This window comes from Watersipora subatra, chromosome 9 (assembly GCF_963576615.1).
Source record: "Watersipora subatra chromosome 9, tzWatSuba1.1, whole genome shotgun sequence".
NCBI lineage: Eukaryota > Metazoa > Bryozoa > Gymnolaemata > Cheilostomatida > Watersiporidae > Watersipora > Watersipora subatra.
In genome coordinates this window covers 42,553,775-42,675,670 of record NC_088716.1, presented here as the reverse complement: position 1 = coordinate 42,675,670, position 121,896 = coordinate 42,553,775, and the positions used below count along the sequence as shown (strand labels likewise).

The window sequence follows — 121,896 nt, the reverse complement described above, 5'->3', positions numbered from 1 at the left end:
TTGTAGTTGCAACTAGTAACTTTTTATCAAGTCTAAAAGATAACAAGTCATATTGCGATGCTACAAGACACTGTTGATCATAAGATATTATATAATAAATTACAAGGCAGAATATAAAAATATTCTTACAAATCTATGAAATAATTTCATGGATCAGTTCAGCATCCCATATCAGTTTCAAAGAGAATAGAAAAGACACAATGAGATGCTGCAAGAAGCTGTATTGGTTGTAAAATAAGATATGGTGAAACAGAACACAAAATATGATAAACAAGATGTAAAAATTTTTTGAATGGATTTTGCAAATAATGCTATTTGTGAATAAAAAAGACAAGACAAAAAAACACTGCAAATTTTATCGTCAAAAATAAAGCATTGTGTAATGTACAAAAATATGATTGCTAAAATATAAATGCATAATGGACAAAATTGGATGCATTATTATTTTCATCCATGATAATGAACGAGAATCAGATCGAGAAGATAAGTGGGTTAAAACTAGAAACTGCAAACTTACTCAGAAGAGTTCAGCGTCAAAAGTTAAATCAAGATTGACAACGTTTAGTATCGCCATCGTGGAGTTGTCACTTGCTGTGTCTTAGAAATTGGCTTCACTGCAATTTTAGTTGGAGTTATGGTAGGAGATGGGACGTCATAAACTAAAATAGCAGATACATGTTATAAAAGTTAGTTTTTACTAAAAATGAAAGGCTATCCATTTTTAATACTTGAACATTAATTTTTTATGTATAGCTGGGAGCTGTGGCACACTTGATATTGACAAATTACAGTTTTGCTCGCAAACCAGATGGTTCTTCTTGGAAGGGAGCATAGCAATTAGTAGCAGCAGAAAAATATGTACATATAATGTACTGTCGTGTTCAATCTTAACACTTGTTCCGTTCAGAGCCATCATACGTACTTATTTTAAAGCCATTTAGTGCTCGTCAACCATTCAATCATATATCCACTGTATACAGAAACAACAAGGTGTGTTTACACAAACGCTTTTATCTCAAAGATTAATCTGCAATACTGTTGTCTCATATTTGCTGTCGTTATTGCTTCATGCCATTCTGTTTTATCATGCTCCAATCATGATGTAGAACATTAGTTGTTTTCAGTAATAGATAGATAATTCATGAAAGATGATTTTTTCTGTAGCATTCGTATTATATAACACAATTTTTTATCATATAGTAAATTTGCACATATAGACTAAATTGCAGTTTAATGGAATATAGAGATAGATTCAGTTATTGCTGTACAAGCCAATCATTAACCAATTTACCAGACTAGCCAAAACCTTCTGCCGCTGAGAATGTATGATCACCATGTCGTAATTTCTATCTGATACTTTTTTAAATAATTATTTGAGATGAACAAAGAACAAGCCTGATTACTGATAAGGCTTTTAAGAGTATTTACATGACACTGTCTATTAATATAAGTGATATTATGCCATTATTATGATATTCCACTACTGAAAACGTATCTACACAAAACTTTTTTTAAATGTTTCAAAAATGAACAACAAAACATGTTGAACTGCCCAAAAATAGGAAACAGATGAACTTTTCAAACTTTTAATTGTGAATACTATTACACTTACATCGGTAGCAATAAAATGAGAAGGTGGCAGAATTTGACTACAAAATATTCTTAGTACATGCGAGTGTAAATTTAGTTTCTGGCGAGAACACGAGTATAAACATAAAAAAGAGGAATTGAGTAATTATTAATGTAATAACATATTTTATTAGTGTTAGCAAAATTTTCTGATAGTTTTTGTTAATATTTAACATGTTAACGAATTGAAAATTAAAATACTCTGACTAATCAGTATACACTTCATCAGTTGCCTTTTATCAAAACATTGGAAAAGTCATAGCCAAAGGTCATAGCCAAAGGTCATAGCCAAAGGTCATAGCCAAAGGTCATAGCCAAATGACTTTCATAATTTCAGAAGTTTACAACTTTAGTTTTTCATTATATTGTCATCATCAACCCAGTGCAGTGCCTATAGTTCAAAATGCTGGTATTTCAGCAAAGCAAGACAAATCTTACCTGGCTCTTTACTAAGCCTTTCATTAGCTCTCAAAAGCTCCTCCCTTTTTGTGTCTATGGGTGGCATCTTGCTAGATATTGGTGGTGCTCCAATGTAGGTCACAAAATCCTCCTCTAGATCAAACCCCAGTGATCTCGTAGAATCTTTTATCTTTGAACGACCTAATTTTTGAAAAGTATGAAAAATTCTTAATTAACAATTTTGTAGTTGCATTGCCCATAACATGAAATTTAGTTTACAAAAGCGTAGGAAAACGAAGTATTGTTTCAAAGAGAATGGGAAATGAAAAGACTAACAAAGGGTGTGGGAAACAAAAATGTGTTTTAAAAAAAGATAAAAAATTTACCTCTTATTTATGCTTCATATCGTAACAATAAGATAACATCAAAAAAACTGTAGGTGTAAATTAGCAAAAAGAAAAGACAGTAAATCTGTTCAATAGCAAATGAAGAGAGGAAATAATGTTAAAGCCTGTAAACATATTCTTAACTACATGTCCAAGAGGAGAGCAACCCCTCGGTACCAGACGACACTTTTACTGACCAGCCCAAAATGGTATTTTTATTGTTTATAGTGCTCAGGCTACTCACGTGTCAGTGGTATATTTGCTGTAAACATGTTCATTGTTAAATGATAGAGTTTGTTAAGACGTACTTGCAACATGCCTAAAGATCTTGACCATAGTATACATATATTTTTGTTGAAAATTTTCTGTGAAGGGCTATTATCCTTAAATGTCTTTTTTCAATACAAAGTTAAAATAAAAACTCACTCAGACATGTATCTCAAAAAGTATTTATTTTATTGTAGAATACTTTAAAAGCACCTGACTTAAATTTAATAGTCACACTCGCCGCAATACATAAAAAATTTTACCAAATGTGTGTAAAAAGTTAGGCGATCCATTAAAATATGAATATCTCATCAGAACTCATTTATTTAACTATAAATTAAGTGTTACTTTTTTAGAATATTTAAAAACCACTCAAAAAATAATTTTTAGTTTTAAACTAAATACAAAATGCTAAAGGCTTTTTCCTGTTTCAGAGTTTCTGTTCCCTGTATATTCATATTTAATATATATACGGTATATATACAGTATATATACAGTATATATACTGTATATATACAGTATATATACTGTATATATACAGTATATATACTGTATATATACTGTATATATAAATTAAACATATTCATGACTTTTTTTCTCAGTTTGTTTTAATTGTATCAGTATCCAGGCACTTTTCATTGTAACAAAACAGACTTTTTCTAGCCATTATTTGCTAATTATTTCACATTTAAACAACATCACAGTCGTTTTAGTTTTTTTCTCAAGTTATTTGAAATTTACAAAACACTTAACTCATGATATGAAGCGTAAAAGCTATGATAGTCAATGTTCTATACGTCGAATTAAAATAAATTTTCTGTGCAAAAAAAATTATTTTTACCCAGGCAAAACAAGGTAATCATTTAGTAGATTTAAATTTAACATATCATTTCATATCTTAGCATTTTTTAATTGTGACAAAGTAATAAAAGGTGGGACAAATCTGAAAAGAAGTAAAAGCAGCCAATTGAAATGGTGGAGAAACATAGTGAGTAGAAAAATAGATTTGGTTTTAAAATAGGTTTGTGGACTATTTATGAGTAAATGTTAAGAAACTATTAACATGCCAGTAAACTATTGAGAACTGTTATCAGTATGCTAGTAACTTACCTTTCTTCTGGCGGATGAAGACAATTGTAATGACAAGGATGATAAGTAGAACACCACCAGTAACCCCAACGATTATGTATATAATGATTACGTCATCAACCGGCTCCTATAAGATTCAATAAAAATGTTAAAATATTCTAGCAAAAAGCTTATTCTAGCTTTACATTTCACCTAGATGACCATGTATATGAATTTATCTTTGAATTATATACAGAAAGGTTATCTATCTGCAGTATTAGTTGTTCCGATCTTTAACTCGACCCTTTTATACGATTCCTAATAATGCCGTGTTTTATCAATCCGCTGTAACTAAACTTCTGGAAGTACCAGAAAAATAATTTAATTAAAATTAATTTCATTGAACTTCTTAACCTATCTCAAATATTTGCAACATATAACAAATATTCTGCATTAAATACGTATATGTTTTAAGAGTGACTTTGAACGCAAATAAACTGCAATTACCACAGGGAAAATGGCTATTGATACAATGTAGATTGTAGAAAGCAAAACAAAAATAAACTATTCCTAATATGCACAAGCATGCACATATGCTAGAAATTGACTGTGTATGTAGCAAATAATGATTATATATAATAAAATAATGATAGTTTTTAACTTTATGAATCACATAATAATAGTATTGCATACTGTACCTGATAATTACTCACCCATTGGTTAGAAAAATAAAGTAAATGGGATGTGTCGTATGTTACCTAACCCAACATGGATGGTTAGATACAACTACTTGACTCAAGATGCTGACAGTTGCTGCCGCTATCACTAAAGAAGGACTGGCAACGGATACTCTACTTACTAACATTACTCTGTTATCTTTAACACTACTCAAAACCAAATGTCAGGTTTGCAACACCCAACTTACCACCAACTATGTTTGGCACTTGATACAGAACTCTGTATTGGTAATTGGCTGCCGGACACCTAATCCTTTACTAGAAACTTGGCACCCTCTTCTCTACAAACTACTAAATGTTTTGCCCCTGCTCCGTACTCATCAATGCTTAGCACTAACTACACTATTCAATATGCAAGGTTTGATTCCTGCGACACTGATCAACTGAGATAAACTTTACTCACCACTGCAGATTCATCATTTCCATAATAATTCTCTCCATTTACTGTCATTTCTGGCTGCGAAGTATAGCTCATTCCATCTACAACTATTTCCAATGGCCCCTTCACTGCTTCCCACATGGCCAGAAGTCTCTCATCCACAACATCAGAGTCACCTGATATCTGGAACTGGCAGGTTAGAGCTGTAAAGGACACCCAACGTTTTGTTAAACAAAGTACCTGGGCCAGACTGCCGGACATTCTGTATACAGCAATTGAAAACAAAGAAATTGCGAAAAGTAAGGTTATTACAAATTTGATGATCAGTGCTCAGGGATTTTTTGTTTTGATTGCATGGAATAGGCACATTTTTATAACATTGTGTTAAAAGATTGTTTGACATGAAAGTAATCAAATTGTTCCTTCAAAGAAAAATAGCATTTTCTCTGGCCTTCAGCAGTTCTAGTGTGTAGGCTTTCAGCCCGATGAGCATGTTATGAGCTGAGAATAATTTTCCTAATTTTAACAAACTTATTTTTAAAAATATTTATGCTCTCAAAAGATGTAACATATTTCTAGAAAAACAGGCTCATCACAATAAAATAAACTTACAGTTGCTACAGTTCAAGACTGCAAAGGTCACGGCATCATAGTTGTGCAGCAGCTCATTGTAAAGTGCTACTTCAAAGTAAATAAGATTATCCTCACTTTCACTTCCATCAAAAGTCAGAGTTATGTATTTTGTCACGGCAGGATTTGGGGCTACATAATCTTCCTGTAAGAAATAAGCAAAAATATTTGTGATAAAAGTTACAGATATGACCTGAAAGCTTTAGCCATGGTAAACTAACCATGATACAAATAATGTGATATTGAGTATGAACATCTGAATGGTACAGTTAGATATTAATAAGGGTTTGGGACAGCAAGTGAATTGACAGTTGACACAATAACCGGATTGTTCGAGGGACTTAATTAATGTCCTGCTGATACTTTAATGTCACAGCTGCCAAAATTACAGCAACAGTTTATTCAGGATCATAAGCTAAAGGCTGATAAATTAGTAGTAAGACGATTTTAAACTGTTAAGTTTAAAGTTCTCACTGGGTAGGCTATGATGATGTCTGATGTGGCAGTTGTTCCATAACTTGCAACCGGATATGAAACAACTTGTATGTCAACAACATAAGCATTCTTCTTAGAGAAGCTAATCGGTATAGAGACGTTGCCGTATGCTGTGTCAAATATATTGGAAATGGGTGATGTCATCTCTCCTTCTTTGTAGTCTACTTTCACATTTAGACTGAGAAAAGCTCTGAATCGTAAACCCTGTAAAAATTAAGTAAGCTGAGAAAGAATTGTTTAGCCGCACTGGAGTGAGCAACACATAGCTCATATACAGACATACACTTAGTCATCAATAAAAAACATTGAGTGCGCAAAGCGGACAAAAGGAAGCAATTGACAAAGTTGTGGAAGAACTGAAATAAAAGAATATCCATGGCTGCCATAGCTGCTACGGCTGCTAATCCGTATGAAGTTTTATTGCAGATAACACATCGGCATATCTATTTATAGTTATTAGATAACTATTTCGGCATTTCAACAGAAGTTAGTGAAAATTATATTTCTATTGGACAGTGAGTAGGAATGGTCATAACACTATTCAAATTTGTGCACAATGCACAAACTTACATTCCATGAAGCAATAGGTGTTGTCGTGCTCTGATCAACTAAGGTGAGCAGCATATCCGTTGTCTCATTGGAAGTGACAAAACTTTCCACTTCAATTAAAACATCAAATTCTTTCTTGACTAATTCAAAAGAAGCTCGGACAGAGTCCACATAGCTAGCACCAACTGGCGAACTGATGAAATATTCCAGCTCAAAGTCTGCAAATATGAAAGAATATCTAACCAAATCCTTAAGCATAACATCTGCAATTTTTAGAATATTGCTATTCTACAAATTTTTTATTACAAACTGAAGAGTATCCCAAAGGAGTTTATCACTTTTATATAAAAATAATGACTTAAACTGTTGGTTTTGGAGCCCCACCAGACACAAAGAGTACCTAAAGTCTACAAGAATGTCAATTTTGGCTATAGTAAGTGCCGTGCAAGGGGAAAAGGATTGCTTCATGCAAGATTCAAACCAGAGACATCCAGCGTTATCACTGGCCAAAGCTACCATATTTGCCACTTGACCACCGATTAGAATTGCAGAGTAATTATACATATAGTTACTCTCTGTGCTTTATTAGCGAATGAGGTGATCTCTCACAGCACACTTGAGAGCCAGGATACCAGTAGTCAAAATATTACAGATTTCTACACAGATATAGGTCGTTACAAATCTATTTCATACTTTACATGTCTGCTGTATATTTTAGCTGCCTACCAATTATCTCTGAAAAGCTGATTAAAGTTAGTGTTGACTTTACACTCCTGCCAAATGAGCCATGGGGGCTAATTTTAAAATAAGTATTAAAGTGTGTGTGAGTATATTTGGTGGTCTGTCAGAGTAAGTCTTACTAACAGATTCTTAACTAACACAATGCCTGTTTAAAAGTTGTGATTAAGTATAGTTGTGGCTAGGAAGCATCTATTAAAGTTCTGGAATCCAACAAGTTAATATGACAAGATGCTGAAAAACATCTTAATATGACGTAATATTTTACAGCTTGCAGGGTTTTTTTGTAAAATTACTGCAGGGTTTATAGGAACTAATAGCTATTATATGATTCACAATGCTTATTATGTCTCTAGTGTATTTTAACAACTAACCTGATCCATAATTACTTATGCTCAGATCTGTAAAGTTTGCCCAGCCTTGAATGAGGGGCACATCCTGAGTTCCTGTCAGCACACCTGCACCATTTCCAGGTGAAGTAAGTCTTACACCAACTCTCCAAGTAATTTGTCCAAAGTCAGTTACAATTTCATCCTGTGATATTGCACCAAATATTATGACATTTGTGAGCAGGTATTAGGACATGTCAAACAGTAGAAGATTAGCTATGCATCTGTAGGCTATTCAGTACTAACAGTTTATGAATGTGAGTTTGCAACAAAATATTTTGAGAAGTAACATTGTTTATATAACTATTTAGTGTAGTACATGTATACGTTGTTGGTAAAAAAACTTAGCATAGCAAACTGATGGCCCAGGCTTAATATGTATGAACATTTAAAGTAAAAAAATATATATATACTTCATATGTTCATGCATACTAAGCATGTGCCAAATATTTAAAGTTTTGATGGATAGCCTCTGCTGGAACAGTACCCTTTTTTATACACACACTTATTTGCACTCTTTGTAATTATTAACTCAACATATTCAGGATTTTTATTTTACTTTCTCAGTTTGTATTAATTGTATCATTACCGAATCATCTTTTATTGCAATCATAGCAAAACACAATTAATTTAGCTATTACTTGCTAATTATTTCACATTTACATCTAAACCCTTTTATAGGTAATTTATTTTTATTTTATTTGACTTGCACAAAAAATTTTCCTCATGATATGAAGTTTGAAAGTTACAGTTGTTTGACAAAGTTTGAAAACTTTTACAGTTGTTTCTACTTTCTATTAAATTATTTCAACTACACAAAACACTTTACTCGTGAAATGTAGTTTGAAAGTTAGAATGGAAAATGTTGTTATATGTTAAATACAAATAAATTTTTTTTAAACGTCAGGTAGTACAGCTAGTATCTATATAGATCTCAAAGTTGGTGTGTTTGTAGTTCGGTATGTCCAATTATAGCTAATAAAACCTTAGAATAAAGCCATATTGCAGAAGATTCGATATTGGAACCTCCCAGTCACCAGTTCAATCCCTTAACAATTAAGCCAAGCTAGCTTGATTGATGCATTGGGCGAATGATTTATGTCGCGATGTGGGCGAGAATACGCTACCACTTGCCATCATGGCGCAACGCCAAGGAGAGTGGTTGTGATTTTATGCGGGCTCAACTGTGGAGCAAGTGGTTAAGACTTATTAGTAAGCTTACTCAAATTAGCCAATGGCATCGTGCCAGGCTAATGGCAAGTGGCAGGCAACTACGTCACCTCTTATTGTTTAAAAACTGATTTTTAATACCCATACAGCGCCAGGCATTCTATTAATGTAAAAATATGTATATATATATATATATATATATATATATATATATATATATACATATGTATATTTATATATATATAAGGTGTATGCTGGACAATTCGTTATAGAGTGCTCAATGAAAAATCAGATGGCTTAGTATGAGATTCATTTTAGGCATTTTATCTGAATAGTGTGATACTTATTGTATCACATGAAACTATGAGTAATAAAATGTTTAGCTTATAGAGTGAAGTTCCACTTTAACATATTTTATATATTTATACATGTATATATACTATCGGAATGCCTGGCGATGCACAGGTATTAAAAACACTGGAATATATATATAAATCTCAGTATTTGTTTGTCTGTCATCTGTCATTTGTGTCCTGTTATAGCAATAAAATTTAGGAACGAGAAACCTGCTTTACACCAAAATTTGGAAGATAGGCATTCTATTCACTATACCAAGCAGCTACATTGCTATACAAGGGAATAATTGTGATTATACTCATTACACCAGGTATAAAATACGCTCACTTGGAGCACTTGCGTAAATACTGTTGGTTACTACTAGCTTGCTTGAAAATCATGATGCGTGAGAGCTTTGTTTATAAAGAGTATAAAAAAATTATTCCAGAGCTGTTCCAAGTGACTGCAGGGCTTAATGGTTGGTATGCTTGACATCATAGTTTTGCTTGACGGGTTTGATTCCTGTGTCATACTTTCATTATTTATCTAACGCTGGTTTCAGACAGACTCAGCTCTTATTATAGTAAAGATGTGGACTAGCTTGAGTTACTCAAAATCATTGGGTAAAAAACTTAGACAATGGCAACTGCATTACCTACCACTGTTTATAAGCTGTTTTATACGTTGAACAAATGTGTAGCATAAAAATTAAGAAATTAGGAACTTAGAAAGTTTTTTCAACAATCTGTTTTACCTATGCCTCAAGCTTTTAAATATTTGAATTATGCATTGACCAAACACGCTCAGAAATAAACAGCACTTTCATTTAAAAGTTAAAATGGTAGGTGTTTCAGTTTCAAAAGGCCACCTAGTTTCTGACAACAAACCTTTTAAATACCGGTATGGTTAGGAACTCAAAAATACGCCGATAACAGTCACTGAATGCGTTGCAGAATCGTTGTAGAATTGTTGTTGTGGAAGCAGTATAAATATTTTCGTTGAAATCTACACACCTGCTGCAGGCTATCTAATTGCATAAGAAATATATCCTAGGCAGTACTAAAGCTTAACGCTAGTATTTATATAAATGTGATAAAAACTAAACAAAAGTTCAAATAATATTATATTTTGTCAATGACTATTGGAATAGTGGTATGATATTGCTCGAATTGATGAACAATGTCAGGCACCAGACTTGTATCATGCTTCTTAGTAATACTCATTCGAAATGTAAGATATAATGACAACGGTCTGTTGATTGTCTTTGCAAGGAGAAAATATTTTGTACTGAATATTAGATTTTATAAACAGATTCTTTCAAAAGCTTTGGTCAGAAAAAGTGTGACAAAAAAAATGTATTGTACAGAAAATTGAAGATTCTCGATAGTAAAATAGGTCGTGGCTACATAACTGTGAAAAGTAGACTAATTTTTTTATCATTAAACTATCGTACGGATCAGATGAAACTGAGCCAAAGAAATTACTCTCAACTAACATAAAGTTGTCTGCTCATGTAACCTTGTGTGCAAAATGATTGGTTACTTATTGATTAATTTTGATCACAAACACTGCTTGACATAAAGCTAATACATTAACTAGAACAATGGTTCCATAAGCTTAAAAAGTACAGTCATCCGCTTGAAATTATGTTTTTTTATTGAAGAACAAACTTAATCACAGACAACTGGTAATGCATATCCTAAGTGCTACTAAAACCTTAAAAAATCAGAACTTGTAACAGAACACTGCAGAAATGACACGTTTATATTAATGTGGAGTGAAAGATACAGACCTCATCATCGACAAGTTTGATGTTAATCCCTTCAAAGATTGAACCTTCCGGAAAAGAAGTAGGGTGATCATGCAATGCAAGTTTAGAAGGCACACGGATTACATCGGTGTTGTTGTCAGCATTATCTACAAGCGCATCCCACTCTGGATCACTCGGGTCAGGCAGTGGTACTGTCACGTACACCTATAGTAAAACAGACATGTGGTCCAAGATACTTGCAGCAGAGATACAGTCCAATACAGATATACAGTCATAGACACCTACAAGAGGGCAAAGGTGCTATTTTCTAAACTCCTGAAAAGTTCAAACTTGTTGTTTTAGTGTACTTGTGACTAGAATAACTAGCTGATGACATTGCTCCAAAGGCGTGTTTGCCGCTGGCCTGAGACAGTGCCAGTTTGTGAAAGGAAATCCCATTAACTTTTCAGTTTTGAATTTAACCATGGAGGCTTAAAGTTCTGTATAAACTTGTGATACATGTTTGGAGTTTGTTTTAATAGTATTTAGTATGAATATGAGCCACTAGTTTTTATACATATTTTTGCTAAATTCAGTTTTCGTTGAATTTAAAAAGCTAGAAAATTTTGTGTATTCAATAACATAAGCGAATTTCATAAAATTTGAGATCTATGTTTCTATTGCATTTAAAGTATGATCCTTGAGCTAATGTAGATTATTTTTACACTACAATTGAGCAAATAGGAAAAGCAGAGTACTGATTCTGGCTTTGATCATCCAGTTTTGTTTGAAATTACGTAGGCCTGCATGCTGTGTCTTTTTATAGCATGAATGTCAAGAAACTTTAAATCTTTATCAACTATATATTTTATTGGTAAAGGCAGAAAAACGTATGCTGAAAGCTGTTTGAACAGTATTTTTTAGATTTCAAACTCATTCATAACTGTTGCCTATATGGTTTTAGTCTGTTTTCTAATAATTACTGATCGCATTAGTAAATGGTTACTGAAGATAAACAGCTTTTGTTTTAAACCATTTTATAAACTACTAACAATATTGCAAAATTCTCATAAACTTGACTGTTAGTGTACTAGTGAATTTTTACGATACTAAATTACATTTTGATAGAATTAATAAACACAATATCAAATTTAAAAGATTTTGAAGCAGTCATTTGTTTCCTATTCACGTTAACAAATTAAGAGACGTCATCACGTATCTTAGTATCACTAAATGAGTGGTTTACATGGCACCACTAATACCACTTATTAGCAGGTATTATTAGTACCACTCATGATGTGGTTTTATCAGCATCCCTCATACAGAGATATTTATCTTGATGATTTATTATAAAATATCTAGAATGCAGCAACATAATTATAGCATTGTTTAAAACTGCTCAAGCAGTGGTATTAGCTTAGTACCATTTGTGGTGTGGTAGCAATTAAAACCCAAACCAAACCCCATACTGGCTTGGAAGTCACCTTGGATATTCTATGGCTTTAGCGATTTAATAAGCTTGTCTTTTAATACACATCATATTTTACACAAAATCAGTGCGAGTGTTAGAAAGTTTACAGAACAGAAAGACCAATAATATTATAATGATATATTATAATATTATATATTATAATTATATAACATTTGTCCAAAAGGCAATTAGTTATTTCCTACCACTCATACTGTGGTATTAGCTAATATCACACCAAGAGTGGTGCTAATTAATACCACTGCGTGAGTGGTTTTAAAATGACCATCTCATACCACTGGACAAGCCATATTATTCATACCGTAACCTTCAATGCTTAATTGAACAAGAAGTCACCAGTTATAATTTGCTGTCTTCACATTAATTCACCTATCACTTCACATACCTGGCTAATAGGAACATTGATTAGGGCTGAGAGGGCTCCTGTCTGTACACTATCAATCAGTTGATCTCTAAACTCTAGCAGTTGTTCTGTGCTGAGACTATCAGTAACTGTGTCATTTATACCAGCAGTTGGCGAATCACCTAAAAGAAAGGCCGGTAAGTGCAAGGCTCTTTATGCATAAGCTAAATTAGCTTGTTTATAAATGAGTAAATTGTCTAAAATATGTAGGTTAAGCAAAAAACGTTATTAGTTCTGCGCCCGTGCCCGTGCCCGCACCTGTATTTTAATAGCAATAAACTGAAAACTACACTGCCTCACCTTGAAATTTGGTTAAATAAATGTTAATTAAACAGTTCAAATAATATGAAAATGAACAGGAAAAAATCAACATCGATCACTAGATTAACTTGACAGGAAATAAGACACAAATTGGCTTCATTGCAGAAACTAGCAAGAATCAGCTCGAATATATTTTTACTCAGGCCCATTTTCTGAGCTTATTGAAGCTAGTTGTGATATTTAGTAGTGTTGTTTATGATATTCATAATTAAACCAATCAATCACCAACATTGTCTGCTTACTTGTGTTATAACTTAATAAGAAAAAAGCTCATTACCCACTTCATTCATTTTGTTTAATATATAGAAGCCGTTGCCACTTGAGCAAACAACTTTCAGCTGAGAATTTGGTAAAATAATTATTCATACTCATGAGCACTCCCTGAAGTAAATATATAATACATGAACTCTAGTCATCGGAAGATATCTAGACATATTCTAAAAAAATAATATAATTGTTTTACTGAAACGCCTCTATAATACTCTTATTTGGAATTTTTATATTATTCATTAGTTTTATACAAACCTTTAGTATAAGGAATCTGGGCTCTATCAATGGTTTATTAAAAGCTGAAATGAAGGACAAAAATAATTTTTCCCATGTCAATGTGTGTCAAAAGATGAACATTTTTAAAACTGAAAATTCTATCTGCCGTATGGCGTACATCAAAGAGTGTGATATGTTCACATTAAAAATTATGCCTTCCTCATTGCATGTGTGAGAAATAGTGTAAGCTCATATATTCACATTCAACTTTTCCTGATCTGATTCAAAGATCTAAATAAAATATTAAGAACTACCGCCTCGCTTGTGGTCTAGTTGGCAATAAATAAAATATAATTCTTCTCTGGAGGCTAACTGTGGCTTCTACTGACACAGATCTGATGTGTAATTCTTGCTTGCTCAAGTTGACAAACAAATAACATTATATATATATATGTAGAGGCTGTGATTGTAATAGAATTCTGCTTTCACAAATTGTCAGCGATCGAAGTTTTAGGTAGCGAATCAGAACCCACATTTCTTATACAACTCTATACCATAGAGTCATCAAATTATAGTCCCAGATGACTTTTCAGATAGCCAGCACACTGGATAATATTTTGGGCAGTAAGTTAGTAGGTGATTAGCTAGTCGAGCTTGCCAGACCAGCTGCCAAAACAAATGCTATATTTCAGAAGTGTACTATGTGAAACTTTTTTATATATGCTTAAAATACTCTTCACCATTTTAAAAGTGAAAAGAAGTACAAGTGAAAAGTGTACATTGATCGCAGACAAAACTGTGTGTTTTGATGAATTAACCTTTAACCAAATTAAAGCGAGAAACTTGAGAGAAATTTTGGCAAACAATTGAATAGTCAAACTTCAATCTAAAATAACTCGTAATAATTTAATAGTAAAGCAGGAGCAAAATAAATTATTTTATTTTAGGATTTTGCGAATGTACTGCTTTAATCTTTTACCAAGCTGTTAACACAAGCTTTTGTCAGTTGGTGATAGAGAAAATGTATTAGTTTAAGCCCTATCAACATATCCACTCACCTAACTCAACTTCAACGGTAATCTGACCAAGCGGCAGAGCTCTTTTTCTCCTCCTTTTCTCAGAAAGCTGGGAATCTTCAGATATGACATTCACAACCCGTACCTAAATAAGTAAAGTTACCGCTTGTCATACAAAAATCTTCCTTAAACTCTCAGCTTGTTCCATAAATATTAAGCAGAACACAAAAAGCATGTTCAGATGACAAAATGACAGCTCAGCATATCTCGTAAATTTAGGCAGTCTTCACTGTGTATACAAATGATTTTAGATTTAGATTCATTCAGATAAATCTAAACTAGGAAAATTCTGTGATTGCTGATCCGATGTTCCTATAAGAATCATTGAATAAAGGGTAAATAACAAGTGGAAGGTTGTTGCTTTAAAGCAGGAGTCGGCAACCCTTTCCACTCAATGAGCCATTTGGACCCGTTTTCCGCAGGAAAGAACGCAGTGGGAGCCACAAACCTTCTTCGATATTTTAAATTTAAACAAAGTAAATACTACATGTAATGTTTTTGTTTAGCTTTTAATGCTTTTATACCATGTTTACACCATAAAATGAAGAGGTGTTGCATGGACATATAATGACTTAACTGCGGAGAAAACAAAGTTACACTTTTGCAATAAACAGTAAAATCACTTTGGTAGTTTTATTGGTGCATAAGTTGTTATAAGGTGTACTACCTGTAATAGTGTTGCTTGTCATTAGCGTTGTTGACAATACCGCGGACCTAAGTGGCCGGTCAGCCTTACTAGATTTCTAATTATTTAAATCAGTTTATTGACATAATATCAGAAGGAAGGTATCTCGTAGAAATCTGGTCCTCCAGGCGATGCCGTTAGTATGTTTTTCTGTACTTTTATGTTAAAGTTAAAGCCACATGACGATCATGTGATAAGGTACTAATAATAATATAACATAAATAATGACGCATAACAAGCGACAATATTTGATTTGTCATATAATTACTATTTTTTAAACTATTTTTCAAAATCTAGTGATAAAACTTCTATATTTTTAGGAATTACTTGGCATATGGTAAGAAAAAGAAAAAATCCAAAATCAGATGGAGCCGCCGCAAGGGGATGAAAGAATCGCAAGCAGCTCTGAAGCCGCGAGTTGCCGACCCCTGCTTTAGAACCATGTTATCTTTATTATTCTTTATTATACACTCATGGTATTGGGTAACAGTAATTTAGACTTCAGCGCACCATTTGATTTAACAACACTTGAAACATGTCTCAGTAACAAAGCTTTGCAACAAAACAAAGCCCTGCACTTTCTTGCTATATATACAGACAGTCTGTGGTGAATCATTCGAATCTTGGTCAAGCATCCTCATACTAAGTGATGCTTCAAATCTCAACGACTTCAATTGTGAGATGCGGCCGAAGTAACTGAATTGCAACCCATTAGGTTAGTTCATGCTCAAATTTATTGGATCTGCAGCAAAGTTCTCTTTTGACTGGGCTATGTACTATTAGCGATCCATCCGCAATATTTAGTTTATTTCATCAGCAGCAATTGATACCAGTACACCCTCATAAGTTAATAAGCGTTACTGCAGGAAAAATTAGAAAACAAGTATATGAGATCCTTTGCTCTGACATATGCTTAAATAACAGAGCTTAATAAGGATAGTTTTAACAACTCTTGACGGAATCCAAAGGTAATTGACAGCATCTTACATCATCATGTCTATCTATACCAACATAATCATGATATATAATTTTTAGCAAGGATTTTTATGCTGGAAGCGCAAAAAGCCAGTTTTGGAGACAAAACATTCATGATGCAAGCTTCAAGCTGTGACATAAGTAGGTAATTTAGTATATTAATTCCATTGACTAGGCAATTCATGAACTCAAAGCAAAGTTAATTTTATTAGTTTTTATTTTCATACATTTTTTCAATTTAGATGATACTCTAGTAGATGTTTTGGTTACCCAACATGGCAAATAATCATAACGCAAGGTCAAAGCGTATTCTGTAAATACCGAACAAGTCTGCACAGCATTTATACATCCCTCATTAATTTTTGAGTCGTGGTTACAAAATTACAGCAATCAGCTTGAGCGTACATTTTGCGGAATGCACTAGATAAAACTATTTCTTTACACAAATAGAACATTCAATAATTGTCCATAAACTTACCTATTCTCAGAAATTATCTGTTTAAAACCTAATCTATTAACCTATGTCTGTTTGTAGGAGTTTGCTGAAGAAATCCTGGACTCTATGTTCATCTGATACACATGATCTACAGTCACAGCAAATCCCTAAAAACTAGTAGATCATGCTTTCTTTGAGAACTGGTGAAAGTAAGAAAAACATTTATATGCAATTTTTTCAATAGATTCACAACTTTCTTGATAGATTTTCAACATTACAGGACAATAGCTGTTGACCCACATTACTGTGGAAAGTTGTAGGAATAACCAAAAAGCATATACTTTGTTGCTACAAGCGCTCTACATAGCGACGTAATATCATTAGAGGTTTTTCACCTTTCTTTTTAGGAGTTACATAGCTGATGATTTCTTGTAGTTATGATTGACAACAGCTTGCCGTGACACATGCACTAAGAGAAACATGCTGGAGTTTTTTCAAATACTTTTGCACGGTTCATAATTTGCTGGGAAATTGTTTCTGTTGCACAAGTTTTTTCATTTAGAACTTTAGTAGAACTTAATTTGTTGTGTGATTAATAAAAACAGAAATGGATAATTGGACATGGTTCAACTTGCAATAAAATAAGCCAATATACAAACAGTATGACAACGAATTATTCAAGACACAGCCATATCATATTATTGAATGAACACCAGTCTGTATAGCTGCCGTAATCTTAAGTTATTAGAGTTTCTGTATATATACTTTCTCATCTAAATCCTCTATAATATAACCAACACAGTAGTTGTACAATGAGCCCATCATAAAACATACTGGCTTTGCTAAACTAGTTAAATGTGTACCTTGCTTGGATCAACACCGAAGAAGATAGCCAGGTTGTTGGCAAGTTCCTCTCCAAAAAACTCATCCTCAGTCATGACGAGGTCAAAGGTCAGCATAATCATATTGGACAGTACAATATCAACTGATGACTCACCGCTGACAGCCACATAAATCAGCTGCTCCCAACGGTTCTGTATGTAAATAAATAAAAAGTTAGTTACTGCTAATGAACTCAAAACATGTGGCGTTCAAAAATGCGGCCTCCACATGTCAAGCAATGTGAATGGCCTTTGAATGATTTTGAAGACAACAATGAAATGTTTCATACTCATTGAGCTATGAAAATTTTATAGAGATGAAAATGAGACTTAATTTTATATAATTTTAAAGTAATTTTGTACAAAAAAAAACATTTTATAAAGTTTAGGGTGTTGTAGAAGCAATATTTTTGAAGCAGAGATGTGATCTTTGTTTATACAAAAAAATTATAGGTGTAGCACCAAATAAATTTTGATTTATTAAAGCAGCTAAAACTTATTTTGCAAAGATTCATATGGCACAATCAGATAGTTTAAGCCAATTTAAACATCCCTAATATTCACCACAGCAAAGTGTGTTAAGGACTAACTTCTACTTTTTTGTAGAACTTTCTTTTGCTTTTATTTTGAAAACAAAAAGTGAATTGAAAATATAAAAAAATTAATAGTTTGAAAAAAGTGAATATCTCACATCTTTAAGCTAAATTAGCTAAAACTTTAGACAATAAAATAAAGCTATTGTGCATGTACAATCACTAATCGATCACTAAGTTTTCAAAATCATAATTTTAAAGACACATCTGGAATGGGTTTTTATAATATTCATTGTTCAAATTGACTAGCTGTTTAAAATGAATATCTCTGAACTCATTAACCAAAATCTTTGAAAATAAGATAAAACAAAGATACATCTGAAGTAAATAATCGATCAGTAAGTCATTGACCATGAGCAGACAATTCCTCCATTTGTAAGCGTGCTTAAAGGTAGTCTTTTTATTTAGGCATGTACCGCGATCAGAAATTACCAAAATGAAGGATCTGTATATGCTTTGAGTGCATAGCAAAAGCTGTTCACTTAATGGAAATGGTGATTTTTGCAATAAATATTATTATAGAGGAACTGATAGCGTTGAGAAAATTAGCTATCAGTGCTTATAGAGGTTCCACAACAGTTGCATGTTTCATGCTTTTCTTCTTTATCCAATTTCAAAGCTTGACTGAGTCTGAAGTAATGTTTTAAGGTTGAGCTTCACCTATACAAAGTTATCTTTCACAGCAGTTCAGTAGCTCAAATTTAAAGCATGGATTTCCATTTAACAATTCAAAAAATTGTTACAAATGAAGCTTTGAAAACAAAACAGGAAAATAAATAACCAAACTGCTATGAACGCTGTTACACACGGCATGCTACAGCTGGCTCAACTATAACAAAATAAAAGCTAACCTGAAAGTTGTCACCATGATTGACAGATGGTTGATTCTGAGGGCAATATTGACAGTAGAAATCTGGAGATGTGTATACAAGCTCACCGTCTACCATTTTAGCATTCAGTGGCTCTATTAGCTCGCCATCAACATAGACATCAATTCTAAATTGAAAAAACTCTATTGCATTCGCATAACAAAAATAAAAGAAAAAATATTTTTATACATTATAATTATGACATACTTGAAGGTTGACTTGCAACAAAATTCACATTACAGTTATTTGGTATTGAAAGATTCACCATGTCTTACTCTGTTGTGTTGTAAGTGCTAAATATGTGGAAGTGTGATTACAAGCTCTTAAAAGCTCAAAAACGAAAAGCCGCCGTAGATTGAAATATGTTTATTTCTCTGACGTAGTCATTACAGTTTGGTTATTGTCTTGTCACATTATGTTCTCACGTGAATTGAAAGGCCAATACAAAGCTCAATATAAAACTTATCGCAGCACTAATTTATGACAAACACTTCGGGTTTTACCCAAGACCCCGTATCAAATATAGATGCTTACTACTTTACAGTTTAGTTTCGGCTTGGTCTAATCGTCAAGTCGTAATCTGATCATGTGACCAATTACTTCGCAAATAATTTCTGCAGCACTTATCGATTATCACAGGTGACCAACAGGCTCATCATGATTATCAGACAATGATATGTCCTTCTTCGAGATAAGGTTAAAAAATTAAACAAACTTTTACAGTAAGTTATTTAATATATCACTGCTAAAAGTGACAGCATTACAATGACGATAAAACAGACGCGTAAGAACAATAGACATGGTTTTATTGAATGCGTGAAGTATATTTTGTGAAAATATTTCGACGAATAAGGTTGCATGAAAGTGTAAACAGAAACCATCTACCACAACTACGTCCTATTTTAGCCGTTTTGGAAAGAGAATCCAAACTACAGCGGCCTCGTCTGGCTGCGATTAACTGTTCGTTTTTTAGCATTTAAGAGCTTGTAATCACATTTCCACATATTTTGCACCTACAACACAACAGAGTAAGACATGGTGAATCTTTTGATATCAAATAACTGTAATGTGAATTTTGTTGCAAGTCAACCTTTAACAATTTCAATGCTTAATCATGCTAAAATGCAAAGCTATTTAATAATTACACAACTAACACACTATCTATACATGTGCATATATCTATATATCTAAATATACGTGTTGTTGTTTGAGTCTTTTTGTACACCCTATGTCCAATTATACTGATGACACTTTAGCAAGAAAAAATCCAGTCGAAAAAGGGATTGAACTGGAAACCCAAATCATTTTAAACTTGGAACACATAACACGCGTTCAACCCATCACTTGACGCTGCTATCTTACCCTGATAAAGCATAGCGCTCATACTTATGGCAGCTCCCCATCAAAAAGCGTATAACCTCGCATTCACGCATCTGGATGCAATCAGTTTGATTGCTGGGATTTGCATTCTGGTTTTTCCAGTGTTTTAGCGACGCAAGTCAAGTCTTTTAGCAACACATGTTTTTCTGTGAGTTGCATCTGGTTTTCAAAAATGCTATTTTTAAAACACATGGTTCTCTTACCTGGCTTACGCGCTTTTTCTTTCTTTTTTATATACAGCTTTTTACATTATTTATTTTAATTTAAATTAAATTTTTTATAACTATCTTTGTTATCAAATCCATTTAAAACATTGGTTTTCGTATGCATATCGTCATTTGTATGCATGTTATATGGTTATAGTACATTAACATGCAGAGGTTCCTTTCATGAGACACGAGTTTTGAGTCCAATACACGCGTTCATCACAAAACCTCATCACAGCATTTGTTTTTTGTATTATCTTACACATTTTTGCTTCAAATTTTATGAATGTGCCATTCATATTCTCTCTCTGCTCGGCCAGACAAAGAATATGGTTTACCCTTGCGTGCTTCAGTGTTGTATTTAACTACAATACCTCATTTTTACGTTTGTACATCGGCGCATTCAAATTTTTGATGGATAGCTTCTACAGCAACAGTAATCTTCTTATACACACACTTCACTGTTAGTAATAATTCAATATATTCATGATTTCTATTTGATTTTTTTCAGTTTGTAATGATTGTACCAGTATCAATTATTCTTATCGTAATCATTGTAGTAGAACAGACTATATAGCCATTACCTAATGATTATTACACATTTAAACACTTACTATTATCTTATTTTTTCTTTAAATTCTTCTGAACTGCACAAGACCTATTTCTTGTAATATAAAGTTTTAAAGGATTTCTATTTTCATTTTCATACATAAACGTTGTGTGCAACAAGCATAACAACAATCAACAAGCTTTAGATATTACAAATTGTATAAAATTTTGATGGTTAATACGTATAATGCATTGAAGTGTGTAACGCATTATTTGTCTACCTCCTGCTGGTGTAGAATTACAAAATTAAGTATCAGCCAGCTCAAACACACTGGCAAAATGTAAAAAATCTTTTACATGTTTACATTATTTAATAATTAAATATATTAGTAAACTAATGAATGCCCGGCGTTCCACAGGTTATAAAAAGGTTGTTGCACAGAAATTTTTCTTTTAATCAACATATACAACATCTACCATCCCAACTTTTAAATGGAGGTGTTTGTTTGTGTGTCCTGTATTTATTTATGTGTACTGTGTTTATTTTTTTGTGTAATTTCCATGGTACCAGCTGCAGTGCCTGCTACAACTCTATCATACTGATTGCAATAGTCCAGCTGCCCATGTGAGTTTAAGTATTTTTCCATGACCAATAATTCTAGCATAATGCTAGCTGAAATATTTAGTGTCAGGTCATGAAAGGTTCGAGTGTGTAAAGAGTATCTGCAGAATTTGTTTCTCAGCGTAGCCTGTTGGACAGCACATTGTATTGACAAATACCTGTCTACAGAACTGGAGGTTGAATGTTTAATCCAATTATCAACTGGATTTTGTATTGCAAGTTTCAATTGCTATAACTGGACACAGGGATGACAGCAAAAAACGAATGCTTTCATTTAAAACTTAGAATGGTAAATGTGGTATGTTAAACAAAAAGGAGTTTTATGAACAACAGATTTTTATTACTCGTGCAATGCTGGGAAATTAACTAGTATAGCCTATATATAAACCTCAGAGTTTGTATTTTGCTGGTCTTTTGTTAGTCTGTTTGTCTGTGTGTCCAGTTATAGCGGCAAAGTTTGAGGTATGGAAAATTTGTTGTGTACTGGATTTGAACTTTGAACATCCAATTATGCAGACTGGCATTTATGTAATACACTATGCTGTCCAACTAGCTATACTATGAAATAACTGTGCACATACATTGGCATGTGTTATGCCATAAAAAATTGGCATTACACGTGTCAATGTTTCATGGCTTCAGGCTAAACACTTCAGGTAGCATTATGCTAAAATTGTTGGTCAGAAGAAAAATGATCAAGCTCACATAGGAACCCAGACTATTGCAATCAGTGTAAAGCTGTAATAGGTACTGCAGCCGATACAGTCTGACTTACACAGAAATAAACACAGTACAGACAAGTAAGCAACACTTTCATTTAAAAGTTGGAATGGTAGATGTATTGATATATTGATATATTGATATATTGATATATTGATATATTGATATATTGATATATTGATATATTGATATATTGATATATTGATATATTGATATATTGATATATTGATATATTGATATATTGATATGTATATACTGATTGTCGATTGAAAGGAATATTTCTGTGCAAAAAAATTTTTTTATTATCAATGCAACACCGGGTATTCACCTAGTATAATCATATAACAAGGATAAAATTACTCAACTATGATAGAGCACAAATGACATAAGACTGATATATACTTAACATATATAACATATAGGTATAGGATATATAGGTATAGGACATATAGGTATAGGATATATATGTATAGGTACACATATAGGTATTGGACTTGGCTAAAACACAATAGTGTTTTGTAACTACAATAGAGAAAACAAATTATTACATAAAAATCTTATAAAGCGTGCTGTTTTTTAACTGCTTGTAATAAAATTACTGTAAAATGTATAAGAGGAACCAAGGAGGGTTTAATAGGCACTTCTTGTGACATCAACAAGAGGTGTTGTTTGAGTAGTATTTACTAAAAAAGGTTTTAGTCTTTGTATGCCATTTATTATTAATCAGTGCTATAGGTAGTAATCAGAACAAATTTGTCTTTGAAAATTACCATGTAGTGATGATGCCACTTGTCAAGTAAGTTTAAAGCACTCTAATAGAACCGAGAGACCTTCGGTATACCCTATTAATTTGTCTTCAACTTCACCATGTACACGTAGTAATGATGCAACTTTTCACGAAAGTTTAAATCACTTTAATAGAACTCACAGACCTTCAATGTATCCTAGAGGTCACCTTGATGGCACTGTTGCCTGACTACGAATAGCAATAGTAGCAATAATTGGATTATTAGGAATAATAATAAAAACAATAGTAATATATAGTTTTCTTTTAGAAATGAAGTTAAAGATCTCAGGAATTATCTTTTTTGTGTGATGCTACTGGTGCTATTGGGTGACTATTACAAACACCAATAGCAACAATAGTAATGATAATAGAAGTAATGTGAATAATAATAACGGGCTACCTATTGGAGATGGTGTTGTAAATCTCAAGGGTTATCATCTCGTTTGGTCCAGAATTGAGCATTGTCAGTCGAAGATGCTGGGGAGCAGTAGATGTAAAATAGAGGGCATAGTGAACATCTGTAATACCAAATAGAATATTATCTACTGAATTTATATACAATGATGGCAATATTCCACTTATCAAATTCAAGCTTGTCAACCTCATAAATAGAGCTGATAAAAATATGGTGGATTTAGCTTAACATCCAATAATACAACTGTTTGATGGTCATACTAAATTAGTATAGAGCCTCTGTTGAAAATCAGATATTCTGTTGTTGAGGAAAAATTTTTTTTATAGATCTAATACCTCTTCCCAAGTCATCAGAAATCTGATTAGAAGTTTTTCAGCTTTATATCTAATTACAGTGGGAGACTTAAAAGTGTTCTTAAAACCTGATAGTGATACACCCATTCAGATTATCGGTACTCGATTGGTTAATTGTTAGGATCAGGAAAGTAAGGAAAGTTATTCATACTTAAGCTGGTGCAAGACCTTAATAAAGCTTACATAAACCTACCAGTAGCAACAAGAGCCATAAAGGTAGACACTCTTTTTCTGCAGGTATATCCAGAACACCAACCATGATCCTGTGGCCCATTTATAAGGTCTATGTACTTCTCACCTTGCAAGAGAGATGGGCTGTTTAGTAAAAACTGCTTTGAGCATGATTTCAAAAAAGACTAGTCATATCCGATGTAACGCTTTTTTTCAAACTAGTGCCTATGCTATAGTTATCAACAGTACCAGCCATGGAAAATGCTATATGAAAACAACAGTCAATATCATATTATCCTGAAAGTTAAGGTGCAAAATATCATAATTGATTAATGAGCGCATGAACTGGAAAAGAAAATATTGTCAGTATGTGTGGAATTAATGTTTTGCAAGTGGGTCATAACTCCCTCAATCCTTGACTTCAATCACCATTCGCTATATCAACATATTATAGGTTATTAATGTAAGCTACAAAACCTAATCTGATAGTCTATAGATAAAGCTCTAGGATATGATTTAGTGATGGGCGTTAGAAACAAATTAGTGTAAAATATTTACAAGATCATTATACATATGCAGAAATTTTAGAAGTTATAATTTTATGCACTGCTTGTGAGAATATGAGATATAAATATTATTAAAACGACACTAATGTTTTTTTCTATAACCATGATGTGTCACACTATTGCTAAAACAGTTGTAATTTTCTAGCTATAGGAGCTTGACAGACTCAGGCTGGCCAAGTAGAACAAATAATTTACAAATTTTTAATAAATAGTTAAAAAATCTGAAATTTTTTTACATATTAATTGATTAAAGAAAAAATGAAATTTCATAGTTTAAACACCTAGTTTTTATAAAATCATAGGTGGTTGAACAAGTATAGTATAAGATCAACAAGGAATAAAAACTCCTCGTGAGACAAGCAGAAACTCTAACAAGAATGAACACGTAAGATGAGTGAGCTTATTACCGAGTACAGCGACTGGAGAGAGACGACGAGTCTCCGTGTCAGAGTCCATACTCTCTATGACGAGCATCTCATAATTATAACCACCAGTGCACTTGTGTGCCTGCCACTCAGACACATACTCACAATCTCTGTTTCCAATAATTCCTGCAAATCAATCAAAAATAATTTCAGATTTTTTGATTTGAAATTTTTTCAAACAGTTGTTTTCAAGTAATTTACATCACATATTCATGAATTTATAATTTATACCTGCAAATCATTCAACAAGGAGTCTAAAGGTCTGCACAGACTATTGCTGAGGTAGCTAAAACTAGGAAGCTGGTAATTAGGTACATGTAGTTGTAACTTTCGTTGATGTACAATAAATAAAAGAGGAAGAGAGTATTGAATAAGATGGGTTGATGTTTTTGTTTTATAATTTTCTCAAACAGTTGGGAAAGGGAGTGTACATCATAGAAATGTTCTCTAAATGAGAGAAAATCAGTGTCTATATGTACCTTTGTAAGGAGCCACTTCGTCAACATCTAGCCTATTTCCTTCTAAATCTGTTAGCATTGTCTTAGGAATTCTGTAGTCACCTAACCCTCTTCTCGGATCGCCATCCCATTCAAACTACAACAAATACTTCAAGAGCTTATTTAGGCATCGAGATGCATTTTACAAACAACTGGATTGCTGCAAAAATGCATTCAAGCAGATACAAAATATTTACTCAAGAAGTTGGGTTTAAACCCTTCCATTATAAATTATTAATGTTAATCGTAATAAAGACTACTGAACGCCTGGTGTTGCCCAGGTATTAAAAAACTATTTGCATAAAAAATATTTTCATGTAACATATAACAACAATTGTTATTCTAACTTTCAAACTTCATGTCATGAAAAAAGTGTTTTGTGCAGCTCAAATCAATTAGGACAAAAAATAAAACAACTGTAAAGGTTTTCAAACTTTGTCAAACTACTGTGGCTTTTAAACTTCAAATCATGGGTTTTGTGTAAATGAAATAAATTAGGAGATAAAATAAAACAACTTCAAGTGTTTAAATGTAAGTGTGAAATAATCAGCAAGTAATGGCTAAATATAGTTGGCTTTTCTATGAATAATGATTATGATCTGCAATAAATGTAACATTACAATGTACTACATGCAGTACGTAGTGTAAGGAGTTCTTACCATTGATACAGACATATAACATAAACGTTGAGTTTAACTTAAATGAATCTATCCTCCTAAACGCATATTGAAAGCTAAGTTTTAGCATGTGTTTTGCTAAAATGAACTTTAATTTTGTCATTTTATAAAACTTTATCACTGTCTAAAATTTTACCACTGATCTATTTCCGGTTTCGTTTTCACTATAATTTATAATGAATAACCTTGAACTGGGAGATAGCAAGCATTGTATTATTTTCAAGAGTTGCGAGAGAAATTTTAGCAAATAGAATATTAGCATTTTTATTATTTCAGTGTAGTCAGTATACCGACTGCCAAAATTAAATTTGAGAGAAATCCTATGGCAAAAAAATTAAAAAGATTTTTGTCCTCGTATGGCAAACACGAAAAAACATCACGTTACATATTGTAAGACAAAAAAGGGGTGCACTGTATTAATCAATGATTTAGCGTGTGTAGTCGCAAAAGGTTATGCAGTATATGAAAGAGCGATGAAAGAAATAAGAATGGCTTAGCCTTGTAGTTAGGTATATAGATTAAGGTTCAAAAATGTGCTTTTCAGAATAGGTGGCAAGAGAACAAGCTAACCTCTGATTGAGGAATCACAGCACCGACTTCACCAAGCAATGACCCATCCAAGTCTTTGATCATGCATTTCTTTTTAGCATCGCAGTCCATGTCTACGCAATCAGCTGAGTTGATCTTTCTAAAGTTCAGAGACATGACACTGTTCAAGCAAAGAACTGAATCAATAGAGCTCAGATAGTGCTATCAGAATCCATCCAGTCATGAATTATTAAAGTGAAAGATTACCTTCAATAATTAGTTACTGACCATAAACACTGAAAGTCTATGTTCAGGGAAAATTTAGCTCTATCAGAGTTGGAGTAGCCACATCGTAGTAAATATTCAAAAATGTAAAAAATTGAGCAATTTTTAGTGTCTGAAAGCATCATGCATGATAATGGCATCATGCATTATGCACTAATCATGCTTTAAGATCTGAGTGTGTTGTGAATTTTCAAATTTTGTATAGCTACAGGATAGTTCTAGAGTTATTCGCAAACCTTTATGGCATTCACTAAATTTATAACAAACTACAAACTTAAGCATTTATATACTATTAGGAGTGCGTTAATTTTGTTTTATTGCGTCAAATAAAGAAAATTTTGAGAAATTTTTTAAGCTGCAGTGGAAGAAAAATAACAACCCGGCAGTGTTTCTATGCAGCATAGAATAACCCATCAAACAATTCAATATAAAAGCTATGCACCTGATAGAAGTTTGATATTTCCATCAGGTGCACATCGCAATGATGCCTTAATTTTTGCTGGATTTTAAGTATTAATTGCTATTGAGCCACTTTTAACTGTAGCATCAGCGTTTTTATCATGTTTGTCGCCGCTACACACTTAACAGCAAAAAATCTTGGATGTGAAATACAACTGCTTCGTAACAACTAACGAGACAGAAGGTCGGTGATAGAATGCTTTGCTCTCGTCGTCAACGTCAATGAGAGTGAGAGATGAGACTTCCATAGGGTGCTGAAGATCTTCATTTCCTGGAGATGTGCTGAAAATTACGTCTCGCTTATTGCCTCCACATGCCAGACCAAATTTAGCAAACACAACATCTACAAGCATTCAGATAGAAGTAACTTACAGACTTCTTTTTCAAACACTTTTTTACAAAGCAACCTTTGTGAGAGGTTTTAAAAGCGCTTCGGATATTTGTGTGAGAAGGAAATTAAATTGGAAAATAATTTGGAACGCATGCACATATAAACTGGTTAAATATATTGTTACATATTTTATCATGTGTAAAAATATTCTTATCCCAATCATTAAAACTAGTTGGATAAACTTGAGCCATCCAGAAACTCACACCAATCACTAAAACTTAAACAGATTCAAGTGTGATAAATAAGGAATCTGTTTTCGCAGTATTTTATGGTTGGTAAAACATTTAGGAGGCAGTGACATGAATGATCAATAAGGTCTTTATAGCAATAAAAAAGATTACCATTTGAACTTGGCATGAAAGAACGCTATTGGTTTAATCAAAAAGTGAACTTTTTGGTTGCAGATGCTAATCTAGAAAATATTCAGTTGTCGAGGTCTAAAGTATACCCGAACAGCTTAACTAAACTTGAAATATAACACTGATAGACCATCTATTATTTTTACAAACTTTACTAACCTTTAACAGTTGTTAATCCTGCATTAGAATTGTAAGTCATTAACCCTTTCCATGGTTTGGAAGGGGCTACGTTTGAGCCACTCATGAATTGACCAAAAGCCATCGCAATTGACCCTCCGCTGTTGCTCGTCCAAGATCGAGCAGTAGAAGTTGTGTCTAGGTTACAGCTGTCAGGATCAGCATCATAGGCCATGCTACAGTCTCGCTGATCAGTGCTGCCAACCTTTACAAAAGATGCATGTATGCTGCCAGAAAACTTATTAGGGGAGGAAAAAACAAAGCAGTTTACCGCAGCCACAGCCAAATGCGTTAATAATTTTTTCTAAGTTGGGCAGGTAAAAAGGTTTCACGAAAGATATTGGTGTATGAGAGGCAGGGCAGTCAGAATTCAGGATTGAGCTACAATGAACATACCGATATTAAAAACAACAAATGAAGTACAGTTTCTACTATAAAATAATATTTGTTATATGCATAGAGGTAACATATTAAATGACTAAATCAGGGTAAATTGGAACTTCTATTAAAAACACCTCTTCTTTCATAGGCTAGTCAACAAGTGGTAATAAGGCTGCTTTAAAAACTGATGTTTGTTCATTTGTGAATACCTGTAGGTTCTTTCTATCATTTTTCAGATAAGGATTGTAATCAGCAAACATTATCACAATATATTACTTTTAAAACCAAAGTAGATTGGTACTAGAATCTAGTAACTGGAGACCTTAAATCAAAATTTTTAAGACAAAGTATTTTTTCTTTTAGCCATTGGTCGGTCTTGTTTGTATCGGTAACCAGGAAATTTAAAAAAAAATTAAAGTATAACTTCACTTACTATGAGAGAATTAGAGAGTTGTACTTGTTTGTTGGAAAACTGATGAGAAAGAGCTTCAGGGCCCATGATCAAAGACAAGACTCCCACTTTGTTATCTGCCAGTACGAGATCTTCCAGAAGAACAGCAGCACTTGTCTGAGTATAAATCCCATAGTCAAATGTGTGGTACACTGTGAAGCCAGACACCTTCACACATGGCGTAGGAGCAGGATATTCTGGCAAGATAACTACCCCTACAACATTGTCATATTGTCCATCAATGTTAAAGATGAACTAAATGATTTCCTGCTATAGATAACAACAGATTCAGCTATGGAGTAACAAGTTCTTATTACTGATATGTTAGCATATTATCAGAAAAAAAAAGTATCTTTAGCTATTGAAAATTCTATTGAAAGCAATCTTATATCTCGCATGTTTACAGCCATCCTTAGCAAACACTTTGTGCAATTGATGTGGTATTACTGGCCAAAACTGTTCACGCATCATCTAGATTTTATACTTGAATATGTTGTATCTACACTTACTTAACCAATTGTTAAGGAAAGAAAATGACAGATGTTTGTTCTTTACATAACTTTGAACTATCTTATCCAAATGCCAACATTATAATTTGGGGAGCAATTTAGTGGGTTCTATGGGTAGTGAAGTTAGTACCGGCAGTAGTGTTTATCGTTGGAAGTTTTATGCATCAAACCTCTGTCTTTTAATATTAGCTATCTATAATATATTTACTATTGCAAAGCCAATCACAAACCAACCAACTATGTCTTAACTCTTCTGTTAAGTTTAATCTAAGCAAAGAACTGTCTCCGAAGAGCCATTCTAAGTGCTCTGTATAACCACTCAATCTGAGACAAACATGAATAGGCTAATGCATACATATTGGTTGGTATATTATGTTGGTCTAACTACTTTCAAATTAGTAAGGTTGTTCAGTTCATGACAAGAAGATAAATGTAGATAATCAAACTAACCTATTTTAGCGTTCTGTCTGAAGCTACAGTTTTCTCAACTTGTTACCAACCTGATACCTTTGCATGTTCTGGGAGTAGTTGCTTACCAGACAAGGTTCCATGAGCCACGTTGCCAGACCAAAGATCTGCCGACTCACAAGAGTATCCAGCAATAGAATATCCTGATCTCTCAGAGCCAGCCACAGCATTGTCGGTGAGTGTCACTCCAGTAGAATCAAAGATCTAATGCAAAAAATTATTACAAAGCTTAAAATTTAACAGCAAATCTTGGCTGGTAGTTTATTCTTGTGTAAAAAACATTTTTGCATTGTAACATTCTGTGTATTTTTAGTACCATAATAAACATTTGGACAAGTAATTTTTATAATAAATAATAACAGTGATGTAATGCTAACAAAAACAATTGCAATCGCAATATCATATATTTTGATTGGTGAAACGAATAAGATAGCATCACTACTTATCCTTTAAATCTCTTAACTGACAGTTAACCGAAACAACTTCTAAATTACAATCAGCTACAACAACACAGTTGAGCTTGTTTGTTTTGCAGCAATTTATATAACATCAGTGCAGCAATAGATTATTTTTGCAAAAAAGCTTCATGTTCTATCAAATCAATCACATGGCTTTTGAGCTGAACATAGCTGGTTATTCCAGCTGTTTAATAATATTAATGGCTCTGTAAAATATTTTGATTGTAACACAAGTACTGACAAAATTAAATTAAATTTCTCAAATTAAATAAATTTTTAAATATGGTGAACTATTTAATACAAGTTTGTAAAGATAAGACTGTAGGCCTCCACCATTCTTTAAGGAGATAGAAAACTACTTTTTTTCTTATTCTGTCCACCCAAATTTATATTTCTTCATTCTATGCATTTTCGAGTGTTTTACAGAGTTTTGTTTTAGGTCCTTTTTTTCCTTATATGTATAAATGAAACCTCAAAATTTCTTTCTCATATCAGTGAGCCAAGTAACTTTTCAATGGTTCATTACAGTGTTGAGCCATCACAAACCCTACTGAACAGCAATGGTTCAAGACAACATCAATAATACAAATGCATGGGTTAACGTTCGACATACAGTATGCAGCGTACGTAATATTCAACATGCCAAGCTCACACCTCTTTCTCCTAGTCAATAAATAGAGTCTGTTCTAAAATTGTAAACAAATTTCAATACTTTTAACAAACTCCAGAATTTGGTGCAACACAGGCTATGGCCACACCATAAGCATATTTATACTCAAATAATGATATTAACTTACATACATGTATGTTCTTTATATATATATATATATAAAAAAGTATAAGATATATATGTCTAAAGTTTATATGTATATACATATGTATATATACATGTATATATATGTATATATACATATATATATATATATATACAGTAAAAATATATAATGAAAATATTTTCAAATTGAGATACCTGCTGTGAAATGTGAGTGTGAGCTGAAAGTTTGTCACACTGATAAATCAAAAAGCATTGAACATTAAAACTGAAGTTGTTTTAAAGTCAAACAGTTTTTTGCAAAATTTAAAATATCTCATTTTGGTTGATTCTAAAAATGCATCAAATAACCAGAGATATTTTAGCCTCCAAGCGAAAAAGACAGCGTTCTAGAAAATCATGGTAATACCTCAATTGAACCATGGTAGAAGAAACTGTCTGATTCCATTCTCTCCTGGTAGCACGCTCGAGCTTGAGTAAATGTCACCAGGTTTCTGCGGAGAGTAGAGTTGGTAGATTTTATTCTTATACCTGCATCTACTGTGCCGTGAATGATGTTGTCTTCAACAATGATGCCATCAGCATCAATTACACCAATAGCCGTGTTGAAGCTGTCTTTGAATGAATTCTAGAAAAATAAGGAGTAATAAGTTTGTAATTATACTGGCTTAATGGCTGGCATTAAATGTTCAACCAATCCATATCAGGACACAAGCTCTTTGGTGGTATAAGAAAGTTTTATATGTGAGATCGGAGCTAAACTATGGCCATAGAAAATTGAACATGTGATAAAATGCTTGTATGCAAAAAATAGTGGTAATCAATTGCAGCATGTGTATTGGCCATCAATGCGCTGGTTTCATTTTCAAATATTATAGAGATTCAGTTGCGACTGAATTATGAAATCTTCAGAGTATAAAATGACAACAATCTTTATAAACTTTAAATTATTCACACACATATCAAGATATGTCTGTTTGGAGAACTTCTTACCCTGCAAAATTATATTCGCATTCATGGTAAATGGTTTTGGACAAAGGCAGAACAGTAAGGCTAATAAAATGGCTATAAATTCATAAAATCACGTAAGTGTAAAAAATCAACAAACTATTGAAAAATAAAAATGATAGAATAAGAAGTGTCATATATAATATCAAAATATTTGTTGTAAATGTTGTGTAGCCATATTTTGTAGTTCCAATCAGCAGAAAAAAAGACTCACTTGTTTGATATAAGAGGGTTTAATCTCAGAGACAGGCCCAGTATTCAGAAAGGAAAGAGAAAACCTTGGATCCTCATAGTTGATATAGCCTTCCTGGCCCATGTGATAGAACTCCGTATCACTTATTCTAGCATACCCTGAATAGAAATAGCAGCAAGTTTTTATATTCATGTCATCAATTCATCAAAAGCATGCTACATATGCTTGCAAACTATTGTAAACAAAGAAAAATAAATCTCTTTTTATAGACTATTATTGACAGTATAATTATCAAAAAATGTTCTATTGAGATGTTAAATGCAAAACTTAAAAGTTGGTTTGCCATTTTGTGAAAAAGCAAATAACTGTGCCAAACTCACTGACATTGAACTGCAGCGATCTTAACAAAAACTTGAAAATCAGAAAATTTTTTGGTCTATTTAGCACTTGAAAGCTTAGGAAATTGTTTCTCTACTTGATCCTGATCACCTGATTCTACACACAAGTAAAGTCAGATGAATGGTTTCACTTGGTTTTTCCATTTCTGTTTTACAGAGGGTCTCAGATTTTTTTCACTTTCTTCTTAATTAGTTTAAGTAAATAATAATTTTTAAGTTGAATAAACTATGGATTCTCAAAATGTTGCCTAAATACCGAGGGCATGTTAAGCTGACCGAGAGGTGTAAATGGCTGCTAACAGAGCATTAGTTTCAAAAGAAACTATGGAAATTTTGGGTAAAAAGGATAAAAATAGACAAAGGTCAAAAGATCCTTTATTTCAACAAGAGTTCACACCAATACTATTTGTTTTTATACTTATAACAAATATACATACTCTATCAGACTCAGTCTACTGCAACCATTATGTTACTTCCGTTACCTCTAAAAAATCCCTTCTTTGAAAAAGTAAAAGAATAGCCATTTACCAAACTTTATTTCTGTTTTTTTCCTTGAGTTCTACTCGCATAGAGCTTCAAAGTGATAATTAGTTTAAAAGAAATTGTGTTGTTATTCTAATTGGTTTCAAGGTTGATGGAATGTAGTTCACACAATCTAGGATGAGAAACCTGTTTGTATACATTAGATTAGATTTCAAAGTGTGAAGCCACCAGGAGCTTTGCCGTAAAATGAACCATAATTTTCCATCTAGACAAATGATCTACCGGCTCTAGGAGCATTAAAAGCACATTTTACTGACCCACAAAAAACAGTAGCTATCATATGGGTATGGACTTGGATCATTTTAGTATGTGTGTACTTCTCTTTGCTATGTCATGGTTACAATGTTTTATAACTTAGACCAAATCACAAAAATCTCACAGAAAAATACCTCCTGAACAGTCAAATTTGCTACAAAAATTCTTTCAATTATTTTTAACAAAATTCAGTAATCCGGCAATCCGAACAGTAGAAGCAATACTCTGATGCGGTCTGTTTACGACGTTCATAAGTCACCTACATTAAATTGAATGTTTTCTAGCTCTGCTGAATAACTAAAGGCTGCCATGCAACACGGATACAAATCAAATGCTACAAAAATTAATTTTTCAAATTTATTTTATAAGCCTGTATGAGGCTTGTACCTGTCCATTGCTGAGTACCATCAAAGTAATCGCTGACCAAAATGCGGCCTCCAAATGACTGCTTCTGGAGATCAGAATGTGCTTCTCCTCTCACTTTAACATTTCTTGAAAGGAGGCCCACTTCAGCGCTCATATCCAGGTTGTAGCCTTCATACCTGTATTTCAGCGCTACCAAAAAATATTTACTTCATAGGTCATGTAGCAAAAACATGCTTTGGGGTTGCATCAGGCAGATGGGAAAGTTCTGTAAGTAGTTTAACTAACATAAGATTCACAGCAGCCATTTAGTGGGTATTGATAATTCTATAATTTCAACCTACAATTACATCATAAGTGGTTATGACTTGGGCTTACCAGAGAATGTTATTAAGGGCAGACTAAAGCACTTTTCATCACTGACAACATCACTGTATAGGCCTATACATTTCATTGTCTTTTTATACACTATATATTGTTACTTCAAAACAGTAGATAAAATTCCGAGTCATACCATCAGATATTATATAAGAGACGCTTTAAGTGCTTCCAAAAAAAATGTAAAAATGTTAACAATATAATCACTATAGTTAATAAAAGTCTTCAAGCTTATTTCTCATACATTATTCAGCATGTCAGTGAGTATTTGAGAGGACAGAACAAGGTGCTCAAACAGCTTAAACTTTCTAACATCAGAAATTACAAATTGTATTAATAAAGACCAGTAGTAGTTTACCAGGTAAAATTCAGTAAGGTCTATATAAGCTGCAGAAAAGTTCATGACAACTTATTGTTACGCAATTGGTTAAGCATCTCATACTGAACACAAGTCTTTTTTGCTTTTATACTTCATCATATTTTGTGTGTTTTTATAAGAAATCATTATTGTATATTCTTGCATATAAGCCTATCTCGCATATAAGCCGACCCTAGCAAAACAGCCATGAAATCAGGGAATTTATAAAAACTTGCATTTGGTTGACTTTTCAAACCCTAACACGCCTTACATAACTATTAGAGCAAAAGGTTCTGGAAATGAAGTGGCTTTTGCAGGCTTAGTACAAATCATTCCTGATTGGTGAGTAGTTGTATAATTAGTAGAGCTGCAAAATGATCGCGTTAATTAAACGATTAACGTGATCAATACAAATACACAATTGAGTTGAGCCAATTAATCTTCAAATAAAATGCAACCGAGGTGGTACAACAGATCATGATGTGGTTCCTTTGTATTGTTCAATATATAACATTAATGTAGCAGGTTACCGCCATTTAATTTACTAACAAATAAATATTATGACAAGCAGCACTTTCTTACCAATTATATACAACCACAATTATTTTGCGCTCAACTATGAAAATACAAAGAGAGTCGCTAACATTAAACTTGTTTATACAATGCACAAGCACCGTGCCGATCTAGCCGTAAGCGGCCTTGTTGTTGGCTGTCCAAGCATGTTTCTAGGTAGCAGCAAGAAAAGCAATTTCAGTATCATTTTATACATGTATCTCACAGTCTATTTTTGTTTATTTTTAAAGTTATACGTGTATTTTTATTTTTCAAAAAATCACAATCATATTTAAGCTTTAGAATATTAGTAATATTTGTAAGATTGACACTTTATTGGAACATGAAAGAAGAAAAATGTTTTCCGTACTAGCTAGCGCATTGCCGGGCATTGTTGGAAGTGAAAACAAGAAAGCGAAGTGCACTAAAAGCCAGAAAGAATTTGCCTACCACCCCAGCACATCCTCATTAATAGATAATTTAACTAATTCTCATCCTACCGCGCACCAGCTGTCGCAAACAATATTTACTACTACCGTCCCCTGTGTGTGGCTATTCTCTAAAGCTGGCAATATTGTATGTAGGAAGAGGGTATCTCTTTTTTCGGATAATGTGACTAAACTGTGCTGCCTCAGCTCTTGGCTGATTTAATTATAGACTTTTATAGACTGTTTTCATACTTATAATAATTATTGCATTGTAACATATGTGCGTTATACATAACACGTACTCCTGCTAACAATTGTCTCAAATATAATTAATTTATATGTAGCTGTATTATTTGTTTTTGAATATGGAGGTTTTTGCTAGATTACTTCTAAGATTAATCAGCGATTAACTGGTTCAGACCAGTTATTAATCGCGATTAATTTTTATAATTGTTGTGCAGCTCTAATAATTACCCTATCATTTTTCAGGTTAATCAAAAGAAAACAATCATCTGTTTGTGTTGAGCTAATGGGAAGCATGTTTGCATCTCAAGCTGACTTTAGTTTTGCATTTCAAGAGCATGTTTTTATAGCTATTTATTCTTCGCGATGATCAGAAGCATTACAGCTACGTAAGTTTCACAAACTGTCGATCAATGGACTTCCCATAATTATCTATGGGGCAAAAATAGCAGTGACAATGAGTGTTTATTTCAACAGTAATAATAATGTCGTAAGCTATAATAGTCGTAAGCTAATAGTGGTAACTCGTCTGACTTGAAAAATGCTTAGCTTGCCCACCGTGATAGTATGAAGAAAACACGAAAAGTGTCCGAACTGAATCTGCAACACATTTGTGGCCTTTTCATGGCACCAGAAAATTTAAAGTTGAATGATAATTATATTGGTCAAATTTTATGACAACTTATATGCGCTAATGTTAAATATTTGGTTTGTCTGCTATTTGTCTACATAAAAATATATTTAGTAGCTAAAGTGTTACCATAAAATCGCTATTTGAACGCCATGGCGCTCTATTTTTCAACCCTTCTTCTGAAGAGGAGCTTTATCAGAGGTTAGGTTCAAATAGAGGGTGGTGTTGTAATTTTCAAATAGCTTATCAGAATTTTGGAAAGTCAAATTAAACCCATTTGCGGGCGAAGCGAATGTCGCCTATACATTGCACATTCCTTCGGGCAGAGCAGCATGAACTCTTTTGAATGCAAGACATCTGCTAACTTACTCCCAACTTGTCATAGATTTCAAAATAAATATGCTTGAGAAGCTGAGAAATATCTCTACAAGTTAATATCGATTGCTTTCTATTAACCTGTGATAATATTACAGCCTGCTCCTTGCATTGAAGTTAGCTGAATTTGTTGTTTTTGAACACTTTTCTATTTGTCACTTGCTATTATAGGTCTGTGAAGAGCAAAGAACGTCAAAGTGGTGGTCAAATAGAGGCTGAGTTCAATTAAAGAATGGCGCTCTAATTATCAGCCTGTCTCCTACAGTGGCAATCAAATGGAGGTGGCATTCAAATAAAGATTTTAAAATAAATATAGTGGTACCCATTATTGTTTTGTTTTGCTTTTATTAATGAAGTTGAGCTAACAAAGGTTCGAGTTGTAGTTGGTAAAATTAAGTTAGCGTAGTGTCATTTTGTTTGCTTTCAATCAGAGTTACTCACGCGACGCATATAAGTTGGACTCATAAGTTGTTTAAGCATATTTTCATTCTAGAATTTGCTTATATGGGAGGATATTGGTAATTTGCTGCCAAGAGCAAGTAAAAATCTGAAATGAAATATAGTAGAAAATATAAAAAATGCAAGGAGTTTTAACAGTGAGACTAAAATTTGGGCTAAAAGTAAAATGATAATAACGTTAACGCATCTCAATAATTATATCAGAGCGTTTATGACAGAAGAGAATACAGTTGTAAGAATTTAAAGAGATAGTCTTTGTAAAATTGTGAAAATTAGAAAACACACAGTTTATATAAGTTTTACATAAATTATGCAAGCTACCCCTCATGACTTCACAGTCATCAATCAGTAATATGGGGATGTGACAACTCGTCAGTTCTAAATGCTGATCACTCAAACTCCCAAGTGTATAGGGAGTTAGTGTAATAGAGAGATGGCGCTGAATAAAAAAGAGAGAAGCAAAGTAAAAATAAATCTTACCAGTGTGTTTATAATTCAAGCTGGTGTTGAGAGTCAGTGTTTGTCTATCAGATGAGACGGCTGTAATCTTTCTCACTTCTGACTCCCAAGCACTTAGACCAGATGTTGATATGACAATCTCATCGCCGGTTACCCAGTCAACCTAAGACACAGATGGTGGTTTACATGAACATTCAGCTAGAAAACTTGACTGGCATTTATGGTGACAATTAAAACTTTTGTAAGTGTTTAGCCATGCCATCTGGCTTTGATTGTGGATAAAATGACATGTGATTGCAAGAGCTAAACACAATAAATAGGTATAATGACTCAACCAGGGAACTTCTTGTTAAATTAGACATATACATGTACATGCACATGTATATTTTTAGATGTACATGTATATGTCTAGATGTACATGTATATGTATATGTTTATATGTACATGTACATATCTACAAAGGCTGGATGTCAATATCAAAATACATAAAACATGCATCTTTCCTGGAGAACAATATTTTGTTCCAGCGTTTCTTTGAGTCACATAGTCACAAATACTTACAGAATCCACAACTGTGATTTCTGCGGAGCCAACGCTAGCTTCTTGAGACAAGCGAGTCCAATAAATACTCCTATTCATGCCATGAATGTCAAGACTCCCAAAAACACCTAAAATTCAGAATCATCAACCATGTTCTTATATGACTGGTGGGTATATCTCTTGACTGCTGCAGTAGCACACAGAGTTACCTGTTATTGTAGAGCTGATACAAGTATCTGAAATGTTTTAACCCTTCTGCTGGCAAATATTCAGCTGTAATACCTGATAAAATTCCACATTCAAATTTTGTTTGCAGTTTTCTATAGTTTTATAAATTGTATATAATTTTATTTCCATCTTCCATCCTAGAAGACAAATAGTTCACCAGCCATTTATCTGGCAAAAATATCCTCAAATAACAAATATTTGCAATACAAAAGTGTTTCTCACTTTTTATAATTCTCTAAATTGCGATTAAAAACCATTATAAACCATTTATTAATTGTTGTTCAAATGCGGCTACATTTTGCCTGCATCAGCTATGACCACAACTTATCTTTAAATAAAAAAACTGTACCATTATTTAAATGGCTTTATGAAGAAACCGTAATTTGCCTTATTATGTTATTAGCTTATATAATCGCTAAATAATTACCTTAAAAAATTGAAATCATTTACTCTATCCAAATGAAGAACAAAAATTTAGGTGTCACCAGTCCACGCTTACAATGACTGGTACTAGATTATATAGACCAAAAATTATATTCTATGTTATTCAAAACAGCCATCATAACCTTCATCACACCTGTTTGCCAATTTTCTTGGGATGTTTTAAGAAGAGCCTTTTGGTCGGAAGTCTAATGCCAATTTAGTGTAGTGAAATCTTTGGAAAATGATTTTTCAGTCAATAAGAGTTATATGCATCATAATATTTACCACAATAAGAATGGTGTCTGTCTATAAAATAGGATAAAAGAACGCTTTCAGCAAGCTCTAATGTATCATTTGCCATATAACAAAAGCATTATGCAAGCGTTGTAAAAATGTTGTTATTTGCCTTTTCTGCAAGCTATCCTTTATACTACAAACTAATGATGATGTTGATCAGGGATCATTGAAAATGGCACGTAGAGAATGCCAACACATTTATACATAACTGTATTGACACATTTTAGCATTAATATTAAAAACACAAGTTTTAATGTGGAAAATAGTTCGGGTTCATTATAAATAGTTATTATGATAACATTAGTACCACATAATACCACCTTAGCACCATTGTCAAACTCTAACCTTCACAAAATTAACGTAAAACCTCTATTTGAACACCATGACTTTTAACCATTCTCAAAAAGAGGGGTTTTAGTATAGGTGACCTGCACATAGAGGGTAGCGCTGTATTTTTTACAGGTTCATCAGAGTTTTGGGAAAGGAAATTTAATTTGACCCTCTTACGGGCGAAGCGATGCTAACGTTGACTATATTTTGCACTCTCATTCGGGCGGAGTGACATTAATGCCATCGGCCCAAGCTTTTTTACTAAACCTTTCCTCATATACATCAAAGTATCAGTCAGAGTTAAACAAGGAACTACTTCAAGTAAAACAGTATACAGATACAGTTATTCATTATTTTGATAGTGTTGCTTCAAGATTTTAAATAAAAAACATTGAAGCTTTAGAGTTAAAAAAATGAGATTTGATACAAACAGAAGCGATAAAAAAATTATCATTTATAGTCATAAATAAGTCGAGTTTTCGGGGAAGATTGTAAGGTAATATTTGGGGGGTTGACTTATACATGAGCAATGTTTATGGCTATGCTGCTGCTGAGATGAATATAATGTGAATATGAAAAGAAAACTGCGCTGTTATAGATGCAATATGCACATCACTCTATGAAGCTATAACAAACTCTCATAACAATGAAACTTTGTCATATAAATGTTAAAGTTATATCACAGAGCTATCAGTATCAAATATCAGTGAACATATGGCATGTGTTATCGGTAGTCAAACCTACAATGAGTATTTCAATCATAACAAAACAACCATCATTGTTGTACTATATACTGCCACTGACAGGTTTTGATTTTAACGATTGATATATTTGGAAAGAGCATTAAGAAGATTTTACAACCATTCACATATTCATAATAGACCTTGCTCTATAAATATTCGCTTTTGTTTGTTTTCTAGCTAAAGAGCAGCAAACACTTAACTTGCGCTTTTATCCTGCAGTCTTTTTGCACAAATACTATCGTAAGCGAGTCAACCCAAACCATGTTTAAAACCTGTTGAAGAACTATTTATCATATTGAATTAAAAACTTCAAAATTTGAAAGTTATGCTTTTATATGTCGAATAGCAAAAATTAATGCGGAATCGATATGATTACAGAATATTGTGGAATAATATATTCTAGGTAGACTTATACATCAGTAATACTTGTAATAATGTAATTTTTGTCTTAAAAATACCTATTGGTTTATACTTTATACATGGGATCAATGGATACATGATTAAATACGGTAATTGTTATTGATATAACTGAGTCATTACTAGTTCCATTTTGTGGTCTCTCTACTACTGATCATTTTCCATTATGGGTTCACAAAGATCAAAGAATGTCAAAGTTGCAGTCAAATATAAGTGACATTCAATTCAAGGCTGATGCTGTTTTTAAAACCTTTTCTCCTATAGTGTCATTTTGTTAAAGGCGGCATTCAAGTAAAGTTGGTGCTCAAATAGAGGTGTTACAGTATTCTGAAATTAGAGCATTTTTTGCTTTAACCCCCCCCCCCCTCGAAAGATAAATACTTCATCTAAGTTACCTACCAATGGCTTTGGCACCGACAGTTGGCCCTCCAAATGGCAAATATTGTTCTTCAGTTGACCAATCACCTCGCAGAACAATTTCAACATTTCCTTTCATAGGGTTGTCTTCCCAGCCAACAAAAAGTCGGCCTCCAAAAAGCAGTATATGTGTAGCGCTCAGAGTGAAGTCTAGGTATTCACCTAAAACAACAGAACAGTAAAGAGATTGTACACAAACTTAGCATGGGGTTTAAAGTAAATTAGAATTGACCGCTTTTAGGGAACCAACTAGTTTTTTTTTAAACCAAAATGATTTTAATCAAATACATGTACATGTATGTTAAACAAGTATCATTCAAAATTATGCGTAACGAACCAAAAATGTCCTTTGGTTTAACATATATATATACTAAAAAACAATCCGTAAACAGTTTATATGCAAATTGCACAGAGCACTATTATTTTCTTCAGCAGCACTTCTTGACATGAATGTCATCTCAGCATCACACTTGCTTCTATTAATAACTTTATATGTTTCCTCTTCTTGTTAGATATGTAATTTGAATTAAACTGTGTTTGAATTTTGCACTCAGCTGCCTCTCTAATTACTTCATATTTAAAGTCGACAGAGTCATAACCTTCTCTTTTGCTCACCAGTTGTTTTGTTGCTGGCTCACAGACTTATCACAGAGTTTCTCTATTAATTCAATTATATCTCATTACTAGACCTTCTAAAATTTTAATTTACTTTCTCTTTTCACGTTGCAGTTAACCTACTTGCACATTAGTCAGTTACTTTTTATGAGCTTTCATCAGACTTTTGTGACTGCCAAGTTGCTTTGCAAGTGAGATAATTGACCAATCTACACTGTCTACTGATATTATAAGTGCAGATTATCAGTGATTCTATTGGTTTACAGCATACACTAGTACTACCAAAAATGCTAGTACTACTAAAAATGAAGTTGCACTGGATCTGTTCCAATAGGCTACCGCAACCGAACAATCGGCAATTGACAGTGATTGTTGTTTAACAGTATATCTATGAGTTCTTACTAGAAAGGTTTTACTGGACCAGTTAAAGGTAATTAATACTAAAGAAGCTACTCAGCTTCATACAATAGAGTTATGCTATTTTAATTACTAGCCATTCTTAGGAGAACTAAAAAGTCTAGAACTAAAAAAATAAAAAGAAGAAAATAGATTACCATTGATCTTGGCAGGTTCAAACTCCAGAACACCATAGATGTAGAGCTTATTGATGCGTGCAGGTTGTGTGTCTAAGACTACCCAGTCCTCTAAAATACACATTGATTGTGATACCAGAAGTATTCCATAAAAAACAAAATGAAGTCATTCATAAAGTCAGCAAATTATGATTTACGTATGATATGTGAATAAGACAGCGACCATTAAGCTGTATCAAAGTTGGAGCTGTTAGAAGTTGGCACACAAAATAGCAACACAAAGTGGAGAATTCCATGAAGCGTGGCAACAGTTTCCTCCATTGCTGTCTTTCCATGTATCTATGAGTGCCATGATGTGGTAGTATTTACATACAACAAGGGTGTATAGGCCATACCATTAAATATCTTGACATCTTTGTCATCCACTGGAGGACTGAATGTACCATCACCATTGTTACCACCCCAGCCATCCTCTGCCTTCTCCCATGCACTATCCTGTGTCAATGAAACACTCTTAACTTATAAAAGGAGTTCATATACAAAGATGAGGCTTATGCTTAAGTGTCCAATCAAGCAGTAACGTGTAAAAGAAACTTATTGTTTGTTACCTGTGACCAGAAGATTGCATCATCAGGTCTGGTAGTTGGTGGAGGAACCTGATTTGGATCTGGTGGTGGAACGCAGTCATTGAAAAAGCAAGTAAAAACTCTAAAGTTGATTGACTTGTCGTTGCCATAACCTAATGATCTCTTAGCCACTGAAGTCTTTCCAGATACTGTAACAAACATGAAAAGATTGCTGGTATAATGCAAAAAAAGAAAAGAGATACAAGTGCACAAACCTGGCTCAATGCGACAAAACATGCAAAAAAGTAATTTAAACACTAGTATCAAAATGATGATATATTATATTATATTTGATTAAAAATATAATAAAATAAAAATATATTCAAATATCTTATGAATCGGATTTTAATCAGCCTTTTAAACATCAATTTACTGGTTAGCTTAATGAAAAGGAAAGTCTTATTGGTAGTGTATTGTTAGAAATATATTATCATAAAATTTTGCTCAGATATCCTATAAATTGCACGATCAAAGTTTTGATCCAAAACATGCAAATTTTTCCAATTATTTTGAATCAGTAGCTAAATGTGGTGACTGTTAACAGAAGTTAACATTGTCATTTTATTAGGTAAAATAGACAATCAATGAAGCTTGGTAGTACATAAAAAGTGAACCACTTTTTGTGACTTCTGCTATTCTGTCACCACTGGAAAAACAGCAGTGATGCAGTGTTAAGCAGTGTTTATGCTCAGAGCGTGCATGGTCTGTGTTTTCCCATCATAAATAATGTTATAATCATATTCTAAAGATTATTGTGCAGAATTAATTTCATGCTGCATTTTCTTTGATTTAAAATGCTTGCAGAGGTTTTTAGGCCTGAAGATATAAATATAAAAACTAATACATGCAAATCTCGCATTTGAAAAATCATTCTCCGCTTTTCAAAAGCAACAGAACAAAGGCTTGTTTAATTTCTTTCTTTGCATTTTACGCTTGGCGTAGCATTTTGTGTAAACAAATTCTGTGTTAGCTAGACTATACTATTTTTTTGCTAAAGTCACTATTTGGATTGCCTTGCTGATAAAAAAGTCCAAAGAATTAATAAAAAGTCAAAATGTCCTACAACAAAAATAAGCAAGTAAAAGTAGCATTTATATAAAAACCTCCAAGATTTCAGGATTAACAGTAAGGCAAAGTCAAACTGATGACTTTTGCGTTCACGTTTCATCATAGTCCTTGTATTTTTATAACAAACATCAACTTTTACCCAAAATCGCAAACAGTTCTGAATGGAAAGATAGTGAAAAGTAAAGAAAAGCAAAAGTTTTAAAAGTGATTGACTTAATTTTGAGCTGAAATTAATAAAATATTAGATAACAGCGAAGATATAGCCATGAGGGGTTCACAAAAGGTTTAAATGATCCAAAGTTTCTGCACAATTCACCAATTGGCTTGGCAGATTTAGGACTATTTGAAGATAAGACAGTTTGACATTACACAGAGATTTCAGAGCATTTACAGACAAAGGAGAACATAATTTTAAAAATTTTGTATGTCAGTTGCAAAAAGATATTAAGTTTAAAACAAGCAACTAATGTGAGTTGTATGTAAACTAATACCCAACCAGTTACATGTGCCCCGAGAGATCATCATGTGCAATAAGCGCTGCACAATTAATCCAAAATGCAGACAGGTAATTGAGTTGTACACGTGGTAGTGCACTGGGTTACAAGGCTAGATGTCTTGGGTTTGGCTCGTGTATAATGCAATCTTTTTCTGCCCTCCAGCTGTAGCTTTGGACATGTGCGGCTCTTATTGTTGGAAAGCTTACAGAAAGGGCAAAAGCAGTAGCTTTAAGGACAATTTATAGAGAGATAAAAGTAAACATGAGTCCATACCTAAATATGTAAACATGAGTTCATCACTCAAGTGCCAGTCTCCATGTACATTGTCTTCATAGGTCAGCTCATTTTCACTGCCCTCAGAAAGAGGGCCGGCAGCGACTTGAAACCTATCAGGTCGCTGATACAACTGTTGACCCATGATTACATAGTCTGTATCCTACAAAGGCCATAAACTAATTTATTGCGATATGCACATACTCCTTGCTAGTTAATAGCCAATCATTCTGCAAGAATTTGAGGTACTGATATTCCGATGGTTGTCATAAACTCGTTTATTTTTTGCAGTAGCTCTACTCAACTCTGTGAGCCAAACATTTTATAACAGTCAGGTTAGTGGCTAAATAGGAATATACTAGATTCAATTTAGGGTTACATGAAGTTTTTTAAATTAACCAAGTGTCAAGTCAACTCAACATATATCCTAAACATCTTTGGTGAACACTTTGAAAACTGAACGGCTTCAGGAAAGAGTTTCATTTTTTCACTAAGCAAAATTAAATTAGCATTATGAAAATTACATCATCTTGTCTAACATTGATAAGGAACACTTTATCTAATATTTCACTGTCAGCAAACCGTAACTGTCACGTAGCAATGCTGGTTTGGGAGCTTAAAAAACGTTATGTTTAGACTTTTTTATATCAAAGAAAGCAGTCTTCCATGCCCTAAACATTTGGCAGTTAAAGGTTGACTTGCAACAAAATGCACATGACAGTTATTTGGTATCAAAAGATTCACCATGTCTTACTCTGCTGTGTTGTAGGCGCAAAATATGTGGAAATGTGATTACAAGTTCTTTAAGGTCAAAACCGAACAGTTGATCGCAGCCATCATGAGACCGCCATAGATCGTTGTTATCAGGTTATTTCTCTGACGTAGTCATTACATTTGGTTATTGTTTTGTCACATGTTGTTCTCACGTTAATTGGAAGGCCAATAAAAGGCTCAATATAAAACTTTTTGTAGCATTAGTTTATGACAAACACTTTGGGTTTTACCGAAGACCCCGTATCAAGTATAAATGCTCGCTACTTTACAGTTTTGTTTTAACTAGGTCAAATTGTCTAGTCGTAATCTGATCATGTGACCCATACTTTGCAAATAATTTCTGCAGCATTTTTCGATTATCACAGGTGACCAACAGACCCATCATGTTAATCAGATAATGATATGTATTCCTTTGAGCTAAGGTTAAAAAATTAAACGAATTTTCACCGTAGGTTATAAGATATTAGTGCTAAAAAGTGACAGCATTACAATGACGATAAAATAGATGCGTAAGAACAATAGACATGGTTTTATTGAATGTGCGAAGTATATTGGTGAAAATATTTCGACAAATTCGGTTGCGTGAAAGTGTAAACAGAAGCCATCTCATTCAACTACACCCCATTTGAGCCATTTTGGAAAGATATTCTAATCTACGGCGGTTTTGTGATGGCTGCGATTAACTGTTCGTTTTTAAGTTTTTAAGAGTTTATAATCACATTTCCACATATTTGCACCTACAACACAGCAGAGTAAAACATGGTGCATCTTTTGATTTCAAATAACTGTGTTGTGAATTTTGTTGCAAGTCCACCTTTAAGTTAAGTTTCTGGTCCTCAATCAACTATTCAAAAGGCGCTAACTATTAGTCAGAGCTCATATTTTTTCATCAGTTAATTCCCAAACAGGTTTCACAATAAATAAAACATGTCTTGTAAATGCTGAAAGCTCAAACATAAAAAAAATTTCAAAATTCTTTAGTTTGCACAATAATGTATAAATTTGACTTGACATGTTTGCTAGAAAGTTGCTAGACATATTTGCTAGACATATTTGCTATTTACCTATAACAAGTTTGACAGATACAATTTACTTCACTACTAGCAGTGCCTATACTTTTTGTTTCGAATGCTAGATGCAACAGAATTTTGAAGGAAGACCTTACAAACTCGAGTAATTTCTCTAATGTTGAGAATGACAACCTACATTGAACATATAGAAGACTCCAGTATTTGAGGTGTTGGTAAAATGTCCCCCATTTTCATATGTGAGGTTGTATGTTGTGTGACCCATCAACATCACCATCCAACCAAACGGATGAGTCAACCTTTTTTTAAGCCAAGGTGCAAAACTGGTTCCGTGTTCTGTCGTCAAAAGAGCATTCTTGAAGTCGAGGGAAGCTGGTTGAGCCTGTAATATAGCATGTGTGTTTGAAAAGCTTGGTGACAGAAAAAAACAATTTCAACAAGAATTAATCAACACTTTATTACTTAGTCTTAAACGATTTTAGCAACGTTTATTTTCTACCCGCTATGATGTTTGCAATCCCCGCGAGATGAGATGTAAGACAGTGAGATGTAATTACTGAAATACTATATCATGAAGAATTGCTCAAATCATTGTCTCCTCCCATCATAACAGAAATCAGAAAATTGAAGGCAAACTATAACTCTGGAGAGTATAACATGCATATCATAAGCACAGAAAGATAGTCGCATGCTGTACATACTCTGCATAAAAATAATGTTACAAGTAAAATTAATGTTATTGAAGCTAATTAATTTATTAAGATTAAAATTAGTTTATTAAACATTAAAATTAATGTTATTTAAGCTGTACCGATCGAGCCAAACAATACTCTTAGAACTTTCTATTTGAGCAGAATCCGTAACTGTTTAAAATAGGTGTTCTTTGTTTTTATCTGCGACATTCTAATTAAATTAGCAGTATATTTTTTTTTAATTTTGGATGGCTGACTACAATAACAATTAATCTTTACTGAATCAAAACAAAATTAACACTGCAATGTTATGTTGGAGATTCAGTTTTAGAGAATATCACAGCATTGACCATCTTGAACATAAAAAATGTAAATAGTGTGACATTGCAAAAATGGGTAAGCCAACTGTCAGCATACAATAATGGCGCTACCGAGGACAGTTTTAAGAAGTTTTACATAGCTACTTAACTTGAAGATGGAGATAAAAATTGCATAAAGGGCATCAATACACTTTAAACTTACGTTGTTCCAAGAGTATCTGTGAAACGGAAGGGGAGTGTCACACACGCTTCCTCCTGGGTTGCCTATGCTGAAGTCTGGAGAGGCTGTGCAGATGTTAGGATCAAGTGATGGGTTAGTTGGAACAACCTTAGCATCAGCAGTTCCAGTTAGAGTGCCATCAAGGTCATGATAGGCTGCTTCATGCTCCCATCTATACGCTCCCATCTGAGGACTGTTTGTTTTTGTGATCTCTATTTTAAAAATAAAATTTTACAGATCAAAAGAGTGCTCAGTTTGATGTCGTCAACTTAGCAATGAAAATGCTGTAAATTCAGGCAACTGGTGGTATTAGGAAACCTAAAAAGACTGGCCTGTGAACAATTGTAAACATCTCAGTCAAGGCATCATATACAGCTTTTAAAGTTTTGGTTAGCAGCAGCAGTTTTCTCAAGCTTGGTTAACTACCCTTGTATGCTACTATTAGAGAATGAGATATGATAAACCAATAGGTTGGGGGTTTCAGAAACTGTACTGAAGCTCTCTACATTACACAGAAGGTTTTTAAACCAATATCAGATAAAACTAATACTCTGACACGCTGAAACTTGATATGTTATTATAGACCAGTGTTACAGTAGTACATGTAGTTATTACAGAGCATAGCATATGAATGACTATGGTCTACTGGTAATTAAACTAGAAGTAATAGTAGCAATAATAGTAATGATGAATCCAGAAAGATCATGTTCATGAGCAAGTAAGACCTTGTGTACACATTTTATATATTCCAAAAGAAAAGAGAAGACAAATCAATAGATCAATGAAGGAGGTAACCATCATTGAACTATTAAAACTCCGCGAAAATCACTAGATGATGAGAAGAATAAATAGAAATCACATAATGGGCTATTGACAAACAAGGGATAATCTAATAGCAACAACCCATAACGTGCTGAAAGAGCGGATCATTTAGAAGGATAAGAAGAAAAACCAAGAAAATATATAATTTTAATGACAGCAAGGAGAAAAAGTGGGCCCATAAATATTGCATTCTCTTAAAACTGAAGAGTAACTTCAGGCTATAAATACCAAATTCTCTTCAGCCAGAAAAACAAAAACAACAATGTAGAGTGCCATCTATGTAAACCAGAAAAAGAAACAGTAAACTACCTAGTAGGAGGATGTTAAGCACTTGTCAACAAATAATATAACATCAGACACAACATGATATGCAAGTATATTAACTGAATAGTTTGTGAATAGCATAACCTAAAATAAACAAGCATTTTTTTTAAACTCAGTCTGCAAGCTGCCACTGAGAGTGAAAAATCAAGTTACCATAATATAGTAACTTGATTTTCCATGTTCTTGTTTGTATGATTTTTGAAGTCATAGAGTAGCTTGCATATTATGCAAGCTACTCTATGACTTCAAAAATCATACAAATAAGAACATTTATGCTAGAAGGTCAGATACAATTATTCATAGTTGGGAGAAAAAACTGTGATCATTGTTGTAGCCTCCTCCATTATTACAGGTGTCAATAACAAAGGGACAAAAAAAGGTTTGTAGAAATCAAGGGCCCATAATTAGCGATTTCACGGCAGGGAATCACAGCCCAAAGAAATCAAGCTGTTTAGTAGCGTAATTTAGACCTCAGACATAGCTGCATAAAAACTGCTATAATTTATCTAAAACTTTTTGTAGAGACTTAAATAACTATGCATTAAAAAGCTGACAAATTTTTTTACAATCTGCTATGTCTTTCTTACAGTTAACATATTTACAGTTAATCTCATATTACGAGTTACAATTTAAATCGGGTACAGATTGTTTTTCAATGCTGAATTTTGAACGTACTTTTTGGATCCTAGAAAAAAATTAACCATGCTGTGGAAAAACTAATTCCACAAATTCGTATGTTTGCTACAGTTGGCAGAAAAAATTGGCTTTATATGTGCAATGGATTAGTTATGAGCCTTGATCCATCGAAAGCAAATTTAGATAACGGCAATTACGTTATCAAATGCTATGCTATGAGTCTGCAAATTTGTAAGTTATAAAATAATAATTTGGTAAATGCTACAAATATATATTTAAAACTGACATAAAAAAGCAAGGTTTATAACAAATGCAGAAAACAAAATGAAAACTATTAAAAATAGTATTTAGCATCTTTTGTTTCTTGGCCTCAACTACCAGTTCTGATCTGATGGTTGTGTTCATTTTGATTCAGCTTATTCTGGTTGATCAATATCTTCTTCGAGATCTTCTGATTTGAAATCTTCTGCACAGCTCTAAACTAGTAAGCATTTAAAATCCAAAAAAGTTTTATAGCAGAGCAAAACTTTTATTTATAGCCTTTTGGAATACTTTTCACGTAAAGAAAAAAATTTAGCTACGCAAAAATCTGGAACATAGGAGCTAAGCAAATATACTATCTTAAATAGTAGTACTGATTGTTGTATCATTATATTTTAAGTCAATATTAAGCTAATAGTAATAGCAATAATAGCCTGTTATATAAAAAAATTTGGTTAAAATAAAAATATTTTACACAAATGTTTATCAAAAAGCCAATCCACACGGGCGGCTTGGTTTATCTGGTTTATATGGTTTATTTGGTTTATCTGGCTAGGCTAATTCACTGATTGTCAGGATGGTATTGGACTTTGAAGAGTTAGGAACTGAGAAGATGTAGTGGGTACATGAAATCACTGTTCGCATAGTGGTTGGAGAGCTTAATGCAGTGAAAAGAGGCACTAAGTTATTGTGTAATTCCTCTGAGTCATCACGGCTTGAAGCGTGTCACATCATTTTCAAAGTGTAGCAACTCTAAGTTGCTTGCTGAGAAACCCCACTGCACTTTAATAACATTAAACCCCACCATCGGCGGTGCCCAGGAGATGATAATGACAATAATAACAATAATAATAGTAAGTTAAATAAGCTCACCTGAAAACATATATGTGTAGCCGCCACAGCCAAATGAGCATTTTCCATCAATGCTAGTTACACCAAGGGCAGCACAATTTGATGTGTTGAAGCCAATGAACTCAGTGTTGCTGAAATGATACGAAGAGTGCATAATTTTGTAAGATTTGACATAAAGAGATACATCGAAAACAATTATCGCTAACCAACATAAACAGATGTAAGTTTTGATATACAAAAAAAAATATTCTAAGGCAGACAAAAAAAACGCATCAAACTTAACAAACCAATATACAGTAATACCTCAACATATGACTGTCCATACATACAAAAAAATTCATTTATTTGAGCAACATTTTGAGAAATTTCCTGCCTTGGGATGTGAGAAACATTTGAGATACAAGCAGATGAGCTGGTTTGTGATGGCCACTAAATGGACAAGTATGCAAGAGGTCGTTTTTGAAAACAACATCATCTGGTCATTCTGGTGGAATCAGTTTGAAAAAGTCTTAGAAAGGTTAGCTAAAGGTTATAGTGCAAGCAAGGCAAGAAGCACCGACCTTGAAATGAATATTACAAAATTATGATTAGGACAAAATTAAAGTTAAGTTTACTAAAAAATTCAAACTTAGCTTTAAATGTGTAAGTTAGCTATATAAGTGGGCTTTAGGTAAGCTATATAAGTGGGCTTTAGGTAAGCTATATAAGTGGGCTTTAGGTAAGCTATATACATTTAAGTTAAAGTCAAAGTTCATATTATGTTACATAGCGTCAAAAAAGTCTAGTGTACCAAACGCATCGTTGTCAAGTTTATCTCAGACCGCAGTTAGCTACTATGTCTGTACCGAAGGTAAAAATTTCATACAATACTGCAAATAGTAAAGTTTTATTTTATTGCAGATCATATACACTAAATAGGCATTCGTTACTTTGTGAGCACAGCTACTGAATTACAACAATTAAAAACACACTTTTTCATTGTAACATCCTGTCTTTAGGTAGTTTTTTCATAGTATGGGAACGAATTAAATTGTATTCAGCTATTTTATGTAGGAAATATTGCTTTGAGATACGAGAATATTGACATATGAGCTCAGCCACAGAAAACATTACGCTCATATGTTGAGGTATAACTGTAATTTGGTACACCATTCTGTTATCTATCAAAAGTAAATATCACCAAACATGAATTGCGTGTTGCAAAGTTGTTTGTAAAAACATTATTAAGGGTTTGGGAATGTAAAAGCTATATGAAGATGCTACTCAATTTAAATGGTGCACCGCAAATAATTCTGATGTGGGCTTAGAACAAGGCTTCATGTGTCAGTTTGAAAAACTGACAGTTAACAAACATGGAATCAGTTCAAACATGTCAGACTGGTCAGACATGTCCAGACATGTCCAGACATGTCCAGACATGTCCAGACATGTCCATAACAGACACGGAGTCACAACTTGAACACGAAGTAAGTTTAAAAAAACATAGAAGATGGAATTTGTGAGGATCATTTGGTTTTATACCCTAAATCCTTCCAAGTACTGCAAACCATGATGTATATATATACATCGAGATTTAGGTAATGAAAATAAACGTACTGAACCATAAATCCTGAGCTAAAAGGAAGGATGATTCCTCGGTCTGTACAACCCGCTTCTCCTGTTTGAGCAGCAATGACGGAGTTTATTATTATTGGTCCATCAAACGAATATTGAGTGTGTTGGAGGTTTAACTTGCCTTCAATTCCTAGAATAAACAACATTTACTTGAACAAGAGTTCATATCACTGGCAGAAAGTTCCCATCAATATCTAAACCAAGTAAGATTTGAGGTGTGAACAAAATTTGTACTAGTTCTGGATTGGGGCAATTCATCGATAAACGTACAGCTTCGCAAAATTTTGAACTCTTCAAACACGTCAAAACTTAAAAAGCAGCTAGACAGACAGACAGATGTTTCGTCCGTTCAGAAAAATAAATGAGGTGCAAAAGATGTAGGGAAGAAGTCACAAAGCTGGCTATAAAGGCCAATCTGCAGTGATGATAGCATTTTGGTAGTTTATTGTTTTGGTATTGCCCAAAACACAAAAAGGCCAAACAATCTAGAAGTTGGTATTTGACAAGTCTTCCATGCTGAGCCAATCAACTTGACATTTTAAAAACTTCAACATACAAAACCACTCTATTGCAATATCTGCTTTTCATGTTGAAACTGTCTTCTGTTGGATCAAATATTCTCATAGGAAGACATTCCGTTCCATTTAATTCACTTCACAGCTCTTAAACCAATGATAAATATTTTATGTAACCGAATTACATAAAACACCAAAAAATGCATTGTATAAAATATCTTGAAAAAAGGCAACAAAGTAAATTGAAAAAAACTACATTAATAAAATCATAATCAATAAAAGGCTTTGTGGCCACTTTGCTTTTACACTAAATACAGACAACTCCAGGAGGCAGATAGTGTGTATGTACAGGCAACTCCAGGAGGCAGATGGTGTGTATGTACAGGCAACTCCAGCAGGCAGATAACCTTAGTCCAATTTTGAATCAGTAAAATATAAATTAACATAACACACACTATATTTTTTTATTTTTTTGTTTGTATTTCGGAAAATGTTATCTTTAGTTGCAATAGCCAGGTTTGACTGAGCGTCACTCATTCAAAAATTAGCTTACACAAAACTTTACTAGATCTATCAGAAAATATCGGTATTTTTTATCAAATGCAATTATTTTTTATGCTTGAGATGATCTGATTGCCAGGATGTTTCAAGATTAAAATTGACAAAACTTGATCGTGATTCAAAGGCTCAGATCAATCAAAAGTGCAATTATAACATCCAGAATTGCAAATAGACCGACAGCATAAAGATGAGTAACGCTTCGACTTGAACGCAATAGCCGATATCAACTACTATATCAACGATAGCAACTGGTGATGTAATTTCACTCGTGTTTTTCTTTTGAGTGTTTTAATCGTGATAAAGTTTTATTGATTTTAATCTAGAAACATCCCAGCAGTCAGATCAAATACTAAAAACAATCGCAAATAATAGAAAATATCGATACTTTCTGATAAAATCTACAAAAACTTAATGTAAGTTCATCTTTAAGCCTTTTTATATCACTTTTGCTTTTCTTTATCACAGTTTCTTTTTATGACAACACATAGATGAATTTGTAAAATTCTTAAGAAATTGTTTTAAAGATTTCTGATGATATTCTTCCACTTTATTTTAATGCTCAGAAAGTCATATCTTCAATTTTCTCACTACTACAACTCTCACTAGTCTTTTTAGAATTCATGATTTTAAAACTAAAAAGGAAGGCCTAAAGCTCTGCTTAATACAAAAAAATTAAGTGGGTAGAGACTGCTTACATGCATGTATGTACTGATTTATAAAGCTGATACAAGTAAAAAAGCTTTGAAGGCTGTATGATGGAAATTACTTTCATGTCGAGACAAATACATGTATTTTTTTCAAATTGTTGAAAATTGTTAGTTGTGTATTGAATGAAACCCATAAAGGGTTTTGATGCTGCTGCTGGTTTAAGCTACATTCTCACGGACTCTTGGCGATGTTCGTGGCTTTCTAGTCATGCTAAGTATTTACCCAAAAACTAATGTTACAGACAATGATTTGAAAAGTCAACTCTTTTTAACAAACTAAAGAATCATAATACACTAGTTAAACAGAACTAATAAAGCTATCTTGTTTTGAAAACCACGAAAAAGCATGGTTTTTAATTGCTAACGAGTAAACTTTAACACAGCTTAATGAGAAGACTATGCGTATAAACATTATTACAAACTAGATAAACTATTAGAAAAAACAAATTATGTAAACTTCATTTTGTGATTGGTCATTTCTATTAATTTTATGCTTTTGGACTTTTGCTTCTAGATGCTGAGAATATCATTAGAATAAGTGCACACACACGCATGTGCACGCACGCGCACACGCACACACGCACACACGCACGTGCGCGCACGCCCACGCACACACACGTACAATGACAATGGGGATTTATTAATAAAGATGCTTACCAGCCTTCTCATTGTTTGCCATCACAAATCCATCAAACTGAAGGTCTCCTCCATTTACCCACTCAGCACCTTTTTCACAATGCCATGCAGTCAGTGTCTCAAAGACCGCGGGGATGTTTTGGGTTCTTTGTGAGCACACTCCATCACCTAGGTGTACATGAAATTGTTTTTATTAAAAATGAATGCCTGGTAAATATGCCAAGGAACCATGATAGATACTCAAAAGACCCCATGTTTCTGAGCAGTAAAGAGTGAGTGTGCAGACACATTAACATTAATAAACGTATGTCATTTAGAGGTTACTCAAATAGCCAAATGAACTGGTGTCTCCTAATATAGCTTATGTGAAATGTTTCTTAATTATCTGCATTAGCAAACAAGCTTATGGGGCTGTAGATTATACTAATGGAAACCATTTTCAGAGCTCAAGGGCCTTTATTCACTCTTTTTTAGAAACAAAATATACTAGGTAGGGAAATATACAATATGAGAAAGGTCAAGGACCATACCATCCATAGGGAAATAGTCTGGAAAGGTCCAAAGCCCAAACCAGCCTAGGGAATGAGCGGTGTTGTTTCTGAACTCTCCAAGAGGAGCATTTTTAGGACAAAGAGAAGAATCTGCCGAAGGACCTGTAGGGTGTGTGTGCATCCGGTACCTGTAGTGTAGTAATTTTGTAAAAATTATCAAATGCAGTTAACTACTGTTAACTACAACTCCTTAATTACTATTCACTATGGCTAGCTACACTACTTACTATGGCTAACTACTACTTACTATGGCTAACTACTACTAACTATGGTTAACTGCTACTCACTATGACTAACTGCTACTCACTATGGCTAACTGCTACTTACTATTGCTAACTCATACTAATCACTACAAACTACCATTAACTACTGCTAGTTAATAATAATTACTATTAGCTATTACTACTTATTTCTAACTACTACTAGCTATTACTAGTTGCTAGTAACTACTAATAACTACTAGTATCAAATACTAACTACGACTGTAAGTGTTGCTTAATGCTATTTAAAAATATAAGGTCAGTCCTACTCAGATGTTACACACTTATGAGAAACTACTTAGCTCCGATTGTTTTCTCACGCAAATGGGATTAAGTAAATGAATCAAAGCCGAAGTGAATATAGACCTTGATCTACAAGTGAACCATTCTTAGTTTCTATAAAACAGATTAAATTGATATATGCCAAAATATGTTTTCCCAAAACAATATATACACAGAATCTAACAGACTGATCACAGAATGAAATAATGAAAGAATCAAGACATCTTTTGACAGATAGTATGTGAATTATATATCTATGATGCTTCATGGTGCCCAACTATTTACATGCAAGTAGATTTTATGTTAAAACTATAAATTCACCTACTTCAACCAGGTTATTGACTATTTCATTCAATAACAACCTATTGAAGAAAATTATCGAAACCCTTTATAAGGGGTGTTGTAGTGCATTTTATTGAGCCAACATCAGCTGATCATGTTTAAAAAAACTCTCACGCAATACCTACCAGAAACCAAAGTGTGAGCCTCCAGCAGCATGGTTGTGCCTAATGATGTTTGTAGGGTGTGTAACCCAAAATGCTGCCGGTGTTACATCATCGTTGAGGAGACTTGAGCTGGGTGTGACAAAGATAGCCAAGTTGTACTGTATGATATTTCCTGCATAGGAAAGATAAATTTAATCACACAAGCTCTATAATCCAATATAGTATACTATATAGAGAACCTATTGTATACAGCTTGCAATGCTTAGAGGTGGTCAACCTCAATTCACAACTTTTTAAGAAGTTGGCTACACATGGCTATAGGCTTCGCCTCTTGGACACCAATAAAACCACAGTTATTATTAAATTTTGCATATGAAGGCGCTGAAGCTATGTACAACATGACTGCTTTTGTTCAAAAAGATTCTATGCAAGATTTCTCAGTTTCTCAGATTTTCAAAGTAGTTGAAAAAATCAGTTTGGTATTTATTGCACTAAATGTATTATTGTTTAAAAACAAAGTAAAGGATTATTTAAAAATAGAATTGACCATACAAATTTATTGACGCATGTACAACCTTCACAAATATCGGTGTAAAATGATGAATTTATTTGAGAATCATAAAAATATGTTACCACCATTAGTCTTCTTGTCATGACCCAATTGATAGGTTTTACATTTGGTTAAAACATGACTATAAAATTTAAATTTATTAACCATTTGAATTAGCATTATATAACTGGAGTCAGACTTTTTTAATGATTTATTGACATTGTTAATATTTACAATTTAATTCCTATTTTTCTTGACTTTTATTTACAATTATATGTACTGAAGAAAATCTTGGTTGTTTCCTCACAAATTTAAAAAACATTCACGTTCTAAATAGGCATCCTGGGCAACTTTGCTAATTCTTTATAAAATTTGACGCAAGCTGTTTCACAATTTGGCTAAAAATATATTTTCAGTGCTTATGGTCAATACTATTGAACCATGCAAATGATACTAATTTATGCTTGAAACCAATTTTAAATACTGGTGGTCAAATTCTATTATTCTTGACTGTGGTTTAAAATTGTAGGTATCAGCGTAAAAGCTCAGCTGTTCCTTTATGAGTGTAAAGACATTTACATTACCAATAAGTATCCTGGCTAACCTTGTAAACAATTTATAAAATTTGACCAAAACTGTTTCAGTTCTTCTGAAAATGCACTTTCAATATCTAAGCTCAAAGGTTCAGCGTTTCGAATGCAAGCTTATGATCAGTAGGTCGGTGGTTCAAATCTCACAAGGACCATTGATGATGTTAGGAAGGCCATCCTATTACACTTGCTCTTGTGCTTCAACTAACTATTGTTCTAGTGTTAGTACAAGATACAACTGGCAGCACTGACCCAAAAATTAGTGGGCAGAGCTAGTAGAGGCAAGGTATTCATGGTCAAAACCATTGAACCATATAGATAATGGTAAATTAAGGTTGAAACCAGTTTTTTGTAAAAAGTTCGCAACAATAATTTAATTAATTTAATTTAACTAATTTAAGAATTAATAATTTCCAAAAGTTTTAGGCACCTGTTTCAATGCTGTCTTCCAGAAATAGTGCACCTCCCTTAATGTGATAGATCACATTGTTCTCAATAAGGACATCATGGGTGTTGTGTACGTTGATAGCTCTGTTGAAGGTCCTGTGTATGCTGCAGCCTTTCACATATGACATGTTCTGGTGACCATTCAGATGGAAATGAATCGGGTATCTACCCAGCCTAAAGGCCTGGCCTGCATAATAAATTGCATTGTATATAAGTTTACATACTATTGATAAATAGCCGAAATCAATGGTGATGAAAAAGAGCTGTCAACCAATAACAGTAGTTGGTAGTTGAGCACCATTTAGTTAATGATGGCGCTTTTTTAAAATCATACAATGTGAAAATTGTGGAACCCAAGCAGGTTAAGAGTGAGATGAGCTCTTTAGACTGCTGTCAAGTAGAGGTTTCTGGAGCATATACCATGAACTCTGCACATGCTCACCAGAATCTCAAATCCTAGAGAGGCAAAATAGTCAAACACCACTTGGTATGTAGGAGTTAATTTGCAAACCATAAAACGATACCAATGAGAATGACAATAAAATTGGTATCGTTTAATTTGTCAAAACAAAAACAAACCTGCATGTGTGACTTCAATGTGGGAGAGACGCCCGATGACCCAGTTCTCGTCTGGCACTGGAGAGTGCATCATAATTGCTCCACCAAACTCATCACTTCCCATTTCCTCTCCAAATCTTCCCTGGAAGCATGTCTGGGTTGCAAACTGACCTGCATAAATTATATATATACATATTAAGTACTCAGTATGTTTACCGGCAGCTTTAAAAATGAACTTAGACAAAATTTTTGGAGATATTATCATAAAATATCGATATTTTGCTATTATTTGCAATTGTTTTTGATGTTTGAGGTGATCTGACTGTCAGGATGTTTCAAGATTAAATCGACAAAACTTGATCGTGGTTGAAATGATCAGAGGAAAAATACATGCTAAATGACGTCACGGGTTGTAATTGTTGCCATAGTTAATATCTGCTTAGTGTTCTGTATATTGGCTATCTGTTCTGTCAATTTCTTCGTAACTATAGACGTCATATTCACATTTTTGCTTGATCTGAGTGTTTTAACTGCAATCAAGTTTTGTCGATTTTAATCTTAAAACATCCTGGCAGTCAGGTCACCTCAAACATCAAAAACAATTGAAAATAATAGAAAAATATAAATACTTTCTTATAAAATCTACTAACATTTTGTGCAAGTTCATTTTAAGAATTACACGGAGACAGACATGAAGAAAATCTCAAATAGCAATGAAACACAAAGGTTTCATTTTCCTAATTCTTCCTATAGTGGATTGTAGACAAAAAGTATGCAGGCTGCTTAGTAATAAAATCAATTTAGAGAAGACCTTTGAATCTGCTTTACAATGTTTTTTTGAGTTTGTGAGCATTTTGTTCTGCTGAAGGCCTTAATAGCCAATTTCAGTCTTCGCTTGCACTTTTCAAAACTGTCCAAGATACTGAAAGTGTACTAATTCAGGGTATATACAAGCATTATTCTAACAGGTATACTCATGACCCCTAAGATTCTATGAGGCGACGTAATGTCCTCGATTCAGCTCAAGATGATGAGTCAGTGAGGTATAGCAAATTGAGGAATGGTCTGTCAATATAGGTTTCACATTAAACCACTGAGGTTTGTGTATGGAGCTACATAGCCTGAATACTTCTATGAACTTTTGCTCATATTACCAAAAAGTAGCATTGGGTGACATATTACAACAGCTTGTGCTGGTAATATAGGTCTGCTGCATGGAGACAGTAGAGAGCTACATTTCCTTGAAGCTATAGCAGTATTCCAGTATTCATCACTTATCTATCAATTGTCTATGGACTAAATCTCTGTATCAAAACTTGCTAGACAGGCTGACAAACTAAAGTGCAGTCTGTCATCGTCATATGACATGTTATCTACTGAACCACATAACAATGTTTCACAAAAACTGAGTCATTATGTATTTTTTAACAATTGTCTATACCATGCTATTGCGCGTACAATACCTGTGTCAAATCCGGCTTCACACGCCTCTATTGTTTCATCCCACTGATGATTGATAGATCCTCGTACTACGACATTGTGAGAGAGTAGTCCGACCTCTGCTTTCATCTCAAGCATGTGACCTCCGCCAAGGTCTCGTGTCTCGCCGAGGTGTGAATACGTGAGACTTTCGTTCAAAGTTATGGTGCGTCCATCGGATGATACCTTGAAAGAAGCCCAAATGCTACTGTACATCATTTTGTCTGCATCTACTGATTGCGGCTAAAGATTGCCGGTATCACCATACAACAGACAGTATAACAAAATAGATGACGAAGGTAATGTTTTTAAATTAGGATCTGGTTCAACCACTTAAATTAAAAATGACAGGCTATTTGTGGTACAATTTAAAAGGCTTCTTCTCTGAGTAAATTTAGAATCATTTCTTTGTGGCCATAAGAGTCAGAAGGTTTATTAACATGTTAGCTTCTTAGTAAGAACAAATTAGGACATTACTATATTCGTACTTCATAATAAATTTGACTGCAATTAAACTGATTTGAACTTTTTCCTCAAAAGGTGTAGCCCCCTACTCAGCCTACAAGTTTATACACAGAGACCACTCGAGGGACTTAAATAATAAAATTGTAAAGCCTTTGAAGTTACTTTAGATAAGATTTTCCTTAAAGTACAAAAAGAATGTGTGTTTATAAAACACAATAACAGCAGAAAACCTCAGGCAAAGCCCATGATACATATACACTGTAAGCACAGAGCAGTCAAACACTAGTTTGTTAAAACCATGAAATGTTATTCTGTATAAAAATACAGACCTTCCTACAACAAAAGGGGTTTGAGCTCACTTATTTGTACTTATTACATATACTGGGTAACCAGTTTTTCTGTTGTCAACGAATAGGCAATTATATAAACAATTTAAATCTGTGAACGCATTGCTTACAGAAATCAAGTTATCCTGCAGGCTAGGTATGGCTAGATTTACATTTATTCTGTAAGATACACGCAATTTTGTTCAACTATATAATTTGAGAAATAATTAAACTAAAGTTTAATAACTTTGATATATATCCAAAAGAAGATTTGTTGCAATGCATGTTATGAATGGTGACGGAATAAAATTTATATAGCTAAAGTTAATGCGTACATGTAATGTTATAGTAGTTGATAGGCCCGAGCCACTTTTTATGACTAATAATTTAGGAGTGATATAGTCAGTACAGCAGCCTAGTACAGAAGGTGGTGGGCCAGCCTATTGGCTAACCACTGGCCTGCCACTTTTTGTAATAAACACGCCGCATAACAGGCTATTTTTAGGATATGCTGACAAATTTATACGCTTCAATCATGTCAACATACCGCTGCGATTTGCCTCTTTTCATTTTCCTTCTGCGAGTGTCTGTGGCCAGTAGAGGCTATAGCAATTTCGTCTCCGACCTCCCAGTCAACTGGCTGTTGTAGCACGATGTCAAAATCACCAGCATTGGCAGAGCTTCCAAGCACTGTCCATGACACCTTAGGAATGCCTGCAAGCATAGGCACTTTGCACAAAATTGCAAAGCTTGACAAAAATAATTCAAATGAAACTTGTCAATTTTCCATGCGTAGTATTGTAGCTGCACCAACAACAACAGCTTGCATAGTGTTTTTGCAATACCAATGATAATGTTTTGGCATCGCTTGAAAATACATTTGTCTTTAGGTAGGTGAAAGGTTCCCTGATGTCTTCACCAAAACATCAGGAAACCTTTCAGTTTTTTCATAAAGCTGTTAAAACATGACAGTTCCTGTATTAAAATATAATAGTAAACGAAATATTTTTTAATAAAAGTAACATTAGCATATTATTTATGCTATTTCGTAGCTGTCAACTGTTTTAGCTAGCAAATTTTGCTCCAATTTCTGCACAAAAATGCAAAAGATTGTACTTCTATTGACAATAATATACAATTTGGTGAGCGAGGCAGGCAGAGAAGTAAAGCTGATAGGTTATTACTGAGATGAGGTGCCTCCGAGCCTTCAGTCTTCTACAAACCAGCCACTATGTTGTCAGCTCTACCCATATAATAATTACCAGGCAAATGGGCATTATTTTACTGCATTGCAAACCAAAGTGGGATATTTTATAAATTTTCACATTTCTTTGGGACTGAATTAAATTATAACCAAAATGTTTTCACAGCCGGCCAATTTTAAAATACTATAATATAGTATACCAGTATAACATTGGCTATGCTTTTCTAAATTTAAACAACTCTCTGAACAAGTTGTGGAATTATTCTGCAAGCGATGAATTTATGGCTAAAATAAAGCAAACGTTATCACAGTAGTTTATTGTACAAATACGAGCCATCTGCATATTGCATGTTAATATTTAAGTACAAAAACCAATGAGGCGAGAAGCTCACCATGCAAGTCTAGAGTTCCATTTCTAAGCGCAAGGGTTTTAGCTCCATAAATGGGCATTTCCAAGGATCTGAGGTGACCGTGTAAAGTGATGATAGCTCTGTGCTGAAATGGCTCATCTTCTGTTCCAACCTACAAAAGATTTTTCAAATTTTTCACAAAAGATTACAAGTAATTCAAAGCCACTTTGTCTAGTTGATAAAAAAGAAAAACATATTCCTCTTACCTCCAGAGTACCTCCATCAGTAATAAGAATATTCTCTGCATTTAGCTCTACATCTTTCTCATCAAACACAAGCTTACCCCCTTTAAAAACAAATTATAAGCTCATTAGGGAAATATTAGGACAGTCGTTTCTAGTGATTATGTATATAAACTGATATCCAAGACACCGATTGTTTTCCTCACTAACCTTTAAAAACAAATTATAAGCTCATTAAAAAGAAACCAAGACAATGGTTTCTAGTGATTCTATTTATCCTGATAAAATCGAAGATTGAATGTTTTCTTCAGTAATTTGGCAGAAAAGACAGTAACTTTTTAGTGATATTCGCAAGGGCTACACAGACCAGAACTGTACAGTGAAGGACATTCTCAAGGATTGCTTGTTATTCTCATTAACCGCTAGCATATTTATGACAATGCCATTTTTGAAGTTTTAAAAAGCACAGCCTTAACAAACAGGCATTGCCTGATATGAACAGTAAAACAGTGTTTCGAACTAACGGTGTCATGTTGAACTAACTGTTTATGTTATTGAAGTCATGTGTGAAATGCATTGACATTGTACTAGAAAACAGGATTTCTCTGTGTGCACATATAATGTTTATTTCTACAAATTTTGTTTAAGCTGCTAGTAAAAAAAGCCTGGCAACAGATTTTTCAGGTTTTAGGAAACAAAGCATTTTAATTCGCTAATTTAAAATCAAACTACGCTTGGATTTGTCAACCATGATCTTTCTTTTTGTAACTGCCAGCTAAACATGGTCACAATCGTGTGTACTAACATAATTGGACTATTTTGTTTTTATTATTATTATCATTTCAGTTTTACCAATTTTATTTTATTAATAACTATGGAAATTATTTCAAATATATATAATATATACATTGCGTTTTTCAATATTTTTGGAATTTATTGCTTTAGATAAAGGTCATTAGTAGAACTACTAACCTTGAATGAGAAGGACTTTAAGAATTGGAGTGTCCATATCCAGCAACAATGTTTGTCCAGATCGAACAACAACTATCTCGCCTTCAGCAGGAAGAGGGTATCCGCCCCATGTAAAGCGTGATGACCAAACATCAATATAGTAGAACTCAATGGGAGCCTAAATAATCAAATCAATGGACTCCATCAAGACCTTGTAGGGAACATATTAGCTAATTGATGAATCGTACAGATGAAAAACCCAAGCTCATGTAACTGATTGTAACATTGTGACTGTAACATTGTAAAATACTAGCAATCATACTCAACATGAGATGGATCAAACACAAAGTCCTATTCTCCCCCATTCAAATTGTCATCGCTAGAATTCTCTTCTGTAATGTTTTTTCTTCAAAACTAATGCTTTTTATGAGTAGTATCTGCCTATGAGCCAACACTCTTGGTAATCCATTTGACACATCCACTATTGTTCATCCATCCTTTTTTTTGTAAATGAATCCCAATTCCTAGCAGAAATCTATTTTGCAGCATTGCTTTTATTAAAAGCGTTTGTATTATCAAAGGTGGCAGGTTCATTCTATTAGCAAGGCAGGCCAATACGATAGTGAAGTAAGGCTTTTTGTGCTTTGTGGTTTTCACTAGAGCTGTTGTCTTTCATTCTTTTGTTAATTGTTGTACATAATTCCGACAGCACAAAAAACATGGACAATTTTGCTATTGGTGTTTTTAAATGACGCTTTCTCAGCCATGCATCGCCTACCGTTGATGACGACTAAACTATTCCGGTCAAGCAATTTGAACCAGAGAAGGGAGGTCGAGTTATTCTGCAGGTGCGTAGCAAAACCAGGACTTTAAAATCAAACTTGCAGACGTCGACTTATATGTTTCATTGACATGTACATTAGAATTTATGGTAGATTAAGTGATACGGTCTGACAGGGCAACATTTTCAAATTCTGTCACAAAATCAAAAGTTGTTTACTCTTAAAAATTCAACAATGTATAAAGCCTCAAGCTGACCTTTTGTGAGTAAAATCTTTTTGGATGATTACAACTTGCTAACATTTCCATTTCTTTATGCTTTTTTGCTAGAAAAATTCTTTTTTTCAAACTTCTTCATATTGGTAAAGCTTCCATTATTAAGACTTACCCATTCCTTCTACAGTATATATACCTGAGTTGTAGCGAGCCCATCGGTTCCTAAGAGAACTTTCACATCGAATTTGCCGCTAATAGCATGAGCACCAGTGTTACACACAATCACGGATGCATTCTTGTCAAGTATTGGGCAATCTACTCCATCAATAAAGACAGCAGCGCTAAAACACACAAAAGGCACAAGTATTGGAGAGAACTATGCTAAATATGTCAAAAACAAATTCTAATATTTTTGGAATGAGAGCCCCATGACGAATATCAAGGGTTTTTCATACTTTCTCTGCTTAGAAAGTATGTATAGGAGGGTCCGTTTAATGGGGGTCTGTACAGGGGATATGCATATGGGGTATGCAGAGTTGGTCTATGCATGAAGTATGTGAGTGATGTATATGTATATGTATATATATATATATATATATATATATATATATATATATATATATATATATATATATATATATATATATATATATATATATATATATATATATATATATACATATACATCACTCACATACTTCATGCACCATTCAAGATCTTAGCTGTTCCCAGTAGCCCACTTTTCTGCAACTCACATTGCAGAAAAAAGTGCGCTACTGGGAACAGCTAAGATTTTGAGGCGAGTGCTCAAACTCGCCTCAAGATCTTAGATATATATATATATAGGGCCTATATATATATATATTTATATATATTACATGTATATATAGGTATAATAGGTATATGACAATTGGATGCTATTAGCATTCCACAAACTAATTGTGGTAGTTTAGGCGGTGATTGGGTACATGATGGTGTACGATGATGTTATGATGGTGCATAAGGATATACATGTATCTCACAACACCTGAGATCCTGTAAATAAGCAATGTTCGTAAGTTGTATAGAAGTCTTTAGTAAATATTGAAAATGTTGTGAGCGGATTCGTCTGCAAATTTTCTTAAAGAATAATTATCATATTAATCATAAGTTGGTGAAAGCGGCATTCAGTGAATTTCTTTAATTTTGTAAGTATATGCAGACTTAATACACCCCTTTTTGTTATTTCAAGGTTATTCTAGAAGTTATGTAAAAACACTTAAATATTTTGCCAAAATATTTGGCCAAATGTTCAAAATGGATACAACTCCTCAACAGCTGTACTTCTATAGACAGGGTAAAAAAAACTGAGGCCCTGTTAGTTTGTGTCTTTTTAGTTTATAGTTAGATATAGTTACAGCCACAACTATTAGCTCATACTCTGAAGCCATAAAAATCCGCTGACAAAATCACCGATTTATAACAGTATGTATAATTGCATGTTCGAAAATAAATTGATAATTTATATATGACAAATGTAAACATTTCTACTAAAACCATGCCATAAGTTTTTGCAATTCTACTGCCTGATATCCTAATTCTAAATATTGCTAACCAATGTATTATGTGTAATCAGAAAAATTTAAATCCATTCAGTGGACGTGAAGGCTTAATAGACTTCTTGGTTTTAATTGTTTTAATTGGTTGTTGATATCTTTTATTATAGTAATTATTAAATTGAGTGACTGCTATTACATACCATATATTTTTTTGAAACCCATAAGATTCCACTCTGAAAGTTATTAAGTTATTTGTCTACAGTAGCAAACGCATCTGAATTGTAGATGAAAAACATGAAGGCACATCTTTTGACAGCTTCAGTGTCTATGTGTATCTTTTTGCATTGTTTTTCTAGAAAAAAGTAGACAATTAGACTAACTACAAATTTCACTGTCATACAGCCCCTGACCAAAGTGATATTGGAAAAAAGAAAGGGTACTGATGGTTGAGAAATGCAATATTAGCAGTCAAATGGCACTGCAGTGCAGTAGGATAACTGCAATGGTAGCTGTAATGTACTGGGTGTGGGTGTTATTATATACAAAAAGCAGCAATAATGAAAGGAAAAGATTATATGTTTGTATCTTTCCCCCTGCAATAGGAGAAATGCAATATCGGCCAATATTAGAAGTAAAATGCAATGATATTATTAGAATAACCAATATTATTAATATAGTAATAATATATAACCAATGCGCAATTATGTTTACATTTCAAAACGTCACAGCTAACAATATCAAGAAGTTGTGACATTTATATAGATTTTTAGAAAATCTATTTAAAAAAGTGTTTGGTCATGACAAACAGCAATAATGAAATAAAAAGATTATATGTTTATATCTCTCCCCCTGCAATAGGAGAATTGCAATATTAGAAGTAAAATGCACTGCTTTTATTAGAATAACCAATATTATTAATACAGTAATAATAAAAAATCAATGCACAATTTTGTTTACATTTCAAAACGTCATAGCTAACAATATTAAAAAGTATCAAAAAGAATATCCAAACTTATAATTAAATATTGTAATAATCTCATTAGAATCGTTAGAAAAAAATTTTATTGTCATTTCCTTTACTTTCACTGCTTTGGACATCAGTTAGAATACCAAAGTACTCAAAAGTTTCCAAAATGTCAGTGACTTTGAAATCGGCAAAAAAGAAACGATTTCTGTACTTCTACGCTAATTACAGAAACCGTCGCCAATTCGACAATGCTATAGACTGGTGAAATGTGCACGTTATTTTTTCGTGAAATGTGTACGACTAATTGTTCTCTTTTCTGTTGCTCGGCATTTTTTTTGCCTGATAAAAGTAAAGCTTGGCCATTTTTAATAACGATTTTCAGCCAAATTAATCTGTCTATTTACGTATAATCTGATCAGATGAGTTAGTTTTAAGATTTTGCGGTAACCTTTCAAAGACTTGGTAACATGTTTAAATAGGTTTGTATGTGTTTTGTATCGTTGTTATAATTTAACGAATCTACAAAAAATATGGTTAAATTTGTTGATGAGATTTCGATGCAAAGGTTTCGACGTTGTTGATGAATAATTTTTGTAAGTTGTGTGCACATGCATTTATCATAAAAACTCTCAAACATTTGCTCCGCTCGTTGTTCGTGGGAACAAAAGGCTATGATATGGGAAAACTTAGCAGCTGAAGCGTGAGTTGAGACTAGGCAATGTAGACCAAAATAAAAGGCGAGAAAAACTAAAGCTGAGTGGCACAACTCGGTTTTTCAAATACTCACTTAGGGTGGTTGAGAGAACTGCCTGTTATAGTCAAGTCTGTGCCACCTGCAGTGCCTCCTCTCTTAGGTGTCATACCAGTCACATGACCTCCCAGTGTTGTGTCATAGGTATAGGCTGAGGTTAATGTCACATTCTCAGTAGAAAGGGTCACAACGACATCACATATAACATTCGACACACCCATGGCTGTAAATGAGTACAGTTGCTTTCAGTTTAGTAATAGGAATATTTACTAGCAGCTCAAAAGACACCAGGTTGCCAAGTATAAACTGCCATAACATTTTAAGTGGTTTTCAACCACTGAAGTAGAGAACTTGTGAAACCAACTTTTTTGAGCATACTGTTTGCAATCCGAATAATATTTGTAACATCTGGGGTAAAAGTTTGAAGCTGTCTTGCTCTTTAAAAATCTAAACTAGGAAAAATGGTGATGCGAACATTAGTTAAATATAAATACTACAAGGTTTCTGCGCTGGAAAGAGAATCAATAATAGAATTAAACAGGACTGACTTAGAGTTGCAATCTTTTGTCAGTTTTGATAATCAATCAACCTAAGCCATCAGTAGTTGACAGAACTTTGACTAACCAGAATAGCGAACAAATGAAAACACTATTTTCTCACCATATTAGTACCGTGAGAGAAGAAAATACCCTCACCATGCTGAGACCATAACAAGCTGATAACATATCACTAGAACATTTAAAATGGAGTTACATTTAGAATGCATTAAATGCAGAGAGCTTCTGTCTATCGGCTATGGTTGCGCTCAGATTAATACATTAGTTCAATAATGAAAAGAAATTTAGTTGTGCTAGTTGTGTTGCTACCTGAGGAAAGTATCACTACAGTAAAAATAACAATGAGTAGATCCTACAATACACAACAAGAAAACATACCATGCGATGGAGTAGTACAGACAACTTGAGATGAAGTGACAGCCACATTTGTACACAATTCACCACAGATTGCTACTGTGATAGAGTCATCCATTCCTGCACCTGTTATGGTAACACCCTGTTCTCCTCCAAATGTTCCTGTCAGATAACATCAATTGTGGAACCAAAAAATAGCAAAATGAATCAAGTCAATTAAATTTCTCTAACAAAAGGCTATATTTGAATGTTTAGGATAGAATCAGTGCTACTTAAAAATAATTCAACTCACCTATTTACATAAGGAACTACAAAAAAGTATTTTCAATGTTTCTCGAATTTGAACTACAGGCAATTGTTTATGCGATAGCCACTCAGAAGCATTGAAACTTTGCTCACAACTGGGTGATGCGTTCACAAGATGAAGCCACACTAAAGTTTCAGCCTTTTACATGTATATAACAATAGTATTAATGACTGACATGATCGAGTCTTAGTAATATGTTCGCCTAAGTACATTGTCTTACTATTGTAGTAGTGTACCTCTAGCTGGTGTAATTAAATCAGCTTGGAGCTCGTAAGTGAATGGTACAGCAGCAGACTTTCCCTTTCCATCCACATTTACGATGAGATCTGTACGCCCAGCAGCATGCTCACCAAGGGTACATGTGATTTCTGATGAGGTCGCTGACACAAGCACACAGGTAGCATCATCTAGTGTGATTTCATTAGCATCCCTCAACAGAGTGCCTGAGAGTTAAACAAGAGATGACATAGAACATGGTGACTAGTGGCATGCCATAACATTGCAAGAACTCATAATTGATGAGTGGTTAACTATAGACAATTTTGATCCAAGGTTCTCATATCAATTTTCTTGTGAAAAAATTTAAATATACGTTGAATAATAACTGCTTATTTTACAACGCATCATCATTTTAATACCATGTTTATCTTTATTTATGGTCAATAAAATGCAAACTGTGACTGCAAATTTTTACTATACTAAGACCTGTATCTGTCCTTCCATCGGTCTGAAGCTACATAGTATTAGAGATAAAAGATTATTACAAGCAGGATATGAACTTGCATCATTCAGTTTGGTAGACCAACACTGTAACACATGCACCAATCATTTGCCTTCTGAAACACTTTTTTGTTTATAACTTGTAGCTATAAACAAAAAGTGTGTTAGAATAGCGGTGCAAATAATTATTCTCTGTGTTCTATTACCACCTGTGACGATCTCTTACAATTAACTAGACTGCAAAGGTTCTTGTTATAATATATAACATAACAGAATAGAAAAAGATATACTCGTTAGGTGAGTGATGGAAAACTTTACGTTAGTTTTAACCAATGGTGTTCTACAGTATAAACAAGTACATGAAAAAAATCATACCAGCAATCGTGATCATCTCCCCAGTAACACCACTGTTTGGTGTCACACTAGTTATGGTAGGAGTGTCATCAACATTAAAGGAATAGAGCAAATCAACAGGTGCAGAGTTGTCAGGAGTTCCATGAAATTGCAAGCTGCACATGTCTGTAGTATCTGCAGCTGGTGTCTCACATTGTATAGATGTTGCATCGTATTCTTTTATCTGTATGTCAGAAGACAGCATATTACATAGCTATATCAGATCAGATAAGCTGTGGATGTACATAAACAAAAAGCAATCATCAGCACAAAAACAAAACTTAAGTTTTCTTACTCATTACTTTTACTTACTTATTCATTTCAAAATAATCTGTGCCTAAATACTTGGCTGTGGCATAGGGCTAAATTCACTAAAATATCATAACTAAACAGCCATTGTTTGATTCAAATGAACATTAGAACTAGAAGCTTTTATAGAGATGAAGCAGTTCATAGACCAATAAATGAATGTGAACATACTGTCTTCTAGTCTGTAACCGATGATGATGAAAATATGGTAAATAAAAACTAGAGTAACTAGAAAATAGGTTTTGCAAAAAGAAGAATTTGTAGAGCAATAAAAAGAGCATCACATACATCTAGGTATAAAAATATTACGAAATAAAGTTAGCTAAGGTGAATGATAGTGCCACATTCTAGGTAAGCTACAGAATCGATAGATCAAGTCAGAAAATGCATACAAAAATTTTCACTAATGGGTCTAAGAAGAATTGTAACACTGCTGACAGCTTATTAGGAAAGTTGTGATATTTAAAATAGCATGTTCAGACCTCACAGACAGCTCCCCCACATTCTACAAGGGTCTCATCAAAAAAACCAGCTCCTTCAATTGTGATAAGAGTGCCTCCATGTATTGATCCTGAAGAGGGTGTCACTGCAGTAACTGTGCCCAGGCTAGTCACATAGAGCGAGGAAAGTCCTATTAACAAGTTATGAGATAGCTGAAACAGCAAGTAAGGCTTAACATTGATTTTAAACAAGGAAAAAATAACTACATTTTATAAGGTAAGTTAAAACTGCTAATATTGTTTTATCCAGTAAGTTAAACAATACTGTTCTTATAAGGTAAGTTTAAAAGAGCTATATTGTTTTATAAGGTAAGATAAAACAACTACATTATTTTATGTAGTAAATTAAAACAACTACATTAGTCTACAAAGTAAGTTGAAACAACTACATCATTATATAAAGTGAGGTGAAACAACTACATTGTTATATAGAGTGAGTTGAAACAACTACATTGTTTTATAAGGTGAGTTGCAACAACTACATTGTTATATAGAGTGAGTTGAAACAACTACATTGTTTTATAAGGTGAGTTGCAACAACTACATTGTTATATAAAGTGAATTGAAACAACTACATTATTTCATAAGGTGAGTTGCAACAACTACATTGTTATATAAAGTGAGTTGAAACAACTACGGGCAAATAATTAGCACAGCAAAAATTTGATTCAAATACCAACTCTCTAACTCAGCAGACCAAATGAGTATGAAAATAGTAAAATAAAGTCAGTAAGCCTAACTAGATGAATGAGCAGTTAGTAGAGGAGCAAGAAAACAGAACTAGTTAAATAAAAACATTGTGACTATTATTCTTGTAGTCAGTGTAATTACCTGCAAAGGATTGGCTGTAAGCTGCATAGCCTGAAAAAAGAGCAAACGAGTATTGCACAAACTAGTCCAGCCTTAAATACAGATACAACTCTTCATTATATGAGAAAATAGGGGATACCCCTTTGTTGATAAATATTAAAACTGTATACGTACCGAGATTTTTATTGAGAACAGAAATGGTGTGGTTGCCAGCCGAAACAGGCGGAAGTGAGCATTGAACCTCTGAATCCGTTACCAAAGTGATCACACATTCTACGCTGCTTGCATAGACAACTAGGTTGAAAGAATCGGTTCCAAAAAGTGAACCAGCTAGTACAATATCAGCAGCTCCTGTTACCTGCAAGCGATGTATTTAACTGTCATAAAATTGATTTGCATCAAACAATTAAAGTGAGGTTATCAAAGCCTAGTTTGCCTACATAATGGGTAAAGCATAGGCATTTGCTTAACAATCATGTCATCGTAATGGCACTGGTTTTTAATATTAAAATATAAGTTTTTACTAAGTTTTAAAAAGGCAGTTGGAAGTTCTGTGCAAAAAAAAGAAGCTCAAACAACATTATATTGCTCAAGCAAAAGATGCAATTTGTCTAAACCTTCATCTAAGTTTTTTGTAGACCACTTTTTCCCTCATCTATTAGACATTTCTTACAAACTTACTGTAACTGGTCTTTCTCGATAATCATACCCCCACAGACCTTGACCTTCTTTTACTAGCGTATCTCACTGACACTTTTAGTTCATGCTTACATGCATATAGATAACTGTTAACATGCAGTTCTATGAGCTAAATCACTATAGTATAACCAAGAGTACAGTGCCTACCTCTTGTGGTGTAACACTGAGGAGTGAAGGGGTTTCCGTTGATGAGTAAGCAAAAGTGCAAGAACTAACGCACACTGCTTCAAGGATTTCGTTTCTAGCAGATAGTACGCTGACACGGATATCACCTGACCAAACACCTGCTTCCCCTGTCGTGCATCTGATCTCAGTATAATTAAGTGACTGAATTTCACAGGGCACATTGGCAATTGAGACCTGGGTTCTTCCATCCATCAAAAATCCGTCTCCTAAATTGTAATAAAATGTATTTATCCCATAAAACAATATAATATAAGAGTATCTCAGGTATCTCCATTTCAATATAACATAGAAGTATCCCAGGTATCCCCACTTTAATATAACATAGAAGTATCTCAGGTATTCTCATCTTAATATAACAGAAAACTATCTCCGGTATGTATTTCCATTGTATTATAAAATAGATCATACAACTTACCCAGTATTAGCTTTCTAGTATGACATGGAAGAAAACAAGAAAAGGTTTTTGCTGTTAGTTAGCAATAAAAGCTGATTCCATCAATATTGGCTCGTAAAGTTTTTTGGCAAATTGGTATTATTAACTGAGTATTATAAACTTGGGCATGAAATATTGGTATGCATTGTTTTCAGTCCAGCTATCAAGCATTTTTTATAGCTATGAGCCAGGACTTTTTCTCAACTATGCATGTCAACAAAACTGGACAAAAAGATTTAAATTTAAGGAAGATTAGAAAGAAATCACTCTAACAACAAGCGTCAACAGACCTTTAATTGTTAGGAGTTGCCCTCCTTTAAGTGAACCACCGTCATGGGAAACATCCGTTATTTTTGGAAGAAGAGTGTAGCCTTTGTTCCATTCACCAGTGATATTGAACAAGGCGCTGCCCAAGTTGTCCACAATCATCGACGCTGGTAAAATGACTCCGGGCTCAACCAGTGGATCTAATGAGAGCTTACACTGCACATCAGTTTCAGAGCTTGACAGGATCGTACAGTTGGCATCTGCAAAAACTGACTTTGGTTCAACCAGTACGCATGTATTATTCTGGTTTACAAGAAATTTAACACATCTGTCAACAATTTGTTTAAGAGAATGTAGTGTTTATCAGAAATGATTAGCAGTAGTACTACATGCTGGAAAACTTTTAAATAAGAGCATGTCACAGGTCTGGTATTAAATGTCTGTATGGTTGCAGCAATTTCTCATTGTACTCCTACGAGTGAGAGTGTTAATATTACAATACTACATGATTTTCTGCCAATGTGGATTTTAATTCATTTGATTAATAACCACAAGAGCAACAAAACTGATTTTGCTTATTTCTGTATCATTTTACATGTAACAATCAAACGATTATTTAAGACTGTTACTTTGGAATGAAAATTAAAGTTTGCAATGACAAACTTAAGAGCCTGATAATTGACTGAACCTCCAAATTTGATGATGTTGTTGCAATCGGAGAGGCTGAAGCCACGTCCAGTTAGTGTAATGATTTCTTCGCTTGTTCCATTGTTGGGACTAATACTATTTACGATGACCTCATCCTCAATGCAGTTAGAAACTATCCCTGGTCCTATCACAGCACAAGATGATTGCTCTGGAATGCATGTTTCACCTAAAAGCAAAAAATACAAGTATCAGTGCATAGAAATTCTATCTCTTTTGTTTCCTTTGACAAGAAACTTAGAAAAACTGTAAAGGTTACTAAAAGCTTTAAAATGTGATAATGACAGAAGAAAAGCTCATTAACTAAGGAAAACATTTGAATTTGAGTGCTCAAAGGCATTAAGATTAGACATATCATAAAACCTCTATTTGAATGCTACCTTTATTTGACCACCACCTCTAATAAAACACTACTACAGAAGAAGGGTTTGAAGAATACAACACCACCCTTTGATTGAACGCCACCTCTATATGCCCGCCACTGTGAAATTCTTTGATCTGTACAAACTCATAATAGAAAGTGATCACTAGAAAAGCATCTGTTTACAAAATAGTACTAATAATGACTTGGTTACATCAATAACAACAAATTTTTTATTGGTGTTGTAGTGGTTGCCATGATTTTACTGATGGTATTCCTGAGAACATCGATTGTCACAATCATCAGAGCTAAACTCTGATTTGAAGTAAAGTCAATAAGGTCTACACCTTATCCATTGTTTTCAGATTTGCCCATAATGTGATTTACAATCTTACCTGAAGACTTTGAAGTGTTTGGATGAACAATGAAAATACTCTTCAGGAACACCATAAAACCTAATAGCAGCTTTTTATATGGGGTATTTTAATTTTAAAATCTTAAAAACATCTTTAACATTTAAAAATGATAAGTCCTTTTTTTAACTCCAAAGCTTTGTGGATTTTTCTTTAGAACTTTGAAATCATTACTTTGTAATACCATTGCACCATTGATACCATTGTAATAACTAATAATTGTATTATGCAAATATTTTTTAATAAAAGCAGGTTCTTGCTTAACTCAGTATAATACTTTGACGTAGATGAAAAACGATTTAGCGAAATATTCTGAGGCCAGCGGCATTAATGTGGATCCGCTTGAAGAAGAGATCAGAATATAGGCTACATTAGCATCGGTTCACCCGCTAAGGAGTTAAATTTATCTTCCCAAGGTTCTGACAAGCTCATTGAAAAATACAGTGCCACTCTATATTTGAACACCACATCTAATAAAATGCCACTATAGATCAAGTGTTGAAAAATACAGCGTCATTGTGTTCAAATAGAGGTTTTACGATATCTTGATAAAAAGGTATACAACATATAATAGCAATAATCTACAAACATAAACTACTGAAACACCAGACATAAACGTCCTAAAAGTCCTGTATCTAGAATATCCTTCACAAAAATTTCCTTTTTAAATTCTATCGATTTCCAATGTTGTTTCTCTACATAGGAGCAAATGCTTGTAAATTGATGGAAATATACTGATAATAAAAATTGAGGGCACACTAGAATGTGCTGCTTATAACTCTTGCCAGCTGAAAACAAGAAGAAGTTTGAACTTTTGTTTACGATCACTTGAACACACAAATTTTACAACATATGTCAAATTTGAGCAAATGTTTGTAATAGAAAAGATTTGGGTTAGCAATATTATATCACCTAATATGAAAAGAACCAGGTTCAAGAGGCAGGAGGCTCCAGCGGAGATAAGGGCTAAGTTAGAAGTGTTGTTCTTTTATCATATGATGATCTTTGCTATTATTTGTATTTAGGTCATCGGTAACGAAGTTGTATGATTGACAATAATAATAATACATAATAATACGTGCATGATTAACTTGATAAATACACTTACGTTTAACTCTAGCGTTTCTCTTCTTTCGAGCGGCAATATTCGTCTCTGCCAAATGACCACCAAGCATCACATGTACATCACCAGACCAGGGATCTTTGGGTAACACTTCTACTTTGCCTCTCATTATGTGGGCACCTGCAAATCATACTATTCTGATTAAAAACAGCCAGAATTCTTGATAGACGAGATCTAGACTCTAGCTAAAATTTCTGTTTCTGTTTAAAGTGATGATTTTAGTGTAATGATATTTTATAGCGTAATCTATTGCCTAACCTTTATCATTATATAAAAAAGATGATATAAAAAGTATATTAATAAAAGATGACAAATTATTATACAAACAAAAGACCTCACAGATTGTTTTTATTTTGGTACCCTTATCAGAAAGCCAACTCGTGGTCTTTGAGTTGGTCTAGAGACTATGGACTGATGTAGTACAGAAACAATAGTTGAATGCCCTGCTTAACACTACCAATAGTTCTTCTATCACTGAAACTATCGACCTACGAATCATACTTAGGTACCCCAACCACTGACCACTGACCAATGACGAACTACCATATGAACCGCATAAAATTTAATTGCAACTAAATAAATTAAGTATCAGCACCTGTAGGGTCAACTGGAGCCGACCAATAGTAGAAGATGCCTTCCTGGGTGAACTCATAGCTGTAAGTGCCGGCTGCACTTGGTTCTTGAAAGTAACCAATGCCGAATCTGGTAGGATCTGATGAGCTGACCTCGTCTGTCTGTTGAACTGTGTACTTAACATTTGATACTCCAGGAGGGGAGGTCCAGCTCCAGTCCACAATATCTCCTACCTACATATATAGTCAAGTGATGCAAATCATCTTCAGCCTAAGAAGCAAAATTATTTATACTTGCTAAAACCAAATGCCATTGGGGGAATCATTTAAGCATTCAGGCTCCTACCTGAATATCCAATGAAGAAGGATTCCAAGCATAGTATTGGCCATATTGAGCATGTGTTCCAAGATTGTCAACTGAATGGTGCTGAGCAGATGGCTCAGTCACACACTCTATCACCGTGTTGGTAACAGTTTCAACTTTACAAGCAACAGTTCCTATCTTCGCATTAATGGCTGTAGAATTCTCTCCAAACCCAAAGCCTGCATGTGTGGTGAAAGACAAAATAATTGTTGGCATATAAAAGTTTTAAAAAAAAGTATTTTATACCAACAGTGATTGTCATAAACTTATATACTGATGTCATATAGGGGACTGGATATCCATCATCCTGTAGATCTATTATTGTATTAGTTGTGCTTTCCTGACTGTTTTGTCAAAGCACACCATTTGAGCATGTAAAGTGCAAAATCTTGAAGGCTTTGTATTTGGGCTCGATCACAGTGTGCACAAGCCAGCACAGACAGACAGAAACAGTGTGCACAAGCAATACTAGAACTGTTTGTTAAGTTTATATCTCTTATTTTTGTTGCTCGACTTAATTGTTTATTTATACCAATCGCAAAATGCAGTAAACAAAGTGTAAAATTTATATCATTATTTATTGGCAGCTGTAAAGTGACACATGTTAACTATCCATTGTTTGTGATTGGTCGGTGTTACAAGGAAATCTTCATATTTCAATTGTTGATGTAGCTGTCAAACTGGATATATCAAAGGAGAATAGTCCACACTTGTACATGCATACTTATGGTCTGTTATATTTTTTTCAAGCAAGGGAAAAGAACTAAACAAACCTGTGATTGTGTGCTTGCTTCCTCCATATTTAGATGATAGTCTTGGAGAAATGTCTGTAACTTCTAACCGGTAGACAATCTCTGGTATCGAGTTTGTACTGACAAATGAACATAGTTTTAGTTAGATTATTTGACTATTTAACAGATATGAAATAAACTAGCACATAGAATACTAAACCCCTAAGCCAACCTAAACTCAATTGCATTAAGTTGCACAAGCAAATCAAGTCATGTAATCAAATTGTCTTATATCTACCTCTTCTAAACTTCTAAGGGCTCTAAAAAGTCATGAAATGAAAGACTGTTTGGATTAGTAGCAGAATAAAAGTATCTAGCTGGTAGTGAGTGCAAGCCGAGGCAACTCTAAGAAAAGCATGATAGATGAATTAACCCTTGGACTGCTGCATTATTTGTTGTGTCAAATGCTACAGTGCTACATTTTTTTCACTCAAATACATGACATTTTGTTTTGGCTCTCGGTCTGTTTTTACTTGGTCTACCTAGCCCATGGGTCAGCAACCTTTTTCACTCAAAGAGCCATTTGGGCCTGTTTTCCGCAGGAAAGAAAACAGTGGGAGCCACAAATCCCCTTAGACATTTTAATTAAAAAATAAATAAATATCACATGTAACTTTTGTGTTTAGCTTTTAATGCTTTTATATCAAGTTTACAGCATAAAACAAAAAGGTTTGGCATGTATAATGATTTAATTGCTGAGAAAACAAAATTAAACTTTTGCAAAAAACAATAAAATAATTTTGGCAGCTTTAATGGCGCATAAATTGTTATAAGGTGGACTACCTGTATTAGTGTTGTTGTTTGTCAGTAGTTTTTTGATGATATTGCGGACCTATGTGGCTGGCCTGCCTTACTAAATGTTTAATTCAGTTCGTTGACATAATATCAGAAGGTATCTCAGAGCGATCTGGCACTTCGCGGAAATCTAGTAGTACATTTTTTTGTACTTTTATGTTGAAGTTACAGCCATGTGACGATCATTTGATAAGGTACTAATAATAATAATAGAGCGTAAAAAGTGACGCATAACAAGCGACAATGTTTGCTTTATAGTCATAATGACATGTATTGATTAAAATTATATTACAAAATCTTGTGATAAAACTTTTATATTTTTATGATTTGCTTGGCATATAGTAGAAAAGAAAAAAATTCCAAAGTCAGAGAGAGCCGCAGCGAAGGGATGAAAAAGCCACATGCGGCTCCGGAGCCACAGGTTGCCAACTCCTGACCTAGCCCAAATTAGCAATATATCATTAGAATCCTTCAAAAACAGAACATAACTAATAGCTCCTGTCTTGGGTGACCTTATAGCAAACCAGATGATACCAAATACAAAAAAGCTTGTTTTTGAAATAAAAATACAACTGTCAAGGCTCTAGTTCATATTTCATTTTCATGTTATATTTTGCTGCTAGAAATGCTAAGATAACGTAAAAGCAGTATAAAAAGGTTAAAAAAAGTTAATACAGAGTAATATGATGTAATATAAATATAAAACAAACTGTAAATAGAGCTCTTAAAAAACAGAAGAAACTAAAAACTAAAACTAAAGACAATGAGTGCTCCGACAAAGAAAGGTTTTGATTTTAAACCGAAAGACATTGTACCAACGTTAAATATGAAAGACGATCAAAAACCTAGGTCTTGTTTATAGAAACAAATGGCTTCGGATCATTAACTTTTGCAAAACTTCGTTTTTTTATTGGTGAGAAAATGGATTACTATGCAATATAGCGTTTCTTTTTAATATTTCATAGATTTGCAGATGTTTATACTGTATTGGGCCTCAGTTTAAGGGAGCTGTCATTAAATTTTGAAAGTGTTTACGCATATTTAAAAAGCGTTTGCAGCATCCCAAATAAATGGGTGCTGTTTTTTCATTATTCATTTCCTTTAGCACTATTAATTAAATACTCGTCTTAACTGCCTAAAATTGCTTTACAGGCAATCTAAATCTATTTTACTGTAAAAATATCAGGTTTATAAATATTTTGTAAACATATTATGCTCATTCACCGGTTGTTAAGTTTCATCGATTTGGAGCCATTGCAGAGTCGCAGAAATGTGAAACGAAATTGTCACTGGTGTCACATGACCGTTTGCGCAGAAATGCAAAAATGGCACCCAATGAGTAAAAACTTCAGCTTCAGGCAGTGGTTTTTGCGTTTAACATTTATCACTAGGCAAGTTAGAAATAAAAGCATTTTATGGCTCAATTTCTAAAGGAGAGTTAAGTCTTCAATAACTTCTCACGAGTTCATGCCTGTTTCGTCAGGATATTTGATCAATTAAAATTCAAGTGTAGATTCTATGCTAGCGGATAATCTTAGTCAGTTTTTATAGCCTGTTTTATTGACAGAAAAGAAATAGCTTCTTAATTTACCTTAGGTCAGCGTATCCTGAATCAGTGCTGACGAGAAGGGTATAGCTTCCAAGGTCTAGAGAAGGCAAAACAACAACAATTTGAGTGTCCCTCCACTCAGTGACATTAGCAGCATTTCCATAGCCAATTGATACATCTGAAATGCTGCTGCCAAATCCAGTTCCCGAAATTATCAGTTCAGATCCACCTGCCAGCAACAGCAACATGTAAGAATGAGAACACGAGAATGGTAAGAGTTGCACCATAGAACAGGATTAATATGATACAAGTCTATCCAAATATTTAAAATTATCAACTACCTAATGTACATGTAAATCTGCCCACACAGAAGCTGTTTAACAATGTGAATGTTCAAGTTAGTCAAACAATACACTGAATACAGGAAGGTTTGTCTAATTCAAAACGTATCATTTAAATGCATAACAGGCCCGCATCTCCTACACTAATGTTAAAGCTAAAGTAACGTTCCTTTATTCTCATTTAGACTTATCAACTTAAACTGTGTACCTGTATTTGAGTTCATTTAATAATAAATAATGAGCAATAAAAGTGCTAAATAATCACCTAAAACTGAAGAAACTGAAGTGCTGACAGAAGTTATAACGCTGCTGCTAGTTGTATCCAGAAACGTGAAAGCGTCAGGCACAGTCAGGTTGGTTCCATCATTAAAGACTAGAAGAAAGTCCACAGGACCACTGGTAGCCTGTAAACATAAGGAACAAATGTGATAGTAGTATAATTATAAAGCAGTTCAAATAGAAGCTGATATATCAAACTAGATTAGACATAGAAACTGACCAAGTCAAACACAACAGCTTCAGATCTTTTTTTTTCACAAGAAGTTAAGCTGACATTGCAGAATATGAAAACGTAAAAAAAATATATGTGGTAGATAATCTGTGCTTAAGAAACTAATTAAGATAAATTATTGAACATGGTTTTAGGCCACAGGCATTTCTTACTGGTCAGTGACTGGTCACAGACATCTCTTACTGGTGAGTGATAGATCACTGACATCTCTTACTGGTCAGTGATAGATCTCATACATTTCGTATTGATCAGTGATTGGCCACAGACATCTCTTACTGGTCAGTGATTGGTCACAGACATATCTTACTGATCAGTGATAGATCACATACATTTCTTACTGATCAGCGATTGATCACAATTATTTTTAGTGATCGGTGATAGATTGCAGAGATTTCTTATTAGCTAAATTAGTGAGTGCTTATCTTAATAAATTATTTTGCTAAAACTATGGCAGCCTCTAATTTTGTACAAATAACTCTGCACAACCTTTCATCAAATGTTTTTGTCGAGATTGCATTTGGTTGAATTAAAAGAAACATCACAAGACAGGTCAGATTAGGTGCTCGTGTAACATGATAAGGTAAAGATTTTTAGTCAGTGAAAAGAAAGTGAATTAAATTAAATTGATGATTACATTAAGCTGACAGGTTTATCTAAAATAATTTCTAGTTTTACAGTACCACAATATGCTACATTAAACAAACAAGTTTCTCAATAACAACTTCCAATCTCTTCAATACCACAATATGGTAAAATGAATAGACAGGTTTCTCTATAATAACTAGCAGTTTAAACAGAACTACGCTCTGTTTAATGTATGACAGTATTGCACATTAAACAGAACTACGCTCTGTTCAATGTATGACAATATTGCACATTAAACAGACAAGTTTGTGATAGCAGTAAATAGATTTAAGGGTTTTGTACAAGTAGATTTAGGCAAAAGATCCATTTTATGCTAAACGTTAAAAGGCATGAGCCATGTTTCGAATATCTCTATTTAGATTACTGAAAGCATGTAAAGAGTGCATGCATTAGTAGTTGAAGCTCAAATCATAAAAATAGGCTTCTTTTCTTACTTGAAAAAACCTCGAATTGGTTTGTAGAAAGCCTTTCAAAGTGATGTAATGATTTTACTGTGTGTTAAAGGAGGATTCTAGGAGCGTTCATACAATATGCACTAAAGCTAAACAATTAGAACGTTTTTCTTTGCTTTGTTCAATTTCAGTGGCTGCAGTTGGCTATTAAAATTAATTTGTATTTTGAAGTTCTGTATTCTAGCCTAGGATTGCACATTTCCAGATAATCATAAGACAAGCTGGTGAGCGTGATCGATAAGCTAAATTCTTAAACCAATTAGCACGAAAATTTCAGTCTCAATAATGTATTTGTATCGGTGGTATTAGTGACACATTATCCTTTGTTTTTTTTGTGATGTCATTTTATCGTTGTCGGCCATCTTTATAGACAACTTTTATTGTTAAACGCGAAGCTATTGCAACAAATTTTGAAAATGATGCTTTTGTTTGCAATTTTTTTTATTATAGTATCAAACCACACCAATAAATAATATTAAATAAAAGAATAACAATCGTTTTCTACAAATATGGCGGCTTTATCGTGAACGAGCGCATGTGCAAACGATTTGATGACGTCAAAAAAACGATGTATTGAGAGCACCCATGGCTAAGTGGTCTAGAATGTCTGACCTGCAGAAAAAAGGTCAGAGTTCACTTCCCAAAAAAAGTCATCGGTGAAAACAGGAAAGTCAGCCAACCTTATATTGCTCCAGTGGACTCAGACATGTCCAGCCAAAATCACAAAGTCTTTGTTTTTACAACTAGCTAAATGTGTTGTGTTGCACGGTTAATAAAAACAGCTTATAAACATTACATTACCTACATTACCTTACCTACTACATTACCTTTTTACTACATTTCCGGCTACTGTTTACAAGCAGCTTTTATTACCTGTGCAATGCTAGACATTCAGCTTGTGAGGCCATCAGGCGAGGTAGTTATCCGTTACGTGTGACACAACGTCGTTATGTATACTTAAACTGATGTAATAAATATAATTATTATTAATTGCTGTGCTCAGTGGGACACTAATTCGCTAACACTAACAATAAGACAACATAACATAAGATAACACTAAGACACTAACACTTAGTCTAATGGATAAAATCGCTGCTTCTAGATCCAGAGGTGCTGACTACAAATCTAACGTGAAGCGCATTTTCACTCCTAAAACTTTATCGCTGTACCTGGACATAGCGACAACAGACTTTCAAAAGACAAACAAACTTTGAGATTTATATATATGTAAATGCTCATAAAAAATGGGCACTATGCATGCAGTAAGTTAAATGGATATCACACTTGAACCTGGAGAGACTGCTCACATGCATTAGCGACATGGGAAAGGCAGAAGGCAGAAGGCAGAAGGCAGAAGCATACTAAAGAAAGACTCATTCATGAGTTTGCTGGCATAAATGCCACTGGTGTCACTCATAGTGTGTCCTGGTGAATTCAGTCATATTAAGAGTGCTTAATATTTACACCTGTCTCTTCGTAGCGATCAACTGAATGGCTGTAAATAAGTCTGTTCTCAAATGAAGTTAATATCAGAATCAAAAAAAAGTTTTATCCATGAAGTTATGTCACTCTGAAATGATACCACACAGCTTAGGGTAAAATTAGTTTATATAAAATAATTTTGATATATTCTAGAAACTATACAGTTTATGTTACCAGCATTATAACCAATACTGACATGTATAAAGTTCAAATCCAAAAAGTGGAGCTAGGTGTTTTTGCTTCTGTAGTTGTAAAAAATGATACTAGTGTTAACATTTTACAACCTTTTTAAAAAGACCATTTTTTGCTTCAAATAGCAACATAAAAAGAATTTTCCAGATTAATTAATTTACAATAATACAATATACAAGAATACTCACAGAAGGCTGGACTTGACACACAACTATGTCACTGTTACTCTGATCAATCAATACATGACAGGTCCCTCCAGTATGTTCTATCGTAACCTCCTCCGTAAGACCCGAGCCAGTAAGGGTAACCAGGTATCCACCTGTAGATAGGCTTGTCTATGTTGATTATTATCATTATCAAACAAAAATGTTTGGTATATATAAATATATATATATATTTATTTATTTATTTATAGGAATATAGGCACTGATTATTATTATTATATATTTTGTGAAAAACCGCAGTAATTTTTTCCAATCATTTATCTTATTTTTGTGTATATACTTTAAAGAGGAAAGGAAGAAACATTTCGGTTCTATTTCTGTTCTAGAATAAACATATTTTTATGGCTAGTAAAAAGAGCAATGTTGTACAATCGCGCAAAAAATATTCTGTCAGCTTAGATAAGTGTATTTTGCTATTCACAAGATTTGACACAAGCTTGCAATGCCGGAAATGGAATTCAAAAAAGGATATGAGAGCCAATACAATTAAACTCATATGGGACTTGGCTAGCACCTATTTGGAATGCTTAGCTGCTAAGAAAAGAGAAGAAAGCTTTGAGTATGTCCGGACTAATCATTACCAGTCAATCTCTACCTAAAAAATACAGACAATCAATTCTTTGTCGTGTTTTTTTATTTTTCTCCTTACCAGACAAGTGACCAGATGTGGGACTGACAAGAGATACTTCTGAGACAAACTCATAGGTTAAATCGCAGTCAGCTCTTCCTTTGCCAGTAATGAATACTTTTATCTCATGAATGCCTCTCCTCATTGATGTCAGGTCACATGTTAGATTATTGCCTACTAGGTTTATATTGTTGCAACTATCTTTACCAACAAATATCTCTGCATTGGCAGCCAATCCTGTTCCTGTTAGAGTCAGTGTTACGTCAGCACCACCTGCATATAAAATAGAAGCTGTCAGGTTAAGAAGTTTTTGGAAAGTAGCTAGATTAGAAAAGAATTCATCAGCAAGTTTTGTCCGTTTATGTTCAACATTACTAAAACAACAGCCATCTGATAAGAATGCCAAAAATATCCTTAGAGAAGAGCTTCCGCATTGCTGAGTCTACAGTTCACTTTGTGTGTCTCAACTATAATGGTAACTAAAATTGGTAAAAAACATATATGTAAATTAAATTCATTCTAGCTATTTCCATTGTAAGTTGCAGTAGGTTGCATTGCCTATTTCTATCCCTCACTACACCAATAAACCTACACATTGCTGAGTCTACAATTTACTTTGTGTCTTTATGAGAAACGAACAATAAAAAAATTACTACATAAATAATTTGGTTTTTACGTAGACTTTATGTTCTTACATTTAGTTTTTTACATAGTTCCATATAATGTATATTTTCATGCTATACATCCTTACTTAAAGCATTTATCGCTGTGCTGTTGGGATAAACAACTCAAATAAAATGCAATGTATTCATATAAAAGTATGTTATTCACCATACAACGGTTGTGAAATAAGATGCAAATACCGCAATGTAACCAGTTGATATGTCAATGTTTGACTGTAACTGGCTCCTGAATGTAGAGGTTAATATTATTCTATTGCCATTTGCATCATTTGCTCAGGTAGGTATAGTTCAAAGCACTTAGATGAAAAAGTGATTAATCATTATGAGTGGTTCAAGAGTAAAATGTTACTCATTTGATACAAAAGTCACAGATTTAGTAGGTTTTACTTATTAATAAAAGAGTTATGGATATGATAGGTGTTACTCATTTCATGTGTGTAAGTATAATGGATGATGATAGAAGATTTTACCCATTTTATCCAAGTGTGATGGAGATAATGTTGAAGGAGAAGGCGTTACTCACCAGATGAAGGTGTCACAGAGGTGATGGAAGGGGTATCACTTTCACTCCATTCAAATTCACAACTGCCAGCGCAAAGGCTAGGAATGCCATTAACATTCACAGTGACTTGGGGTGTGTCATGGGATTGGAACAGCATGTCACCAATAATAGGATTAAACTCTGCGTAGCCATCTTGTACAGTGCTCTGGGTGATGTTAGCATTCACTCCCTGATAATAAAACTGTCATCATTAACATTTGTCAAACTTGCCAATGGGAAATGAGAACATGTCTTATTCAAATATCGGTGTTCTTTTTATATTAGAAAATGTATTACCACTTATCACGTAAATTTGGGTCAAAGGCAACAGCAATGTTAAAGGGAATCTTACTAACATGCAAAAGGGAACTCAGAGAAAAATCAATGTTCTTGAAAAGTAAATGCAAACAGGGATGAAAGTGAAAATATAAGTTTTCCTTTCCATCATGTTTTAATTTTAACAGCTGCATAAGAAAAACGTTATGTCCATATTGGTTGCTATTATAGAATGTTGATTGAGGCATCTTTAGTGATGCGGTTTTCACTATGGCATCTATAAAATATTGACCTATTATTATTTTATGAGGCATCAAACCGACCAACCATAAGACAGAAACCTTTAATTACTAACTAATATAGAATGGTTTACTGCTAACAGTGGCGCAGTCGTTAGCAGTTGTTGCTTTTTAATACTCTATTGGCTACAATTTTATTTTAAACCGAAATATTTTCCACATTATACTATACAGGAATCATAAACAGGGTAACAGTCAATGCAATCAAATAAATGGTTTGACATTTAGCATTTAAAATACCTTTATCTGTCAAGAGAATATGAATTAGGTTAAAAAAGATTATGATAAAATTAGATAATAATGTTGGTCTACATGTGCTTCAAAAGGTATTTATTTTTGTATAAGAATAACATTATATGTCATTTTTTATACAACAAAAATGTTTGGCTGGGCATTGCCAGTACAAAATAGCCTAAAATCTTGAAACCATTGAAGTTTTTCTTATAATCAACTTTTTTTTTTTTGCCACACACAGTTTTAAAATCTTTTACTACGTACAATTTTAGGATCTTTTACCAAGCATAATTTTATAACAACCTTGACAGACTAGCAAAACTCGAAAAGGGCTTGCTGTTCTGTTAAAAGATATTAAAAAGCTTGATTTCCCTACTTGAATATTAGAATTGTCAAGAATCAGGGATGGCCTATCCCCTCCAACTTGCAACCAATCGACTGTCCACTCATAAGAGTGACACAAGCCTGATCTGGTTACGCTAAGGCCTCCAATTCCTGGAAGAGTCTCTAAGAACGCTTGCAGGTTCTCTTGCGTAACATCTGCAGGTATACCTATTAAGGACAAATAGATGTCTGGTTCAACAACTTCAGTATGTAAAAACGTGTTATATATGGATAACTGCGGAAGAGAGAGTCTTTCTCATCATTCATCGCTCTGATCTTACAATTTGACCAACCGTCCAAAGCTATGGTTAGAGGTTGAAATAAAAGAATGCTGTAACTGTGATTCAAACTCACAACATTTGGGTTCATATACTAACACTCTTAACCCCTGCACCAATTGACAACCTTCTTGTGTTTAGAAGTAATTGTGCAGATAGTCATTATCTGTGCTTAATCAGAACACCTGACAATTACTCATGGCACGGTAGACTACCAGGGTATGAGCAATAAGAATTTGACAGTTCTAGGTAATTGAGTTTAACTTTGATACCTGGTAACTGAATACCAGGGACTGTTCTATATTTAACCTTGGACCTTCTAAAACAAAAGCGTGTCATTATATTCTTTCAAAAGACCATGAGTGAAAATGGTCAGGTAAGGATAAGAAACAAAAGAAACCGTGGAGCCCACCTCGAACCCAATGGTTGTTATAGTTGGTATCGAATGATCCAGTAATTGGAGGAGAGGCAAGCACAACTCTGCTAATATCGCTTGGTCCATTAACAGCTGTCATGAGGAAAAACGGAGAACTGCAGTTTACAGGAAATAACTCGACCTGATATTCTCCTGTTGCTGGAGACGTGACAATGACATCGTTCATCAGGTACTCATGCGGTGGCATCAATCTCAAATCATGAATTTCTAAAATACAGTTCATGATTATGGTATATCGACCAAATAACAGCTACTACTATAGAATGGTTAAATAGGAAGCACCGCTCAAATGAAAAGCATGAAGTGTCTGAATCATTAACTGGCAGTAAAGATAAGTAAAAGTGGTATTTTAATTTCATTAGCAGTTTTTGCATAAATGTCTGACTATGTAACTACTTATGCACCTTCCTATTTCACTACCTCTGTCTACATATATACCTGCCTACGTCACTACATACATGTATATATCTGCCTATCTCACTGTATAGATAACCTGCCTATGTCACCGTATATATGCCTACCTCTGACACTGTATATATACCTGCCTATGTCACTTTATATATACCTGTGTATGTCACCGTATATATACCTGTTTATGCCATTACATGTATACCTACCTATGTCACTACATATATACCTGCCTGTGCCACTGTGTTTATGTCACTGTATATATACCTGCCTATGTCACTGTATATGCCTGACCATGCCAATCTTGTAGGTCTTTACCAATATCAGTATGGAAAGATTGACGTAAAAATTGGCAGTTGGTGCACAAATTATTGTGAGTTTTTCGACTGTCAATCAGTAGTAAGTTACAGCAACAAAATCTTGTTTTTCAAACCTAAATGTTTCTATAAACTAGAGTTGCCCCGATTTTGGTATCGGAATTAGTATCGGGACCGATATGGGTGTTAAGTATCTGAATCGGTATCAGCCGATCTTTTCTTAAAAAATTTGAAACTTCATGAAACTTTTTACAGATCAACTATTTACCAAAAAATAGTATTTTAGCCTGCTACAATAATAAAACTCATCAGCTGCAAGTTCCTTACTTTTACCTAATGAATTCCATACCTGCCACACAATTTATTTTATGTCTATAATAGCCTGATCAACATCAACACAGCTGAGGAACATTTGTGCTTTAGTCAGGATGTAATTATAAAATGTGGTATTTACGCAATTACAGCGATAGGATTTATTGCTGCTAATCGCGAACAAAATAAAAAGGTCTACCTATACCGTTGGTGTAGGTAAACCTACACCAACGGTAAGGTAAGCCTACATGTGTCTCTATGATCAAAACCACATTGTGTTGATTGTTCTTTTATTACCTGTATTTTTACATACTATTTGGCTTTTTAAATTCTGCTTTTTATAATTTCCGGATGCATGTGTTGTTGTTAACAACATCAATAATGTGATTCCAAAAAATGGTATCACAGGTTGTTGTAACCATAAACCTTAATAAAAAAAAATAAAAAGGTAATTATCTCGTTATCGTTGTATGAGCAACCCATCATTTGCTATAGTGTTTAGAAGGAACCCGCGTGGTGGTATGATGAAACGCACTGAACTTTTTTACTTTCACTGGGAAGAGCTTAGCCAGGTATTATCGATTCAAATTTATATGCAGTGAGAGCTCCAGTGATGTGAAATTGTAGTCTCACAGCAAATGCTTTTGCACAAATTTAGCCAAATGAAAATTGGCTTTTACTGTTTCTATGGTTCGAAGTGAAAGAAACTCCGAATACATTTGAAGCATGGAAACCCAGCAAAACGGTTTCCAGGAAACCCAAGAAACCTAATTAAATACAGTGCACCTTTAGAATACGATTACCTTAATATTTCATTTTTTCACCTTACCAAATGGAACATGAGGATGTTTTCACCTCACCATACAAATATCATTTCACCATACAAATTCAACAAAATTTTCGCCCACATTCAAATTTAACATTCGGTGTGCTTATTACGTACGTCAAAATAACAAAGACACAGAAATGCTGTTTGCCAAAACTATTTTCACAACGCCTGAAAGAGACACAATGACCGTGTTTTCAGCTCAGCAATTCTTGTATGTAAAAAGATAATACTTTACCTTTTAAAACTAGCGGCAAATTTGGAGGTGCAATCTCTTTAAACAAGGTTAGACTACTTCACTCAACTTGCAGACTAATGCACATCATCATGAAAACAGCATAGTTTGGGCTGTCTTGCCAATTTAGATTAAAAACAGTTTTAAACAGGTTTGCTAAAAAATAATGTGAAAGCGAAGACAGAAATTGATACAGGATAACATTTTAGTGATAAAAAGCTGAAATTCAGTAAAATAGTTAAAATACATATTAAAACTTAGCTTTAGCTGTGTGTGTTTAGTAAGCTAAACTTATTTGAGGCGAGTTCAAAGTTTATGTTATACGTACATCTGTCTTGAAGGTAAGAACTCCCTACGGTACTTTCTGCACACGGTACATTATAATTTTACATTTTATTGCAGATTATAACCGCTAAATACACTAAATACAATAAAGTTACTGTCGATAACTATAGTCACTAAGGTTAACATACCCTTTTGTTACTAATTTTGAATATGTACAGTACTTATATAAAATTTTGACAATTTTTACCAGGCGATGTTTGCATTATAGAATTACTCGTTGAATGCCCGGCGTTGCCCGGGCAATAAAAGTCTGCGCGAAAACTTTATTTTATATTTCTTTCTATATTTTATTTACTTTATTTTTATTCAACATATAACAACAGTTACCATTCTAATTTTCAAAATTCATATCGTGAGAAAAGTGTTTTGTGCAGTTTGAATAAATTAAGAGAAAAAATAAAACAGCAACAAAGTTTTTCAAACTTTATCAAACTGTAACTTTCAAACTTCATATCATGAAGAAATTGTTTTGCGCAGGTCAAATCGATTAACAAACAAAAATAAAACAGCTACAAAAGTGTTTGAATGTAAATTTGAAGTAATTGGCAAGTAACAACTAAATTAAGTCTGTTCTGCTAAGATTACAATAAAAGATGATTTGGTAATGATACAATTAATATGAACTGAGAAAACAAAATCAAAATCCTAAATATGTTGAAGTAATAATAATAATTTGTGCATAGAAGTGTGTGTGTATTAAAAAGGTTACTGTTCCAATGCGACGATACTGGTACCTCTTGATACTTGTGCAAATTTAAAAATGACATATCAGGCTGATCTTGTCTGGTACTTTGTCTGACCAAACGGAGAGTTGATGTATAGAGACTATTTCTGCTCGAGATAATACATTTGTCCACGTGAAAAGTATTAGCCTTTACCGCGTTAGTAATCGAAGCTTACAAAACCTGTATCTTACTTTTACCTTAAAAAAGTGCACATTTATCATATGCATACGGTATACACTTTACAATAAAAGCAATCCAATGCGAAGGACTGTATAGCTCAGTGGTTAAATGAGTGGGTTGAAATTTGTGGTTACAATTTTTGTGAGATCAAATCTAACACGAAGTGAGCTTTTCATTCCAAGATTTTAATAACTATAACTGGAAAGGCAGACATGCAACCAGATAACAATAAACTTTGAGATTTATATAAATAGACTCTGGTTTCTATACCCCTATACATGATTTTTTCACCATATGATGCCAACCCTAAAACGGATTAAAATCGTATTCTGTAGATTAGCTGTATTTACTCAGCAAGTAGTTGATTCTCCAAGCTAAGCAAAAAGCTTAGCAAAGCAAAAAGCATCTGCACTCATACGACTCACAAAAAATCTTAAGAATAGGGCAAGCTAGGCTGAATTGAAAGTTTGTACAATAGTTCCTACTAATCTCCATACCTGGTTCATCTATACTCTTGCTGCCAAAGTAAATGTTATCAATCAGAGTTTTCCGGGAGTAATCAAGGCCGACTTGCACCCTGTAAACTTGGAAATAGTTTCCTGTTGGATATGCGGTTGTCAGGATGGTGTATACGTCCACACATTGGTAGTGCCATCTGCAATTGTGTTTCAAGTAAAGTGTAATGTTTGACACAAAATAACAAGTACAATAACCAAATAACAGTACTATAAGTAAAATCGGGGTTTCCATTTAATCGCTATGGTATAATTATTTACTTGTACTGTCTGAGACAGCATTGGAGAACTTGCAATATATTCAGCAAAGATTAAAACTGAACAAAAGTGCAGCAAACAGCAACAAAATATGGCAGTTCTATTTCTCAGATTGATTGAAATAAAAAGCGAAACATTTTTCAATTTCATGAATATAACACAATTTTTTTATGATATATTTGCGACATTTACACTTGGCAGCTATCTGAATTTAGTAAACATGTATTTTACAAGCACTCTCCGATTAACTCACGGATTCCTATGTTGTTTATGAAGGTAACACAAATAGTTTATGAGTGATCAGTACAACTAAAAAACTAGTTTAGGAGTGCCGCAGTACTGAACAATTAACTGTACTAGCTAAAAAGGACGTAACTCAATGTCACAGCATTAACATTAGTTACATGTGATATAATCTCAGATTCGAATACACTTCATCTGGACAAGCAGCAACAAGCCATACCTTCCATCAAAGGGTGCAAAGGCTTCATAAAATCTTTGCGTTTCTGTATGCTGCTCTCCATCTTTCACAAAGGCAAAGGTGAAAGTCATGGAGTTTGTGAGGAAACCGTGGTATCCAAAGCACACCTTAAAAAATATAAAAAGATGCAATTAAGTACTTCTATCATAATGAGTTGATTTTATACAATAGTATATAATTTTATGAAAAGTTTGACTTCCATTTTAGCATTCATTAGTTGGACAGGTTTTTAAAAAAAATCTCAGATACTCAGATATTTATGTAGAAGTTTGAACAATTCAATGCATTTTCTTTTTTCTGGTTTCAGTATGCAGTTATAGGAAAACCATTCCATTGTAAAAGAATTTTTCGCAAGTATATCCATAGACGGAAAGCTTTCTCAGTGTCAAAGTGCCAGCAGTGTTAGGATTTTTCATTAGCCAGTCATCAACAGTGCATCTAAATGTTAAACACCTTTCACCCTGTAAGGCTGGTTGAGAATATTCTACCAGAGGCAGGGCCTTCATCTCATGACCATCTTCGACTTCTTGGTCAAAACATTTCATGAGTTTTTTTAGAAGGGTAATGAGGTGGGTTCCCATTACCTGAATCAGATTTTTTGTCTGTGTTGTCAGTTGGGCCACATGCCTTTCCTAAGATCACTCACCACACTACTGAAAGTGCTGACCACACCTGCACCCTCTCCGTTTGAATCTCACCTCTAACTAGAGTGTGCAGAGCTTCTAAGAGCTAATACCAGCACGCATCATCATCACATGTGTTTACATTAAAGAACTTACGTAGTGGTTCTGTGATATGAATACAGCATCAGCGCTTTCTTTATTCATGATATAGGATGGGTTTTGAATTGACTTTCGTCCACAGAGAGGATACTGGTTGATGATAACAAGACCTCTATAAGGTGATGACCAGCCAACTGGCTGTGACTCAAAGTCTTCTTGGAAGGCAGCACCTCCGTGAGATACAATGCTGCCAGGACAACCAACACTAAATAGTTCCTCCATTGTTTCTGTCATCTACAATAATCGCATAATGATTCATGTTTTCTGGACAAGAGAATATATTGCCAAAATAAGAAAAGAGATCAAATTGTAGCAAATAATGCATAAAAAGTAAGGTTTGTGTCTGCTTACTGGTCAAAAATCAACATTTAGGGAATACTATTTATTATTTCACTGACAACAACTTGGGTGTGTTTTTGATTGTCAAAACTTGTAAATTAGGAAATGTTGAATGCTTGCATCTTTTCAGGTCACTGAAGATAAAAACCAGCTACATGTGCAAGATATTGACTGGGACCAGTTGTGCATTATCAGTAGTCTAAGATTTCTTAATTTATCTAATTAAAATTTAGGGATGCTAGTAACACTGATAACTTCAAACAATAAAGCAATCAAATTTTAATCGATATTACAATATTTTTTGTAATTTTGACGATTCCTTTTCAAAACAGTCAAGCAAGACTGACTTGCATTTCTGGTTCAGCAGAAAAAACGAATTAAGCTCAGATGGTGTTCATACTCATCATCACTCCTAATCTTCTCTGGAATAATGCTTGAGCCCATTGATGACAAGTCACTCACTTCAAACTACTGTCATGACAACTCCATCATTTAATATTGTATAAAAAAATGATATATTAGCAACTATATATCAAACAATATATAATAAACACAGTATCATAAAAACTATATAATAAAAAATTATATAATAAAAACTATGTAATAGATGTATGTGATGAAGCAGCTATTGCATTACAATTAATTGGAAAACGACCACAAAATACATTGAAATGTGTAATGAAACAAAAATTTATGTCGATCAAGCAAATGCATAATTCAACCTACCTTTGCGATACTTGCTGTTGTAGAGATTGCCTTACTGTATCTGCCATCCATTGAAAGTACAGCCTGTTTATAGCTCGGCACACCAACAGTCACCGTATTGACGGTGATAACAACAGCAAGTGGCTCTAGTGCTATATATGAGAGGTCAGACCAAGGTCCTCTTTCTGCAATATCATTCAAAGTACCTGAATGCATAAATTTGCAAAACGAAATATACAGTTATCAAAAAATCAAAAAGGTCACATACATTCAAATAACAAACATCACAAAAAGTTGATTTTCAAGATTTAAAACGTAGACAGATATATAGCATGTAACTATAACTTATATGACTTACAACATATATAAGTTGACACAACATAAAACTAATTTCCAATCACCGTTGGTGCAACTTTTAAGTTTATTCCACAAGCTTATGGAAGTACAGCGGAACTATGTACATTTATATAAAAAAGAGGTTGACAGCTTCAAACACCTGATATAATGTAGCTATTAATAGTTATTCAATAAAGCTGCCCAAAGTATAAAGCTATTAGTTAATTAAGAGCATTCTGCAGTTAGTAGGTCCACGACGTCATGATCTGTCCTATTATTTGGATTAGATATTGCATGGGTATCTTGGATGGCTCAGAGTTGGTTTACTGCTGCCTGCCTTAGGTCTTTCTGTCAGTGTTGTCTCCCTTGGCACATGAAGGCATTAAGACCGGATGTGCTTCCTGACATACCATAGCTGGGCTCAAACCAGTGACTTGCCACTTGACAGTTCAGAATGCTAACAACCCATAATATAGTACAAACCTAGATGAGTCAGAGTAATTTTTACGTAGAATTGCTAAAAGCATATCATCAGCTTAGCTGATGCAAATGATGAGATGTTGGTGGGGAAGGTGTTTCTGATTCTTTATTGTAAGTCTTAAGTTTGCAAATGTAAAAGTTTAATGATTAACAGTCAAGCGCACTTATGAGTGGGCAATTACGGAGTTGATAGGGTAACATAAGTTGAAGCAACAATTATTCAGTAAATGATCGAGCACACAATGCCCCTGTGACCATACCAAGGCCATCGTGGTTTCCACCACAATAATATAACATATTAGTGTGGTGGAAACCAGCCAGATAAGCCACTCGGATAAGCCAGTTGGATAATCCAGTTGGATGAGCCAGTCAGAAAATCCAGTCGGATAATCCAACTAGATAATACAGGCCAGTTTAATAAGCCAGCCGAATACACTAACCAGACAAGCCAGCCAGATAAGCTAACCAGATAAGCTAGCCAGATAAGCTAGCTGGCTAGACCAGCCAAACAGTCTAGCCGGACAGACCAGCCAGACAGACCAGCCACACCGACCAGCCGGACAGACCAGCGTGACAGACTAGCCGGACAGACCAGTCGGACATACCTGCTGGACAAGAAAGCCGGACAGACCAGCCAGACAAGCAGGGGAACAAGCCACACTGCTAGTGGACTAACCAGCCAAGTAGAAAACTCATGGGCGGAGGTTACCAGAGGAGGATGTTATGAAAGGCAAAGACTTTCCAAGATAGAATACAGTAGCAGCACCAGTGATCATATTCACTTATACGTGCTGTACAAATATATTTATCTTATAAATAAGTTGTTCAAAGCTACAACCACTCGTTATTATTAAACTTCACAAAAGTTACTGTATATAGTAGAGTGTGTAATTTCCAACAGAGCCGAGTCGCTAGATTAGCTGGAATTTAAGCTTACAGCTAATCTAGCGATATTACATAGTATCATAAATTAGCTTTAACCAAACTTTGGTTTGGAACAAATTAATCACCATAGAATTTCTTTCGAGCAAAAGATTATCGAAGAAGCAAGCTTTAGGCCAGCTGTGGTTTCTATATTGAGAGAAACTTTGTTAAAAAACATAACCCGTGTTAAAGTAGTTTGTTTGTTGTGTTGTTTTATCAGACAAAAATCATTTTAAATTAGCCTGCCTGCTCATCTTTCCAGTTTTAAGTAACATTCTGTGGAATTACTTCATGATCGAAACTTGTGCGAGTGTTAAAGGCTTCATCTATCAAGCCTTTATAAACAAGCTGTTTGATCAACCAATGTATACGTCATTCTGTTGTCAACTAAAAAGAATCATTAACTCTTAGGTCAAGTTTATTTAGCAAAATAGGTGTTACCACTGAAGCAGTTACAATTTTAGGGGTCTACTACATTTAATAATGTATGATGCCATAAAAACCTTTTGTATTCCTTCTGTTACGGGTAAAAACATTCCTTTTGGCTACTAGTTCAAAGAAAGAAAAAGTGTAAAAAACGACCAAAGCCACACATATGTAAGCAGTACTAAGCACCATATTCTGATAATATACTGTGATTATATAATATATAATATACTGCGAAATCTAACTTTACACACTGCTTCTATCTGTCAAACATGCATGTTACTGTAAACACTCTTAACAACAGCCAACTTAACATTCTAATTGAGCACTTCAGTTGGTATCGTCCTACCTGACATAAATGTCACTGTATATCTGTAACCTCCACTGGAGATACTTGATCTCTGTACAGTAACCACGTCTGGCGATACTGTTGTCATGCTATTTATAGCAGCAGCTACAGTGCTGTCCGTTGCTTCAGTTGTAATCTTCCCTAACAGCCATAGAAGAGCATAAATGGATTTGCACAAAGATGAAATTTGTTAAAATTAATTTTAATTGTTCTCCTGCAATGGTACAGAAATATAGCTGATCAGTGTTTTCCTGAAAATATCTGTCCATCACCAACATTTGGCAAAATTTTGATTAGTGACTTGTAAAAAAAAGGTTTACATGGAAGGACAGAACAGACGGAAAACAGTGATAAAAACTATGAATGATATGCTTGTTTGTTTACTTATGATGTTCGCTATCTAGATGAGGCTAAGCAAAGACTGTGGGCAGTTGGAACCTGGCGCTCAGAAAAGGTGAGTGTTGTTATATGTCTTAGTTTTGTTTTGCGCAGTCTAAATGTTTTAAAGAACATAAGTAGAAATCTCTATTCATATTGGAAAACAACTGAAAAACTGTCATCATACACAAAACACAGAACTTGACTTGCTAGAAATGAAAGTTGTCGTACTGGGTACGTGATAAAAGATAACTCCAAATCATGCAACGAATGTAAGCAAAACACTTGTCGCTTACAGGTTTTTGCAGGCAAATGAAACTGAGTAAGACGCACTGTTTGTCATACTGATCAGAAGCATACCAGCTCAAATATGAAACTAAGCAGTGGGCCAAATACGAAAGGCTTTTCGTATCTAGAAACATCTTTCATTAGTTAAAGCGAAAGTTCTGCCGAAAGACATTTTTTAATTTGAAATATATGTGGTAATTAGTACTCAATCATAAGTACAGCCACCACTGTATTGTATTTTTTTACATTAATTGGACTATTCCAAAAAATAATTTCATGAGTGTGTCAGTGATTTAGCTCAAATCAAGTGTGGAATTCAGTGAGATTTCAAAATACAGGAACTTTGGGTGCATTAACAAATTATATGAAGATTAAAGTTTTTTCAACATCCAGTTCCCAACACCTTGCGCATCTCATGCAAGGATATAAACTCTCTATATGATTTTATTAGTTTAATACTGGGTTGAAAAAAACATTACCATCATATAATGGATCTTAAAAACTTTTAGGAATTCTCACTTGAATAGGCTCCATCCATGCTCAATCTGTATTCTGTGACATAGCCATAGGTTGTAGGCACAACGTCAATAGTCTGCACCGCATGAACTGCATTTGAATTGAGATTCCAATTAGCAAATGAAATGAGTTGAGTTTCAGGCACAACTGAAGAGGTCATTGTCAACTTCTGCCTTTCATTGACAGCTGATCCTGTTTGGCTTGATGTTTTGCTATAAAATATATAGGAAAGTCGGTGAGTGGCATTGAATGTTTAAATAAGACATTTTCTGTTTCATATGGTACACAAGTACTAACTTTACAAAAAAATTAACAAAGGTGTACGATAGAATATCGGGAAAGGTAGAAAAGTATTTGTTATCTTATATTCAAACCCACTTCCTATTTGTAGCTCAAAACTTTAAACCAAAGAAGAATGAGTGCACAAATGCTACATTGCCTTGTGGTTATTTTGAAGTTTTATGCTGTGTGTTTGGTTTGCAGCCTCAGATATGCGATACTGACAACTAAGAACATGCAAAGAAAATTTATGTGTTTAATAAAAGCATATATATGCCTCATAATCAAAACAAGTAAAGTTTAGGTAGAAAGCCATTTGAAAGTCTATAGCAATAGCTCCATTTAGAGTCTGTGTTTGTACCAAGTGTTTTTGTCAAAGCACCATGTGGTGAACAGCTAAAATGTTCTCTGTCTCGCCCAAAATGAATTTTACTACTGTATCGTGATTTAAATACTATTGATTTATGTTTCGCCAATTAAATTAATTAAATTAAATTAATTAGCATGGTTTTGGTCACTTCCGGTTCCTACACACCTTAGATAGGCACGCTGGTACATGGTAAATATTCTTTTAGTACTATACATGTCCATAAACTATGAGTTATTCTTACAAGCTACTACTGGTGATATTTGAGTTGTACACTAATTACTTACATACCTATCTATAAACATGAAGTTATCTTCTACACGTCACTGTCAGTGATATTTGAGTTGCACAGTAATTACTCATATACCGGCTATACCTATCTATAAGCTACAAGTTATCCTCTACATGCCACTGTCAGAGATGTTTAAGTTGCACAATGATTACTCCTATACATATCCATAAACTTGGAGTTATCCTCCACATATCGCTTTCAGTCATTCGCAGCAACAAAACAACACAACCCTATCGTTAATCTCATATGTGTCTAATAAAATATTTATAGTATAAGCCAGAGTTGTATTGTGTAAGAGCTCCATGAAAGTAGCCTAAAGACATTAAAATATTTATCAAGATCTTTCCCTTATGCATCAACACACATGCCCTTATTTATCATCAGTAGACTTTAGCTGATTTAACTGAGCTGGCAGGTAGCCATAAGGAATGAGCAATGTATGATGAGATTCTTTTTTTCCTACCACCAGTGGAATTTTGATTATCACACCCTAACCTGTTGTGCACAAATTAGGCATTCTAAACCACTAGATAACAGCTGCCAGATTTAAATTATTATGCAGAGTTCTTTGTACCATGTGGATGAACTCAACTGGACCAGCGATTGAAAGAAGGGAATTTTGTTGAAGACAGTGTTGATGTTGATACAGATGTTGACACTGGAATTCCAACTCAAGATTCCACGACTGAGAAGGCAGGCATGTAAAAATCTGCTATTTTAGTCATGACTCATCTGTCACCAAGCTGCTGGTATAACCACCATTTGACTGCAGACTACTCACTCTGTTTGATACATCCGAAGTGCAACAGACACCAAATTGTCAGCATCCAAGAGGGAGGTATGCTCCAGCTCTACGTAATACTCCTCACCAGCAATCAAATGATGTCTGATGTTATCATGGCTCTGGCTCAGACTCGAGAATGTTTTATCCACTATCTTTGTCTATTGTAACATAAAGTTGCAATGTCAACAGATTTATTTAAGGAAACACGAAAACACATACTTTATTTAAGCATTAAGCGACTGTTCGCCTATTAGATTTTATTATTTGGTTTGATTGAGTGACTGTTGCACACAGTATATTCTCATGAGATAAAAGAGAAAAAATAAGGCATTAATATGGACCATTGATTTAGAGACATACATGTAGTTTACTGTAAGTGCTCCTAGTACACGTATAATGGGTTTTGTCAATCTGTCTCATTTCAAATGCAACGTAAACACAAAGTTTTGCATCAGTTTTAATTAATAAGGTGATAAAACATCTCTAAACGCAAATTACAAAACTGTTATTCATAAACTCAATAGCTTTTCACAATGAGATGAAAATTTGAACAGAGAAAATTGTTGGTCATTAGTCCTTTTGTTTACTAATAAACCTTTGATTATCGCAGTAAGAGCTTACACACAAATAGTGCATAGAGTACTTGCTTTATTCAGTGGGTGTTTAGTAGTGCTGAGATAGAGTCGAAACATAGAGTTGTCACCCTCCACCTCAAAGCTGTAGTTTCCAGTTTGAGGCGCAACGAGGAAACCAAAAGTCTGAGAGGAGGCTGACTTGTTGTAGCTGATGTAGAGAGAGTCTATGACAGATGTGTCATCGGGCTGGTTGACCAGAGCGGGAATGTTGTCTAGATCTGTTGTTTCAGCGTAAACTACAGAGTGTGTTAATCCTCTTCCTCCTAAGACAAATGAAAGTGTTTGACAGAACTGGAAGCAAAACCCAATGAGCTTTAAATGAAAAACTGCATTTTAATTAATTATAAGTTTGGCTTGTTTATTCCACAATTCAATTTAATTATATGATGAGAATATATGTAGTAGTTGTGGCAACCTGCGTATATAATTTGTGTTTCACCATGTATTACTACTTAAGTTATCGCACAAGAGTTTGTGTTATTTTTAAAATTATTCTGATGAAAAGAAAAACTAGGTATCTCATAGCATTTTTGTTATCTGGAGAGGAAAACTAATCAGGCAAAGGATAACAAATTAAGCTTAAGACTATGCAGATGGAATTTACGTTTGACCATTCAAGAGCCTTTCCGGAGCTATGCTACAGCCAGTCCAACTTTACAACAGATGCAGAAAATTTTTTACATATATCAACTAATTAAACTTTTTCATTTTATAATCGTAATTGAATTTTCAATCAACCAAAAATGGAGTTATTTCCTCATCAAACTTAATTAAGCAATTGCCTGTCCGCCTGCAGAATAATTTGGCAAAGAAAGCAATTTTCTGGGAATTGGTCACTAACCTGTTGATAACGGATTAGGCTTCATAGACCAGTAAGCCTTAGTTACTTTCTAGATAAGGGGTGTACAGAGGCCTAAGTGTGCATAGGCTCACAGAGAAAAAGAAAGACATTACCTCTGTATGGTGGGGCGACTCCAGGATTGGTAGCTGTTTTACAGACTATTTCGGTTTTACTCTGCTGCTGGACCTCACAATTGGAATCTAAAAAACATGAATCACATAGCTTTTGACTCCTGCTCTTCAGAATTATTATACGAGTATTTGCTTGCACAATGATGCACATTTTAGGCTCATATGTGAATCACTTCAAAGATAAGAAAGTGTTGTCAAATGTGTACTATAATAGGAGCCGTGTATGGCTTTCTGTTTATCTCTCTTAAGTTACGGCTAGAGAGGATGAGATGAAAGATTGCTATAAACAGTATTTAAACTAGCTGCATTTAGCTTGGTAGAGCGATGCTCTAACCCCTGCACCATTTGACTGCGTGCCATTTCAGAATAATTATTCAGATACTTATTATTTGTGCTTTATTGGCGCATCTGATGGTTTCTCAATGCACACTAGACTGCCAGGGTACTAGTATTATATCATATACAAATAGCTACTGTTCAGTATGTTTCTACATAAATAATTTTATATCTTTTAAAACAAAGTCAAAAAATGATTAGCCTTAAAATGGTTTTACCGAATCGCATTAGACAAGAAAACAAATGCAATGCAATAAATAACTGAAATATTCAGTTTGTACTAAGACAGAAATATTTCTAATTTCCCAAGACTTTCGATTGGACGAACAATGCCTCATTTCAAGGAATGACAACTTGGACTGATAGATGGCATTCGCAACAGACGATGTGAGCAGCGAATGCGCCTGAGTAAGTGTTATGCTGTAATATTTGTTTATTTTTATTACTTTTATTAACTTTTAGGGAAGGCAAAGTTTTATTCAGAGTTTCCCCGTCTGCAAGCAAATCAATTTCGAAAAATATTATCGACATGTTTTATGTTCCTTATTTTGGTCACAATTCAAAAACAGTCTCGTTGATCTTTATGAACTCACCATGAAAGCTGATCAGTCGGCTTTCCCAAAATTGGTACTAATAACCCCTTGAATACATAATTATCTATGAATTCTTTCATTTTTGTTGTCGTGGTTGCCATGGTTTCAGTGGCGGGTGTTCCTGAGAACATCGATCCTGAGAATAATCTGAACTACACTGTGGTTCAAAATCAAAAAGTTTAGATTTTACCCATTGTTTTAGAATCGTGCATAAGATGGTTCACAACCAGATATGATGACTTCAAAGTGTTCAGGTGAACTATTACAATGCTCTTCAAGAACAGCGCACTAGCCAGTATGACGTATCAAACTCCATTTTCTAACTCTACATTTTTTTCGGATTTGTCTCAAAATTTTGAAAACAACGCAGTCAAAATATGTAGTAAATTTATCAGTCTAATATTGCTCAATTGAAGTTGTACATTGTTTAATTTATTCTGATGTCTTGATCTATATGAAAGACTGTTTTAAAAACATGCTGATCCCAGTGACATAAACACTAGTCTGTCAGTGATAAAATGCAAAATATAGATTACATAAATGTTGCTACAGAGCGACAAAGGATTAAAATTAACTGCTTTACCTTATTTTATATCATATTTTACCCTCTCGTGTACACTGTATATGAGTTTTGCACCACATTATAGCCTAGGAGTATGCTAGCCGTCTCACTCTAATATAACAGGCATTGACGGTCAGTGCCGAGCTCCAACAAATTATACAATTAATTTAACTTGTTACTGATTATGAACTATGCTCTACCCTAATTCATATACATAAGGACAGAGCACGGAAGCTTTCAAATGAAGGTTTTACAGTACATATAAAGTCTCATCTTAATCAGGTTTAGCATCGTTTAATATCACTTTCAAAGTTTGCATGGTGTATTTTATTTGCATACAATAGATTTAGCATTCTTCTGCTAGTCTGTATGAAAACAAAGTATTAATTTCTGTTGCAATAACTATCAATTGCTCTTATTCAATATTGATTGAAGGAGCTAAGGTTTCAATAGAAAACCACCGATCAACAACTTATAGGAGTATCGACTTACCTTTATCTTAGTTTACCTATATTTAATTCAAAGGTTTCACACCAGCAGCTTTAACACTTATGAGTTTAAAGTTACAAGATGTGACAAATATAAATCTCAGCGATGCAGGTTTTTTTGCTTGGCAGCACACAATTTTCCAATAAGACAGCGCAACATGAGTGCGATTGGACACGTTACATTGCAGATAGTACAGCTTAATATTTTGATGAATCATGCTAAAAGTATAATACATGAAGCATTTTTGTACAGGGTTGAAAGTTTGACATAAAACTTGCAGCGTCACACCTTCAGCACAAAATTTTTTTGCCAAGGTGTCCTTAGATTTTCATCTTACCTGCAACTTTGACTTCAACTGGTTTGCTTGTGTTGTCAAAGTTATCTCCTTCAATTGTTAGCAGAGTTCCACCCTCAATCGAACCTGAAGCGGGGCTCACGCTATCTATTCCTAAACAAATAAAAGTACTAAGCAAATAAATCGACAGAATAAAGCATCAAAAATGCAAACAATTCTTTATTTCCAAAGCAGATCTTTTCATGATTTGGAAGTTCATGAAGTCTATAAATGTCAATCTTAGTAAACAGTTGATACTTTTAAGGCTAATTCAAGTGCACAGTCCGTTACCACTCATAAAACTCTATAGAAATGGTATAGCTTTATAGAAATGGTATAGCTCTAAGGCTACACATACTGATACACATAACGTGACCCCAGCCTACAATAGGGCATCACATAGAACTGTCAAATAAGAGAATGAGAGAATTATTTCTGTCAACAGGCACACAAGAAGTCTGCGCAGATGAGTAATGAAGGAAGCATGATTACCATAAGAGCTATAAGCTATGCTGCCTTTGGGCCATTCAGTCAGCTGCACATGATGCCTATACATGAGGGCATAGCCTAGTATGAAATATTAATCTAGCCTTGGAGGTTCACTTGTTATTCATTGTGTTTGATAAACAAAAGAAACAATAAACATGTAAGTTATTTTACACGTGCGAGTAAAATATTTGCATGTATAGCAAAGGTGGCGCCTGTAGAGTGATTGAAAACAATATTAACTTCTCAGTTGTCAGCTGACTGTTACATAAGAACTACGCGTGCATTGTTCGTCAGCAACATATGAAATGGAAACCCATGAGCTCATGAAATATGATAGCCTGTAGTAAATAAGTTTGGTTGTTCAACAAAATAAAAACAAATGTAAAATTTGTCTCAAATTTCAAAGCACTGGTTAGTTACTTTTAGACTTCAATTTGTAACAAATGAAATGAACCCAAAAACATGCAATAAAAAACTGTTCTCAAATAAATTAGAAAAAAATAATATACAAGGTCAACAAGGAATGTTGGTTTGCAGCGGTAAACTGCAAAGAAGATTAAATCTATGAAAATAAGAAAAAGAAAATTAGATTTCAGATACAGCAGTGACATTTAAAATAAGTCATAAAGCGATGACACAATAAAAATCCTAAAATGCCAGGTAGTAGATTTCCAAAGGCAGCATTCCGCCAACTCGCTCGCAAGCAAACAACATGTGTTGGTAAGCAATAACACATTAATCACTGCATAACGTTGAAGAAGGCAGAGTGGAACCTTTGAAAATCATTAAAAACTACTATCTTACTATACTGGGTTTATTATGCCACCCGAATCAGAAGTAGAGTAACAATTATGATTTCCATAGGCTTGAGTGGTTTTACAAATGTTAAATAAAAACATATTTTCATTGCCTAAATATTGCAGAACTTGCATAAAACTTGCAGCTGTTCTGACTTTAAGCTATTTATATGGCATCTAGTGATCCTTGTAGTTGAGTCTGTATCGGCTCTTTACTCAATAAAGCACATGTATATTAACATACTACATACTGGTGTTTAGATGCATTGAAAGCTAACAATTTAATATAGACTCACTTGCATAGGTCTGCAGCATGGCAATGGAGTTGTCAGCAAATAATTTCAGCACTTGGAGTTCTGGTAAACTTCTGCCATAAGGTATGTCCACTAGAAATGATGCGTTCAGATTGCTCACATAGCTGCCTTCCATCTTACAATTCATCCAGCCATAGAGAGATGTATCAGAGGTGAAACCAACGCCATAAGGTAGAGAGAGGTCAAAGTCTTCAAATAATTCACACTTTTGTCCACCAACGTAGACCCTAAAAGGAATTGCAAATGTTGGCATACATGGTAAATGCAATTATAAAGTAGGGCAAGATAGGAATATGTCACAAGCGCGAAATATTTAGCAGTAAGCATTATGACTATTAAGCAAAAGTGATGTTTTTTAAAATAACTTCAAATCATAGAAACCAGGTAGCTTTGCATCGACTACCAATATTTAAACCTATTTAATGTTGTGGTTAATTAAACACCAATGTTGTCAAATGCTGCTTCATAACCTATGCTAATGGTGATTGCATTACATCTATAATTATGTGAGTAGCCAATCAAATTAGTGTCAACCAATCAAATTGCGCCTAGTCCCTCTCTAACCATTTTCCACTTGTTTCAGAATAAGCTGACTATTTTACCATAGTGTGCCTGACTAACTGTGTGCTTCCTATCAACCAATCACATCATTTTTATACCTCAGCATTTGCTCTGATCGTCCATTGCTGCTCGCCGCTACATTGCTGCTGAATAAGTCTGTGATGATTTTGCCAGACATTGTTACAATCGCGCCTGGCTGAGTGGTTCTCTGGTCTACAGTGCCGGTAGTTACAGTAGCAGGTCTTGGGACAATAGAACTGAGGTATGGAGTGTAGCTTTCGGATGGCTGCAAAGTTTCCATGATATATAAACACAACTTAACATTATTCTAACTTGATCTACCAACAATACTCTCTGTACTCTGGTTATAATAAGCCGGCTTTAAATTTCTCAATAGGTGAATACAGCCAAGAAAAGATTAGTTGTCTGCCCAAATGACATGAATAAGTCTCACTACGTAGCTATTTTCTGAGGTAAACTTGTAATATCAGCAAAATACACCAGCTTGTTCAAATCATTCAATGAAAAGGCTAAAAATGGGAATGACGCTTACAAAGAATCTTACAATGTAAGCAAACTTATTCGCTGCATGAGCTTCCGCAGGTTGAAAGGAAAGGCAGCTACGAATGCTATTAAGGTTGATCACCATAAGTATTATTATTACTAGCGCGCTTGCCAGTCCTGCGCATGGTGAGAGTTCGCCATGAGTAATCAGTATATGGAGAATTATTACATAATGTAGTAAGGTTCTCCAGTGGTGTAGTGGTAGTGTGCTTGCATCTAAATGTGATGCTCTGGGTTTGATTCCTGCACCAAAAGATCTCTTTTCCTAATGGTCTTAGCAGGCCTTCAGACAGAGGGATGGGCAGATATAACTCTTATTATAGCAAAAATTATTATTGAAGCATTGCACATGTTTTACTGGATATAACACCGCTATCCATTCAGAGCCACTCAACCAAGATTGATAACACATTTTTTTACTACTACTAAAACTATTATTATTAATATTGTTATTAATATTATTATAGCTTCTGCGAAAAGCTAGATATGACGGTATTGACCTTAACAGGACACCTCACCAAGGGACTTGAAGTTGCATACCTTGAATCATGGTATTTACAATTAATCTGAAACAGGTTTTAGTGATAGTAATTGGATAGAAAAGTGTCGATTGCTCGAATATAAAAACATTGCATAGCATATGAACATGTATTATCATGTATGCATTATATTATAACTTTTTGTAAGCCGTTTGCTATAAAGGCCATTAAGATAGCAATATTAATGCTGAAGTTTATCTCTTTGTAAGAAACAAGAAGATGGCAATATTGCAGTAAGCATCTTCTAAAATACTAAAATAATGTATTGTTTGAGAATTATCAAATACATAATTAAATGTATACTAATTAGTTTATGTAAATCAAAGCACCGTTTCAGAGTTACGGTACCAAAGCTATACCATACTTTTGTATGCATAAACTCAAGCGCAACGGCATTTTGTACAAATTTCAAGCAACGATTTGTAGATGAAACCATAATAAATCTTGCTTTAAGTTCTTATTATTTGCAACCTGATTGTAGCAATTTTTGAGTCAAAAAGGGTTGGGTAACTCTCCATCAAACCATGCAAATCTAAGTATGTAGCTGAAAGTAATTTCAGTTCGTCAATTTACAATTTTAGGTTTTGAGTCTTGTCTTACCATATTAGCATACATGGCAGATGATGGGATCAAGGTAAACAACGGGACTGCAAACTATAATTAAACCTGTCAATCTCCTAATTTTTTTAAATGTTGTATTTCAAACACGTTTTCATAGGTCAATTTGATTGAATCATTTGCCATGTATTTCTATCTGTTTTAACAAGGCTCAAGAGAGTTATTCGCAATAATAAATTGGTTTAAAAAATTTATTTAACCTATTTTAGCAATACTGCATTTAATACAACATATTAGCATGCTGGCATGATTTGAATGAATTATTTCTTTAAAATATCTCCAATAAAAACACTGCAAGCTGGTCTCAAATATCAAACTCTTAAAAAAAACATTTTGTTTGCATTTGAAAATGACACTTTAAATGAACAATGTATTAGCCTTGACCTTTAATCAAAATGCAATTTTATCAGAAAATACACCTGCATAAGCAAAACTTGAGCACCAAACTATAAAATAATAGTATACTTAACAGAATTAATCTGCTATGTTAAATTTCTATTAATAAACTTGCCCAACTTCGTTTAACCTTCACACAAAATATGCTCTATCTTCTATAGGATGGGGAAAATATTTTGTTCCAAAACTCAGCCTGAGTTCCTAAGAACCAGCTTGAGTTCTTAAGAACCAGCCACTTAAACACTGACCCACTTGGGCTAGCTGATTAATTAAATCTCTTAAACACTCTTCTCATTAGAAACTCAAGAATGCCCCTATTTATGCATTGTTGACAGTTGCCCTCAATGAAGGCGGTCATAAATTGTTGCTGTGAAAGAAGTGCAGCAATTTACGGTCAAAATCTACAGGAGTTTTGCGGGCATTTAATTAAAAGTAAAAGAAACCCCTTGGCAGACTCACTGTTAGTATGCTAAAATAACATCTCGAGTATCAGAAATAGCAAGCTATAATAGCTATAATATAAGCCAAACATAAAATTAAGTTCTGTCAGAACATTGCTTAAAAAGCTGCCCAATATCTAGACCTGATATACGTGACGAACAGAGCTGACCTAGTGGTTAAAACTTCTGTAACTTGGTCATAAGCTACTTGTACCCTCAACAAGAAAGAGAGAAATTATTCTGTTCATTAAATCTCTTATGCAACGAGGCTCTGAAATCATGATCAAAGTCAGGGAACTCCACGGTAACTAGAGGCAACTTCTAATATCAGTAGGCGTGTAGAGAACATGGTTAACATGTCATTCACATGCCAGAATATGTTCTGGCATGTGGAGGACGCGTTGAGATATTAAAAGCTGCTTCTCCTTTCACACAACTGAACAACTTCTTACAATTTCTGACGCATTGTATATGGCAATCCTTTACTAGTGTTACATGCTACGAATTTTTGAGCTTCGAAGTTGTGGTTTTGATTGTAGGTTTAAGGAGAACGTATTTACATGATACGCAGAAGCGGTCGCAGAACTCGCAATTATTCATAGGCCTAGCTGACGAGTTTACATGCTACAAAGAAATTGTCGCACAATTCGACTTTTTCTACATTAGACTGTTGCGCTTTTATCTACAACGGGGTGCATAATTTATATTGCGGTTGACACTCCTAAAATGCGCCAAAATCAAATTTCAATGTCAATTTCAAAGCGTGTAAAAAAATTTTCTTCCAAATGTGGAGTTACTATTTTCTATTTTGGAGAAAAGATTTTTAAAACACGTGCATTAAAAACATAGCTGCGTAGGGATGCTGTAAGGACATCACTAATGAAGACGATGAAAATCCAACTTCTGATAGCAAAGATTTGTGCAGTAATACAAATATTGATGTTTACATCATACAAAGTACTTCGTTGTTGATACGTTGTTCTCAAAAATATTCCCCTCGAATCGGAGGTTTGAATCACTTCGAAGAATTAGATTCTACGTTTTAAACCGTTTACATGCTAAGAAGATGAAAAATACGACAAAACTTTGTAGCATGTAACACAAGTGCTTGAAAGGAGTTGACTTGTATAACCACTCCCACTAACAGTGTTATACCTATGCAAAGGTAGAAGGCAATGAATGACCTGTAGGTATAATCACGTGGTGAGTGCAGACCAAAGCCTAGTTTCATAAGCTGTAGAATACGCATTTGTTGACAGTGTTCAAAGGCACATTATTAGTCGCATTAAGTTGCTCAAACGGTGTTTATGCAATGTTCACGCATTACCTTAAAACATTAAGAGAACAAAAAGTGGAGTAGTTTTTGTTATGATAGCAAATGAAAATGCTTTTCATGTCTCTGAAAACTTAATGAAAAGCAAAGAATGTTAACTCGTGCATGCAATGGACAATACATGATGTCATAAAAACACAGTGGTATCACCGTAGATGGAAGCAAAACAGCAAAACAATATCACTAACTATGACTATTTAGAATTGGCTAGTATTATCAGGGGTAATGAATAGCCTAGATTGTAATTATAATTCAAGGTTTTATTTTACGTAACTGCCTCTGACCATTATAGCCAGATGTAGGTCTGCATAGACGTCTAGCGTAAGCGACTTACAACAGAACAGTAAAAAACTGCTCTTGATGTTAGTTTAAAGAAACGAGCTTCGACCAAACTGTAGCAAAATTTACTAGCAATGCTTTGTAAGCTGTTTATAGAAATTCTAGTGCACATTTGGTGACACAACAGTACTTCAAAGTCTGGTCTCGCAAGACTTTCATACAATGACAACGCCTCTACATTTTACAAGCAATTCATAAGAATTATCAGAAGTGAAGTAACCTTCCACTTTGCTTCTGGGTATCTCTCAGTATGTTGTGAATTGCATCTGAACATTGGGTAATTAACTAAAATCTTATTATGGGTGAAATGATTTTAAATGGTAGATTTATATACACTTAAGTGACACCGATTCTAAAATGTTTTGCAGTATATACAATATATTTAGCACACCAGTCTTCTGACATGTTTATTAACAGAAAGGTAAGACTTACCGTGAACACACACTTGTATGCATGTGATGCGCAGTGCAAGTTATCAGGAACCATAACTCCATCTACTTTCACTTGTACGGTATAGTCATCTATGATCATTGCTCTAGAAATTCACGTGTGAAACAGCATGATCAACAATTTAATTGTTTACACTGTTGTGTTTAAATGATTTTATTATATTATGTCATGACAATTGTCGATTAAACCAATTCAAAAATTTTGAGCCAAAAAATATTTTTACATGCCAAAGATTATTGCTTGATTTGGTTCAAGGTTTGACCGAGGCCAGATATAATTTCTGACACATTAAATAGCAAACAGCTAGCTTTGAAGATTTGTTGAATTAATTGATAATAACACTTGGGACCAATAAAACTGTGTAACTCGCTTTTATGATTGTTCAATACTTTCTATGAATTTTTTATAAATAAAAAATGAATTACCTATAAGATTAGAAAAGGGAAGGTTTCAATAAATTGGACACTTAACAATTAACATCTGCTGCTATATTTCAAATAGATCGTAGGACTCGAAATTAATAATTGCAAAACAAATTTTATGACTATTGTTTTTGACTAATAATAATGCTGGCAAGTTTGGAATTTCTTTTAACTCTGTTGATATACACATTCCATAGCCAAATAATGAATGATAACCATCACTAGAAACTGAATAGTCATTTGACCTGTCATCTACTGCTGATAATTTTGACCAAAGGTACTCAAAGCTAGATGCTTTGTAAATAACTCTTACTTTGTGAAGCAGACAATCTGTTTTTCATTGCAGCCATCTTTGTGTATATCACACTCATACGACCTTGTAGCGGATACCATAAGTACACTGTTGCCGAGGTGCTCTGACCCGGCTCCATAGTTAAATTGGTTCTTAGCAAATCCTAAAATTTTACATTAGTATAATAATTATGTATTTATTTTAATTATATTAAAATAATTATATTTTAATTATATTTTAATTATTTATAATTATGTATTTGTTTTAGTTATGATTATTTATTTCACAGCAGTAAACATAAAACAGCCATAAAAGTGCAGGAACTTGAACTCTCAGCGGTGCATGAACTCACTGACCAATCACATGCTTTCACAAAAAGCCAAAGATATCTAGCAGGTCAATCAAATTACTGGAGTGATGATACAGGTTTTGCACTGCGTGTAAAGGAATGATCTCATCATGCAAACAAGCGAGTTGTATAATCGTTACTAATTTGCGAATCTCTTTGTTTTAGTGTGCCATTTATAATTTAAATCAAGGGCGTTATACCACTGTCCCAAGGTAGTTAGCAGATTCCTGACCAAGTTGCTGATTAGAAAGTTCAACCAAGTATGAGCCATTAATAAATTTACAATAAGCTGCGTGAATGATATAGCACTATTCTTGCTTTCAGTGTTAGGCAATGCAGATCAATATGCCTTAGCTTGTTTTCCAATTCAGTAACTTGGGGTCATTATTTTTATTATTTTTAGGAACTGGAAATTCAGTCAGTCTTTTATTTGTGATTACAAACTAAAAACGTACTCGACTGTCAACAAACGGTTTTATAAACTATTTATATATATAGACAGAGCAGAAGTTCACTCGACCAACCATTTTGCAAAATGAAAGCAGTGGTCACTTCCTGTAACAAAAAGTGACAGCCAACTGGTGGCTTACTCCAAAAACGTTTTTTTCCACATCGAGGGAAATCATTAATTGCCAAGTCATAGTGCATTGAGCTTTGTGCGATAAAATCAAGTTATTTTCAACATGTTAAAAAAACTCTCAAATAGTAAGTAATTTTGCACATTTTTTACATCAAAAGTTGGTTTTAGCTACAATTAAAATTTGTTTAAAAGATAGTAAGTTGTGAATTAAACAGTCCAATTTCAAGGGATAAAATGGTTGATCTTGTATGTGAGGTTGCGTGTATAGCCTTGGGTCATGTAATTCACTAACCATCGCCATAGATGGTCAGTTGCATTCCTCCATTCTTGCTTCCTTTGCTAGGGTAAATATGGCTTACCCACACATCATCAGCTTGCACTAGAAATATTGCAGCACTAATGAAACATCAACACGAACAGAGGCACAGAGGCTTTTAAAAAAGGATAAGAATGTAATTGATAAACAGGCTGATTGAAGGTTATGGTATTTTCATCATCGTACTAGTTACAGGCATTATGAGATAAATTTTTTAATGAGTAAAACTATTAAGAAGTTTTGACAGCTTGGTTGACAACTCATTATCCTTCACTATTATTTTTATTGTATTAAGAGCCATGTCTGTTGCCACAGTTAGAGGTTGAGATAAAGGATTGTTATGAACAGGATTTGATCTTTTCAATATCAGCTTAGTAGATAGACACTCTAACACCTTCACCAATCAAATGTCTGCCAGATTGTCACAATAATCATGCAGATACTTTTTCTAAGCGCTTTATCGGCACACATGATGATCTCTCACGACACACTAGACTGCCAGAATACTAAATTGAACGATGAACTAACAAGTTTGGGGCTACTAACCAACTTATGTAACTTATCATATTAAAGTAATAGAATTTTAGGTATTATAACAAGGCATATTGAATTGCTATACAAAATTGAGGGAGAAAGGCTACAAAACATAGCATGCAGCTTAGCCTTAAGCATAAAAATGTGTGGGTCAACAGGTTGTACTAAAAGCATATCATAGCCTTTGCTCAGTGTCAATTGTCATTCCCAATATGATGATATTGCAACTGACACTAACAAAAGCAAACTCAACCATAATCAACACAGACTTATTTATATTCACATGTACATGTATAAAGTGAGCCACCTATTCAGCTGTTTACTACCATAACATTGTGGCATTTTAGAACAGCTTTGGAGACTAATTGTAATGATGCTACTCTTGAGGTGTCCAAAGTATTGTTAGCTGTGGATAAATACCTGTGTTATTTTTTTTTTTAATACAAAAAAGGAAAACTGCTGTCATTTCAGTTTTGAAACCAGTTTGTAACTATCGTTGAGCTCTGTGATAGCTGCTTTGATATCACTCGCAGCAAAGGGATCAGCTGAAAACAAGAGTTGACAAGATAAAAAGGTCCAAAATGTTCTCAGTAGTTTAACTCAATTTTTAAAAAAACATCTTAGCAAAAGTTCTCGAGAACTACTCGAAATACTAAAATTTCAATGGCTGTTGACATAATTGATAGTACAAAATATTAGGAATCCTGGAGAGCATGCATTAAATATGTATACAGTGGATATATTAGGTATGCTGTCAGACACAATCACCATGAAAATGTTTGTTGTGAGACCTTTCCCTTATCATTCAAGGCAACTAACTTGTATATTAACTAACATCCTCAACTGGATTTGTTCAGAGCAAAAGAAGACCTTATATGTTTTTGAAATAGTTAATTGTTTTGAAGAGAACTTAAAAACCGAAAATTGCCTAAACTTAAAAATTAAGGTTGCCCAGCTTATTTGGAGGCCAATAATAATTGTTGGTATATTGCACAATCTTCATTGAAGTCACTGCAACATGCTGACACGGATATTATAAAGACTGGGTAGCATCTATAGTTGATAGTTGATTGCAAATGAAAGATAGAGATAAACATTTTACTATGAAATAGTCCAATCAAACTAGGCAGATTTCTTAGCCACTGCTTGTTGTTGCAAGTTTCGGCTTTAGGAAATTGTAATTGGTTATAAAGGTCAGTAGATGAAAAATTACTGAACTAAATAGAAGACTTGGTTGGCAGGCAACCCAATGTTACTTTTTATTAAGTTTTATCATGAGCTGCTACACAAACTTTTCAAAGTAATCTATTTTTTGTTATGAAAGCAAATCCTACAATCAATATAATTATGGGTAGGTCGCTAGAGCACCTGGTTTGTAGGAAAGCATAGATAGCAGTAAGCATAATGAGTTCAACAAAGAAGGATTAACACAGAACAAAGTTTAGGTATACCTATAAGACTTACAAGACATATTGAAAAGAAAAACAATAAGTTCTTACCATGTGATGTGATGAGCAGCAAACACAAAGCAGCGCTGATCGCTGCCAACTTGAAGACCTTCATGATTTTAAGAGGGACCCAAACACTGAGCTGAGGACAAAAGCTCTATTACATAGCAAGCCGTGAGCAGTCCATTTTTAATTAGTTATTCTTGCTGATGGTTGCTCTTGGCGAGCAAATGGACATCAAGCTAATGTGAGCTTTATATATCGAAGCTATGCGTATCACGGACTCAGATTATTTAACAAGCGACTACAATGAACTATTGAAAAGTGAAAATGAGCCTTAACAAGCGAATCAACGATCTTTTAACACATGGTTATTGAGAGCCTTAGGCGTAGTCAATTTATGACCTTTGACAAACATAAGGCATCATTGGAACAGCTCATTCTTTATACTATTTCATAAAAGCTTAACTGTTTGCCCATAGAACTGTAAGGGTTACGAACCATTATGTTTACATCCATGCTCCAACATCATCTACTGACTTTCGCATCGCTTTTAGAAATACAAGTTGTGGTTTGTTTTCACAATCACTACTAAAATATAGCCAAATGTACATGTTTTGGCAACAAAAAGTGAGTAGAGAATTTTGGCCATGTTCAAAACCACTGCAAAAAGGCACACCGAGCACATTATCGGCAACTTCTATTGCTTGAAAGATTTCACAAAAGGTTTTGATTTACCTACTGTATGCTGAGCAACTCTTAAATTTCGCAAGGTTTTTTAGTCAATTCCTGGTAGCTCAGCAAGCTAACTTTTACAAGACACTGTTTTTCACAGTTCGACTAACAGAATAATCTTTTGACAATACATTATGTTGTAAAGAGAAACTGGTCTGTTTTAACATGGAGATTGGTCATTATTCATCAATATTAAACTTCTGATAACGCTTTACTCTTAGATCAACTTACAAGTTCAAACAGGAGTTCAAAGTTATTCTAGGTATACATTTACTCTAAAGATGAGAGTCAGTGCTGGCTCTTTTTGCATGCCTGTCACATCTATATCAATAAATACCACTTTTTTCATGGTTTGTCTGTCTGTTAGTCTGCGTAAACAGTATGTGTTTTTACATTATGCAGCCAATTTCTTTCAAACATCACATGCAATTGCTCCATACCTTCCGACAGGTCACTGAAATATTTGTTTAAAAACTCTACTGGGTCCTGAGAATTAGCCCACTGAACTGGGAGCAACCTGATTGGAAAGGAAACAAACCCTCAGCATCGCTGAGCTCATTACTAGCAAATAGCAAAAAATAAGCAGTTTTGAAGCAATCGTTTGCCGAGTAATAAGTTTGAAGCAATGTCTCACAGATAGATAGCGCTGTAAGAAAAATTTTAATCTGAAGCCCTTCTATAGCAGCTTGTTGACAGGCTTCAACAAGCTTTGCACGCTGCAAGGATTAAATAGTTACTGGCTGAAGGTAAGTAAAAGACAAGTAGGTGGTTAACCCATTCATGCCAAATAAATATTGCAGCAAGACTTGAATTTTGTGACTTGTAATTGATGCACTGACAAGTAACTTAATGTAGGTGAGATGTGCTTGTTATAGATTGTCAAGAATACTAGAACCTAATAAATCAGGCAATAATGCTGAGTAAACTGAAACGACTTTGTTTTACCACGTATCGAGATTAGCACTCTGTTTTTTAATTGAAAGCATGAATTTTTGCCAAAAACTGAAAAAAACTTATAGCTGTAGTTTTTGTTAAAATTGAACAAGTTATTGTTTGGTGTTTTTAACATTGGACTAAAAAATTAGTTAATGATCATAAAAGATTACAAACTGTCTTAAATATCCTTCCTTGGTAAAAATTTTACATATCTTTCCAACTATTTGTGTTAGCACTAGAAGTGTTACAAAAAAGTTAATCTGGTTACAGCTAAACTCTAATACACTCATAAAATGTTAATTAATTGACATATTAACATTAATTCACTTTGACTCCTAATCTATAAAACAATTATTATATTCATCCAGAATTATAATTATAAAACCAAATAGTTTAAAGTAATTAAGCTGTGTATGTGGGAAACTTGCATTACTGTTACTATCAAACGGGAGAGTACAGATCATATGAACTGTGTTCAAGTCAGTCACATAAATAAGCTGAAATGTACATACTCCAAAAAGTGTTGTTGTCTAACTTTGTAGCATAAATTTGTGCTAGCAATAGCTACTGGCTGCTACTGTATATACATTACTATCAGTCCCATTTGCGATGTTCGTGACACACTCCCTTTACCTTACAAAGTAGTGCAAACGACTAGGCAAATATTTTGTTGAGGGACCTCAACAGATGCAGCATACTACAGCATTCTTGCATACTCCAACTAAGAGTTGGATTTCTAGGCCTACATGACAAAAGGTAGAATTAATGGTGTAAAAAATATACAACCATGCTTTAAATTATTAGTGAACCCTTTCACTAACACATCACCATCCGGACGGCCCTGTTCTTTACATTTTGATGTATCACAGTGAATGCAAGATGAATGCTTTTAATCTAGCAAGGCATATGACTGTCTTAGCTTCATGCAATGCTTATTGAAAGACGATCTTATTTACCAAGTGCCTGAGTGTTTACTCAATATTTTGTTTGAACACCTTTTTCACAGGTTTTTTCTTTGATTTGTGTTTACTCAATTTGTTAGTGTCATGAGCTGCATTGCCTTTCAGGTCTATGTTCAGGCTTAACAAAAGTTACAATGCTTAGCTAAGTTTAATAATTGATTATCAACCAAAGCACAGTGCGGCTGGTACATAATATTATGTTCTATAAAGTATGCAATCTGCGCTGGCATAAAAGGATGGGTGAAGTCAACCAGAACACCTGTTAACAAGTTTTTACTAAAATGTAATACAGAATTGAATTAAAAATATGTACACTTGAAAGGAATGTTAACGGCAAGGCTAATAGACTATTTCCTGTTTAGAAAGAGATGCTCCTCAGACCTCCAGTAAAAAAAACATTGACTATTCAAAAGTTGGTCTAATGCTACTTTTATGACAAAAATATTAGTAATATTAAAGAAAACGTTAATGGGTCTATGGTAGGTGATGTCACCAATGTTTCAAAGTAGATAACTCTTAGTCGTAACATAATAACTAACTGTGAATATGTATATACTGAGCCTCTAATATGCAATCAACACTAGTTTTACAGTCAACTCTGATTAGATCATAGGATAGGATAGGATATGTATGTATATTACCTATAGCCTATTTTTACAGACTGCAGCAAAATATCGAACTCTGAACTGCTAGTATATACTGAATAGCTACTAAGATATGGTCAGAGCTGCTCTCCGAGGCAACCAACAATTATGTTTTTCTATGTCTATTTCTATGATACTCAGAGATAAAACTTACGTGTATAATAATCAAACTTTGACAGTTATTATGTTGGATGATACGCACAAAAATACAATGATTTTAAAATATTGCAGCCCTTTTTAATCTTTATTCTAATAAGAAGAGCCATACATGTATGTTCATCAGCCCAAAGCCACAGTCAGTTGTTGGGAAAAAATCAACATTATACAGGATTGGAACTCGCGACATTAAGATCATTAGGCTTGCGCTCTAACGACTGAATCAAACTAAACCACACTAACTCAACCTACTCTAGTGTAGGTTGAGCCCCACTAACTACCTTGAATGTAGTTATTACACACGACAATCTCTCACAGCACTTTAAACTGCCAGAGTGGTAGTGATTATAGAAATCAGAGTTAGTTACTAAATTGAAAAAATAAGACAACTAATTATTATTTATAGTATAATGTGTAGAAAGGAAATGACTGAAGCAACACTACAAGAGCTGTAGAAATGCTCACACTAGTTTAGGCACACATGGCTTTACAGTACCCAATAAAAGTACACGCAATTATACTAGGGGAAAGCATACCAAATTATCCCACCGCACTGAGAGGGCTATTTTCAAAACCCTACAAAGAGGAATAGCAAAACTCCTAGAGACGTGAGACCAAAATTAATACTGAACAGTCAGATCTGATTTCTAGTTCGTGGTAGCCTTCCTTACATTCGCAATAGCCAGATATCTTGAAGCATTCTCTGATGAACTTATAGATCAACTAGCTCCTCTAAGCCAGACATATGTTTAATAATATCTATAGGCTCAACTACATCCACCCGTGGAGTGAGCCCTACATTATACTAATTAAATGGTCATTAATTTGTGACTTTAAAATTTTCAGCTAAATAATCATACTAACCACCTACTTTAAAAAGTATAAATATTATAACAAAACACTAAGCACTCTATTTATTATAAAAATTCCCTAATATTAACTATACAATATTATTTAATGCTCAATATCACAATTTAGCTAGACTTTGAAATGAATCTATCGTTTCTGGGTACTAAATTCAATTTATGGTCAGTTGTCTGCTTTCAGTTATAAAACTACTCTTTTTTTCTCTAATTTTTACTAACTGTCATAGATTTCCGGTTCTTCCCCTCAAGAGTAGTAATTGTCCAAAGTCAGCAATTGTGAACATAGACGATCATATTCATTTTAGATCCGATCTCTAATTAGTCACCTTTCAACTAATCGCATTCAGCCGATCACCTTTGGGTTTCCGTACACTAACTAGCACTGCACCATCATAGTTATCAGAAGTACCTTAGCTTTTAGCTACAGATGCAGACTGCCAGAGTGCATTCACCTCAGATAATCAACTTTGATGGCGTAGAAGGACTCACCAGCGCTATCCCTGTCGGAAGCGTAGATCTATTGAATCTGAGACTGATACAAACATTACAAGACAAACGAAAAATGATTTCTATGACAACAAAGTCGGAGGTCATAAATAAATAGGCAGAAGGCACTCGTATTGTTAATATTGCCAAGGAATATGGTCGCAATCAAGGAACAATTGTGGATATTGTTATTAAAAACAAGGAATTCGCTAAAGCAAATACAACGAGCTTAGGACCAACGACTTGGAGGAGTTTGATGCCATGCACGAGATCAGCATTCAAGTGGAGCAACCATTTAGTAGTAGCAAGGAAGTAGAAGAGAGAAAAACCCTACATCGGTAGAAAAATTTCAAGTGTTTAGTTTACTGGTGTGGACTGGTACATAAAACGATACTCTACAATGTATGTATATAATGTATATCAATAATTTATCTTCTTTGTGTGGCGTGTTTTTCATGTATTATTCACTTTATGTTTTATTTTATTTCATGTTTTATTTCATTTTGAATTTATGTTTTATTTTTTTGTTTAATCATGTCTTTGCAGGTGGGCCTGTTTTTTACTACATAAATACAAATCATCGTGTGTATGTAACTCATATATAACTAGCTACTCAAGATAGTTGATGCATCCACATCACTTTCAAACTTGCTAAAGCCCTGCCTTCTAGGGCATAAATACGTAAAAACTTCTGCGTGTATGGTTACATTGATTCTTGTGCACATTTCATACAAGACAAACTACTGTACAACCTTCTCTGGATTCTTTTACAAGCGCGAGCTTGCTAGAAATTTTTTGCATTGAACCAGCATTTAAACTGCACCGACAAGCATCATCCTCAATAAGTGATCAAGCTATTGTCTACATTGAACCAAGTTAGCTTGTTTTCTAAGAACACTCTCTGCACCAGCCTGAAAGCTGCTTCTTCCTGGCCATTTCTGTTTTTCTTGACCCCAAAGTGTTAAACTTTTTCTTTCAAAATCAGTCGAAAAAATTGAACAGGATTAGACAACTTCTTTTAACCTGCCAAAAAGTTCCATTTCATTACGTATCAAATATATTTTTAAGTGTACTGTAACATAATTAGCATTGATACATTTTTGCCTTCTCTTTGCTTTACTCGCTATATGTACCAGCCCATGTCATGTTACTCCAAAGGTATGTACGACCTGCAAAGCAAATAAAATTCCATTTTTCTTTTCGATGGCCATTAAATGGTCAAGTGTGCGAGAGGCCGCTTTCAATAGCTGCATCGCTCAGCCTTTCTTGTTGAAGTAGATTAAAAAAGGTTTTAACCAGACACGCTAAATGTGAAAGTAAAGACCAACAACTGATGAGGATTAAAATTTTGACGTTATAAAGTTGAAATTCTGTAAAATAGTCAAAAAACATACTAAAACTTAGTTTCAAGTGTGAGTTTAGTAAGCTAAATTTATCTGAAGTGAACTGAAAGTTTATGTTATGCGTACGTCTTAACGGTAAGAACTTTTTACCACACGTACTGCAGTTGGTGCACACATTAGGATGTTGCATTTTACAGCATTGCAGATCATAGTCACTAAGTGCACTTAATACAGTGCAGCTAGTGTAGATAACTATAGTTACTAAAGTTAACATACTATTTTGTTACTAATTTTCAACATGTACAACATTTTTATAAAATTTTGGACGATTTTTAGCATTTTTATTTTGCATTGTATAATTACAATGGATTCTATATCCCTATATACAATTTTTTCACCATACGATGTCAACCTCGGAACGGATCAACATCGTATCTTGAGGGTGCACGGTACAACTGCCTGGCTAAAATACAGACAAATATAAATATTTTAATAAGGCCTTTTGGAAAATTTTATAATCTTGTCTAATAAAAGCATAACCTAAAGCAGTGAAATTGACATTGCTTGCTAAAACTGTGTTGTATGTTGAAGCAAAGATTTTTTATAAAATACATATTTAATTTATTCAAAACTGATGATTACTCTTTATTAAAAACCATCGCTATTAATTACTTATAGCATTAAAGCAAGCATTATGTAAAAAACTGAACATAAAAAAGCGAATTGAATGTAAAAACTAAATGATTAAATTGCTAACCAGTAAAAATATCTTTATATCATTACTTTACTTACGAGACATACAAATGAACATGCGAAGTTAACAGTTGAGAGGGTGTGATAGAGCGACACCGTGTATCTTCACAAGTTTGAACCAACTTATCTTAAATAGATTTTATCATTTTTATATATTAATATAAATTTTTTTCTACAAATTCCAGAGGTGAGATGGTCACCATTACAAGCCAACTTCCATAATCAACCTACTCATTGTACTACTAGGACATTGAGAACTCAGTATAAGGAAATCTCAGATGATCACCAAAAGATTGTCGTTATAGCCCAGACTACAACAACTTGTGTCATGCAGTATCAAGATCT

The 121,896-nt window shown here is 34.0% G+C and overlaps 1 protein-coding gene across 1 annotated transcript; it reads right to left on the bottom strand.

Annotated features, from left to right (window-relative positions):
- Positions 1-561: 561 nt before the first annotated feature.
- LOC137405089 (fibrocystin-L-like) lies at positions 562-114,785 on the bottom strand. Its single transcript, XM_068091315.1, has 85 exons — positions 114,722-114,785; positions 112,665-112,751; positions 111,465-111,606; positions 110,712-110,814; positions 106,283-106,336; positions 106,149-106,246; positions 105,472-105,716; positions 103,893-104,003; positions 101,558-101,644; positions 100,679-100,866; positions 99,966-100,126; positions 98,250-98,458; positions 97,065-97,205; positions 94,571-94,734; positions 93,503-93,739; positions 92,706-92,830; positions 91,967-92,124; positions 88,098-88,328; positions 87,400-87,575; positions 86,197-86,404; positions 85,012-85,263; positions 84,327-84,457; positions 81,122-81,260; positions 80,558-80,744; positions 78,154-78,251; positions 77,363-77,559; positions 77,040-77,250; positions 76,430-76,564; positions 74,506-74,716; positions 73,866-74,170; positions 73,104-73,348; positions 72,432-72,615; positions 72,279-72,308; positions 71,430-71,578; positions 70,621-70,822; positions 69,762-69,968; positions 69,243-69,380; positions 68,344-68,530; positions 65,248-65,392; positions 64,077-64,233; positions 63,129-63,208; positions 62,905-63,034; positions 61,856-62,022; positions 60,502-60,703; positions 59,060-59,209; positions 58,464-58,667; positions 56,915-57,065; positions 55,885-56,033; positions 55,376-55,522; positions 52,918-53,065; positions 51,343-51,452; positions 48,409-48,638; positions 47,373-47,576; positions 45,393-45,555; positions 43,510-43,703; positions 43,324-43,441; positions 42,950-43,039; positions 41,763-41,942; positions 38,947-39,053; positions 38,407-38,548; positions 34,527-34,694; positions 32,965-33,101; positions 32,141-32,370; positions 30,581-30,708; positions 29,518-29,750; positions 28,686-28,908; positions 27,951-28,119; positions 27,075-27,192; positions 25,810-25,924; positions 25,313-25,456; positions 24,362-24,466; positions 23,801-23,918; positions 19,119-19,263; positions 17,657-17,827; positions 14,680-14,782; positions 12,797-12,936; positions 10,965-11,147; positions 7,652-7,811; positions 6,561-6,757; positions 5,970-6,194; positions 5,478-5,640; positions 4,890-5,068; positions 3,792-3,897; positions 2,068-2,229; positions 562-659 (listed from the first exon to the last, which is right to left on the bottom strand). The coding sequence occupies exons 1-85, from the start codon at positions 114,783-114,785 to the stop codon at positions 562-564; spliced, it is 13,485 nt and encodes a 4,494-aa protein (XP_067947416.1).
- Between the last annotated feature and the right edge of the window lie 7,111 nt (positions 114,786-121,896).

Excerpts from the sequence above, each read along its gene's own strand:
- LOC137405089 (XM_068091315.1), bottom strand. The coding sequence starts at position 114,785 with ATGAAGGTCTTCAAGTTGGCAGCGATCAGCGCTGCTTTGTGTTTGCTG. Across the intron at positions 100,867-101,557 it reads AGTCGCCCCACCATACAGAG|GAGGAAGAGGATTAACACAC; the intron begins GTAATGTCTTTC and ends CATTTGTCTTAG. Across the intron at positions 30,709-32,140 it reads TCAATTGAGGTATTACCATG|TTCTACTGGAGTGACACTCA; the intron begins ATTTTCTAGAAC and ends TTAGATCTTTGA.